The 143,051-nt window shown below is 43.9% G+C and overlaps 7 protein-coding genes across 14 annotated transcripts in view; 3 read left to right on the forward strand and 4 right to left on the reverse strand.

Annotated features, from left to right (window-relative positions):
• Positions 1–7,334, reverse strand: part of LOC115102694 (complement C1q-like protein 4) — a 23,123-nt gene extending 15,789 nt beyond the window's left edge. The window contains exons 1-2 of the mRNA XM_029622911.2: positions 7,143–7,334; positions 5,007–5,672 (exon numbers count right to left, since the gene is read on the reverse strand). Of these exons, the coding sequence (XP_029478771.1) occupies positions 5,007–5,558 (552 nt within the window). The 5' untranslated portion in view covers positions 5,559–5,672; positions 7,143–7,334. The remainder of the gene's footprint in view (positions 1–5,006; positions 5,673–7,142) is intronic.
• A 22,651-nt stretch (positions 7,335–29,985) lies between these two features.
• Positions 29,986–40,428, forward strand: LOC115102693 (proton-transporting V-type ATPase complex assembly regulator TMEM9-like). Of its 3 annotated transcripts, none has more exons than XM_029622908.2 (6): positions 29,986–30,094; positions 30,467–30,624; positions 32,634–32,725; positions 34,852–34,960; positions 38,332–38,463; positions 39,038–40,428. In XM_029622908.2, the coding sequence occupies exons 2-6, from the start codon at positions 30,529–30,531 to the stop codon at positions 39,188–39,190; spliced, it is 582 nt and encodes a 193-aa protein (XP_029478768.1). In that variant the 5' UTR covers positions 29,986–30,094; positions 30,467–30,528; the 3' UTR covers positions 39,191–40,428. The 3 variants fall into 3 exon arrangements, with proteins under 3 accessions (XP_029478768.1, XP_029478770.1, XP_029478769.1); XM_029622910.2 differs by having other exon boundaries at positions 30,027–30,098; XM_029622909.2 differs by having other exon boundaries at positions 30,044–30,127.
• Positions 40,429–42,814: 2,386 nt separating this feature from the next.
• On the forward strand, positions 42,815–89,720 carry LOC115102692 (dihydropyridine-sensitive L-type skeletal muscle calcium channel subunit alpha-1-like). Of its 2 annotated transcripts, none has more exons than XM_029622906.2 (45): positions 42,815–43,385; positions 46,037–46,142; positions 51,887–52,026; positions 52,781–52,914; positions 53,298–53,450; positions 54,049–54,254; positions 54,810–54,913; positions 55,273–55,418; positions 55,973–56,048; positions 56,648–56,808; positions 58,323–58,548; positions 58,941–59,148; positions 59,237–59,357; positions 59,878–59,992; positions 60,411–60,510; positions 60,910–60,979; positions 63,637–63,769; positions 63,993–64,122; positions 66,048–66,107; positions 66,209–66,315; positions 66,767–66,854; positions 66,952–67,059; positions 74,049–74,101; positions 74,319–74,465; positions 75,095–75,296; positions 75,545–75,703; positions 75,909–76,019; positions 76,165–76,248; positions 76,921–76,968; positions 77,520–77,546; positions 77,687–77,812; positions 78,042–78,107; positions 78,188–78,279; positions 78,611–78,770; positions 78,853–78,980; positions 79,243–79,339; positions 79,491–79,593; positions 79,709–79,810; positions 80,100–80,239; positions 80,714–80,839; positions 84,679–84,893; positions 85,205–85,281; positions 85,610–85,665; positions 86,016–86,153; positions 86,303–89,720. In XM_029622906.2, the coding sequence occupies exons 1-45, from the start codon at positions 43,189–43,191 to the stop codon at positions 86,618–86,620; spliced, it is 5,664 nt and encodes a 1,887-aa protein (XP_029478766.2). In that variant the 5' UTR covers positions 42,815–43,188; the 3' UTR covers positions 86,621–89,720. The 2 variants fall into 2 exon arrangements, with proteins under 2 accessions (XP_029478766.2, XP_029478765.2); XM_029622905.2 differs by having other exon boundaries at positions 42,816–43,385; positions 79,491–79,602.
• A 1,330-nt stretch (positions 89,721–91,050) lies between these two features.
• LOC135562983 (putative nuclease HARBI1) lies at positions 91,051–94,599 on the reverse strand. Its single transcript, XM_065005520.1, has 8 exons — positions 93,676–94,599; positions 93,413–93,588; positions 93,261–93,322; positions 93,092–93,178; positions 92,722–93,005; positions 91,957–92,643; positions 91,565–91,676; positions 91,051–91,470 (listed from the first exon to the last, which is right to left on the reverse strand). Exons 6-8 carry the CDS (start codon positions 92,023–92,025, stop codon positions 91,106–91,108), a joined length of 546 nt encoding a protein of 181 aa, XP_064861592.1. The 5' UTR covers positions 92,026–92,643; positions 92,722–93,005; positions 93,092–93,178; positions 93,261–93,322; positions 93,413–93,588; positions 93,676–94,599; the 3' UTR covers positions 91,051–91,105.
• On the forward strand, positions 94,368–119,447 carry ribc1 (RIB43A domain with coiled-coils 1). 3 transcript variants are annotated; one of them, XM_029622903.2, is made up of 8 exons: positions 94,368–94,468; positions 110,217–110,437; positions 110,549–110,772; positions 111,036–111,150; positions 111,414–111,532; positions 118,341–118,583; positions 118,880–119,046; positions 119,272–119,447. In XM_029622903.2, the coding sequence occupies exons 2-8, from the start codon at positions 110,239–110,241 to the stop codon at positions 119,351–119,353; spliced, it is 1,149 nt and encodes a 382-aa protein (XP_029478763.1). In that variant the 5' UTR covers positions 94,368–94,468; positions 110,217–110,238; the 3' UTR covers positions 119,354–119,447. The 3 variants fall into 3 exon arrangements, with proteins under 3 accessions (XP_029478763.1, XP_029478762.1, XP_064861591.1); XM_029622902.2 differs by lacking the exon at positions 94,368–94,468 and adding an exon at positions 109,913–110,135; XM_065005519.1 differs by lacking the exon at positions 94,368–94,468 and having other exon boundaries at positions 109,913–110,437.
• Positions 94,811–109,860, reverse strand: smc1a (structural maintenance of chromosomes 1A). Its single transcript, XM_029622901.2, has 23 exons — positions 109,475–109,860; positions 107,956–108,144; positions 107,587–107,699; positions 106,245–106,448; positions 105,786–106,024; positions 105,253–105,511; positions 104,880–105,020; positions 104,616–104,798; positions 104,235–104,342; positions 103,621–103,806; positions 103,288–103,467; positions 102,897–103,043; positions 101,477–101,614; positions 101,003–101,226; positions 99,958–100,099; positions 99,514–99,659; positions 99,098–99,251; positions 98,572–98,682; positions 98,188–98,344; positions 97,896–98,050; positions 97,457–97,678; positions 97,077–97,184; positions 94,811–96,854 (listed from the first exon to the last, which is right to left on the reverse strand). The coding sequence occupies exons 1-23, from the start codon at positions 109,581–109,583 to the stop codon at positions 96,774–96,776; spliced, it is 3,696 nt and encodes a 1,231-aa protein (XP_029478761.1). The 5' UTR covers positions 109,584–109,860; the 3' UTR covers positions 94,811–96,773.
• A 2,974-nt stretch (positions 119,448–122,421) lies between the features above and the next one.
• Positions 122,422–143,051, reverse strand: part of LOC115101919 (neural cell adhesion molecule L1-like) — a 76,076-nt gene continuing 55,446 nt past the window's right edge. For all 3 annotated transcript variants that reach the window (XM_065005518.1, XM_065005516.1, XM_065005517.1), the window contains 11 exons: positions 135,523–135,593; positions 135,082–135,307; positions 134,388–134,503; positions 133,875–134,094; positions 133,406–133,528; positions 132,737–132,913; positions 132,326–132,439; positions 130,818–130,967; positions 129,913–130,044; positions 125,892–125,964; positions 122,422–125,135 (listed from right to left, as the gene is read on the reverse strand). In XM_065005518.1, the coding sequence (XP_064861590.1) occupies positions 124,862–125,135; positions 125,892–125,964; positions 129,913–130,044; positions 130,818–130,967; positions 132,326–132,439; positions 132,737–132,913; positions 133,406–133,528; positions 133,875–134,094; positions 134,388–134,503; positions 135,082–135,307; positions 135,523–135,593 (1,676 nt within the window). In that variant the 3' untranslated portion in view covers positions 122,422–124,861. The remainder of the gene's footprint in view (positions 125,136–125,891; positions 125,965–129,912; positions 130,045–130,817; positions 130,968–132,325; positions 132,440–132,736; positions 132,914–133,405; positions 133,529–133,874; positions 134,095–134,387; positions 134,504–135,081; positions 135,308–135,522; positions 135,594–143,051) is intronic.

A 143,051-nucleotide genomic window follows, 5' to 3' on the forward strand; every position in this document is an offset into this window, starting at 1 on the left:
ATGTAAATGAGGTATTTCTGTTTTGAATTTTTTTGTACATTTGGAAAAATGTCTCAACTTGTTTTCGCTTCGTCATTATGGGGTAATGTGTAGGTTGATGAGGAAAACAATTAATTTAATCTGTTTTAGAATAAGGCTGTAACATAACAAAATGTGGAAAAAGGGAAAGGGTCTGAATACTTTCCAAATGCACATTTATCTGCAAATCTGTGCACGCAGCCAATAAACTTTGTTTTCATTTTAATTACATATCCAGACCTTGTAGTCGAGACTGTTATTGTATAGGACTGTTTATGTAAAACGCCAAAAACAAACTGTGAGAAGAAGAGAAACCTTGACATATGGTATCAAAATGTACAATTTAGCCCAAAGTATAGTATATTGTAAATGAGATCTTTTGCATATCACAGTAATGCCACTGACATAGTCAAGTGTATTTCTAAGAAGGTAGCCCATTAGATGTTGTTAGCACTCACCCTCATTCATGTAAAATGCCAACAAAACTCTAGAAAACAAGGCAATGCTAAAGTAGCTTGTTTCCCTGTAAAACCCAACCAAGAGTCCTCTTGGGGCAGCTAAAACCTTTTCAATAAATCTTCTATTTCTACTGCTTTCTCCTCACCCCGCTCTCACTCTCTGCCTGCCTGTCTTGTCTTGCCATGTGCAGCAGAGAGAGAGAGAGAGAGAGTCCCCTCTCTAAAGAGCTACTTTTCTATTGGCTTCGCTCTAATAGGTCAGTATATCACAGCCAATGAATCCTGTCAGTTTTATTACCACTGGACCAAGGCACTACAGATAAAAACAAGGCTTTGTATACCCTCACATCTCCCTGCTGGTCTCACAGAATCGCTGTGCTTGATCAGTTTGTTACCCTAGCCACACCCAGTCCTCCTTCACCACCCCCCCCCTCTCATCCCTCTGGTCCTTGTGTTTTGTGTTTCTCCTTTCGTCTACCCTTGTCTGACTCTTTCAACACACACGTTCACACATCCCAGGTTGTATATGAAATGACAGTGCAGCTGCCTCCCTCGCTCCCTCCTTTCCAGGACCGTTTACCAGAGACTCTGTGTTGAAAGGGCCAGGCCCAGCCAGACACAGAAAGAGAGACAGCCCCAGGCTTTAGGCTGGCCCCAGGGGCCCCCTTTCTCCTCGCAGCCCCAGGATCAGCTCAGTGTGGCGGCCTCACATGGAGGATCTCACTCCCCCTCTCCTGGCCATCTCCATCCCCCTGTTGCTCTCTCTCTCTCTCTTGCTCTCTCTCTCTCGCTCTCTCTCTCTCTCGCTCTCTCTGTCCCTCTCTCTCTCTTGCTCCCACACAACCCCCACCTCCACATGAATCTCCTTCATAATCCTACCATGCCTCCCTCACGACTGTTTGTCTCTCTGTCATTTCACCATTACCAGCAAAAATAGCAGACCTACGTAAATAATCCTTTCACATATTGGAGCAATATTTCTACCATAAAAGCCCCTGCACCCAAATAATATGCTTAATACATGCATAATAAATTATGTTAAATCTTACAAAATAATAGACTTATACTTATACTTATACTGCTCCTTCTTTTAATAATTGGGGAAATCAAAAGTGGCCACATGCCAGCGTTTTTAACTTGAGCCTCCCTCCGACTATATGCCTGAGGGAAAAAAGCACCCCTTCACAGTTTGCCCAAAATAATGAGGAGGATGACATATGCTGGGTGTCAATGGGAAGTCACAGCAACACAGCATCACTGTCATCAGCAACATGAGATGCTAATGTAATATTGGCTTGTCACTACGGACGTCTAGCAGAATGACAAGCTGACCTTTACAGATGACAATCAATCGTTGTTATTTAAATCCTCTACGAGAAAACACATTGCTAAGAGCAAATATATGTAGCCTATATTACTTTTGTCTATATCATTACCTTGGTCAAAATGGTTATGTTATGGTAACACAAGATATTACCACTCCAGAGGAGTGGATGAATCAATTAATTAATCTGATGGGTTTTTAAACTGTTAATCACCACATACTGTATAGAACCACTACTAACAGCCACATACAGTCGCTTTCTATAACATGTCTAAGATCTAATAAGGTTACGGCCATAGCACCACACACACACACACACACACACACACACACTTAATCAATCTGCCTTAGAGTGGACACTGGACAGACACACAGGGCTTAGCTGCACCTCTAGCTGGCTGGCTGGCTATAGACATGCTTCATGTCCTGTGTGGACTCCGTGACCTGCGTCTCATTTAGAAACAACTACCATACGGACGCTGACCAGAGCATGGAAAATAACTGAGGCATTGATCGATGTCTGGAAACAGAATGTAACTATGTAAATGGTGACTAAGAAGTAGTTCTAATGTAGCACCACCAATGAGAGAAGCTTGGTGGGGGTGTGGGCGTTCACATAGATTTTCAGGGTGGAACGCATTTTCTCCCAAGTTTATATTTTTACTTGATTCATTTAATTATCAGTCAGACCAACTCAATGCCGTTGTGGCTATGAAGAAGTCATTTCCACTTGATATTTTGTGTTTATAACCCTTTAAAGCCACAGCTATAGACAGACACTGTAGGGCGTGTCCCACATGTTACCTCATTCCCTATAGGACACTACTTGATCCCTATAGGACAATACTTGAGGACTATAGGCTGCAGTCAAAAGTGCATTATAGAGATAATAGGCTGCCATTTGGGGGACACAGAACATTCTCACAAAGTTGCAATACTGCTGCACCTGCGGCAACGGAAGAAGAGGTCCTTTGACTCTGAAGTCAGGAGGAATACAGCATGTTGGACACAGCGGCCATTTTGTAGATACTGTACCATCACTGATAGGGATATAGCCTCAGGCATAGAGCTCTTCTGCCTCAGGTGTTCAGAATGTAATGCACCGTTTGGAGGGTACGAAGAGTTGACATCAGGTAAATGAACGATAAGACTTGGACAAGAGACAGCATACGGAATTCAACAGGACATTACTTTATTCTTGGTCAGGCAGCCACCATCTCAATCAGTTTACGTGACAGAGAGGAATATATAGACACAGGTCAGGCATTACTAATCAATGCTCATCAACTCGAATTTGAACTCTTACAAGAATAAGACCATGCAGCAAAACAGTAGTGATTCATTTACACCACACTTCTATCTCCATACATCTAATCTCTCGCGTGGACAGATGCACGTACCACAACTGGTATCATTGCATTTGTCAACAGACTGTGGGACGCAACGACTAACAAGGAACATTGTCTTGGTGCGCTGGTTTTTCGTCGATGACCATTTGGACAAATCATGATTTCGCAGGTACTTGCATCTTTCCAATCTCAGAAGAGGAGGGGACATTTGGCCCATAGAATTGCCCGCAACTTGCGGAGAGAGACAAGGGTGGTGCAACCGCCTTGCTCTCGCCCCTCTTTCTGGTAACTTTTATAACACATCTCCCCACAGGACTTGAGCATCAGACGCAACTAGGCAAGATTTTAGTTCTGGGTTTCCGAGATTAAGTAAGCTAAATACATATCCCGAAAAACTTTTGGGGGAATTGACTAGGCTGCAGTCGAGGTAACTCGAAAAATCATCTTTTTATATTTCGAGTGGAACATGAACACTGATATTGTGCTGGAGATAATGAATAAGAGGGTAAAAAGTGGTAAACTGTCCCTTTAAACCGATTTCTAATATGAGATCTGATCTCTATATAAACTGTTAAAATAAATGGGGCCACCTGATGGTTGTGAGATGGACGTGGGTTTCTGTGACGTTAAATAATTGAATTGAGTGAAACTATAATTTATGGACAATCAATGGACAATGACGAGAGGAGGGTAGGAGTGGAGGATAGGGGGTAGAGAGAGGAGGGTGTAGAGGGTGGTAGAGGCAGGAGAGGGGCATACGGGGGTAGAGCGGAGGCAGAAGTGGGGGTGGGGGTGGTGTTTCAGGGGATCTAATCTAGGAGTTATGAATGATTTAACAGGGTGATGAGATGACTAGAATGACAATATATCTGATATCGCTAACTGGTAGCCAAATAGATTCACTCAGGCTTTGGACACATTTAAAGGACTGAATGCCACACTGCTAAAATAAAGAACGTGGTGACTGTCTGATTTATTCAGATGAAAACATAGCAGTGTTAAAGTCCTCAAATTAAATCCCTGTGATTTATCCCACACCTCTTATTTTCCTCTCCAATTTTTTGTTCCTCTTCCCACCATCAGGCCCTCTATCTTTAATTAGTACCAGGGGAACGAGAGAACAGGGAACGAGGGATGAGTGGATGAGTGGCCTGTCAGTTTCATTTTCATTATTTATTTATCTATCTGACGTGTAAGCTGACTCGTCCGAGTTGTGACAGCTGTGTCCCAAATGGCACCCTATTCCCTTTATATAGTGCACTATTTTTGATCGGGGCAGGGCCCAAAGGGCTCTGGTCAAAAGTAATGCACTATGTAGGGAATTGGGCGCCATTTGGTACACACACTGAAGGACAGACATTTCTCCAGTGCTCCTTAGCGCTTACATTTAGGAGATATTTAAGTCCTGGAGTATAATACCAAATGGCACCCTATTCCTATGGGCCCTATATAGTGCACTATATAGAGGATAGGGTGCCATTTGGGACACAATCCTGATGTATTATATCGACTCATTTTACTTTCCTCTGGCGAAGACCGACGGCAGCATACTGCCACTTGTCATTTGGCTACGGCTTATGGGAATACAAATATTAGTAACTGTGATTTGAAAGTGTAAATGGTGTTTTTAAATCACGACTTCTCTTTAATGAGGGAAAATATTTTCTTAGCTATATTTTGCTGCCGTGTTGCTGTGGCCCGTAGGTACATGGGAATTTGATGTGAATTGAAAGTGACCAATCTTGTATAGCAAAGGTGAAAGTGAGTCAATTAGTGACTCTGAGGTAATGGTCAGTGGAGATGTGTTGCTCGGACAAACACACATGCACGCACACGCACACTCTCTATCTCTCCTACCTGTCCGTTCTTCTTCAGGTCGGCCCACATGCTGGTCCCGTCTCCACCCCTCATCAGAACATGGTAGGTGAAGTAGTAAATACCTGGTAGAGGACAGGTGAACTTCCCAGTACTAGGCTCATAGTAGTTCCCTACATTGGTCACCACATCATCAAACTTCAACACCTCGATGCCCTCATGCTGTTTCCTTAGCCCTGCATAGAAGGCAATCTTAGGGCTGTAGAAGGAGGGGACGTAACCATTAGGTCCAGGGCCGGGAGGCCCCTGTGGGCCTGGCTTGCCTGGTTCCCCAGGGGGCCCTGGGTCACCCGGAGGACCAGAGATCCCAGGGACCCCGCGGTACCCCGTTTTCTTCCGCCCAGGGTAGTCCGGTTGGGGGGACACGGCTGTCAGCTCCTGGCCTGGTTGGGCAGTACTATATGGATCACAGACCATTCTGCAGCTCCCCAGCATCTCATAATGGGTCCCCCCTCCGCCACTTCCTGGGTTAGCTCCTCCACCTTTGGCGGTGTGGACCAATAGAGGGATGGCGATCAGGAGGAGTAGGACCATGGCCACGCCCACGGCGGCTCCGATGACACACTTCCAGCGGCTGAGCCGAGAGGCAGCCAGGGTCAGAAAGTCCTCCTCCCCTTTAGACGGAATGCTGCCGGGTGCCAGGGTGGACTATAGAGAGACAGAATATGAAAGAGTGTAAGGGGGATGGGTGAATGAAAGACTAGAAAGAGTGCATGGAGAGGTTTGGCTGCTGTATGAATATGGTGCTCTCAGACTAGGACCACAGGCAGCCAATAGAGAGGGTCCGTTGAGACACCCTGAGTAGAATGTGGGCGAGAAAAATGAAGATGGCGGACGGAGAGATCAATGACGAAGGGAAGAGAGGAACAACAGGGAACAGGGGGATGACGAAGGGAAAGGGGTGGTGAAGGAGCAGGATTTAACTATTTTAACATCAGTGTTCAGACAACACTGTGTTGTAGTTGATCTGGACAAAGATCTGGTTTGGATTGTGTTGGACAGCTTATAGAAAACATCATTTATTTCATTAAGCCTCTTTCACCCGTTTTTTTCCCCCAGTTCTTGTCTTCCAGAGTTCTTCTAGTCTCTGCTTTGAATAAATTCCTTCTCTTTTCTGTGCATCAAACATCAACCAAACCCAGCCCAAGAGAGGGTACAATAGTTAAACTTGTGACATCAGAACTTATCCAGAGCTCACTGATTCGACATCAGGTGCCAAATTCAGCTAATTATGTACTGTAGTTGGCAATTGTTTTTTTGTTTGTTTAATAAAGAGTCATTCACAGTCTCTTGTTAATTAAATAGAGCACATCTGCTTTACTTAATGTCCCCCTACGAAGGACTCCATCTCACCTAATAGAGGTGTCTGCACTAAATGTGTCATGGCTGTGAGGGAAAAGATAGGAAGAGAAGGAAAAAATAAAGTCGATGTGTTCAGAGTTCCCTCCCTGTCAGAATAATTTTAGTCCTCTGTGTTTAAAGGATGGTAGTGGTATTATAGGGTGTCCTGGTCTAATTGGAGGGTGCCGGGGAGAGAAACCAATAAAATCTTTATTTTGTGATCCAAGGTATATTCCTCTATTCTGGGACGCACAAGGTCTGTGGAAAGATGAAGGAAACAAAATACATTCATATAGTGTTTATATTTCTATTCTTTTATATTATCCCATCCAATTAATATAATTATCCAAGCTACAAATCAAACGCTCCTTGAGGTTTGACACTGACCACTCTCATTTAAAACAACTGGAGGACAGTGTTTAATTTCCGGTCCTCTTTTCAGATACATGCACAAATAAGGCAATTACTGAAATCTTTTATGAGGTCTTACAAGGTCACAATGTTACAAAATCTGACCAAATGTAGTTTTATGTTCATCCCAAGCGATCCCTACATATTTAATTAACAGCCTTTTTTAAAGGAATTTAATTAACTTCCAATTATCAAGTAATTTTATTTGTTATACACTTAATCGAATTATTAGTAGCTTATAGGTAGCCTACAGTATTTATATTCGTTTGTATCACTGTTCAGAACATGTCTCACTCTCTCCATGACACATCTGGGGAACGGACACATCAAATCAAAAAGCATGCACTGCGCCTTATTGTTACTCACTCTCTGTCTTCCTACTGTAATGACACTGGAGTCAAGAAGATTTCTCCACCCGGCGTCTTTGAATGGAGTGTATCCAGGTACGAATCCTCCCAGGTGCGATGAGACTCCGCGAACAACTTCGCGCGTCAAATAAATAGCCGAGGGCGCGCGCACTTTTAAGCAGGAGAAGCCCGGGAAGTGAAGAGAAGGAATTTTAAAAATCACTCCTCACCACCACTTCTACGGTAATTCCCCGTTTCGACTGAGATCAGTACAGTGCGGTTACTTATGAAGTCCAACATAGATCTCAGTAAATGAGGGAAATAACCAACCCGAAGTTGCTAGAAATGTTTTTTTGTCGCCCTCGGTAGCTTGTCCAAGTTACTGTTGAGTGTTGAACACGGAGCATCCTTTTGTTTATAAAAACCGAGTTAATTTGAGGAACTGATTTTGTTCCATCTCCAACAAACCGCGTTAAAAAATCTCCCACTCCCTCGCTGTGTAGGCAACACCTGTAAGATCTCTCGCTCTCTCTCCCTCTATCTCTTTCTCTCTCTCCGCCCCCCCCCTCTCCCTCTCTCTCTATTCTTGTGTTTTTGATTGCAAGCATTTTATTACAAAATATAGCCCTTGGGCTATTATAGGGGAACATAATGAAATGTATTTTATATGGAAGCCCATTCCCACCTCCAATTATAATTTTTTATATCGATACTATATAAAAATGTCGAGATACTATCAACAAATGTCAAGATACTAACTTCAAAGTTTGAGATACTTTTGTATATATAGTGTATGTGGACACCCCTTCAAATGATTCGGCTATTTCAGCCACACTCCCTTGCTGACAGGTGTATAAAATCGAGCACACAGCCATGCAATCTCCATAGACAAACATTGGCAGTAGAATGGCGCGTACTGTAGAGCTCAGTGACTTTCAACGTGGCACCGTCATAGGATGCCACCTTTCCAAGTCAGTTCGTCAAATTTCTGTCCTGCTAGAGCTGCCCCGGTCAACTGTAAGTGCTGTTATTGTGAATTGGAAATGTGTAGGAGCAACAATGGCTCAGCCGTGAAGTGGTAGGCCACACAAGCTCACAGAACGAGTGAGCTTGTGCTGAATGCTGAAGCGCGTAGCGTGCTGAGTGCTGAAGTGCGTAGCGCATAAAAATCGTCTGTCCTCGGTTGCAACACTCACTACCATGTTCCAAACTGCCTCTGGAAGCAAAGTCAGCACAATAACTGTTCGTCTGGAGCTTCATGAAATGGGTTCCATGGCCGAGCAGCCACACACAACCCTAAGATTACCATGCGCAAATGCCAAGTGTCGGCTGGAGTGGTGTAAAGCTCACCGCTCTGGAGTGATGAATCATACTTCACCACCTGGCAGTCCAACGCCGAATCTGGGATTGGCGGATGCCGGGAGAACGCTACCTGCCCGAATGCATAATGCCAACTGTAAAGTTTGGTGGAGGGGGAATAATGGTCTGGGGCTGTTTTTCATGGTTCAGTCTAGCTCCCTTAGTTCCAGTGAAGGGAAATCTTAATGCTACAGCATACAACAACATTCTAGACGATTCTGTGCTTCCATCTTTGTGGCAACCGTTTGGGGAAAGCCCTTTCCTGTTTCAGCATGACAATAACCCTGTGCACAAATTGAGGACCATACAGAAATGGTTTGTCGAGATCAGTGTGGAAGAACTTGACTGGCCTGCATAGACCCCTGACCTCAACCTCATCAAGCACCTTTGGGATGAATTGGAACGCCGACTGCGAGCCAGGCCTCATCGCCCAACATCAGTGCCTGACCTCAATGCTCTTGTGGCTTAATGGAAGCAAGTCCCCGCTGCAGTGTTCCAACAGTGGACACGACTTCTTTTTTTTAACAAGAAAACAACTGCAATGGACAATAGAACTAACCCTGCATAAATCAAGCTCAGCTCTGTTTAGTTCTTTTATCCAATCATAGTTGTTGTCTATTTATTTTTTTACAATTTGACCTGATTAGAAAAATCTGGTCCCATCATAGCTCATATAAAACCATTTTACAGCTGATTTATTACCATGTCACGCCCTACAGCTAGGGTTCTGGGTTTTACCTAGTTATGTTAACCTACCAGATTAGGGAAAACTCTGGGCTCCAGGAAAACACTCATGTGGTACCGCCTCTGAAATCACCACACAATGTTACAAATTAAGAAACATATCCTATAAGTATAAGTTCAATTTGTACTTACGTTACTCAGCATTTTTACTAACTATCTTGAAATGTTGAGATAGTATCGACATAAAAGAAAATGGTGGCAGAGATGGGCTCCATAGTTTTTAACCATTTTTCTTTTCAAAAGGACACAAAATAGATGGGATGAAAGGCAATGCTAATGGTTATATTTCCACCTACCCTGATGAGAGGGGAGGAAGGAAACAAACAGCTATATAATGTTGTATAAAATACCTACAATTTGCCTGCTTGTTCATGCTTCTCTACAACTACATCACATGTCCTTAACCCACCTGTTGTTACCTGTTGGTAAGATTTCTGTGGCAAAACCATTCAATGGTAGGCACAATCCTGCAAGAAAGAGAGGTAGAAGGAGGAAGAAACAAGGCGAGGATGACTAAGTATAATTATTGTTGTACGTATGGGTGAGGAATGGAGAGAAGACACTAAATGTTCCCCAGACTTTTGTCTGAGTGACACACGCACACACACGCACGCACGCACGCACGCAGGCCTAGACTATTGTCTGTCTGTGTGTGTCGCTTTCCCTCGTTATCAGGCCTCATTAGGAAGAGATACTGAGCCACACAGAGAACTGTTCTTCTCTTACACACACACACGCATACACACAAACACACACTTTTTTTTCCCAAGATCCATGTTTTTGCTCTCCGTTCTTTTTGTCATCAGGTGTTATTATAGTTATATGATAATAAAATAAATAACTTGCAATAATAGTAATTTACAGTAACTGCATCTCAATTGCCCAATTCATTCACTAAACAATTGTGGTCAAAACAGTTTAGGGGCATAGTTGTAAAATAAATGTATGCATAATTATAAAGGTATTAGTACATTTAATGGCTTTAATAACTTGTTTTTAAATGCAGGTTTTACCTCTGTATCCTCTGAGATTTGTATCTCTCTCCATGACAGGCGTAATCACACCTCTGCATGTTTAAAGTTTATTGACCATGATGGGAAGCTGGTGGGAGGCTCTGGGGAAATACATATTGATGATGACTCTTTTTCATCAATTGCCAATCGTTCTACCTCTATCCCTCTTTCTTTAGATATGACCACTGTCAAGGGAGCGAGGGAGAAGCCCACCAGAGAGAAAAAAACAGAGAAGGTAAAAATTGTGCCTAACAAGCGTTAAGCTTTCTCGCTATTAGCCTACTGAATATATCAAAGTCTAGAAAGTATGACAACGTGAGACTAGATTCGGATGGAGTGTTAAGAGAAGGAAAAGTGTGGGTGCGGGACTAAGCTATATTGGGTTACTAGGGCTCCATGGGGTAATGTTTGAGGACTTAACATGTGCAGTCCAGTCCTATCCAACACAAGTATGTGTTGTGTTAAATGGTGTGTCAGTCTCATTTTGTGGCTTGGGGAGTCTGCCAGTGCCATTAAAAGCATTAGAATTCTAGAACATTACAACATAATAGAACACTCCTCAGAGCTCTAGAGGCAGTCTCGGTCACCGACAGGACAACAGATAGATAATCATGGCCAGCAGTGAGAGGCAATATAGTCCGAATTGGATTTTTAGGGGCTGTTAAAATATTACTGAGCTCATTAATATTGAAATTTGCATATGTCTCTGAGCTGTCTGTCTCTTTCTCCCTCCCTCCCTCCTTCTGTCTTTCTCCCTCCCTCCCTCTCTCTCCCTCCCTCTCCCTCTCCTCTCTCTCTCTCTCTCTCTCTCTCTCTCTCTCTCTCCCGCTCTCTATCTACCCTTACTTGTCCTTGTTAGATTTTTATTTATTGTGAGAAGAGTTCTTTTTTTTTGCGTTATTGAGCAGTGTGCATCCATGCTTCTGGTAAGCAGAGGTGTGAACAGGACATTCCATTTACTGTAGCTAGGGGTCGGGAGACATTCTGAGTTGTTTGTTTAATCGGCCTCATATATCGTGGTGCAACAAGGAGAATCTCTCTCTCTCTCTCTCTCTCTCTCTCTCTCTCTCTCTCTCTCTCTCTCTCTCTCGCTCTCGCTCTCTCTCCCCCTCTAAACCAAGGATTTAGGCTCAGTCGTTTCTCTCCTCTTTGTCTAAAGAGAAAGAGCAGGAACCTATTTTATGGTCACATAACTCATGGAATATTTCTCGCATGTGTGCTTTCTTGAATACACTACCGTATCACGATTTGAATTTAGCCATTGTGAGAATCCAAGGCTCGTTTAATATTTAATTGAAGACGATATCAGAACCTCAATTTCAAAGAAGCAGGCCACAGAATGCAATAGTCTTACAACTTGCATTGTAACGACAAAATATACGAACCTGCTTGACGATACAGCACGAGGTAGATTTCAGCGAGAACGTTCCGCATATTAGATCAGCATCAGTGTGAGTTCCAGTCTGAGGGGGATGTACGGATGGTGCTGGAGAGATGGGTGAAGGGGATGGTGAAGGGTGGAGTGATAACATCAGAAGGATGGTTGTTGGATCCCCTAGAGGCAGGTCACAGCTGGATGTCTGATGGCCACCACTGCTACTCCCTAGGGTCCCACTCCTCAGCAACAAAGCTACCCACAGCTCGACCCACACTACCACTAAACACAGATCCAACTATCTAATCCTCATCCACTGCCAGGGGGACAGATAGCAATCAATCTGGGGGTCATTAGGATACAGAGGATACAACGGCTTCTACAGGGTTGTTTGAGGACAGGCCAGAACGGCACACAGACATGCACGCACACACACACCAAACGACGGACAGGAGAGAGTTATTACTCAATATAACGTTTGTGGGAGCTGGGGTGAGAAAGAAACAGAACGTGGGGCATCTATACTACAAGTGGTTAGTGACAAAAGAAAGTAAGGAAGGAAGGCATGACCTGACCTCCAAATAAAGATGGAGAGGATGTCTTGCCTAACTTTGATATGGTGTTAGTTAGAAATAGGGTCAATAACTCCCAGTTTGGTATGGCCTCTCAACAATGAGATCAACGGTATGGAAGGAAAGAGAATTCTTAAGGCAGGAAAAGGGAAGGTATACACTTGCCCGCACAGCACGTGTGCGTGTTTGTGTGTTTGTGCGTGTGTGTGTGTGTGTGTGTACAACATGTTTGTGCTGTGCTGTTCCATTAGACTCTGATTAGGAGGCCTGATGCAGAGTGACAGTGTGCAGATTGAGTTGCACAGCCATTCTCATTCTCCCTATTAATAATACCAGCTACAGGCCCTGCTCTCTCTCTCTCTCTCTCTCTCTTTCTCTCTCTCTCTCTCTCTCTCTCTTCCTCCCTACACACTGCCGGCCCAGACCACATTTATTAATCACTATTTGTCACCTGTCCAATGCTCCACCCTCTCTCTCACTTTCACTCTCTCTCTTTCTCTCTCTCTCTCTCTCTCTCTCGGTCTCTCAGTCTGTTTTTTTAACTCCTCTTTCTTCAATCGCTCCCTGTCTCCCTCCTGGTCTGTCCAGTTATCCCTTGCTTTCCCCCTCTTCCTCCATTCCAAGCTCTGAGACATGGTCAGGCATACTGAGAGATGTTCTACTCTCTCTTTCTCTCTTTAAATCCACACACATTTTTGGTTAAAAAAAAAGAAGAAGCTTTCCTATTTATATAATTTACAGCCGCATTGTCTTTACAAAAAAAGTCTGATGTATAATGAATACTTATATACTTACTCCCACAAACTTATTATACATATGAACAACAACTTACAGACGCACACAAACAATGACTACATCTCTTCTGCCCCAGACCCACATGATCACACCCCCCATCCATAGTGCCTGCATTATTGTTTGCCACTTGGCCTTAAATTGTACTGATTCGTTTTTCTTGGTCTCCCATTCTATTTCAATATTTCAATAATAAATCATTTTCTTCTTCCATTATGTTAATGATGGCGGATTGATTGATTTCCAGGTTGTTAGTAGACGTTTTTCAAGATGAGTGATGAGAAGAGAATTGTCCAGCCCATTGGGTGTCTCACTACACCCCCATATGACACTACACCACCATATACCATGTCTTGAAATATGCAGACAGACGGAATAAAAGTATGTTTACATTGTAAAACTTATGACGGACAACTTTCTAACTCCACCCATAACTTTTAGACTTTATAGCATTCCCAGAATGCATGGATTAATTGAGTCATTTTTAGTTTTACACTTAAGACATGACTCTGCCGTTGTGCTGGAGAATTTTTGAATTTTGTCTCTTGTATAATCAATTCTATACATTAGTTTATACTGGATTACGCATACATTTTCCTTAACTGTAATTTTGTTAGTTATGCTTCAACATTCCTTCAATCTTGTGCCAACATCAGTTATTTTGAAGTCTTGGTTCCAATAGTTTATATTTCGTTCTAAGAGATTGTCAGTTAGAAATGCTCTCTGCAAGGTTTTGTATATCTTACCTATCATATGAACATTTTATGGCTCAAATAATATACCCTCAAGGAGGACCGACTTTAGAAATCAGTGGAATGTCTGGTGGAATTAGAGTATGATAGCTAAGGAGATGGAGAACATTCTGGTGTTTGATTGCAAATATGCAGAGGGAGTTGAAAAGAGAACACACAGAAGGCTGTTTATAAAACACCTGTCTCCGGATTACATCTTCAAACTAAGGGCAACCATGGCAGGGAGATGCATCCATCCATGTAAAATATTCTAGCTAGCTACATTTTCAGATAGTATCTAATGTTGTCAAATAGTAGTTTTCATTTAAAGTTTAAGGTTACTGTTTATCAACTTTCAAAGCAGAATTACTTTTCCATTGTTCATCAACTGTAGTGTATGATATACTGTACAATTTTCTAGTGCTGTTTTCACCCGTGTTTTGTGGCAACCGTTATTGTTCGCACATTGGTACTGTTACTTGTGCTATTTTCTTGAGTAAAGTGCGTTGTTCACACATCTCTGCTCTCCTGCGCCTGACTTCATGCACCAGCTACACCCACCACCTGACAGCTACCCACTACTGACATTTTTATGATGTTCATTTTGAAAATCAGTAAAGTTCAAATTAGTCAAATAGGTTAAAGGATTTGGACAAGGAGTGGGCACACTAATAAGGGTTTGGTCTCAGAATGGAATTTAATAGGTTAATGATACTGTATTTCGGGAACACTACTAAAAGTTCTGTATGTGTTGTATTTTTTCACTCGATTGATCCCCTCTAAAATGATCTCCCCAGTCACTAAGTTTATCTTTGTCATAGACTAGAAACAACTCTGGTGTATATTTAAAACTGTTCCTCACTACTGTACTCAAGTCGTGGCATAAAGTAGAGAAATTTTGTATGAGCAGTTTTTAATTGGATTCCACAAGCCAAGAGTTCTGACTGTGGTTTTCGTTGTGTGAATGCGGGTGAACTCAGATTCAGAGAATGAACTTCATATGAAGAAGACGAGGCCGTGCTTGTATCAAACAGAGCTGATGCCCATAGAGCCATTTGAACTCTGCCCACATAATGTGTGTCCCTTGATGTGTTATATGAAGCTTCAAGGGGAACTACAGGAAATCCTAGCATGTTGGATGGAAACCAACAGACAGACAGTAATCCACATGCGCCTCACACCCGTCACATGGTGAGGGGGTGAGGGAGAAAAGCCGAGAGAAATGTAAAAACAGAGAAATGAAAGGAGCCATGGAATGAGAGGTTGTGTAAATAGCTGGAGGGAAGGATGGAACTTTGTGTTGGAATTAAAGGATGGGATGTAAGCTTTGGTCTCCAGTGAGACCTGCCAGTAGGTTTAACATGGTTTGGTAGGAGGGTCGATAAACTGACAGTCATTCGTGTCCACAGCACAATCCCAATGACAAAACGGCTGATTTATAAAGGTGGAAATACACTGAATATTCTCATTCTATCTGGGGGTTTGAGTAGCACTCTTTAATTAAGAACTCGGGAACCAATAGCCTATGACAATCTTTCACATGTCAATCAAATGTGTGACACACCTTTTCTATGTCAGCTTCCTCCAAAGCATTGTGGGTAACATGAATAGCCATCAAATGTCATTCAGAGGTGTTTGTTTGGTAAAAGCCTGACAGATGAGAGAGGAGAGACAAGCATGTTGTCAGTTCTAATTCTACATGGGGAACCTCACAGCGCTCTAGTCTGGGGAGTAGCGCACACACACACACCTGGGGAGTGTGGGGGTTTTCCGACATGCCTCTCATTGGGGAGGTGCTGTGTTGAGCCTGTGAGCGTCCTGGAGCGTCCTGGAGCCCCCTGGAGCGGCAGAGTTTGATCCAGCTGCTCCAGCTGCGGCACCAAACTGCAGGCATAGAGGTCTGTAGGCAGACAGGTCTCCACCGGGGCTCTCCTCCAAATGCCACAGTGACTCACCCTCCTCTGCCTCCACAGACAACACAACATTATCAAACCTGGCAGCTCTGAAAGCACTCCACACCATCCTGCCCTGTGTCCCCTAAAACACGTGAGAGAGTATTGTGGCTATTAGGGATGGTCTGGAGTAAGGATTTTCTATTCCCACAGGACGTCTTATTTCATATGAAAGGTAACGAGCCTGTTTTGATTAGGAAATACAGCTTTTAGTCACAGAAAGAGATAAGCTACTCACATAAATAAATATAGTGCATTCGGAAAGTATTCAGACCCCTTCACTTTTTCCACATTTTGCTAAATTACAGCCTTATTCTAAACTGGATTAAATCGGGGGGGGTTTCTCCTCATCAATCTACACACAATACTTCGTAATGACAAAGCGAAAACAGGTTTTTAGACATTTTTACAAATGTATTATTATTTTATTTTGGTATATTTGATTTAAGTAAGTATTCACAACCTTTGCTATGAGACTCGAAATTGAGCTCAGGTGCATCCTGTTTCCATTGATCATCCTTGAAATGTTTCTACAACTTGATTGGAGTCCACCTGTGGTAAATTCAATTGAGTGGACATGATTTGGAAAGGCAAACACCTGTCTATATAAGATCCCACTGTAGTCAGAGCAAAAACCAAACCATGTGGTCAAAGGAATTGTCCTTAGTGCTCCGAGACAGGATTGTGTGGAGGCACAGATCGGGGGAACGAACGGGTACCAAAACATTTCGGCAGCATTGAAGGTCCCCAAGAACACAGTGGCCTGCATCATTCTTAAATGGAAGAAGTTTGGAACTACCAAGACTCTTCCTAGAGCTGGTCGCCTGGCCAAACTGAGCAATCGGGGGAGGAGGGCCTTAGTCAGGGAGGTGGTCACTCTGACAGAGCTCCATAGTTTCTCTGTAGAGATGGGAGAACCTGCCAGAAGGACAACCATCTCTGCAGCACTCCACATATCAGGTATTTATGGTAGAGTGGCGAGACGGAAGCCACTCCTCAGTAAAAAGTACATGACAGCCCGATTGGAGTTTGCCAAAGGGCACCTCAGACCATGAGAAACAAGATTCTTTGGTCTGATGAAACCAAGATTGAACTCTTTGGCCTGAATGCCAAGCGTCATGACTGGATGAAACCTGTCACCATCCCTATGGTGAAGCATGGTGGTGGCAGCATCATGCTGTGGGGATGTTTTTCAGCAGCAGGGACTTGGCGACTAGTCAGGATCGAGGGAAAGATGAACGGAGCAAAGTACAAAGAGATCCTTGATGAAAATCTTTTCCAGAGTGCTCAGGACCTCAGACTGGGGCGAAGGTTCACCTTCCAACAGGACAATGACCCTAAGCACAGAGCCAAGACAACATAGGAGTGGGACAAGTCTGTGTAGCAACACTCCAACTTGACAGAGCTTGAGAGGATCTGCAGAGAAGAATGAGAGAAACTCCCCAAATACAGGTGTGCCAAGCTTGTAGCGTCATACCCAAGACGACTCAAGGCTGCAATTGCTGCCAAAGATGCTTCAACAAAGTACTGAGTAATGGGTCTGACGACTTATGTAAATGTGATATACCCGGTGTTTAAAAAAAAAAAAAAAAAAAAAATGTCTATAAACCTGTTTTTGCTTTGTCATTATGGGAATTTGTGTGTAGATTTATGAAGGGGAAAAACGATTTAATCCAGTTTAGAATAAGGCTGTAACGTAGCAAAATGTGGAAAAAGTCAAGGGGTCTGAATACTTACCGAATGCACTGTACAGTAAATATACTCACACGAGTACACACACACACACACACACACACACACACACACACACACACACACACACACACACACACACACACACACACACACACACACACACACACACACACACACACACACACACACACACACACACACACAGTCTTTCTCTGAGAGCTGAAAAAGTGCTTGCTGTGAATCAACTGTAAACAAAAAGGGTGATCTGAGACCATAGTTGTCATCTCACAGCTTCAAGAATCAATATAGCCCCACTTTCACACTCTGATCCCCCAGCACGTGTGGAGCACTTTTGGCGGCGGCTGGGACCTGCAGAGAGGCCTGGGAGGGAGAGAGAGGGTACACACTATCTTCAATGTCCTCTCATCTTTACCAACTGACGTCTTACATTTGTTGTACATTTATTGTAGAGTAAACATAAGCCTAACCCCTTTGCTGCATTTGAATTTTGTTACAATAAAACAAATCTGTTGCCTCTCTCTTCTGTTATTCTCTCTCTTCCCGCCTTTCTGTCTCTCTCTCTCTCTCTCTCTCTCTCTCTCTCTCTCTCCTCTCCATTTGTCTCTCTCTCTCTCTCTCTCATTTGTAATTCTGTGCAGCCTTTGCCTTTCTTATTAGGAAGCATCTCCATGGTTGAAATTCATGCCTCTCTCACTCCTCTGCACCCAAGTAGTGCACAGCTTCCCCACCCTGTTTTATTCCATCCATTATGTCTCTCTCACATTCCATCTTTCTCTGTCTCTCTCCCTTATTGACTTCATCAGGTTCTTTCCTAACTGGTGGAAGAGTGAAGGCAGTGTAAAGCAGAGGAAGAGAGAATAAAATTAGCTGTAGGAGAGAGAGAGAGACAGAGATAGAAAGATGGTGGGAGAGAGACAGACAGAAAGAGAGCGAGATAGAGGTGCGTTGGGGTGGGTTTAGGGGGAAACGCTCCAGTGCTTGGCTGACAAACAGAAGGTCCCTCCAGAGCAGAGCAGATGAGAAGAGAGGAGCGAAAGAAACGGGTGCGAGAAAAGAGAAGGAGGGGAGTTTGATGTGAGCATTCAAACCCCTAACCTCCTTCGCTCTCTTTCCCCAACAGAAAGAAAATCTATGGCTGCTTTCTTAGTATTCCTCCCATCCTCTAGTGAAGCCTCTACGGAAGGAGAACGCAGACAAGCGGATTGCTGGTGAGGCCAGGGCCGGCTCTAGCTTTTTGGAGGCCCTAAGCAAGATTTGGTTGGGGGGCACCCCACCTCATGGCAAAAACATTTTGTGGCCCCCGTCTTGACAATTCTATTTTGTAATGACTTATGCCATGTTATTATGATCTGAGTGAGAATGACTAACAGATTCAATGGGGGGCTCCTCTGGAGGGAAGGGCCCCTGTGCACAAGCCCTTCATGGCTGGTTGGTATTTGTCCATGATTACTACAAGTTTAGATAGCTACTCATTCAAAGTTTTTTGGGTTTGTTTTTTAAGCTATTTTCTACATTGTAAAGTGTTCAACAAATCAAAATAGATTTTAGATTTTAGATTCTTCAAAGTAGCCACCCTTTGCCTTAATGACAGCCTTGCACACTCTTGGCATTCTCTCAACCAGCTTCACGAGGAATGCTTTTCCAACATTCTTGAAGGAGTTCCCTAATCTTGAAGGAGGTGACCAAGAACCCAATGGTCACTCTGACAGAGCTCCATAGTTCCTCTGTAGAGATGGGAGAACCTACCAGAAGGACAACCATCTCTGCAGCACTCCACACATCAGGTATTTATGGTAGAGTGGCCAGATGGAAGCCACTCCTCAGGAAAAGGCACATGACAGCCCGCTTGGAGTTTGCCAAGAGGCACTGAAAGACTCTCAGACCATGAGAAACAAGATTCCTTGGTCTGATGATACCAAGATTGAACTCTTTGGTCTGAAGGCCAAGCATCACATCTGGAGGAAATCTTGCACCATCCCTACAGTGAAGCTTGGTGGTGGCAGCATCATGCTGTGGGGATATTTTTCAGCGTCAGGGACTGACAGACTAGTCAGGATGAAAGATGAACGGAGCAAAGTACAGCAAGATCCTTGATGCTGGAGCAAAGGTTCCCCCTCCAACAGGACAATGACCCTAAGCTCACAATCAAGACAACACAGAAGTGGCTTCGGGACAAGTCTCTGAATGTCCTTGAGTGACCCAGCCAGAGCCCAGACAATCAAACATCTCTGGAGAGACCTGAAAGTAGCTGTGCAGCGACGCTCCCCATCCAACCTGACAGAGTTTGAGAGGATCTGCAGAGAAGAATGGGAGAAACTCCCCAAATACAGATGTGCCAAGCTTGTAGTGTCATACACAAGAAGGCCCGAGGCTGTAAATAATCGCTGCAAACGGTGCTTCAACAAAGCACTGAGTGTCATGTTCTGACCTTAATTCCTTTTTTATGTCTTTGTGTTAGGTTGGTCAGGGCGTGAGTTGGGGTGGGTAGTCTATGTTCTATTTTCTATGTTGTTATATTTATGTGTTTGGCCTAGTATGGTTCTCAATCAGTGGCAGGTGTCGTTCGTTGTCTCTGATTGAGAATCATACTTAGGTAGCCTGTTTTCCCCATTTTGGTTGTGGGTGTTTAATTTCTGTTTAGTGTCTGTTCACCTGGCAGAACTATTTCGTTTTCTCTTCGTTGTTATTTTGTGTAGTGTTCAGTTTTTCAATTAAAATATGACAAACACTTACCACACTGCATTTTGGTCCTCCTCTCCTTCCACCAACGAGAATCGTTACACTGAGTAAAAGGTCTGGATACTTATGTAAATGTGACATTTCAGTTTTTTTTAAATATATAAATTAGCAAACATTTCTAAAAACCTGTTTTTGCTTTGTTGTTATGGGGTATTGTGTGTAGATTGATGAGGGGAAAAACTATTGAATACATTTTAGAATAAGGATGTAACCTAACAAAATGTGGAAAAATTCAAGGGGTCTGAATACTTTCCGATGGCACTGTATATATTGTGTCGGGGGCCCTCTAGCGGCCAGGGGCCCCAAGCAACAGCTTACATCGCTTATGCCTGGAACTGGCCCTGGATGAGGCCCAGGCCAGCCTTGTGTGATGCTGCTGCTGGGTGGTGTGGTTGCGTGTGTGACAGGTGTTTGTTCAGGCCTGACAGGGCAGACGGGAAGACTTGCGACTTGAAAGCTCCTCACCAGGGACTTGGGCTGGACAAGTACTCCCTTTACCTCTCCTTTCCGCTCATCTCACTTATCACCGGTCCTGCTCTAGTCCTGTACACTCTGTTCTCATGCCAATCAGATCAACATGAACAGTTAGAATCCCATCAACAATTCTGTGATATATTCACTTCTGATTTCTAATACTCGGTTGAGGTGCATGTCATCTATTGTCTTCTTTATAAGGGCAAATGGCATAGAAATGCTATCCCATCAATCATCTCTACCACGACTTCCACTAACCAGACACACAAAATCTTTGTCCGTTCCTCTTCCTCTCCCCCAAATTGTTCCTCGTCTGTAACGTGGGGCCTGGTAGTCATGCTTCCCTGATCATTCCAAAGGTCACAGCTTGTAGCCACGGTCATTACTTGTCACTCTTCTCTCCCTCCCTCCCTCCATCTCTCCCTCCTGAAGACACTCTCTGTCATGCATTTCGTTCCTTGGCTCTGGAAGACAGATCAAAGTGACATACTTAGTTGGGCTTTGAAGGTTACGAGAGGAGAGAGTGAGAAGTGATCCAACTACAAAATGAGCAGAATGTGTGGAGTGGACAAGGGAGGGAATGGGTGACGTGCGGAGGCAGACAGGAGAGTCAAGGTGATCAAGGTTTGCTCTCAATGGAACCTTGTTAAAGTGTTCGTTTAAGTGTTTCAGTGTATCAGACAATTACAGTTTTCACTGATGCTCCGTCTATCGGCGTCTAAGGATTCATCATCCTGAAGCAGTTGGAGGAAAATATAGTTGTTGTTCAGCACTAGTCCAATCAGGGTTATTTTATTGGCCTGAATTGTGTTACTGCGGGAGGAACCACATGAAAAGGAGGCACTGCAGACAAGTAACTGTCTTTCATATAACCACAGAAACAAATCGGAAAACAAAGCTACTTTAACACCCTTTTTTAATTGAAACTAGCTTGATTGAGGGGATGAAGAGAACAACTTAAAGAGACAGGGATGTGAACACAGGCAGGTGTTGTGTCATTTCATCAACCAGGAGAGGTGAGGTGAGAGGGTAATCATGGCAAAACTTTAATCAGATCAGATCAATTATTCATGTTGAGGGGCCTGACGACGCGCACGCCCATGCACACAAACGTACACACGACACACTGGCACACCGACGCACACACACACACACACACACACACACACACACACACACACACCTGACAGGCAGACTGGATAGAATGAATAATGCAAGCAGCATTTACACTGGGAAGTCCATCTCTGATCCCTAATCAGCCAGTTCAGGGAATGACAATTAGACAGAGAGGAAATGTCTCCTGATAGGAACAGGATGAAAGGCAAAACCCTGAAGTAAATATGGGTCTAAAATCAGCATTCCCTACTACACAGTACTACTACACAGTGCCCTACTTTTAACTTTGGTCAAGCAGAAAAGTACTGAGACAAAATTAGTGCACTAGGGAATAGAATGTAATTTCAGACCTTCTGAAAGGTGTGCCGTCCAAATAAGTACTTGGTGGGCTTTATGTCGTGTCGTTAGCATACTCTATACACAACAGTGATGAATTACTGTAACAGAGAGAGAATCAAACAACATCAACCACAGTGTTTTTAAAAGCAGTGTATTGAACATGTTAGGACAACTGAGGACATATGACTCCAAAAAGTAATTGCAAGTACGCTGAACAAAAATATAAATGCAACATTCGATCTTGCGTTCGATCTTGCAACCTTTCGGTTACTGGCCCAACGCTCTAACCACTAGGCTACCTGCCGCCCCTATGGTGGTCACACCAGACACTGACTGGTTTTCTGATCCACACCTTATTTTTCTGTAAGGTATCTGTGACCAACAAATGCATATCTGCATTCCCAGTCATGTGAAATCCATAGATTAGGGACTAATGAATGTATTTCCATTGACTGATTACCATATATAAACTCTATCTCAGTAAACTCCTTGAAACTGTTACATGTTGCATTTATATTTTTGTTCAGTGTATGAACTTATTGGTGTGAATGGAGGGAAAGACAGACAGGGGGGTTGGGGGAGGCAGGAAGAGGACGACGAGGCAAGGAAGGAGGGGGAGAAGGGATATACATGCAGTAAAAAGGAGAGTGTCATTGTTGGCTGCCACCATTCATCGTTAAATCCCAACCATAAATCACCAAATAATCCCTCATGTCCTCCTCTTCTTCTCGATGCCCTTGGTACCACCACAGCATCAGGTCAAACCACTGGCCATTGAGGCACTTGTCCGTTCCACAGTTTGGGCTGTCGTTACATCATTTTTATGTCCAATATTTTGAGGCGCACTGATGATATTTTGCTTTTTTCAGTTCTTCCCTTGTTTTGTTTTGTTGTGGACCCTTTGAAAACGTACTCAAGTTCCTTGGATGAGAATCACTAATGGCTGCATCAGTGAAGCACACAACGTGTCAGGGTACAATAGCAGATGGTGGAAGAAAACAGTACATGCTGTACATTCCCTACAAGGCATCGCTAGTGATCCTGCATGTCAGAGGCTGCATTAACAAGGCAACACTGTCTTGACATCTCCATGGAAACGATCCATTGCATTACTGATACCCAATTCACCTGTGTTCTCTTTACATTCCATTAAAGCTTCAGATATTTGAGAGACACAGGAAGAGTAGCCTTCTTCCTAAACATTTGACATACATGGTTACAATAGAAAGACACAGCATATTGATACATAAGCGCGTGCTACGGGATTTAGCCTCACCAATCAATAGTATTTGTCAATATAAATCTTATGAGGATAAAGTGCATGGATGGTTGCATATACACTATAGTAATGAAGAGGTTTATTCGTGTGGTAGTTTCAGGGAAACAGCTGACTAACAACGCTTCTAAACGATCATTAAAACACAGAATAATACAGTTAGCATGCATAGTTTATAAATTATAATAACATCACTTGTTATGTTATTTAAAGGGTCCAATATGTCACGTTTACGTGCTTAAATCTGTTGATTGTGTTTGTTGGACAGCACCGTCTATCCTTGTCATGTCCCGGTCCCAGCTGAGGTGTAGAGGAGCGATGAGCGCTCTGACCCGATGATGTACGGTGTCTCACTTTGACAATGATAGAAAGGTAGCGCAGGTCAGATGGACGGAGAGAGGGATCAGTTCTCCCCTCTATCCTCTACCTCTCCATGTCTCTCCTGTCATCTCTTGATGATGATCTTTATCTACTCTCCTGAATGGTTTCTAATGTCTCCCTCTCTCTCTCTGTGTGTGTGTGTGTGTGAGTGTGTGTGTGTGTGTGTGTGTGTGTGTGTGCGTGCGTGCGTGCGTGCGTGCGTTTGTGCGTGTGGGTGTTTTTATTACAGGCAGGGATTAGCATCGACTTGGGGGACGTCTATGAAAATGTCATTGTTTAGTTGTGTTTTTGTTTTATGACACTGTTTATACAGTGTGGATGATTGTTGATACCCAATGGGGAGAGAGAGAGAGAGAGAGAGAGAGAGAGAGAGAGAGATAAATAGAGAGAGAGAAAGAGAGAGGAGAGAGAGAGAAAAGAGAGAGTGTGTGTGTGTGTGTGTGTGTGTGCGTGCGTGCGTCCATGTGTGGGTGAGAGAGTTACAAATGTGTAGGTGCATGTGCATGGAGCGTAATATGCCTGTATGAGCAAGTGCGTACGCACATGCTTGTGCATGTGCTTCCGTCTGTCCGTGTGTGTGTGTGTGTGTGTGTGTGTGTATGGTCGTTGGGGAGAGATTTCTGTCATCACTTTAGAAGGCTATGACCCCAGAACACAGGGCACTGAGCTGCTGTTTTATTCAGTCCATGTCTCACCCCTCCGTGATTGCTGGGAGCTGACTGACTGACATTTGCACATGTAAATCGGTGCCACCCCCCCCTCAAACATACGCTGCTTAAGGAAAACAGTGGAGGGACCATGGTCTCTATGTGTGGAGGTGGTGGGATGGAGTGTGTGTGTGTGTCTGAGAGAGAGTGTGTGTGTTTGTTTGTGTGAGTGCGTGTCCTTATGTGTGCACGCACTCACGTCCATCCGTGTGTGTGTGCACGTCCGTCCGTGCATGTGTCCATCATGTGTCATGGTAGCTCCTAGGGTTTCAAATTCTGTCTGGATCAATATCCCGCTCTGCTCCAGTGGTCAGTCTCCTCTCTGTCTCCTCACCGTGCATCTCTGTCCCTTAGAGGCAGGCCAGGCTGGAGGAGCTGCCACCTCAACTACTACTCTGCATCTATTTCAGGTGCACTCGCCTCACCTCTTCTCTTGGCGCCACACTCACCAGACACCTCCTCCTCTCCCTCCTCCTCTCCCCCTCCTCCTCTCCCTGGGCTCAGGTGGGTATGTGATTGACAGCTGTCTTCTCAGTCGAGGCAGGAGAATACCACCAGCTGTCTCGGACTCAACAACAGAACAACAGAACAACAGTAGTTCTCAGACTGAGCCAGTGTTTTCTTTTTATCGGCTGTTAATTTGGAATGATCTCTCACTAACACCTCTATAGTTCAGGCTTTCCCAGAATGATCCATGGGGCTTCTACGGTTACAGAGATTCACAGTTTATATAAACCAAAATTAGAAAGTAGCTGTACTTCTTCGATCCATAGGGTTTCACAACATCATGTTGTGGTGTCCCCCTGGGTTTGAGGAAGCCTTTAACATTTTCAATGAAATCTATCATTCAAATGTACAGTTCCAGTCAAACGTTTGGACACGCCTACTCATTCAAGGGTTTTTCTTTATTTGTACTATTTTCTACATTGTAGAATAATAATGAAGACATCAAAACTATGAAATAACACATATGGAATCATGTAGAAACCAAAAAAGAGTTGAACATATTTAAGATTCTTCAAAGTAGCCACCCTTTGCCTTGATAACAGCTTTGCACACTCTTGGCGTTCTCTCAACCAGCTTCATGAAGTAGTCACCTGGAATGCATTTCCATTAACAGGTGTGCCTTGTTAAAAGTTCATTTGAAGATAGCCCTATTTGTTAAAAGACCAAGTCCATATTATGGCAAGAACAGCTCAAAAAGCAAAGATTAACAACAGTCCATCATTACTTTAAGACATGAAGGTCAGTCAATCCTGAAAATGTCAAGAACTTAAACATTTTCTTCAAGTGCAGTCGCAAAAATCATCAAACGCTATGATGAAACTGTCTCTCATGAGGACTGCCACAGGAGAGGAGGAAGACCCAGAGTTACCTCTGCTGCAGAGGATAAGGTCCATTAGAGTTAACTGCACCTCAGATTGCAGCCCAAATAAATGCTTCACCGAGTTTAAGTAACAGACACATCTCAACATCAACTGTTCAAGAGGAGACTGTGTGAATCAGGCCTTCATGGTCGATATGCTGCTAAGAATCCACTACTAACGGACACCAATAAGAAAAATATACTTTTTTTGGGGCCAAGAAACACAAGCAATGGACATTACACCGTTAAAAATCTGTCCTTTGGTCTGATGAATCCAAATTTGAGATTTTTGGTTCCAACTGCCGTGTCTTTGTGAGACACAGAGTAGGTGAACGGATGATCTCCGCATGTGTGGTTCCCATCATGAAGCATGGAGGAGGTGGTGTGATGGTGTGGGGGTGCTTTGCTGGTGACACTGACAGTAATTTATTTAGAATTCAAGGCACACTTAACCTGCATAGCAACCACAGAATTCTGCAGTGACACGCCATTCCATCTGGTAGGACTATTTGATTTTCAACAGGACAATGACCCAACACACCTCCAGGCTGTGTAAGGGCTACTTGACCAAGAAGGAGAGTGATGAGATGATGATCATCAGATGACCTGGCCTCCACAATCATCCGACCTCACCCCAATTGAGATGATTTGGGATGAGTTGGACCGCAGAGTGAAGGAAAAGCAGCCAACGAGTAGTCAGCAGATGTGGGAACTGTTGGAGAAGCATACCAGTTTAAGCTGGTTGAGAGAATGCCTAGAGTGTGCAAAGCTGTCATCAAGGCAGTGTGGCTACTTTGAAGAATCTCAAATATAACATATATTTTGATTTGTTTAACACTTTTTTGGTTACTTCATGATTACATATGTGTTATTTCATAGTATTGATGTCTTCACTATTATTCTACAATGTAGAAAATAGTAAAATAAAGAAAAGTAGGTGTGTCCAAACTTTTAAACTGGTACTGTATGAAGTGCTCTGTTAAGTGCTCTATGGTAGAACATTAAGCTTTGAATAAGGTCTAAAGCAGCAGTTGCTAAAATAACTCCATGTTTGATAACCATGGCACTGGCAGCAAATTCAGTCATGCCCAAAACAACCCTACTACTTGATGAAGACAAATGTGCAAACCCAGGTTGGCAGGATTGCTCTCTCGCCGAGCGTGCTTGGCTACAGTTGGGAGGGCGGAACCATAGCGTTGTGATTTATAGTTTTGTGTTGTCCCTGGTCGATGGATCACCACTCTCTGCTGCCTCCTAGCCACCAATGTAATTACAGTGTGTATCTATTAGAATAGAAATGTCAGGAATCCCAAGCACGTACACACGCACACACACATGCACACACAGTCAAGGCACCAACCACCATAATTACCTTGTGTCTATTAGAATAGTGATAGTCATACTACCCAAAGCACATCACTGAGAGGCGATGAGAGGGGGAGGGAAGAGGAGAGGAGAGGAGAGGAGAGGAGAGGAGAGGAGAGGAGAGGAGAGGAGAGGAGAGGAGAGGAGAGGAGAGGAGAGGAGAGGAGAGGAGAGGGGGGAAGTATCACTTACCGGTGTTGTTGTCTTGTTATTCAAACAGTGTACTCTGCAATAACATGATAGAGAGAAAGAGAGGACTCCACTTTAGGAACTACAGAAGATGTAAAGGTAAAGGTCAAAAAGAAGAATGGTTAGAAGTAGTACTGGAGGGAGTGGGAGAGGTGGAGTAAGGAGTAGTGAAAAGGCAGAGAAAAAGGTAGGCTACAATATTGTGTTTCTAATTGGAACATTCATTTCACAACAAATCTTAACAGTCTTTCTTTTCATTTTGTCAAGCAAGCCCCATATTCCAAATTGATGCACAATATCTAACAGTCCTGAGAATATCTGTGCTTTAATCAGTTGTAAAGGTTACATGAATATGTGCAATTGATTGAATTGGAGGTTCCAAGAACATACTGGTCGTTAGACATCAAGGCATATTGAAAGCTGCTATTCTTCCTCAATACCTCTGACATCCTACTACAGGGATGAGCCCTATTATAAAGTATCTGTATCACAATGGAGGAGCTTATGCCACTGGGCCCAGTCAGTGACTGTGGACTTGGAACCTTGTAGCATCACCTAGTGGTCAAACGGACTACTTTTTGCAACAACAACAAAAATGTCTGTATGCTTTTGCTTCTTGGTGGATATTCAAAAGATGTTCTTACATTCTATTTAGACCATTGAAAAGGAATGATGATCTAAACTCGTATGATGAGTGTTCTGTTCTGACCTTTCAGGTGATGAAAGGCCAGTGACTGTATGCCTCAGTGGGCAGAGGTCGGTGTCCTTAAACAGACAATTAGCCTTTGGGTGTAAAGACCCTCACTGTGCAGGAGACAGGAAGGGTTACTGCTGAAGAGAAGAGGCTAATAATGGCAGAGCTGGTGAAGCGTAATTTCTCACAGCCTCATTCTGGCGAGAAAGACTCGTGAAAGCAGGATATTGGACTCAATGTTTTGGGGCTGATACCAGGAATGCACCATGGATGTCCACTGTACTCAGTACTTACTTAACACATGTATGACATAGGAAAGGTGGGGAGGGGGTTGCACTCTTGAACTGTATAACTCCCCAACAATGCAGCTGTATTGAATCTGAAGTGTGCAGCATTCTGACCTTTCGTGCTCAGGTCAAGAAGACCCTCCAATAGGTCAAGAGGGAATCTCACCGTAATAAAAAAAACACAGGACAGATTCAGGTTGCGAGAAAGAGGATGTCAAGCAAAGAATACAGAGTAGCGTTCACACGGATAACATAGCTCGTTACGGAAGTATCCGTGTCTCCAACTGCCCTTTCAGTTGCTTGTGTGCATTATTGGTGTGTATGGCTTATTAAGGGTAGCCTAGGGTCTAGGGTGGGGAGCTCACTATAGAGATATTCATCTTAGATTTTTTTTTTTATACTTTTTTTTCTCCACTCCAGATGCAAACGTATACATATGAACAACAACTTACAGACGCACACAAACAATGACTACATCTCACCTGCCCAGACCCACATGTTCTCACCCCCCCAGCCATTGTTTTCCGCTTGTCTTTAAATTGTACCTATTTGTTTTTCTCGGTCGCCCATTTCAATATATATATATATATTTTTTTAAATCCATTATGTTAATGATGGTGGGTTGATTGATTTCCAATTTGTTAGTATACGTTTTTTTCAAGATCAGTGATGAGAAGAGAATCATCTAGCCCATTGGATATTTCACTACGCCCCCATATACCATATATTGAAATAGGCATTCAGACGGATTAAAAGTATGTTTACATTGTAATACAGTAATACAACTTTCTATCCCAATGACTTATTTTGCCCTTTATATCGTTCCCAGAATGCATGGATTATTGAGTCATTCGTTTTACACTTAAGACACGACTCTGCTGTTGTGCTGTAGAATTTGTGAAAAGATTTTAAATCAACATTTTGTGATATCTTGGTCAGTCCAAAATTACTACATTTTTTCATTTTCTTCTATGTTGTTATAGTGTTCTTAACTGTGAAGTTGTTCATGTTCTCAGCTTAAGCCTTTGAAGATAAGACACGTAAAAAAATATTCTCGGGTTGAGCACGAGCATCTTCAAATATGTACCCATTGTTCCTCTTTAGTGCATTTAACAATATGTCGCAAGTAAAAGCCTTGGGTGCCAGGTTGATACAATACCATGTCTGGAAGGGTAAAACCACCCTCAGACTTAAGGAAGATGTCAAACTTTCCATTTTATTCTATGCATTTTATTTGCCCACGTAAAGTATGTTATGAACGAGTGTACTTTTTTAAGAGAATGTCTGTGGTGGGGTAATTGGTATTTCCGAAAGTAAATACCAAAACTTTGTCAGCCATGCCATTCCATAGAGTTTTTTTTCTACCTGTGAGATTTATGGCAAGATTATTCCATTTTATTAGATCTGCTTTCATAATGTAATACAGTTTTCTTTATATATGACTCTATATGATATTGATATGACTACCCGGAAATAGAGCTATTGATCGGGTCAAGAAGAAGAAGCAGGGGTTTACCTTATACTTTCCACCAGAGCGAGAGGGGATACACATTTTAGTCAGTCAGGGGACACACATTTGTCAATAGATTACACACACTGGACTGAGGCTTTTTCCCAATAGACATCAAATCGCATGCAATGATGTACACAAATTGTATAACGCCAGGGATCCTAGTAGGTCACACTTTTTATTTTTTTTATTCCAACCCAGTAGGTGGCACCATGGAAGTTGTTGCCAACAACGGTTAACACCACTGAAGAAGAACAGCTGAAGTCATCTTGTGGTATGTGCGTATGAAATAAATAACGTTTCCAAGGTATTTACTTGCTAATAAGTATATCGCTGGTGTGGTATTTTTTTTCTGTTTTTGATTTGCAACATACACATATACATCAATGGCACGAATGTCTTCGACTTAACTTCCATTTTAGGCCCTGTTGACAGCTTGCTAGCTGTTGTTGCTGTATCACTGTTGACAGCAGTTGTAAATTAATTTTTTTATTTCAAAATGTAGCCATAGAGAACATGTGGGAGACAACTTAATGGAATGATATGTAGTATCAAGCTATGTAACTAACATGTAACTAAACTAACTAAGATTTGCCATAAAGAGTGTGTTTGTGGGTGCGCGTGTGCCCTCTTCCTCCTCATATAGGGTAGCGTTCTTCCTCCAGTCCAGGGTAAGGAGGTTGCTACCTGGCGGGTCTGTCTGTTAGTATGTCGTCCAGGAGAGAACAGACTTCCAGGTCCCTTTTAGTCGGCCTGCTGGTTGTACTGCTCAGTGACGCCATCTCCTTTGCACACGCTAGTAAGGTATATCAATTCCAGGACCATCAACTCTGGTGTATTCTAGCCTGAGTCCCAGATCCGTTTCTGCTGTCTTGCCAATTCCATTGCCATAGCTGGCAACTTTTGAAGAAAGCTTTGCTATGTGGATTTTATTGCCCAATGGCACAACCCCTAGACGGGGGTCTGGGGGGTCCTGTTGTAAAAGCTCATTTCCTGCAATTCTACATATTCTGACATGGTTTAGGCCTATGACCAGAGTGGAAGATAATTTATTTTAGGACAACTGTTACGTTGAGTATGCACATTATTATTATATTTTTAAAATAATTATCTGTCTGTTTGACACTTTATTCAGACAGTAATTAAATGAGATGGGGAGACAGGAAAATGGGAAGGTTGGATGCAGGGATTGGTCCCTGTTCTCATGTGGAAAGTTGTATCTGACATGGGCCGGCGAGTGTTACCACTACACCAACACTCTGTACAGTAAATACTAATATTAATGGTTTATGCCAGGGGTAACCAAATCATAAGATTGTATTATCCTTGTCCATAGACTGCTTTCAAGGTAAGGGCACAAACATTTTGTAATTTAGGTAAACTATCTCTTTAAAATAGGGCTGAAAATCCTGCTTGCTCTCCAGGAGGGTTGACCACCCCTAATGTTTCCCCAAGTGCTGAGTGTGTGAAAATGTTCTTGTTATAACAATTCATTTCTCAAAATCACCCAACCTTCAATAAAAGTCTAATGAATTTCAATATTGAGGTGGTTTATTACTTCTAGTTTAATATCATTGTCATCGTCTCACTCTACATAGATGCAATATGTGTTTTATGAGTTGTGAGTCCCCCCTAAAATCTCTAAAATGTTATTTGGTTCCTGGAGCATATAATATCCGGTGACGATTTGTATGACTCAATCAAAACGGTCCATTAATGGCTGAAAAATACATGATTTAATATGAATCATTTTCAAAGACCCAAGTAGGTAAGATTTCAAATATGTGATTACACTGGAAAAATAGTGTCGCGGTGGAATAATAAAACAAGTGTGGGGAATAACAGCAGTGTTTTGCTGACAAGCACACAAATCAACCCTATATTTTAGCCCATTGTTAAGCAGGAGAATTGTTCCACTGATCAGACTAAATGAAGTAAATAGATAATAAAAACTCATGGAAACAAGATTACATAAATCTACACCCTAACCAAATAATGTTTATATTTATTGTCCCCTCTGTAGAATAAAATCAGGTCACCCTGCCCGAAATTCCCTGCTAAAACATTCTGTAGGTCTGTCTGCTGCTGCCTTTTTGTTGGCACAGCCTGAATGTCAATCACCTAACCAGGGGACTAATGCAAGTGTGGATTTAACATGCTGTCAAACGGCTGCATTCTGCAATAGGGGCGGGAGCAACAGCAGCCTCAGTTTGTTGACATTGTACATTAAACAGCTCTACCGTGCTACTATTGTTTCTACTTATATAAACTCAGTGGTTCTCTCTTTCCATTCAGTTCCACTCTAATCTTGAGGGGCGTTTCTCTAAAACATGCATCCAATCCACTTGATCCCTAACATAACGAGACCAATCCTATGCTTCAATGTTCCGCGGTTCACAGTGCTGTGGCAAGACAGGACGATGTTAGAGGTTCTGCTCGTGATGCTAACCTGCAGGCGCAGATGCTCCGATTTCAAAACGATTTGAAGCACAGTTGAAAAGTTAATGCGCTGACTATAATGGACGAATTAGGAAAATAAAAGCAGTACTTTTCAATTACGTGAGATATTAGAGATGTGCCGTGAGAAGGAGGGTCAAACGCATGTGTCTCACAGCCAATGCGTGAGAGTTGGCAGCTCTGCATTGTTGTGATGGCCTACAGCGTTTGGCGTGACAAATGACAATGACAGCAATGGCGTTGACAAGACAGCACAAATAGACCTGGTATAAGCTAGTGTATACTGCTGCTGCTGTCATTTGTTTGATAATGCACATGTCACTGTATAGTAATAAAGATCTTCTCTATATTCTCAGAGTTTTGAAGATGTGCGCTGCAAGTGTATCTGCCCACCCTACAGGAACATCACCGGACACATCTACAGCAGGAATGTCTCCCAGAAAGATTGGTGAGCAATTGTCTAGTGCATAACATGTGCATGCACATAATGCTGAATTCACAGTCTAGTCTTCCAATCTAGGGGTGGTGGATTTCAAGTTCCATACCAAAAAAAACAAACATCCTAGACCAACTTTACTCCACACACAGAGATACATACAAAGCTCTCCCCCGCCCTCCATTTGGCAAATCTGACCACAATTCTATCCTCCTGATTCCTGCTTACAAGCAAGAACTAAAGCAGGAAGTACCAGTGACTTGCTCAATACGGAAGTGGTCAGAGGACGCGGATGCTACACTACAGGACTGTTTTGCTAGCAGGAGGGACTGGTGCACTTCACAAAATAGATGGCATCATGAGGGAGGACAATTATGTGGGTATATTGAAGAAACATCACAAGACATCAGTCAGGAAGTTAAAGCTTGGTTGCAAATGCGTCTTCCATATTGACAATGACCCCAAGCATACTTCCAAAGTGTGGCAAAATGGCTTAAGGACAACAAAGTCAAGGTATTGGAGTGGCCATCACAAAGCCCTGACCTCAATTCTATAGAAAATTTGTGGGCAGAACTGAAAAAGTGTGTGCGAGCAAGGAGGCCTACAAACCTGACTCAGTTACACCAGCTCTGTCAAGAGGAATGGGCCAAAATTCACCCAACTTATTGTGGGAAGCTTGTGGAAGGCTACCCGAAACGTTTGACCCAAGTTAAACAATTTAAAGGCAATGCTACCAAATACTCATTGAGTGTATGTAAACTTCTGACCCACTGGGAATGTGATGAAAGAAATAAAAGCTCAAATAAATAATTCTCTCTACTATTATTCTGACATTGAAAAACGAGTTTTAATGACTCCAACCTAAGTGTATGTAAACATCTGACTTCAACTGTATGTGAGAATGCTGTTCATCGACTACAGCTCAGCGTTCAACACCATAGTGCCCACGAAGCTCATCACTAAGCTAATGACTCTAGGACTAAACACCTCCCTCTGCAACTGGATCCTGGACTTCCTGAAGGACCGCCCCCAGGTGGTAAGAGTAGGCAACAATACGTCTGCCATGCTGATCCTTAACACTGGGGCCCCTCAAGGGTTTGTACTTAGTCCCCTCCTGTATTCCCTGTTCACCCATGACTGCGTGGCTAAACACGACTCCAACACCATCATTAAGTTTGCTGACAACACAACAGTGGTAGGCCTGATCACCGACAACGATGAGACGGCCTATAGGGAGGTCAGAGAACTGGCAGTGTGGTGCCAGGACACCAACCTCTCCCTCAATGTGAGCAAGACAAAGGAGCTGATCGTGGACTACAGGAAAAGGCGGGCCGAACAGGCCCCCATTAACATTGACGGGGCTGTAGTGGAGCAGGTTGAGAGTTTCAAGTTCCTTGGTTTCCACATCACCAAAGAACTATCATGGTCCAAACACACCAAGCCAGTCATGAAGAGGGCACGACAAAACCTTTTCCCCCTCAGGAGACTTGATTTGGCATGGGCCCCCACATCCTCAAAAGGTTCTACAGCTGCACCTTCGAGAGCATCCTGACCGATTGCATCACCGCCTGGTATGGCAACTGCTCGGCATCTGACCCCAAGGCGCTACAGAGGGTAGTGCGACCGGCCCAGTACATCACTGGGGCAAAGCTTCCTTCCATCCACGACCTATATAATACGCGGTGTCATAGGAAAGCCCATAACATTGTCAGAGACTCCAGTCACCCAAGTTATAGACTGTTTTCACTGCTACCGCACGGCAAGTGGTACTGGAGCGCCAAGTCTAGGACCAAAAGGCTCCTCAACAGCTTCTACCGCCAAGACTGCTGAACAATTCATAAAAATCGCCACCAGACAATTTACATTGACCCCCCCCCCACCCGTACACTGCTGCTTCTTGCTGTTTGTTTGTTGGCAAATACTTTCTTCTTGAACTGAACTGTTGGTTAAGGGCTTTTCACGGTAAGTCTACAGTTGTTGTATTCGGCGCATGTTTGATTTGATTTAAATGAATAGATTTCCGTTTGTTGTTTATGGGTAGTCATGAAAAGGCTCAACTAATAATGCAGGCTACATCCAGGCCCAGTCCATAATGTCATCTTGGATCCATCCTAATATGTGTATTTATCGGTCCCCAGTAAGTGCCTCCATGTGGTGGAGCCCATGCCAGTGCCGGGCCATGATGTGGAGGCCTACTGTCTGCTGTGTGAGTGCAAGTATGAAGAACGCAGCAGCAACACCATCAAGGTACTGAGGTCTGACCCTTACACACAGTCCATCAACTGGTATTAACTGATGTTGGGTGTGGTTAAATTCCACGTGCCCATAGGAACAATTTTGCCTCTTAAATAACTCTCCCGAGGTTAAGGGTCACTGATTGTAACTCAGCAATGGTGGAAAGTGACTTACTGTCCACTTAGCAGATGGTTTCTAGCCTTAAGTTATGTTATGGCGTGGGCTGTGGGAGAACGGAACAGAACAGCTTTTATAATACGTTTTTTGGTTTATGTTACGGACTCTCTGGAGAACGTTTCTGTCCCCCCCCCCCCCTTGTGCACAATTGTTTTATGAAACCTTTAAAATACAGTCGTGGTTCGCTTTATGCTTTGAATCCAGCATTTCCATACCTGAGCAACCGAAGATTCCCAACTGTGGTAAAAACTGACAGATGGTAATGCTAAAGAGGAAATGGTATAGGAGCATGGTGTTCAAAACCATGACTAAAAGAATACATTCACTGTCTATCCATACAGCATGTTCTGTACGTAAGGCCCTTATCTAATAAGTGTAAATGCCAGATAATGAGAGAACCAGATTGTACTGAAATGCATGTTTTTTTATTTACACCTTAATGTTTATCAGTAAAATTCATTACAATTTCATTAAGGTATGTGATGGCCGAATGTTGTACATTATGGCTGGCTTAGTGGTAACTGTAAGTGTAGTAGAAGGTTCCACTACTCAGACCACAGGTTACGCTCTGAGTGCCAGAGCGGAGCTTAGTGGTGCAGGTTCCCAGGTGGTCATCGAAGTTCAGGTCTTTCTCCCAGATCTCAAACTTCAGGAAAGCACTGGATGCCACATTCAGAAAGTTGAATATGGCACTCCAGGATGGGTTTTGAGTATCCTTGTGCCAGTCTGTCATGCCACCGGATTCGCCACCACACCAAACCTTGACATAGGGGTAATTACCAGCAGGGTCCCCTCGAAGGCCGCTAGCATAACGACCCGATGTTTGCACCATGGACGCCAGCCAGGATACAGAGAAACAGCATTCTCAAGGACAGGGAGAGGGAGGAGGAGGCCATGGGGACGGCGGGGGGGGTCAAACATGTTACTGTGATAACAGGATGACCCTATTTAAGCCACACGAGTCAGAAAGAACCTAAGTCAATACACAAACAGTTTTCACTAGGGATGGAGGAAATATTGATTTGGTTACATATCACATTATTTTGGACAATATTATATCAATACTTTGAGTCAAAGTATTGATTTCCCCCTCCCCAAAAGGATGATGATAATAATAATAATTTTGCTAGTTATTGTTAGCTAGCGCTAGTTGGCTGTACCTGAGCCAAAACTCCTGTATTTTTCATCATATAGCTTGTTTAGAACATCAATGAAATGACAGTATCGAATCACAATACATTGAGAATCGCTATACATATCATATCGTCACCAAAGTTCTGTGATAACATTGTGTCACGAGTTCCATTCGCAATTCCCAGCCCTAGCCTTCACAGAGAAGAGTAGATACAAGTGAATAAGAAGTCCACTACATTCCTAAAGAAAATATGTACTTTCTACTCAATAGATTATCTCTGACACCCAAAAGTACTCGTTACATTTTGAATGCTTTGCAGCACAGGGAAATGGTCTAATTCACACACTTATCAAGTGAGAATCTCCGTCCCTACTGCCTCTGATCTGGTGGACTCACGAAACACAAGTGCTTTGTTTGTAAATGATGTATTATTTATACTTTTACTTTTGATACTTAAGTATATTTTAGCAATTACATTTACTTTTGATACTTAAGTATATTTAAAACCAAATACTTTTACTTTTACTCAAGTAGGATTTTAGCTTAGCTTTTACTTGTCATTTATGGATGAATTTACTTGTCATTTTTGTCTCTTCTATGGATGAATAGACAGCATGTATGGCCTCGTGTGGGCGAGTGGTTTGCTGATGTCAACGTTGTGAACAGAATGCCCCATGGACAACGAACACAATTGCATTTTGTGGACGGCGATTAGAATGCACAGCGATACCGTGACAAGATCCTGAGGCCCGTTGTCGTGCCATTCATCCGCCGCCATTCATCACCTCAAAGTTCAGCATGATAATGCACGGCAAGGATCTGTACACAATTCCTGGAAGCTGAAAATGTCCCAGTTCTTCCATGACCTGCATACTCACCAGACATGTCACCCATTGAGCATGTTTATGGATCGACAGCGTATTTCAGTTCCCGCCAATATGTGGAGATGTGTCGCGCTGCATGAGGCAAATGGAGGTCACACCAGATACTGACTGGTTTTCTGGTCCACGACCCTACCTTTTTTTTTTTTTAAAGGTATCTGTGACCAACAAATGCATATCTGTATTCACAGTCATGTAAAATCCATAGATTAGGGCCTAATTTATTTATTTCAATTGACTGATTTCCTAATGAACTGTAACTTTAATCGTTGGAATTGCTGAAGGTTGCGTTTATATTTTTGTTCATTTGAATTTGTTAACGGAATTTTGAGTTGAATCACTTAATTCCAAATACATATATATTAGTAAAAGCACTATAACTAATTGGTAGGTCTACCTTTACTTGTTACATCTGTGAACTTTCATTATTGTTCACCTAATACCTTTTTTGCACCATTGGTTAGAGCCTGTAAGTAAGCATTTCACTCTAAGGTTTACTCCTGTTGTATTCGGCGCACGTGACAAATAAACTTTGATTTGATTTATGCTTCCTCATGAAGGAGAGAAATGAGAAAATATCTTTGGTAACGGAATTTCAGGGCAATGTTTCTTAAACTTTCACAAGGTAAATAATTTCTCCAAAAGGAAATATGACTGTTGATATTATTTGGCAGGGGTCTTTAGGTCGACAGTAATGTGTTTTGATGTATTTCTAATACTTACTAAGACTTTTTCTGGTCGATGTTTTCTAAGACCCCTTTTCCATCTGACCAGAAATCCAAGCCTTTGCTTGTTCTTAATATTTAGGATAGAAAATAGCTGCTAAAATGTATATATGCCTTAATTTCTAAAAGAAATATCTAGACTCTTAACTTTAATTTGACACTAGATTTGACATGCACCTATGCAGTTCACATGTTGGTGTTCATGGGTCATTTTACTTCTTTTTTTACATGCCATGCTTTTTTAGATACTGCATTTGCCAATAATGTTTATAATAAATTATATATTTATAATATAGAAGTAATGTGTGAAATATCCCTCTCCCTCTGCTTTTTTAAAATAATACATATTTTCTTCTCTTTGTATTCCTGCATATGTTTTAATATTTGCCTTTGCATTTCAGAAAGTAGCCAAAGGGCTTGTTTTCCCGAAATGTAATCAAAGCTGCATTATATCCTCTGTCCCAGGTGACCATCCTCATCTACCTGTCAGTGGTGGGCTCCCTCCTCCTCTACATGCTGTTCCTGCTGCTGGTTGACCCTCTGATCCGTAAACATGACCCCTATATCCAGCCCCTTCACAACGACGAGGACTCTGAGGTCGGCCAACCTTTTAAATACACATAGGCACACACAAATGAATGAGTTACTTTAACTGTTTGAATTCTGGAAGGTCAGACATATACAGGAGCTCTTTTTCCAGTTATCCTCTATAGAGTGCCAAGCTTTTGCTCCTCCACACAGTCATCACACAGAGGGATCATAAACTCACATTACCTATCAATTAAGCTTCGTGCTTTGATGACTTTAGTTCTCTCTTTTTTAAAATTTTTAATTTAATTTTTTTTTTTTTTTTTACCTTTACTGGGCAAGTCAGTTAAGAACAAATTCTTATTTTCAATGATGGCCTAGGAACAGTGGATTAACTGCCTGTTCAGGGGCAGAACGACAGATTTTGTACCTTGTCAGCTCGGGGATTTGAACTTGCAACCTTTCGGTTACTAGTCCAATGCTCTAACCACTAGGCTACCCTGCCTAGTAGAGGTAGTCCAATGCTCTACCTCTACGTTTCGTTGAGGTTAACCGGGGAAGGTCAACAGGTGAAGAACACAGGAGTGTGTGTGACGTCCTGTGTCTGTAACGTCCTGTGCTCTGTCTCTGTCTCCCCTCACAGGACATGCGGCCGCAGCCTGAGGGTGGCAGCGCTGCTCAGGGAGGCAGAAGTAACACCGTACTGGAGAGGGTCGAGGGGGCACAGCAGCGGTGGAAAAAGCAGGTTCAGGAACAGCGCAAGACTGTCTTTGACCGACACAAGATGCTTAGTTAAACCCCAATGGCTGGCTTCAGATCAGAGGCTAGTCACCTCCTGAGCTTTGTCCACATCTGCTGCTGTTATACTGTCATTAGCTACATCGTTGTTGTTCAGGATTTCAGTTCCTTTGCCATTTCAATACATTCCCAGCACCTTTAGGACAGCTTATGTACAGTAATGCTGTTTGGAATGATGGCTGGCCCAAATTGTCCTTTGTTTCCAAAATGGTGGTTGCAGTCATGACTCCAAAGCTAAAGAATACCGATGTGATAGATGTGTACCAAATGAGGAGTATAAGAAAACAGCATAATGCAAGTTGCATCTTCATCTCTGCGTCATACACTGAGTGTACAAAACATTAAGAATACCTGCTCTTTCCATGACACCGACTGACCAGGGGAAAGCTATGATCCCTTATTGATGTCACTTGTTAAATCCACTTCAATCAGTGTAGATGAAGGGACGGAGACAGTTTTAAAGAAGGATGATTCAGCCTCGAGACAATTGGGACATCGATTGTGTGTGTGCCATTCAGACGGTGAATTTGTGCCTTTAAACGGTGTATGGTAGTAGGTGCCAGGCTCACCGGTTTGTGTCAAGAACTGCAACGCTGCTGGGTTTTTCCACACTTCACAGTTTCCCAAAGGGCATCCACCCAACTTGACACAACTGTGGGAATGGGAAGCATCCCTGTGGAACGCTTTTAGGCTGTTCTGAGTGCAAGAAGGGGGTGGGGGGTGCAACTCAATATTAGGAAAGTGTTCCTAATGTTTGTTATACTCGGTGTATACCGTTAAATGAACCTGGATATATTGCAATGACTGTCGTAAAAAAAAAAAACGCTTGAAAAAATAGGACTGATTCAGAATGTCTTAATATGCTTAAGCACCTTTTTAAATAGATATATATTTTCAACCCTCATTGTAGCATTGTTGTGTTGTGAAGCTACCTCAGTACCTCAGGTTTTTATTAAGCCTTGTGATAATGATTCATAGTTTTGCTGACTTTGTTTTGAGAGGCTCTGAAGTGGAGACTTGACTTTGTTGGAGCCTCTGAGGTAGCTGAATGTGAATGGCTTGGCTTGAAAACGCTCTTTTATAATGTAGTTATTAAGTGTAGAATCACTGGTTAATGGTTTTTGGAATTACTGGACTGCCAAATGGCTTTGAATGATTCCAGAGGGGAATATTGCAGTCAGTTGGATTGCTTCTCACATTGTTAGCGAGGACTGATGCTCTGCTGTGCGTGTGCAAGGGGGGTGACATTATGCTGGCCTGCTTTTACTCAGACATACATGTTACGGAATGATGAAGATGTCTATTGAAATATTATTTCTTAGTGTGTTTTTTAGCTGTTGTATTTAAATGCAGATGCACTCTTTTTAATTGACGTTGTTTTGAATATAATTTTCATCATGTGAAAATGATCGGTTGATTTTTAAGACTTCAACTGATACGTTTGAATCGGTTATTACATTTGTTTGTTACAGTTGTCATATCTTGCACTGTTGAAAGAATGTCTGTTTGATGTAATTGTCTACATCATGCTTGGAAAAAATAAAAATAAATAAACGTTCCCTTGGTTGAGCTTATTGCTGGTTGAACTGTTGAAGTTGTTTGGTGAAATCTGTTTAAAATAGTTTGAAGCCACTTTTGTCTTCATTCATTATGTTAGAGCCCTTGTTGTCACCTGCATTGCTTACTGCCTTTTTCTGAAGCCGTATCCCTCGTCTTCTGTTGTGCTTGTATTACTCATGACCACTAGATGGCAGCACATTATTTTGTATTTTATATCGGCCTGTCTATGTTAGCTGGGCCTGGGGGGAGGGGGGGGATACTTCAAAGAACAAAATGACCAACCGCACATTTTGTTAACAGAACACTTAGCTTAGTCCTTTTTAACAACGTTGCAGTAGCTAGAGGACTTGTGATAAGCTATTTCACAGCCTTTATGATTAACCTTACAAGTTTAAATTAAATGCTTGTGTGTTGTTTTTTTTGTTTGGTATAGGAAGTTAGAAGTCGTGAATGGTATTCTTTTGATGCAGTTTAGACATGCCACCTGCCCTATCCTGGAGAGGGGTTCTGTGGAATTATGGTGTCGAGATGTGGCCCGTTCTTGTAGGTTCATGCTCTACAACATCCGCAGAGTACGACCCTGCCTCACACAGGAAGCAGCGCAGGTCCTAATCCAGGCACTTGTCATCTCCCGTCTGGATTACTGCAACTCGCTGTTGGCTGGGCTCCCTGCCTGTGCCATTAAACCCCTACAACTCATCCAGAACGCCGCAGCCCATCTGGTGTTCAACCTTCCCAAGTTCTCTCACGTCACCCCGCTCCTCCGCTCTCTCCACTGGCTTCCAGTTGAAGCTCGCATCCGCTACAAGACCATGGTGCTTGCCTACGGAGCTGTGAGGGGAACGGCACCTCAGTACCTCCAGGCTCTGATCAGGCCCTACACCCAAACAAGGGCACTGCGTTCATCCACCTCTGGCCTGCTCGCCTCCCTACCACTGAGGAAGTACAGTTCCCGCGCAGCCCAGTCAAAACTGTTCGCTGCTCTGGCCCCCCAATGGTGGAACAAACTCCCTCACGACGCCAGGACAGCGGAGTCAATCACCACCTTCCGGAGACACCTGAAACCCCACCTCTTTCAGGAATACCTAGGATAGGATAAAGTAATCCTTCTCACCCCCTTAAAAGATTTAGATGCACTATTGTAAAGTGGCTGTTCCACTGGATGTCTTAAGGTGAACGCACCAATTTGTAAGTCGCTCTGGATAAGAGCGTCTGCTAAATGACTTAAATGTAATGTAATGTAAATGAGATCAATGTCAAACAGGTAAATATGTTGTGTAACACTTCAGAGAAATCATGACAACATGAGAAGACTCTTAATCGTCGCTAATGGCCCTATTCCCTATATATTGCACTACTTTTGGCCAGGGCCCTGGTCAAAACTAGCGCACTAAATAGGGAGTAGGGTGGCATTTGGGATGCATCCTTTGTGTTCCTGCCTGCCAACTCACTGTGCTGTTCAGATGAAGAATGTTTATACTGTAGACTAGTTTGGGTTGGTACTACGATATAAACACTCCTCCATCTGCACTGTGTCACAGAAGCACAACAAGTCAGCCTGCCCTGGCCACTGAAGGCAAGAAAGAACATCCACACCTCTTTTCCTCCCTCTCTCCTCCCTCTTTTCTCCTCTTCTTTTTCATGTGTTCAGACAATGCCGCTAGAGCTGCTACAAGTACCTCCTTCCTGGCCTCCCTCTTTCCTCTTCTTCATGTTCACAGATTTAGTGTCTTCTTTAAATCTCTACTCGGTAAGGGGACAGCTGCACACTTTCTCTGTCTCTCTTGGGTACAGGCTGTTTTTTCTGCTGCCTCAGGAGGACTTCCTCTATCACTGACTGATCGTGCTTCCCCCTTCATTCCTTGTGCGCACCGTCCCCCACGCCCTCACCCCCAAAACCCCCTTAGCTACCCCTCTACTCCCCTACACCACCCCCCTGCTGTCAGTCCCCCTACCCTCCACCTCCAGCCTGTTAGCCATCCCCAAGCATGGCTACAGTCAGTCCGTCGTCAGCGCTCTATATTTAAATCAGGGAGGCGGCCGGGCCAGCTGCTGTTCTTCAAGCAGCTCAGAGACAGCTCCTCTTAAGTTTTCCTCTCCTGGTCTGGTGCAGGTTACTCCTCTAACAGGAGCCTGGGCCAAGTGGATCGCTGTCCTGTCCCTGTTCCTGTGGCTCTGAGGGGGAGAGAGACAAGAGTCAGGAGGACAGAAAGAAGGAGAGCGAGGGAAGAGAGTGGAGGCAGAAGAGAAGAGAGCACAGAACCGACAACCTAATGATTGTGGAAGTTCTGGAACTTAAGTGGGGCCACAGTGGAGTCACTACACAAAGTTGTGTAGCAGATACAACTGTTTCTGGAATATTTGGTGGTGATTAGAGGAGAGGACGTATCTTCCCAGGATTTAGAAGCTTTGTCCCGGGCGGGACAGTAGGACAGTATGGCATCCAGCGGGGAGCCGGCGATGGCTGCGTTGACGTCGTTCATCATGAACGAAGAGGAGCTGAAGAGGAAGCAGAGGGATAAGTTGAAGAAGATGCAGGCGACGGGGGGTAACCCTCGCCCCGCCCGATCCCTCTTCTTCTTCACTCTCAAAAACCCCTTCAGAAAAGCCTGCATTAACATCGTAGAGTGGAAGTATCCTTTAAGGGCCCGTACAGTACACAGAAATGCAGGCGCGCACACATGCACCCTGCGCTCTTTAACACAATCCTGACTCTTGCTCTTTGATTCTGTCGAAGAAATGTTCCATGTGACTTATTTAAGTGATAATGCCTGAGAAGTACAGGTGTTTGTTGGATATGTTGGCACGGGAGTTGTTAAGGCCCGAGACGAAGTCGGGTGTTATACTCTCTGTATGCTCTCTACCCATGTCATACCTATATTCTCTATACGACATTTATGTGCTTGGTGGTTGAACCTTCTATTCTACAGTATCACTCTCGTTTGGACATTTCACAGACTTTAAATGTGTCACTTGCCAAATGTTTTTTTTTTTAGACCAAGTACATATGCAAAAGCAATCTGCCTGCCATGCTAAAAGTGTACGAATAGTTGAACAGGGAACTTCCCAGCTGGTGCATTTAGTTCCTAAGCGCAGCCATGTCTATAATCATCTTTCAAATCTCTGTTGAGGAACTGTTGTAGGTGTTAAAACATTTGTTATGCAGCCTGCCTGGGTTGCCCACCCAGAGTCTATGTGGTATATGTAACCCCAGTCTTTTCACTGTGCGGGAGTGCTTATCCACGGGTTAACCCTGCACGATTTAAAAGACCCAAAGGTTAATGAAGCCAGTTCATTTAGTGATTAGTGTCTGGCTGACTTGGCTGCTTTTATGTGGAAAGAGCATTGTTGAAATGTTAGGGCACAGTTAGCCCATAGATATATATTCTACCAGTATCATATAGTTGAGTAGCCATAATATCTACGGTGTTATATACGGCATCTACTGTGTTATTAGGTGCACTTTCAAATTGCCATGGTCTGAGCTGAGGGGCTTTTCCACCCATTCTAGTTATTCTATGTCTATGACAGTCAGCTTGATCCTGAAGACAGGTTGTTGAAGGATGTTTTCCTACTCTGGGGGTTTCCCACCCTGTTTTCGGATCAGTCTCGTTTACTATAGCTGTCTGCTGGTTTTACATTGGTAAAAACATTTCATCTAGATTTCATCTAGTATTCGTCGACACTATTTCTCCTGGCCAGAGGCAAAAGGACTTTTGATGGTGGAGATGGAGATTGTTATTTCTTAGATCCACTGCTTGTGTCCATCATAGATTATGGTTTGTAAAATGATTTGCCAATTGACAGGATGTCCTATTCATAGATGAAAGATGGCACCTACTTTCTGCAGGCATTGTCGGTTGTTAGGATGAAGCATCCTCTTTGCATTCAACCATAAAAAGAGTTTGATTGTTTACACATCACTTTGTGCTCACAGAATCCAGGCCTCAGGTACTCGGAGCAGAAGAATGTTCTAGAAATAGAAGCTAAAAATATATGCTCTTTACAACACTTGTAAAAATGACTTTTCCTATGTGCCAGACACAACGCCATGCACGAGACCGACCTTAGTAATGCATCATCATCATAGGCAACTCATTTGAGTTTGTGGGACTTATTTGAGTTTGTATAAAGTGTGTTTAAAGGGTTTGTAAATATTCTGGGCTGGTGGTCAGTAGTGCAGCTGTCCTGTGGCATCACACTGAGACACTGCTGCTGAGCTGGCAGGGGATTTCTGACATAGCTCCACTTAGAGGTGGGAATGAGCAGGGCGGGCAGGATTATGGCAGGTTCATGGTCCGTTTATATTCGTTTTTATTTTTAATTCAGTTTCGTTTTAGTCCGTTTTCAGACCTGATTTGCTAGGTTTTATTTAGTTTAATTTTAATGACAAATATTTATTTCGTTTTGTATTATTTAGTTTCAGTTAGGGACAGAAAGTATGCGTTGGAGGCTAGAAGCCATTGGTGTTGTATAGTTTCTGTGTTGTTTGGGATGTCACTTTTTGCCACTGGGGACAGTAATACAAAAAATGATGGGTCAGGTCCAACTTTATATGGACAAAGTGATTGATGATTCCACACCATTAATTCCTATGTGAAGACTCAATGGCCCATTTGAAGCTCAGGAAGTCGGTTTTAGTTTGCTAAAATGGTGTTTCATGTTGACATAAAATCTACAGTATGAAGATAGGCAGAAACTGCTTCCCCAATAGAAATCCCGGATCACACTTGTTTTCAAGGCGATGTTAGCTAGCTAAGCTCAAGCGCAGAAACACGTCATCGGGTCTAACGGTCACCTCGCGTCGAAGTGCGCATGTGCAGGCTATCAAATCAAAGGCACTAATTTGATACAAAGTTGTTTTTGACAAAAATGTAAATGTGTCAGTTTTTCACTTTCACAAAGTTGGAGTAACAACATGTTCAACTACTTAAATGACATTGGCTCGAATCTGTTGTGCATTTCGATTTAGAGGCTAGCTGAGTATCTCAAGGCCAACAGGGTTAATGCAGGCTGCCAGTAGCAACTCAATTACATTTAGAACTTCTTCTGCGTACGATTTTAAAATAATCGGTTCACGGACATGCAGACGCAAAACAAATGAGGAAATCACTTGACTGTTTTCACCATCAAGGTCGTATCTCAGGAAGCATCACAGTGAAATCCACAACAAGAGCATATCTCTCAATAGCTCAATGTTCCTGTCTGGTCCAGTCTCATATTTTTCAATATTAGCCCTGTGTGTATCTGCCTGGTTGTTGTCTTCCTGAGCCGTCCTCTCCAGACCCTTTGAGATCATCATCCTGCTGACCATCTTTGCCAACTGTGTGGCCTTGGCTGTGTTCCTACCCATGCCTGAAGACGACAACAACGCTACCAACACCAGCCTGGTGAGAAACGACTGACCTGATCTTCAGTTTGTGTGTTCTGATTGTAACATAATTATGACATGCACTGAGTATACCATACATTAGGAAAACCTGCTGGCCCGTGTTGACTCCAATGACCCCACAGTTGAGGCTACATTTGGGGGGTTTTCCCAGTGGAGTGATGTCACATCAACATGCAGTAAGAGGGTATTTTGTGGCTGAGGTCAACTAAGGCATGTTGAACAAACTTGACGGTCGTCAGTTGGACAACAACAGCTGTGTCCTTCTATCCTTAGCATATGACTGGTAGGCTAATACATGGCACACATGCTTGAAATCCAAGTAATCTCCTTCGAAACAAACAAAGTGTTTGGTCATAGTCAGTTGGTCATCTCGGTGCTTCCCCTTTCGAGTCATCGCCAGGTCAGACTGTCCTGTCCAGTAGCTAACTGCTCCAGCTATAGTATATCGGCCCCTTGAGTCCCATCCTCATCCTCAACATGCCTCCAGAGCTAAGACAGTGCTGTACGTAGGGCAACATGTGGAAATATACTGACTAGGAGGCAAGGGAATCAGTGAGAGGGTTTTAGTTTACATGCTGAACGTTTTATATAGAGGTTGAGTATGAGGTTGAGGGAGTATGAGGTTGAGGGAGTATGAGGTTGAGATTTTGGAGCCTTGGTTTTTGACAGTGTCACACCAGCATGGTAAATGAGACCGTGACATTAGTTCGGATATAGTCGCTCATGACAGACTGTTAGCTGGAGAGATTTGTTTCTGGGTTCCAAGATTAGCCAGGATGTGATTTCCGTCCGCATACACTGGACAACAGCCACTCATCATCTTAACACCGCTACGCTATCAACTAGGCTGGGTGCCAGTCTGAACTGCTCTCTTACCAGCTCAAATCCATAATGAAATAGACAGGCACCCAGGCTAAGTATCAACAGCACCTAATAAAATATAGATAAGATATAGTTTTAATAAATTGATCACACTCTACATAGCAGGTGACTCTTAATGTCTCCAACGTTTATCACACTCAGTGACTGTTAAGGCAAGACAGGCGTTAGGCAGGTGTTCGCCCTCCCTAGCCTGGTCTGAGGAGCATCCTGAGGCTTTATTTTTAGGCCTGTGCTCATAGGTGTGTGTTGATGTACTGATGTGGGTGTGGGTGTGGGAGTACGGTGCAGGCCATAGTTCTGAGTCGGAGGGTTATACTTGTACATAACCCCACAACCCAGGAGGTTTTTCCATACACTCACCCCATAACTTAGGGGATTTCTGAAGGAATATTTGAAAGTGTCTTGAGATAACTAGTCGATAATACTGGAGCGTGGCTGTGTGTGTAAGGATTGTCTCCGAAGATCAGAGACAGGCTTTCAGATCAGGCACACAGAACATGCAATGAAAATAAATCTAGTTGTTTCAACTCATTATTTTTAAGTAACTGGTTCTGCAGTTTTTTTTCTCAGCCCAAGTATTACCTGAATAACCCAAAACATTGGCCAAACAAGAGAGAACTATACTGAACAAAAATATAAACACAACCTGCAACAATTTCAAAGATTTTACTGAGTTACAGTTCATTTAAGGAAATCAGTCAATTGAAATGAATTCATTATGTCTTAATCTATGGATTTAACAAATTTGTGCCCAAAATTAGAGAGAAATAAGCTTTTTGTGCGTATGAAAAATGTCTAGGATCTTTTATTTCAGCTCATGAAATATATGTTGCATTTATATTTTTGCACAGTCTAGTTCTACACACAGACAGTGCTTTTAACATACATATTTGACACACATTGCTCTTCATGATTACATTGTGCATGTTCATTTCTACAGTAATTCATATTCAACATGTCCTCACCTGGGATTTGAACTTGCAACCTCTTGGTTCACGACATTCCAATCTTACAGCTACGCCACCACACCTTGGTCAATGACTGATTTCACCTGTGTTGCTACACTACGCACTTCAAAGTCAATCTCAACTCTGCTAGAAGTACACTCAAGATAAACTATTTTATTTATCCTAGTGATTAAAGATTTGCGTTAAAACTGAATAAAATGCCCCACCAACTTTAGACAACCGTACAAAAAAAAAAATGACAGAAATAACCTACGTAAATCAATGAAGAGAGAATAGTCAGATGAACTGATAATTGACATTGACGTGGTGGCGTAGCTGTAAGCTTGGAATGCCGTGAACCAAGAGTTTGTGAATTCAAATCCCAGTTGGGGACAGGTTGAATAATAATTACAGTATACATGCACAATGTAATAATGCATGTCAACGTGTGACAAATATGTATGTTTAAAGCACTGTGTGTGTAACTAGTTGTTCAAACTTGTTTTAGTTGAGCAAACACATCATTTTTGTTGGAGCAAAGCTTAGGCCAACCATTTTTGTTGTTAAGGTAACACGGACCAAACATTTGAGTAAACAAAAAAAGCCCGTGGAACCAGTTAATAATTATTAGTTGAAACATTACTTGACACACGGTCATAACCATGTCATAATATGTCACAACTGACATAACTTGCCATAATATGTTATAATCTGGTCGTAAACACTGTGATGACTCATACATTTACACCTGTTGTGGCATATATTGTGTTATTTTATGGCAGTCTATGACCCTGACAGACAGACCTTAGGCACTCCTACTGTATAGAATGTTTAGATGGAACACCCAGTGCACCAACTGCCCCTTAGCGCCACATAGCTAGCTAGCTAGCTAGTGCACCCAAGTTCACGAACCCTGTGCCTGGCTCTCCCTAGTTCTGCTTCCTCGTAGTTCTACAACATAGAAACTAGTTGCCTGTGCCATGGTCCTGCGTGTCTCAGTTAGTAGAGCAGAACGCTTGCGGCGCCAGGATTGTGTGTTCGACTTCCGCTGGGGACATCCATATGGAATGAATAATACAAGCACTACTGTAAATTGCTTTGAATACAAGCATCTGCTAAATGGAACTAAGTTATGGTCCACGTTCCACATCCTTTCATCACAACAGAGTAACACTACCATGGCCAACATACTGTTAATGTGTTGTCCGTCCATAGGATACACACCCATCTCATCACCCTAGATTACAACCCCAGCATGATCCATCTAGCCATTCCTGTCATTAGATCTGATTTGGCATAAGATATCCTAATGTTCCCTGATTAATCCTGTATGACTCGTCTCTCAGCTGGCCCTTGACTGGGCTCTCAGCCCACCCACCAGCTCCTCGGTGAGTGAGTCATTCCAAGGATGCGAGGCCTGAAACAGGAGCTGTCCTCTGGGCTCTGGATTAACAAACCCACTCTCCCCCTGGTCGTCAGAAGTAGGTGTATAAGACCGGGGTTCAAGTAGTATTGCTTCTGGTCTGAAGACCACCCTCCCTGGTTGTTAGAAGAAGTGTGTCGACGTGCATTCACAGTCAGCATCACCTCACGGACGCAGAGCACTGTCACTGGAAACACTCAGTCAGATACTTATACATACTGTCCCGCTTACACACTACATGAAATCATGGGCATTAATATGGAGTTGGTCCCACCTTTGCTGCTATAATATCCTCCAGTCTTCTGGGAAGGCTTTCCACTAGATGTTGGAACATTGTTTCTGGGACTTGTATCCATTCAGCCACAAGAGCGTTAGTGAGGTCAGGCACTGAAGTTGGGCGATTAGGCCTGGCTCGCATTCGGGGTTCTAATTCATCCCAAAGGTGTTTGATGGGGTTGAGGTCAGGGCTCCGTGCAGGCCTGTCAAGTTCTTCCACACCGATCTCGACAAACCATTTCTGTATGGACCTCGCTTTGTGCACGGGGGCATTGACATGCTGAAACAGGAAAGAGCCTTCCCCAAACTGTTGCCATAAAGTTGGAAGAACAGAATCGTCTAGAATGTCATTGTATGCTGTAGCATTAAGATTTCCCTTCACTGGAACTAAGGGGCCTAGACCGAACCATGAAAAACAGCCCCAGATCATTATTCCTCTTCCAACAAACTTTACAGTTGGCACTATGCACTCATTCGCCACGCATCTTCCAAACCCAGATTAATATGTCAGACTGCCAGAGAACACGTTTCCACTGCTTTAGAGTCCAATGGCGGCGAGCTTTACTCGGCCATGGAAACCCATTTCATGAAGTTCCCTACGAACAGTTATTGTGCTTACGTTGCTTCCAGAGGCAATTTGGAACTCGGTAGTGAGTGTTGCAACTGAGGACACGTTCTGTGAGCTTGTGTGGCATACCACTTTGCGGCTGAGCCGTTGTTGCTCCTAGACGTTTCCACTTCACAATAACAGAGCTTACAGTTGACCAGGGCAGCTCTAGCAGGGCAGGAATTTGATGAACTGACTTGTTGGAAAGACTGAGGAGTGTTTGTCTGTCCTAACGACCACGGTGGTGTTAGTTTTATTCTTTAGAAGGACGCTGGCTATTAAAGTAATTTTACCGATCAGATCTACAGTACACGTAAATAGTTCATCTGAATATTGACTACTAATAAGTATAAGCAGTGAGTAACGATGAGTAACTCTGAGCCAACTGCAATGCTGCTATATACAAGACAATTCACTTTTCACAAATTCCATTATTTAACCTTTATTTAACCAGGAAGTCCCATTTGAGGTCAGAAGAGCTCTTTCTCAATGGAGACCTGGCCAAACTAGAACTCAAGCAGGGTTTAGTTCTGTGACTGTTCTTCACTGCACAGACATATGTAAATACAGTGTGGAAAACATTTAGAATAGCTATTTGAATCCATCCAATCGGTTTGTTACAGTCAGGGGAACCAGGAAATAACTGAACTCCTTGGAAGTGATTTGGCAACACAGAGATGTAAAGGCCTAAACGTAGTCCCCGAAAAGTAGCTGTCGTTAATGTAGTCTGTCACGGTGCAGTTGTTGTGTGTTCCACAGTTCCTCTGCCTGTCTGTTCTAGCGACCGCCACAGTGTGTGTATAGAGACAGAGGGACACCCTACATGGTGCTGTTTATGTGTGAGCTTGCCTGCTCTTCCTGACACTATCAATGCTAGAGCTAATACCACAGGGAATCAAATGTTTATCCGACTTATCGTCTGTAGCATTATCAGCTCGAACGAAGTCAAAGAAGATGATCTGTGTCCTTAATAACCATTGGTTACAAAACATCATACTTTCACTCTGCCTACTGTTTATGTGAGTGCAAGTATGTTAGTATGTGAGCCAGTGTGTGTGTGTGTAGCTGACAAAACTTCAATGGCACCCAGTCTCACCATACGTCCCTCCTTACTGAGTCAGCGTCATCCCTTTAAACCCTGTCCAGGCCCTGCCTAATCAGAGCTGTCGCGAGAGAACAAGCTGGCTGGCAAATCTAATACCGTTAAAGCCTGTTTGATTCTACAGCAGCCGGTTGTGTCAAAGGTGACCCCAATCATTTTCCCTTAAATGCTCACTCCTATCTTCTTATATCGTTAATGAAGGGGGAAGAAACAGAAGTAAATATCACAGAGTGGGCCTTGAAATGCCTTTCATCCTCTATTGAACTAACTGCCGTCAATAGGTCTTTTCCGGCAGATGGGCTCTTTGCTTTCCTAAAATGAAAGATGTTAGACCCGGGAGTTGGGTATCAAATCTGATCCCGGCCTGTTCGGTGTGTATGTTGTGCGTGAGCTTTACAACTGCAAATTGGAACAAACTCCCTTGTCTCTTTTCTACTGGATAAGTAAAGATGACGAGTTTTGCAAAGAGTCTCATTGCCAAAGTTTTCGTGTCTTTCTCTTTCAGGAGAGTCTGGAGTATATCTTCCTGGTGATCTTTACGTTGGAGTGCTTTCTGAAGATAATAGCGTACGGCTTTGTATTCCACGAGGGAGCCTATCTGCGGAACGCTTGGAACGTACTGGACTTCGTCATTGTCTTCATGGGGTAAGACGTGCCCTTATGGGAGGGCTCCGTATGGAAGCCAATCAATCAAACTAGCATTGTATGGTTTGGTTCTGCACAACAGCGTATTACAGTCACATTCAGTTTTATGCCAGTAGATTATAAAGGGGGCATACAATGCATTACAACCACACCGCAATGCATTACAACCACACCGCAATGCATTACAACCACACCGCAATGCATTACAACCACACCGCAATGCATTACAACCACACCACAATGCATTACAACCACACCACAATGTATTACAACCACACCACAATGCATTACAACCACCCCACAATGCATTACAACCACCCCACAATGCATTACAACCACACCACAATGTATTACAACCACACCGCAATGCATTACAACCACACCACAATGCATTACAACCACACCACAATGTATTACAACCACACCGCAATGCATTACAACCACCCCACAATGCATTACAACCACACCACAATGCATTACACCCACACCACAATGCATTACAACCACACCACAATGCATTACAACCACACCACAATGCATTACAACCACACCACAATGCATTATGCTTGGCTTTAGTTGGCTTCAGGTTACAGAGAAAGTCGATTGTTTAGTATCTCTGTGGTGTTCAGTTAGTTGCATGCCACTCTATAATGTCCTATGTAGCTGTTATAAAGGCTTTATGAATGTGTACGTAGTGAGCCTAGAGTAAAAGTGTCACCAGTTACTGATTCTATCTGTTGTTTTTCTCCTGCAGCCTCTTCACCATCGCCCTGGACACCATCAACTATCTAGCAGGCATTCACATGGAGAAGGGAGGAGGGTTAGATATGAAGGCCCTCAGGGCATTCAGGGTGCTCAGGCCCCTACGTCTCGTAACTGGAGTCCCCAGTAAGAACCAACACATGACCCAAACACGCACGCCCACGCACGCCCACACACGCCCACGCACGCCCACACACACCCACACACGCCCACACACGCCCACACACGCCCACACATTGTTTGATGTTTCAGTTGTTTGATTCTCCAGTGCAGCGTTTCGACCAAATGTTCTTCGTCAGGCTTCGAGTAACATTCACAGTGGGTCATAGTGGGTCACACTGTCATCTCATTCCATTATGTTTTACAATATTGTTTCTTCAGGTTTTAGCTTAGCGCGCATTTCTGTTTCTTTACCACACCATTGACCCTCATTGTTGGCTAATATGTCTGTTTTTTTTTTATTGAAGTAATACTGAGGTAGTGAGCTCCTACCTTTTGTTCCCCTCCAGGCCTTCAGGTGGTGATGAACTCTATCCTGAAGGCAATGCTGCCCCTGTTGCACATTGGCCTGCTGGTCTTCTTCATGGTCACCATCTACGCCATCGTAGGTCTGGAGCTCTTTAAGTGTAAGATGCACAAGACCTGCTACTGGACTGGCACAGGTAAGCGACAAAGTAGTAGATAGTAAAGAGTATGTGAAGAGTATTTGAGGTAAGTCACTCACATTGAGGACAAACAACTATGACAACCAGGTAATATTTGGACAACCAGGTCATATTTGGACAACCAGGTAATATTTGGACAACCAGGTAATATTTGGACAACCAGGTCATATTTGGACAACCAGGTAATATTTGGACAACCAGGTAATATTTGGACAACCAGGTCATATTTGGACAACCAGGTCATATTTGGACAACCAGGTCATATTTGGACAACCAGGTAATATTTGGACAACCAGGTAATATTTGGATGGAGGTCTGAGTTGTAAACAAGGCACCTGGTCGCTAATGTGTTAGTGCTGTATAGTCTTTGCTATACAGCGCGTACTGATCACGTCACCACACATCAACGTCTTTCACAATGAAAATGTTTCTGTGACGCTCTCTGTCCTTTCCTCCAAAATGTTGGAATTGGAATTGGGTTTTTCTGAATTTATTGGAATTGAAATAGAATTGACCCTAACCCTGGTCACCACACATCAACATCTTTCACAATAAAACATTTGGTTGTCTCTCTCTCTCTCTCTCTCTCCTCCAGACATCATGGCTACATTAGAGAACGAGAGGCCCGCCCCCTGTGCCCAGGCCGGTAACGGGCGCCGCTGCCTCCTCAACGGGACAGAGTGTCGTTCAGGCTGGGCGGGGCCAAACTTCGGCATCACCCACTTTGACAACTTTGGTTTCGCCATGCTCACCGTCTTCCAGTCTATCACTATGGAGGGCTGGACCGATGTGCTCTACTGGGTCAGTCTCTCCTCCCTATGAGAAGCATCTGACTGCAGACTCACAGCAGGGTCCTGTGGCGTGCCATTACCTGAGAGGACCATACATCTAGGCACTTCACAGAACATGAGATGCAGTCAGAATCCGGCTGCGATTCCGCAGACAGCTTATTTTGCCTCCCAATGACCTAATTAAAGGCAGTGTATTAGAATAGATGACCCATCCAGCTTCGTCGTGGTGTAGCAAACAACCTACTGTATTACAGTAGTGACGCTGTAGTTGGTAGTAATGTTGTGCTGTCCTTCAGGTGAATGATGGCCCTGGCTCTCCTTTGTGACTGTATGACAACTCGGTCCTGGGGACCCCAAGAGGTGCACGTTTAGATTTTTGCCCTAGCACTACCCAGCTGATTCCAATTATCAACATGTCATCAAATTCGATTTTCTGAATCAGCTGTGTAGTGCTATGGGAACCAAAATGTGCCCCCCTTTGGGGCCCCAGGACCGAGTTTGGGAAACACTTGTGTATTATGTTGTAGTGACATTGTAGCAATGCAGTAGTGATGTTCTCCTGCAGGTGAACGATGCCATAGGAAACGAGTGGCCCTGGCTCTACTTTGTGACTCTGATCCTAATTGGATCCTTCTTCGTGCTCAATCTGGTCCTGGGTGTTCTCAGCGGGTATGATCATGTCCTCTATTCTACTCTACGCTTTTAGAAAAAAAAGGTGCTATCTGGAACCTAGAAAGGCTCATTGGCTGTCCCCATAGGAGAACCCTTTGAAGAACCCTTCTTGGTTCCGCATAGAACCCTTCTTGGTTCCGCATAGAACCCTTTTGGGTTCCACGTAGAACCCTTTCTACAGAAGGTTCCACATGGAACCCAAAATGGTTCTCCTATTTGGACAGCCGAAGAACCCTTTTGGAACCCTTTTTTCCCTAAGAGTATACTGTTCTTCTAGTTACCTTGTCTGGTGTATTTAATCAGAAATGTCTCTTATTTTCTACACAACCTTTTTTTGTCCTCTTCCCTACACCCAGAGAGTTCACTAAGGAGAGAGAGAAGGCTAAGTCCCGAGGGGAGTTCCAGAAGTTGAGGGAGACCCAGCAGCTGGATGAGGACCTGAAGGGTTACATGGAATGGATCACTCAGGCTGAGGTCCTAGAAAACGACCAGGAGGGGAAAGGTAGATTGACTCGTGAGGGTGCCCGACATCTCTTGGAGGTGTCCGACGTCTAAATTGTTATAGGGTGTCTGATTTGTTCTGGGGGTTCCCAGGGATTTGAGCAACATTGCATTTTATATTTTAGTCATTTAGCAGACACTCTTATCCAGAGCAACTTACAAATGAGTGCATTCATCTTAAGATAGCTAGGTGAGACAACTACATATCACAGTCATAGTAAGTACATGTTCCCTCAATAATGTAGTTAACAGCAAAGTCAGTGATAGTCAGAAAAGGCAAGTTGGGGCGGGGTGCCCCTGGGGGTTTATTTAAGATGCACTTCAAAGAGGTAGGGTTTCAGACATTTTCGGAAGATGGGTAGGGACTCTGCTGTTTTGATGTTAAGGGGAAGCTTGTTCCACCATTGGGGTGCCAGGACAGAGAAGAGCTTTGACTGGGCTGAGTGGGAGCTGACCCCCTGTAGGGGTTGGAGGGCCAAGAGACAAGAGGTGGGTTGGGGTGTAGGGTGTCTTAATGTATACAAGTCCCCCTAATATTCTGTTTATTCTTGGCAGGACTCCTGCCTTTGACGGAGGCAGACACAGACAGTCTGATAGGGAAGGAGAGTGAGAGCCGGGTGGTGTACTATTAGTGAGTACGGAGATAAAAACATAAGCAATACATCATTTAAATGTAATATATATATATTTTTTTTACAGATCATAGACACGGTAACTGACTTCAGACCATTCTCTCCCTCTCTGCTCTCTCTGTCTCCCTCTGTTTTTCTCCCTCTCTCTCTCCCTCTCTCTCTCTCTCTCTCTCTCTCTTCCTCTCTCTCCCCTCTCTCTCTCTCTCTTCCTCTCTCTCCCTCTCTCTCTCTCTCTCTCTCTCTCTCCCTCATTCTCTCCCTCTCTGCTCTCTCTGTCTCCCTCTGTTTTTCTCCCTCTCTCTCTCATTTCCTCTCTCTCCCTCTCTCCCTCTCTCCCTCTCTCTCTCTCTTTCTCTCTCTTCCTCTCTCTCTGTCTCTCCTCCTCTCCTCTCTCCCCCTCTTGTCTCTCATTTCTCCTCCCTCTTTCCCTCTCTTTCTCTCTCAACCCTCTCTCCCTCTCTCCTCTCTCTGTCTCTCCTCCTCTCCTCTCTCCCCCTCTTGTCTCTCATTTCTCCTCCCTCTTTCCATCTCTTTCTCTCTCAACCCTCTCTCTCTCCCTCTCTCTCTCTCTGTCTCTCCTCCTCTCCTCTCTCCCCAGTCGTCAGGCTCGTCGCTGGAACCGGTTCTTCAGGATGAAGTGTCTCGTCTATGTAAAATCAAAGACATTTTATTGGTCTGTGATTCTGGTGGTCTTCCTGAATACTATTGCCATCGCTAGTGAACATCACCACCAGTCAGACATGCTTACTACTGTACAAGGTACACACACACACACACACACACACACACACGCATGCACGCAGGCATGCAGGCATTCACAAACATACATACACACACACACTCATGCACACACTACTATATAAGGTCTGTTTTACGCTCTCACTGATGCTGCCATTGACTAGTACATCTAGGAAGCATGTTCTGCATTGGCCCGATTCAGAGTAAAGATAAGCTGCCACAACTCAGGCTTTCGCTTAAATCGTTCATTGATGTCAATAAGATACTTGCACAAAAATATTGCGTTATGCAGATCTCAGGTCAGAATTTTGGCACATAAGCATACACAAGTGTATTGTATCTCGTTTCTGTTATGTCTTTATCTCTTTATATATACTGTGACCTCTTTTACTTATGGTGACTTTTTTTTAGTTTACTAATGTTACCCCCATAGACAGAACCTGAGCCTCTAGTACAGAAATAGCAGCTCCCAGTACAAACCATAAACTACATCAAACGTCCTGCTGTCTCAGGGTCAGTTCTTAGCACCCTGTCTTGCCGATAATGAATGCGGGGGGTTTTACGCACATCCAAAATAATAACAGGAACAGGACAAAAAGAAGGTCCAATATATATATATATATATATATATATATATATATATATATATATATATATATAGAATAATTGCCTGGCAACCCAGACTCCTTGCTCCGGCCAAATGTTACATCACGCCTACGGACGTTATTTCTTCTCCCCAATGAGTCTGGATCTGAATACCTGCCCGACCGACCCTTCACCGGATGCGAACCCATTCGGGGCCGCCTGATTGGTACAGAAACCGGTGGATTGGGCCAGAACACACGTGGGTAAAGCGGCGGTTTGGAAATGTCTCATTGGATTTGTTACTATGATTGGTTAGAGAAGATCCTATCGCTGATGACTTTGTTTTGTACCACGCCCCTCGACACCACAAATGACTTCAATGGCGGCAGAGTAAAGTACGCAGCGAGCGACAGAGCTGCGGAAGAATTTAGTGTGAGTCGTCAGGCGAAGAGAAAAAGCCATAAGGAAATGTCTGCTCACTCTTTTGCTTCTCCCAAAATACATATTTGAATAACCCAAAGGGGATTCGATAACCTAAGCCTTTGGGTGTTTGTTCCCAGCAGAAAGTATTCCGACTTGCAATGAAAAAGATAACCTTCACTCACAAATAAAATATTACTTAGATGGTGGCTGGTGGGAGGAGCTATAGAAGGACATGGTCATTGTAATGGCTGGAAAGGAATCAATGGAAACAGTATCAAACACATCACACATATGGAAACCACATGTTTGACTCCGTTCCATGAATTCCATTCCAGCCATTATAATGAGCCCATCCTCCTATAGCTCCTCCCACCAGCCTCCACTTACTTAGCTGTGTTATTCTCTCTGGTGTCAGGTAGTGCCAACAAAGATCAGTTCTTAGGGGCCTGTCTTGCCTATCCCTGATTTCTTATCGGTTACCTCTTGCCTATCCCTTTGTCCTCGTTGTTTCCTGTGTCCTTTCTCAGATAATGCCAACAAGGTGCTGCTGACCCTGTTTGCGCTGGAGATGTTTGTGAAGATGTACGCTCTGGGCCTGCCTCAATACTTCTTGTCCCTGTTCAACCGCTTCGACTGCTTCGTGGTGAGCGTGGGCATCCTCGAGATCATCCTGGTCACTGCTGACGTCATGTCCCCTCTCGGCATCTCTGTCCTCCGCTGCATCCGCCTGCTGAGACTGCTAAAGGTCACCAAGTAAGTCACCTCACTGGAAGAGCATTTATTGACCAATCGTTTGCTATTCAGAGCGATTTAACATTTGGTGACACAGCTGTTGCTATGATTTTGGGGTTTGTTCTCCGGTGTCTCACAATCACTGAGTGGGATCTCTGTGCTTTCCAAGTTTAATGAGTCAACAAAAAAACAGAACTTGCCAAGCATTGCATTTGAAATGCCGAGATCAACGATATGATATGACATCAGTAATATAATCAGAGTCAATGTAAACAAACATTTGATATAGTCTAATGGCCCTAAGAGGAAAAGTAGCTTTTTATTTTCGTGAGCGCACTGTCAGTAAACCTTTCACCTAAGTACCACTGTACAGTATATCTCTGATAACAGCCCACTATTCTCCCCGCTCTCAGGTATTGGACCTCCCTCAGTAACCTGATTGCCTCCCTGTTAAACTCAGTCCGTTCCATCGCCTCGCTGCTCCTCCTCCTCTTCCTCTTCATCGTAATTTTCTCCCTGCTGGGCATGCAGGTGTTCGGGGGGAAGTTCAACTTCCCAGACCAGGAGATCAGACGCAGTAACTTTGACAACTTCCCCCAGGCGCTCATCAGTGTCTTCCAGGTATTGTGCTTTCTATTGTTGCGTGATGTGTTGACTGACTGGCCGGACTGTCGGATTTGGATGGAATGACTTCCTCCTCTTCATTCAGGTTCTGACAGGGGAGGACTGGAACTCCATCATGTATAATGGTATCATGGCTTACGGTGGACCAGTCTTCCCTGGCATCCTAGTCAGCAGCTACTTCATCATCCTCTTCACCTGTGGAAACTGTATCCTTCACTTCACCAGTACATTGAAAAAGGTTTAGAATATTTATTGAGGAAATGGAATGTGAGGGGATTCAGGCGGAGACTGAGATGAAGCCAACGGCTGTAGAGGAAGGATCCAGGGGGTGGACTCTGTAGTGTTTGAGTCTCGGGTTGACATCATCATCCTCAGGCCGTGGTAGGCTACTGTGGTGATGGCAGTACCCCTCAGGTGATCGGTTGTCACTAGTTACCACAGCCACAAAGTCAAAAGTGGCTTTGTCATAAAAATGTGTGAAAACAAAGTTGAACTTTTGTCTTAATGTAAGGTTCGGCATCGGGTTAGCAGTGTGGTTACTGGCCAACTCGATGAACATTTTTGTTACCGTCGGTCAAGATAGAATAGTTTGTGACGTGTTTGGTTACAGAAATAGGGCTTGTTTAATGGGATGTAAATAATTGTGTAATTACAAGGCTAGACTGTGGCATAGCTAAGAGCAGGCCCAAGTACAGGGCTGTTGTTTCCTGAGTGCTGTGTGAACAGATATCCTCCTCAACGTGTTCCTGGCCATCGCTGTCGACAACCTGGCAGAAGCAGAGAGCCTGACGGCCGCCCAGAAAGACAAAGCAGAGGAGCGAAAGAGGCGGAAACTGCTCAGGTAAACACAACAACCCTCCTTTGACTCAACACACTCTTGTTTGGCACCATTGCAGAAAGAGCTAAATAAAGAAGATGTTAGCAGTGCTTGACTTAGACTTAGACCCAGTACTCATTTTGTGTGCCGGCACCGCTTATATATTTAGTTGCAGGAGCTCCATAATACCTTTGAGCTAATATTCTAAAGGAGGTGCGGGAAGTCAAGAAGAACCAAATCTGAGGTGCCGGTACACAGTTGCGGTGAACTCCTGCCCATGTCAAGTACTGGATGTTAGCTGCTGTTTGCTCAACTTTCTCTATCCTCCTTTATCTTGATCTTCCTTCCTTTCCCATCTTAATCAGCCGCTTGTTAGCTCTACATACTTTATTACAACTAAATGTTCCTCTGTTCTCCCTCTCTCTCCACCTGTTCCTACCAGGGCCAACATGCCAGACAAGGCTGATGAGGAGAGGGTTCTGCTGGCTAAGAAACTGGCTGAACAGAGGGCTAAGATAGAGGGGATTCCCACCACTGCTAAGGTTAGTACTGCTGACTCAAGAGTCCTCTGTCTGTACCTGGCAGGTTAGTGTATGAGGTTAGTTAACTAAGCCTAGCATTAAGAAGCTGGCCGGGCAGAGAACTAAGATAGAGTGGATTCCCACCACCGCTACGGTCAGTCAGCAAAGAGGGCTACTGAGCCAACAGGATCTAACACCACATCTCTTGGTGCAGGGTTACATTTCACTATTTCAGTCCTGAACCAGGTGTTGAGATGGCACTGATAGCCTACTGTGTACTGTGCCATTAAGCTGTCAATGAGCTGATGCTGGGTCCATGTGTGGTATTTAGTTAGCTGTGTCTCTTGTATTCTGAAAATCTCTATGTTTTTAGCTGTTTATAAACCTGTCTCATTACATATCCGTTGTTTTCAATTCCAGCTGAAAGTTGATGAGTTTGAATCCAACGTGAAGGAGGTGAAGGATCCCTTCCCTTCAGCAGACTTCCCAGGTAGGTGGTAGGCACTGTCTGAGCCAGCCCTAGGCCAGGCAAGGCTTCAGGAATGATCCCAGCATACACTACTGTACTATCATCTGAATCTCACTTCTGCTAATCGAACCGTTACAATAAAAAAGAAGCAACTGAATCTAATCGTCGATAGCTAATTGCAGTAGGAAAGCTACTGCTTGATGTTGACGTCACGGCATTGGATTGAATGACCATCGGTGCTGCTCTCCTAGCCGCGGTACAGTCAGTATAAGAATAGCCCCACCTAATTATTATTAGCCGCTCATCCCAAAGATCATCATCTTTTTAAGTCCAGTCTATTCTTACACGCTGTCCACTGCCTTTTAAAGGCTGTACTACCACACATGCTTTTGTTGTTATCCAGCCATTATCCGGGAATCGGAAATATGAGTTGTCTGAGGTTGTTGTGCTCATCCTCGACGAGAGCTCAAGGTCCTAAACGATATCATAACCGCCATCGATAAGAGACAATACTGTGCAGCTGTGTTCATCGACCTGGTCAAGGCTTTCGACTCTGTCAATCACCACATTCTTATCGGCAGACTCAACAGCCTTGGTTTCTCAAATGACTGCCTCGCCTGGTTCACCAACTACTTCTCTGATAGAGTTCAGTGTGTCAAATCGGAGGGCCTGTTGTCCGGACCTCTGGCAGTCTCTATGGGGGTGCCACAGGGTTCAATTCTCGGGCTGACTCTTGTTGCGGATGAATCAGAATTAGTTGGGTAACATAGATAAATAAGATGTTTTATTTACTTTCATAATATGCTTATGTGAGATACTTATCATTGGGATGTCTCCTTTTGGACTATACTGTTGGCAGTTGCACTTTTCCCTTCTCAGCTAGGGAAAAGTCACTTGGGGCCCAGAGAGGGGAGAGGTCAGGTTTGAACATTGTCTTCATATGTGAATATATCCGTTAAACCATGTGAAGGGCTCCACAATGTCTGTACACCAGTCACTCCCTCCTTTTCCCATTGGGGGGAGGAGTATAGCAGTGTCTGGAACCATTGTATTACCCCTCTGATGTTGCACTTATCTTTAATAGTATATGACCTAGAGGGTCACTCCCCTCAGTGAGCTTGTCCAGGATTGAGGTGTTATTGAGATGGGAGTATCTAAAGTTGACAATTGATATATGCCATTGGATGAGGTAATGTTTTGGAACGAGATTAGAACCTCGTCTGAGAGACCAAACTGAACGATAATTTATAGCTAATGCTATCTGGCTACGGGATACTCCTCTCTCAAGTAAAAGTCTTTCTTTGTGAACTGTTCCTAAGATCTGTGGTTCATCATGTAAGTTGAGAGGGGTGTATCTTGGCTATAAAAGATCTTGGTATTCTCTTATAGGCACTCTCAGAATTCATTTATAGACACTGAATTGATCTGAGAGTCAAAGGGTTATGGTGAAGCTCATATAATTAAAGATGAAGTTTAAGTATAACTCTGACTGGTGTGTGGTTTGTAAACTCTCCTCATTTACTAATACAGAAAATTACCACGACACTCTTTTCTCTGTATACATCAATGATGTTGCTCTTGCTGCTGGTGATTCTCTGATCCACCTCTACGCAGACAACACCATTCTGTATACATCTGGCCCTGCTTTGGACACTGTGTTAACTAACCTCCAGACAAGCTTCAATGCCATACAACTGTCCTTCCGTGACCTCCAACTGCTCTTAAATGCAAGTAAAACTAAATGCATGCTCTTCAACCGATCACTGCCCGTACCTGCCCGCCCGTCTAGCATCACTACTCTGGACGGTTCTGACTTAGAATATGTGGACAACTACAATATCTAGGTGTCTGGTTAGACTGCAAACTCTCCTTACAGACTCACATTAAGCATCTCCAATCCAAAATTAAATATAGAATCGGCTTCCTATTTCACAACAAAGCATCCTTCACTCATGCTGCCAAACATACCCTCGTAAAACTGACCATCCTACCGATCCTCGACTTCGGTGTTGGAATTTACCTTCCAACACTCTACTCAACAAATTGGATGCAGTCTATCATAGTGTCATCCGTTTTGTCACCAAAGCCCCATATTCTACCCACCACTGCGACCTGTACACTCTCGTTGCCTGGCCCTCGCTTCATACTCGTCGCCAAACCCACTGGCTCCAGGTCATCTACAAGTCTTTACTAGGTAAAGCCCCGCCTTATCTCAGCTCAATTGTCACCATAGCAGCACCCACCCGAAGTACACGCTCCAGCAGGTATATTTCACTGGTCACCCCCAAAGCCAATTCCTCCTTTGGCCGCTCTTTCCTTACAGTTCTCTGCTGCCAATGACTGGAATGAACTGCAAAAATCACTGAAGCTGGAGACTCATATCTCCCTCACTAACTTTAAGCACCAGCTGTCAGAGCAGCTCACAGATCACTGCACCTGGAGTTGGCAAGACAGCACAAACAGACTTGGAATCCGACTATTGCTACACTATGTCTTATGTTTATGAACCTAAAACAAATATGGAGGCCTTATTAAAACAAAAATCTGGTTATAAATTACTTTAATAAAAGAAAAAGGATTGCGCACCATAAAAAAACCTGTCAATAATGAATTTACTGTACAATAATTGAATGACTGCCAACTACCAACTATCCTATCCACGACGCCTTCTGTTCTAGGTGATGATGAGGAGGAGGAGCCTGCTATCCCTGAGAGCCCACGGCCTCGACCAATGGCTGATCTCCAGCTGAAAGAGGAAGAGGTTCCTATGCCGGAGACCTACTCCTTTTTTATCTTCGGACCGGAGAACAAGTGAGTCGCACAGACCAACACATTCCCTATTCAATTCAATTCAGGCCAACAATGAACAATGGGTTGTAATCTGACATCTTATTAGACTGCTATTAAAATGATGTTTCAATAATAAATTGGCCTCGTGTTCCCGTCGGATGTTACAATACCTATGTAAGTTGAAGTTGTTGTCTTTTCTTTGTGTGCGTGTGTGTGTGTGTGTTTGTGTTCCCTCCGTGGTCAGGTTTCGTAAACTGTGTCATAGGATCGTCAATGCCACCCCCTTCACCAACTTCATCCTGCTCTTCATCCTCCTCAGTAGTATATCACTGGCCGCTGAGGATCCCATAGACCCCAAGTCATTCAGGAATAAGGTGCTCAAGCTTTGTTCCATTAGGAAGTCTAAGTGTAGGGTGTCTATCTACTCTGGATGAAAACACGCTTTGGTGAATCTTCCTTATGTTATAAAATACAATTTGTGTTCTGAATTCTTCAGTAGGGTCTTTCTCTAACATATCATTAACATTGTATCCAAAAAGTCTGATTTTGTAAGCTAATACATCTGATAATAAGCACTGTTCTCTGTTGACAGAGCAACGGTACTTTCTCACAGACTTTTGAGGATTTCATATGTTGTGGTCGTCTGCAAATTTTTTCCGTGGGTCGCAAAAAGCAAAATCGACATGACACGGAGCTGAAATGTAAAAAAATTAAGCTTACAGTACGCTCAGTGCTCCGTTGACATTTCACAGAGATACGTTTGCTTTTGCAATAAATCTACTAAAAAGGACAACAATTTCACATTAATATGAAAAACGAATACTGATATATAAGACATAAGGCTACTTTGAAGAATCTCAAATTATATTTGTATTTATTTAACTCTTTAAAAACATTTTTTTACTAATTCCGTATTGTTATTTCATAGTTTTGATGTCTTCACTATTATTCTACAATGTAGAAAATAGTTAACATCAAGAAAAACCCTTGAATGAGCAGGTGGGTCCAAACTTTTGACTCGTACTGTATATTTTTGACAACATTTTTTCTCCGGCCTCCATTGAATTATTCACCTTAATTTTGTTCACCTGCAAGGGTAAAAACTACAATAACCTTTGAACAGATTATGATAGAGACATGAGGTTTAGACTACACCATTTACCCATTGGTCAAAATATGTGTTTTTGATTGGACATCCTACTAAGTGGTGTCTTCTAATGTGTTCCAGTCAAACACATCAAATAAAATAAGATTTGAAATAAAGTGCATTCAAAATGAAACATCAATAAACGTTCCATAAAAGGACAAAGTGTAAAGCAAAGGTTCTCAAACTTTTTGTGGCCGGGGAACCCTTTTGTGATAGCAAATTAATCAGGTTTCCTCATAATCGGAACACAACACGAATTAGTAAAACTCCTTATGTGCCATTGTTATCTATGACTGTGTCTTTTAAAGGCCAATGTCTTGGCATCGGAGAGAAAATTGTGCTGTTTTCAAGCTAATTTCCCTCAACTCTAAACATTTTATCACTGTGAATACCCATATCCCTGTGATTATCCCAGGCCCATGTTGCCTAGGGTTAAGAACATACGTTGTAGATGAATACCCGTATCCCTGTGATTATCCCAGGCCCATGTTGCCTAGGGTTAAGAACATACGTTGTACATGAATACCCGTATCCCTGTGATTATCCCAGGCCCATGTTGCCTAGGGTTAAGAACATACATTGTAGATGAATACCCGTATCCCTGTGATTATCCCAGGCCCATGTTGCCTAGGGTTAAGAACATACATTGTAGATGAATACCCGTATCCCTGTGATTATCCCAGGCCCATGTTGCCTAGGGTTAAGAACATACGTTGTACATGAATACCCGTATCCCTGTGATTATCCCAGGCCCATGTTGCCTAGGGTTAAGAACATACATTGTAGATGAATACCCGTATTCCTGTGATTATCCCAGGCCCATGTTGCCTAGGGTTAAGAACATACATTGTAGATGAATACCCGTATCCCTGTGATTATCCCAGGCCCATGTTGCCTAGGGTTAAGAACATACATTGTAGATGAATACCCTTGTATTGTATAACACAATTTAAACTTATTCCACAGATCCCTTGGCCAAAAGTTGTTTCATCTGTAGTTAGTAATATTCATCAAAATGTATATATATTGAGATCTGGCTGTGGACCCTCTGCAGTACCTCGGACTCCCCTTCGAGAACCCCTGGTGTAAAGTACGCTATGTGAATGACTTCGCTATGTGATGATAACTCGACCAACCCTCCCTTTTCTGCAGGTCTTGGCTTATGCTGATATTGTCTTCACCACTGTGTTCACCATTGAGATTGTGCTGAAGGTAAAGTGGTCTAAATTCCTATTGGATGAAATGGTATAATATTTAGGACATTACCCTGGTGACAGCTAGTGTATGTTATAACCCAAGTGTTCCCCCTCCAGATGACGGTGTATGGAGCCTTCCTGCATCCAGGCTCTTTCTGCCGTAACTCCTTCAACATGCTGGACCTGCTGGTGGTGGGCGTGTCTCTGTTGTCCATGGGAATGGAGTGAGTGTCGCTATCCTGTTGGATGATAGTAAATATGTAGTGTTACTGTATTAGTCCTTTGGATATACACAGAGTTTACGAAACGTTGGAAACACCTGCTCTTTGCATGACATAGACTGACCAGGTGAATCCAGGTGAAAGTTGTGATCCCTTGTTGATGTCACCTGTTAAAATATCACTTGAATCCGCGTGGAACGCTTTCGACGCCTTGTAGAGTCCGTGCCCCGGACGAATCGAGGCTGTTCAGGAAATAAAAGGGGGTTGCAACTCAATAGTAGGAAGGTGTTCGATAAAGGCTTTGTACACTCGGTGTCGTTCTCGATGTCTGAGTGGCGCCGTAGAGATGCAATAGAGCGCTGTAGAGATACACGCGTGACGTCATTTCAACCAGCTTCGACTGCTGGGACGAGCACATTGTGAAGGCTGTCATGTGTCTGCCGTCGGACTCTAGGTCCAGTGCCATCTCAGTGGTGAAGATTCTCAGGGTGTTGAGGGTGCTGAGACCTCTAAGGGCTATCAACAGAGCCAAGGGCCTGAAGGTACTGTACACCACACACACACACACACACGTATTTCTATAGAAATGCATTGCCACACAGCTGGTGATCTGACCTGTATGTGTAATCTTTTTCACAGCACGTGGTCCAGTGTGTGTTTGTAGCCATCAAAACCATCGGCAACATCGTCCTGGTCACCATGCTGCTCGACTTCATATTCTCCTGCATAGGGGTCCAGCTCTTCAAGGTGCGGTTCAACCTGTATGGTGTAGCTATATGCAGAAGCTCACATATGACACAGAACAGCAAGGTCCTAGACAGCTCCGTGGCTTTATTATGATTTATAATATGCTAGACTGCATAGGGGTCCAGCTCCTCAATGTGAGATTGAATAATGTATGGAGTAGTAGGTAGATGACATAACACTTGAGGTCATAGCCAGCTCAGGGGTTATGGTTGTGGTTGGGGCTAGGGTTGAACGGGGATGTGGACATGAAGCTAGGGTTAGGGTTGTGGTTGGGGCTAGGGTTGAACCAGGGATGTGGACATGAAGCTAGGGTTAGGGTTGTGGTTGGGGCTAGGGTTGAACGGGGATGTGGACATGAAGCTAGGGTTAGGGTTGTGGTTGGGGCTAGGGTTGAACGGGGATGTGGACATGAAGCTAGGGTTAGGGTTGTGGTTGGGGCTAGGGTTGAACGGGGATGTGGACATGAAGCTAGGGTTAGGGTTGTGGTTGGGGCTAGGGTTGAACAGGGATGTGGACATGAAGCTAGGGTTAGGGTTGTGGTTGGGGCTAGGGTTGAACGGGGATGTGGACATGAAGCTAGGGTTGTGGTTGTGGTTGGGGCTAGGGTTGAACGGGGATGTGGACATGAAGCTAGGGTTATGGTTGTGGTTGGGGCTAGGGTTGAACGGGGATGTGGACATGAAGCTAGGGTTAGGGTTGTGGTTGGGGCTAGGGTTGAACGGGGATGTGGACATGAAGCTAGTGTGAGCGTACCAAGTAATTAGGCGTCACTCTAAAGCGGGAAGGTGGAATAAACGAGTCAGGAAAAAGGTTTTTCTGATTGAACACTGTTCTCCATTGAGAGTATTTTGTCAACAAAAACATTCAAACATAATCAATGAAAAATCTTCCAAGGAAAAACACACATCTTCTTCTCCAGATGAAACAAGAACACAATAGGATAATCTTTAAACTACAACAAACATAAATCACGGTTTTGTCACCGTCTTAGTGGTTCTTTCAGCACAGCTTCTCTCTCTCGGTGGCCATCTTCCAGAGATAGTTTTCCCCCTTCTCTGCTGGTTCCATTCTCTAGGGGAAGGAGAGTATCTCATTAGTACCGTCAGCTGTGCTTAATTGACTCTGGTTACCTCGTCTCCCAGGCTCCGTTGGGCAACTATCCATGAGCCCAGCCTGCCCTCTAGTGGTCCGTCCACATACCTTCCCCCCCAGGACCGAACCGGAGGGTCGGGCGCCAGACGCACCGTCTTGGTCGCGTCGGGACAGCGCGTCTGCATTCCCGTTCCTCGATCCGGCCCTGTGGATGACATGGAAAGAGAACGGTTGTAAAGACATCTGGCTATTCTGTTGTTATTGTTTCTCTTACCAGCCATCCACGTGAGGGGCGCATGGTCAGTAACTAATGCAAACCTCCGACCCAGTAGGTAGTACCGGAGATAATCGAGGGCCCACTTGATGGCTAAGGCCTCTTTCTCTACGGTCGCATACCTCTGTTCCCGATCGCTGAGTTTCCTACTAATGAAGAGAATCGGCTTCTCTGCTTCACCTTTACCCTGAGCTAGTACGGCCCCGAGCCCTGTATCCGAGGCGTCGACCTGCACAATGAACTCTTGTGAGAAGTCCGGAGCCTGTAGAACGGGATCAGAACACAGGCCATCTTTTAACAATTGAAAGGCCTCTTCCGTCTCGTCTTTCCACTCTACCTGGTTTGGCAGGTTTTTCCTGATGAGGTTTGTGAGGGGGTTGGCAATGGTTGCATATCCCGGGATAAAACGGCGATAATATCCTGTTATCCCTAAGAAGGCCCGAACGTCTCGCTTGGTCCGGGGTCGAGGCCAGTCACGAATTGCCCTGGTCTTCTCTGCCTGTGGGCGTATTTTCCCATTCCCCACGGTGTACCCCAGGTATTCCGCTTCGACAAACCCAGGCAGCATTTATTTGGATTGGCTGTCAACCCTGTTGCTTCCAAACTCACGAGCACCGCCCGTAATCGCAGGAGGTGACTGTCCCAGTCCTCGCTGTGGATGACCACATCTCTATGTACGCCGCTGCATACTCTTGATGGGGCCGTAGAATGGCATCCATGAGGCGTTGGAAGGTTGCAGCGGCAGTCCGAAGGGCATCCTCACATACTGGAAAAGCCCCTCTGGAGTGGCGAAGGCAGTCTTTGGGCGATCCTCCGGAGCCACCGTATCCCTTCGTCAAATCCAGGGTAGTGATGAACTTGGCCTTTCCTAAGCGCTCCAAGAGTTCATCCACGGGGGCATGGGATACGGATCGAATGTAGAGATGGCATTCACGCCCCTAAAGTCGTTGCAGAGTCTCATACTACCATCGGATTTGGGGACCAGGACTATGGGACTGGACCACTCACTCGTCGAGGGCTCGATCACGCCCATCCTCAACATCTCCCTCACCTCTTTCTTAGCGATGACTCTGCGAGCCTCAGGAATCCTGTAAGGGCGGATATGCACCTTCTTGCCGGGTTCAGTGTGGATATGGTGGAACAGGACATCTGTTTGTCCTGGGAATGGAGAGAATATTCGGAAGTTCATAATCAGCTTGTCTAGCTGTCTTGACTGCTCCGGTAGGAGAGTTTGGCCACGGCGCACCTGTGGTAGAGCCTCCTCTTTTCATTTGCCCTCCAAGGCGATCAAAGCCACCTCCTCCTCTCGTCCATGGTATGTCTTCAGCAGGTTTATGTGATAGATTTGGACCTTCTTCCTCCTGTCAGGTTGCTTGATGAGGTAATTGACCGGTGAGACCCTTTTCATTACCTCGTAGGGCCCCTCCACTGCGCCAGCAAGCGATGTTCGGCCGTGGGCACAAGCACCATCACTTTCTCTCCCACGGTGAACTCACGGGGGGTCGCAGACTTATCATAGGCCCGGCCTTGGGTCCTTTGGGCCTTCTCCATATGCTCCTTGACTATGGGCCACACTGCTGACAGGCGGTCTCTCATCAGGGTAACGTGTTCTATTGTGGATCGAAAGGGGCATGGTTGGGTCTCCCAGGTCTCCTTGGCTAAGTCAAGGATTCCTCGACAGGGTCTGCCATAGAGCAATTCAAACGGAGAGAATCCAGTGGATGCCTGGGGTACTTCTCGCAGGGCAAACATTAAGTGTGGGAGAAGCATGTCCCAGTTTTTCCCGTCTCGGGACACCACCCTTCTCAACATGCTTTTTATTGTTTTGTTCAAGCGTTCACACAACCCGTCTGTTTGAGGGTGGAATATGCTTGTACGTATCTGTTGAACCTGATATAACCGACACAAGTCCTTCATCAACCGGGACATGAACGGGGTTCCTTGATCAGTCAAGATAGTCTTGGGGAGGCCCACACGAGAGAACATCAGGAATAACTCCTTGGCAATTCCCTTTGACGACATGTTACGCAGGGGTATGGCCTCAGGGAACTTGGTAGCGTAATCTATAACCACTAGGATGTACTCGTGTCCTCTGGCGGATTTTGGGAGGGGTCCTACGAGGTCCATAGCTATGCGTTCAAAGGGAGTCTCTATGATGGGGAGAGGAATCAAAGGGTTACGTAGGTGTGGCCGTGGGGCTGTACATTGACATTGATCACACGTCCTACAATACCTGGCCACATCCCGGGTGACCCGGGGCCAATAGAATCTCTGCATGATTCTGTCAATAGTCTTGTCTCGTGCCAGGTGTCCTCCTAGGACGTGGGAATGGGCTAACTGTAGAACTGTATCCCTGTATGGCCTAGGCACCATTAGTAATTCCTGGTTTTCCCCCCTTCGTCGTACGACCCAGTATAAGAGACCCCGCCTGATTGCATAGTAAGGAAGAGGGGGCTCACCTGATCCGTCGACGTTCCTCCCGTCGATCACATTCACCTTCCTCATGGCCTGCCTTAGGTCTGGGTCTCTATGCTGCGAGGTGCCGAACTGTCCCTTTAATTCCTGGGGCAGGTCGACCTCGGTAGAGGGATGTGGAGGTTGGTTCCACATCCCCATCAGGGGTGACCGAGGAGAATCCCTTCCAGGTTCCCTCCTCGGATGGAGCTTCAAATATATCCCTTAGCGCCTGGTTGCTCCTTCCTTCCTGCGTTGTGTATAGCCCTTCACATGTGTCTTCATCTGTGGTTTCTTGGAATATCTGTCGTAAACGTTGGGTCGCTATTTCTTCCTCTGCTGCAGAGGACGAGGACGCGGCTACGTCTGCTTGTAGGACTACTACCTCGGGCTTGGATTTTCTCTTCTTTCCTGTCCCCCTTCTTCCTGTGCATAACGTCATCTGCCGAAGCTCCTTATATAAGGGACAGTCTCTCCCGATCAATAATGGCACCTTCAGCTGCGGCACTTTCCCGGCCCTGACTGTACACCTTCCTTTTGGAGTGAGAATAGGCAGATTCACAGTGGGGTAATAGTGGGTGTCTCCATGGATACAGGATACGGCTACTTTGTCTGGTAGCAGTGTTGCGGAGGTCACCATCCGCTCCTCTACTAACGTAACCATACTTCCCGAGTCGAGAATAGCTACCACATCTTGTCCTTCGAGTCCAGGAATCTCTGAGGCTGGGGCTATCTCTGCTAACCAACAGTGTTGATCCTGCCCCCTCAAAACGGGATGTGTGGGGGTAGGCAGTGATGACTCCGTGACCATGGGCTCATCCTTGCTAGGACATTGTGGGGCATAATGGTTGGGAGACTGACATTTATAACACCGACCCTGCTGTGTGGTGGCTGACTTCTCCCACCTCCGGGAGGGGCTTGGGCGTTTCGGTGGCGAGCGCGCCGGGGTGAGTCGTGGTACGGGATTGCAAGACTCCTTCCGTTCCTCCTTGTCACTTTTTAACAACTCCCCTGTAGACCGATATGTTTCCACCGCCTGGGCTATGTCGTCGGCTGACAACGGGTTGGCTTGCCCCACAACCCTTTTTAAGTCACTGGGTAATTCTCTCAATATCTTGTCCACTACGAGAGTCTCTATCACATGTCCTACTCCCTTTCCAGGTTCTAGCCACTGTTTCGTCAGTCGTATTAAGGCGAAGATCTGGGCACGGACGGGTTGATCAGCTGTATAGGTCCATTGATGGAACTTTACAGCCCTATCTCTGGCAGTCAGCTGGTACCGGGACAGGATCTCGGCTTTTAGTCGCCCATAGTCTGCAGCTTCGCGGGAATCCAGGTCAAAATAGGCTTCCTGAGCCACCCCGGTCAAAAGAGGGGCTAATGCGCTCGCCCATTCTGTGGGCGGCCACTCTTCCAAGGTGGCCGTCCTTTCGAAGGTCATGAGAAAGGCCTCAATATCATCCTCCTTGGAGAGACGAGGTAAGATGGCGTGAGCAGCCGCTCTTGGCTTAACTCTAGGTTCTTCTAGTCGGCTCAGCTGTTGTTGCAGGAGTTCTATGGTTGTCTGCTGTGCTGTGAACAATTGTTGTAGTAGGGCGTTATCCATCGTTCTTGAATGGTTCCTCCGGGTCTACTGGTAGAATCTTGATTTACTCACTTATCCTTGTGTCACTCGTCCACCTAATGCCCGCATCCTCCACCAATGTGAGCGTACCAAGTATTTAGGCGTCACTCTAAAGCGGGAAGGTGGAATAAACGAGTCAGGAAAAAGGTTTTTCTGATTGAACACGGTTCTCTATTGAGAGTATTTTGTCAACAAAAACATTCAAACATAATCAATGAAAAATCTTCCAAGGAAAAACACACATCTTCTTCTCCAGATGAAACAAGAACACAATAGGATAATCTTTAAACTACAACAAACATAAATCACGGTTTTGTCACCGTCTTAGTGGTTCTTTCAGCACAGCTTCTCTCTCGGTGGCCATCTTCCAGAGATAGTTTTCCCCCTTCTCTGCTGGTTCCATTCTCTCTTTTATAGGGGAAGGAGAGTATCTCATTAGTACCGTCAGCTGTGCTTAATTGACTCTGGTTACCTCGTCTCCCAGGCTCCGTTGGGCAACTATCCATGAGCCCAGCCTGCCCTCTAGTGGTCCGTCCACACTAGGGTTATGGTTGTGGTTGGGGCTAGGGTTGAACGGGGATGTGGACATGAAGCTAGGGTTAGGGTTGTGGTTGGGGCTAGGGTTGAACGGGGATGTGGACATGAAGCTAGGGTTAGGGTTGTGGTTGGGGCTAGGGTTGAACGGGGATGTGGACATGAAGCTAGGGTTGTGGTTGTGGTTGGGGTTAGGGTTGAACAGGGATATAGACATGAAGCTAGGGTTATGGTTGTGGATGGGGCTAGGGTTGAACGGGGATGTGGACATGAAGCTAGGGTTATGGTTGTGGTTAGGGTTGAACAGGGATATAGACATGAAGCTAGGGTTGTGGTTGTGGTTGGGGTTAAGGGTTGAACCGGGATGTGGACATGAAGCTAGGGTTAGGGTTGTGGTTGGGGCTAGGGTTGAACGGGGATGTGGACATGAAGCTAGGGTTAGGGTTGTGGTTAGGGTTGAACAGGGATATAGACATGAAGCTAGGGTTAGGGTTGTGGTTGGGGCTAGGGTTGAACGGGGATGTGGACATGAAGCTAGGGTTAGGGTTGTGGTTGGGGCTAGGGTTGAACGGGGATGTGGACATGAAGCTAGGGTTATGGTTGTGGATGGGGCTAGGGTTGAACGGGGATGTGGACATGAAGCTAGGGTTATGGTTGTGGTTAGGGTTGAACAGGGATATAGACATGAAGCTAGGGTTGTGGTTGTGGTTGGGGTTAAGGGTTGAACCGGGATGTGGACATGAAGCTAGGGTTGTGGTTGTGGTTGGGGTTAGGGTTGAACCGGGATGTGGACATGAAGCTAGGGTTATGGTTGTGGTTAGGGTGGACGGGGATGTGGACATGAAGTTAGGGTTAGGGTTAAGGTTGAGGTTAGGGTTAGGATTGTGGTTAAGGGTTAGGGTTGCTAGTAATCATATTTCAAATTACTCTAAATACGTAGTGGAAACTGTAAAGGTTGTGCATTACTATTACTATATCACTTAGCTCATGATTATGTTGTGCTCTCCTCAGGGTAAATTCTACACTTGCTCAGACCCCTCCAAAATGACAGAGGTCACGTGCCGGTAAGACAGCTTTATTATCAGTCTCTTTAACTCTCCCTTATTCATTCCATTGGGCATTATTATGAATTACTCCCTTTTCTCCAACCCCATCCTCTCCTCCCATCCTCCTCTCCCTCTTTCTCGCTTCCTTCCCTTCCTTGTCCGCCCTCCCTTTCTCTCTCAATTCAATCCAACTTCATTGACATTGATGATCGAAATACTACATCTCTCCCCCCAGGGGTGTGTTCCTGAAGCACCAGGAGAACAGTCTTCAGGAGATGGTGTTGGCCCACAGGGAGTGGATCAACAGTGACTTTAACTTTGACAACGTCCTCAACGGCATGCTGGCTCTGTTTACCGTGTCCACGTTCGAAGGGTGGCCACAGTGAGTTAACCAGCCTGGAAGGCGAACTGGCTGAATCAGGGTTGGGGCTCAATTCCATTTCAACTCCTATTCAGGAACTGAAACTGAAATTCCAATTCTCCACGATGGTTTTCTGTGAAGAACATTTAGAATTTAGAGTTTAAATGGAATTGACCACAACTCTCGTTCGAGTGTCACCGTTTCACTGTTGTTTCACTGTGCTGATTCAGCCTGGAACTGGACATGTCTTCATTGTATTGAATGGTTCCAGGCTAGATCAGTGAAGTGAAACAGTAGTGACACTGAGCAATATTCAGTTTGGATTCCAGACTAAGTACTGCAAGACATATAGCCATTATTAAATGAATCCCTCTTTCATGTTCTTCTAACAAAGTATTTTTTACTCTTTTCTCTCTCTCTCCTTTTATTGCTCCTTCTTTTTCCTTCCTTCCTTCCTTCCTTCCTTCCTTCCTTCCTTCCTTCCTTCCTTCCTTCCTTCCTTCCTTCCTTCCTTCCTTCCTTCCTTCCTTCCTTCCTTCCTTCCTTCCTTCCTTCCTTCCTTCCTTCCTTCCTTCCTTCCTTCCTTCCTTCCTTCCTTCCTTCCTTCCTTCCTTCCTTCACTCCCTCTCTCCCTCCCTCCCCTCTCCCAGGCTGTTGTATAAAGCCATAGACTCAGACAGGGAGGATATGGGCCCAGTCTACAACAACCGTGTGGATATCTCCATCTTTTTCATCGTCTACCTCATCCTCATCGCCTTCTTCATGATGAACATCTTCGTCGGCTTTGTCATCGTCACCTTCCAGGAGCAGGGAGAGTCTGAGTATAAGAACTGTGAGCTCGACAAGAACCAGGTAAGCTGGCGAAGCATATCGATGTGTTCTTAACTCTTTGTGATCGACAGCCTGACGGAGTCACAGAGTATTCTTATCTGCAAGTACTCTCTTTGAGATCTGTGTGCTTGACAGAAATGTCCATGTAAATATTCCATGCGCTGCTCAATGCATGATTTACGCAAAAATCCAAGTTTACGTCATTTGGCCTGTTACTATTTAACAGATACGGGGGCTTTACTGCCTTGACTTCACTTCTCTCTCCTCAGCGTCAGTGTGTGCAGTATGCTCTGAAGGCCAAGCCTCTGCGGTGTTATATCCCTAAGAACCACTATCAGTACAACATGTGGTACATAGTCACCTCCTGCTACTTTGAGTACGCCATGTTCTTCCTCATCATGCTCAACACGCTGTGTCTCGGCATGCAGGTAAATCTAGAACACATCCATTCTATTCTGTTCGTGCTCAACGCATCTGGCTGCGTTTACACAGGCAGCCCAATTCCGATCTTTGTAGCACTAATTGGTGTTTTGTCTCTTTGTTCCTCATGGCAGATATTTTGCAGGTATTAAATAGTCAAAATGCTGTTATGCTATTTCCTCAATGGGTTTGTTGTGTATTTCCACCATGCAGCACTGTAACCAGTCAGCCCATGTGACCAAGCTGTCTGACACTCTGAACATGATCTTCACTGTCCTCTTCACGGTGGAGATGATACTAAAACTCATTGCCTTCAAAGCTAAGGTAGGGTTAGGCGCAGGCCCAGGCTCTGGGCTGGCAGGAATGTTTACTGTAGAATGTTTAGTGGGTCTTTTTAAGTATGCTGGGAGTTCTTCGTTTTCCAGAATCGTTTTTTCTCCATGCCCCTGTGTAATCTGTGTTATCCCAGGGCTACTTTGGAGACCCGTGGAACGTGTTTGACTTCCTCATCGTCATCGGCAGTGTTGTCGATGTCATCCTGAGTGAGGTCGACGTGAGTACACAGAACAGCGGCAGCTACGTTTGTAAACCTATGCAAGTCGTACGGTGGTAGCAGAACGTCTTGCAACAATAAATGTTTCCGAATGTTTTCTCCCAACTGAACGTGAATCTGGTGTGATCTTTTATAAGACGCTCCCATGCAATGTGATTGTGTTTATTCAACGTATTCATAACTGTGACCCAGAAACACAAACTCCTGGCTTCACAGCAGCAGGCTGTGGGAAGCAGCACTAGTTCACAGCAGGACCTGGTTAGTACCACTGTCAGACACACGCCCCTCCACGCCCCACATGATCTCCACTCCCTTCCATTGGAATGTCTATGTTACATGTTGATTTAATATTGCGCCATGGACTAATATTCTATCGTCGGTATCATCTCGTCCAGTTGAGTTCAGTGAAGTGAGGCTATGACAGGAAATACTACAGCATTTTTGAACATCACCTTGTTTTCATGTCTTTATTTCCCCCTCTCCTTTCACTCGGTGAAGCACCAGGTTTCGTTTGTTTCTGTCTTCATCCAACACGCACTCCTGTGTTTTCTCCCCTCTGAACTGTCACCGATAAACATCTCCAGTGTTCCCTCACCTCCATCCACCTGTCTAACCCCCCCCCCCCCTTCCTCCTCTTCTCCTCCCTCTCTCTCTCACTCCCCCTCTCTCCAGGCTGCCTTGGCCTCTAGTGGAGGACTGTACTGTCTCCATGGCTGTGCTGTAAATATCACTTTACACTGCATCTGTATCTGCATGGGCCTTCTTGCTGTGTGCTGAGCACTGTGAGCACTACTCTAGTTGTCTGTTACTGTGCCCGTGAGGCCCTAGCTGGATGCGCCCTTACAGAGAGATAGCGGACCCAGCCTATGGGGCATCTTGTTGCACTAGGAGCTAATTAGACATTGGGTTAGACATTGCTTACCATAGAATTGCATCAAGGATTTGGTCAGTATTCCCTTGACATGGTTTGTAACTGTATGGCTCTTCTCTGAGAGTGTCTAACGCTAACTAACTGATTTAATGTCATCAACACGTTAAGTACTGATGTTTGTGTCTACATTTATAGTAGGCCTTGGAAGTTTATTTTGTATTTGGCATGCTGAATGTATCTATTAATAACTGTGTATCATAACTTCCCCCCCTCCTGACGTTTTGTAGAGATGAACACACATTCATGCTAAATCTATAAACATTTACTAATTCATAGAATTATCCACTAACGCAACAATAACGTCTGCGGCTAATATGATCGATCTCTGATTGTATTTCAGCAGACAAACCCTATGCAGGCCATTGCGGTAAGACAGTATTTTTGTTGTTGTATTGTTTTCAATTACAAATGTATTAGTCTGACAAAGTTACTCTGTAATTATACCATTGATATGAATGAATGACAATGAATGACAATTAAAACCAATGTGTTTTTATTCACCTAAAGGATTCTGAGAATGCCAGAGTGTCCATCACATTCTTCCGTCTGTTCCGTGTGATGCGTTTGGTTAAACTACTAAACAGGTCAGAGGGCATCCGTAACCTGCTGTGGACCTTCATCAAGTCCTTCCAGGTCAGTACCAGTCAGTGTTTCCCTAACCTCAATTTTCGTAAACAGCAGAGTGATGAGCAAAACTTGGGGTAGGGAAACACGAGACCCAAATGGAAGGTCGGGTCCAACTGGTGGTTCTGGAGCCAATTCCTACTGGGTTGCAGCAACCATGTATGGAACTGATGGTAGTTTAAGTAAATATCACTGGATATCACTGGTTGGGATGACTCAATGTGTGTTTGTTCTGCAGGCTCTACCCTACGTGGCTCTTCTGATCGTCATGCTCTTCTTCATCTACGCAGTCATCGGGATGCAGGTCAACTTTTAGGAGTGAACTGAATATTTTTAAGTACATACACACTATGGGTCCACTTACCCTTGAGTCTCCCCTTTCAGGTGTTTGGAAAGATAGCCTTAGTGGATGGCACACAGATCAACCGCAACAACAACTTCCAGACATTCCCCCAAGCTGTCCTGCTGCTATTCCGGTGAGTCAGTCAGTCAGATCGAGAGAGTGGATTTTTTATATTTTTTATTTAACCTTATTTAACGAGTCAGTCAGAGGTAAGGTTAGAGTTCACACATACTGTATATCCACCACTGAGGTGCCTGTGTGTCTATGGGAGGGTGCAACAGAACTTTCAGATAGAAATATACTTGGTAAAAACACCATCTGTGATGTAGTGATTTGGCCTATTGAATACACTAGTTGTGCTACAGGAGAGGCGTAGCAGGAAGAGATGCTGGCTAGTATGTACGGGAAGCTGTATTGTCCTATTGTCCTAACTGAATCCGATGCCCTCTGTATTCTCCCAACAGTTGTGCGACAGGGGAGGCGTGGCAGGAAGTGATGGTGGCCAGTATGTACGGCAAGAAGTGTGACCCCAAGTCTGACTTCCTACCTGGGGAGGAGTACACCTGTGGAGCCAGCTTCGCTGTCTTCTACTTTATGTCCTTCTATATGCTGTGTGCCTTCCTGGTCAGTAGTCCTTTCTCCTCTCCTCTCTTCTCTTCCAGGAAGTATTGTTGTTGTCTTAAGTTATCTTTCTCTCCCATCTCAGATCATCAACTTATTCGTGGCTGTGATCATGGACAACTTTGACTACCTGACACGTGATTGGTCCATCCTGGGTCCTCACCATCTGGATGAGTTCAAGAAGATCTGGGCCGAGTACGACCCGGATGCCACGTGAGTCATCTCTGAACCCAGATCCAAGTTTTGCGTGCGCTGGTCAGCTATTTATGTCACTAAAGAGACTAGTCCTCTGTCAAGAATGCAGGGACAATGCCCCATGGCATTACCTTTCAATCCACAATAAGTTAATGTTGGTAGGAGTTTCACATGACATCTGTATGTAGTTGATGCTCTAAGTCTTGGTACCCAAAGCTAATATATAGCTCCTCTCTCTAAATCAATGTGCCTAAGTGTATTTTGTCCTCTTGTCCTGCAGGGGGCGTATAAAACATCTGGACGTGGTAACACTACTGCGAAGGATCCAGCCTCCGCTAGGCTTTGGGAAATTCTGTCCGCATCGCTCAGCCTGCAAGGTAAGTCATGTTATTTGGATGAAATGGATTGCCATTTAAATGGGTACCATTGCCATGTACCACAGATGTGGTTTGGTGCCTGATAATGTGTACAGTACATCTTCTCACTGGTGTCCACTCTCTCTCGTTCCCCTCTTCTCCCTGACAACAGCGTTTAATATCCATGAACATGCCCCTGAACAGCGATGGCACAGTCACCTTCAATGCCACCCTTTTTGCCCTGGTCAGGACTGCCCTCAAGATAAAGACTGAAGGTGTCGAAGGTGTCTTGTCTCTAGCACTGCGCCCGTCTGACACCATAAATAATATTCCATGTTTATGTTTGTGTTTTTATGTAATACTTTGTTTTTCCTGTCTTATGTTGACTAGGTAACTTTGAGCAGGCTAATGAAGAGTTGAGAGCCATTATAAAGAAGATCTGGAAACGCACCAGTATGAAACTGCTGGACCAGGTCATCCCACCAATCGGAGGTGAGCATTTCACTGTGACCCCTACATGAACCCTACCTAACTGAAAGGTCATGTACAAAAGCCCCTAGAATGTAGCAGCATGCTAAGATGAACCCTGGTCAGCAAAGTTGATCTGATCTGTTGACTCTTTCAAACATCTTTCCTATGTGACTTTTCATCTTGGTCCTTCGAGACGGATTGTGTTTACCAGGGGTGTTGTGATGGATTTCCGTTCACCACGACATAGACAATTGCCTCCAGTTAGCTCTGTTTGGGTTTTGACACTTTGTTTTATTGGGCTCTGTCCTAGATGACGAGGTGACGGTGGGAAAGTTCTACGCCACCTTCCTGATCCAGGATCATTTCCGTAAGTTTATGAAGCGTCAAGAGGAGTACTATGGCTACCGGCCCACCAAGAAGAGTGCTAATGGGAGTGCTCCAGAGATGCAGGTGAGTCCCTCACATTGTTGTATAGCACGTTTGTGGTCAATTGGAATTGAAGTCTGTCAATTCAGGAATTCAACTGAAAAAAGTGCATATATTTCTAATGACTTCTCAATAATCTGAAAAAGAGAAACTATTTATTTAAAGCATTTTTCTATTTAGAATTCAAATCACTTCCTGAATTGAGTGAATTCAATTCCAATTGACACCAATCAACGCTCGTTTGGATGTACACCTTTCTGCACACCATCTTTAGGCTTCAAAAACATCCTCAAATCATCCTCTGCTTGTGTCGAACATCTCAAACTCTACTGTAATCTCTACCTCTCTTTCTCTTTTACCCTCCATGTTTGTTTCTCTCCTCACTTTGGTCATCTGAAATTCATCCTTATTGTTCTCACCCTCTCTTTTCTCTGCCCTCTCTTTTCTCATCTTCCTCCTCTGTTTGTCCCTCTCCCATTTCCTCCCTCTCCTCCCCAGGCTGGTCTGAGGAGTATAGAGGAGGAGGCAGCTCCACAGCTCCACAGGGCCATCTCAGGAGACCTGCTGAATGAGGATGAGATGGAGAGAGCCATGGAGGAGTCTCTGGAGGAAGGCATCTACAGGGTGAGACACAGACGGAGCACTTTCCTTTAGTTTAGCAAACTTTATGATCCCATCTGGGGAAGTAAATATGGTTCCAACACACCATAAACAAAAAGGACGTTAAAAACAATATCATAACATATTGTATATATACAGTGCATTCGGAAAGTATTCAGATCCCTTGATTTTTTAAATACATTTTGTTACGTTACTGCCGTATTTTAAAATGGATTAAATATTTTTCCCCTCATCAATCCACACACAATACCCATAATGACAAAGCAAAAACAGGTTATTAGATATTTTTGCAAAAAAAATTAACGGAAATATCACATTTACGTTAGTATTCAGACCCTTTACTCAGTAGTTTGTTGAAGCACCTTTGGCAGTGATTACAGCCTCGAGTCGTCTTGGGTATGATGCTACAAGCTTGGCACACCTGTATTTGGGAAGTTTCTCCCATTCTTCTCTACAGATCCTCTCAAGCTCTGTTCGTTTGGATGGGGAGCATCGCTGCACAGCTATTTTCTGGTCTCTCCAGAGATTTTTGATCGGGTTCAAGTCCGGGCTCTGGCTGGGCCACTCAAGGACATTCAAAGACTTGTCCCGAAGCCACTCCTGCATTATCGTGGCTGTGTGCTTATGGTCATTGGCGTGTTGGAAGGTGAACATTCGCCCCAGTCTGAGGTCCTGAGCGCTCTGGAGCAGGTTTTCATCAAGGATCTCTGTACTTTCCCTCTATCCTGACTAGTCTCCCAGTCCCTGCCGCTGAAAAATTGGTGCCAGGTTTCCTCCAGATGTGAAGCTTGGCATTCAGGCCAAAGAGTTCAATGTTGGTTTCACTAGACTGGAGAATCTTGTTTCTCATGGTCTTAGAGTCCTTTAGATGCCTTTTTTCAAACTCCAAGCGGGCTGTCATGTGCCTTTTACTGAGGAGTGGCTTTCATCTGACCACTACCATAAAGGCCCGCTTGTTGGAGTGCTGCAGAGATGGTTGTCCTTCTGGAAGGTTATCCCATCTCCACAGAGGAACTCTAGAGCTCTGTCAGAGTGACCATTGGGTTATTGGTCACCTCTCTGACCAAGGCCCTTCTCCCCCAAATGCTCAGTTTGGCCAGCTCTAGGAAGAATCTTGGTGGTTCCAAACTTCTTCCATTTAAGAATGATGGAGGCCGCTGTGTTCTTGGGGACCTTCAATGCTGCAGATTGTTTTTGGTAAGCTTCCCCAGATCTGTGTCTCGACACAATCCTGTCTTGGAGCTCTACGGACAATTTGACCTCATGGCTTGGTTTTAGCTTGGACTGCGTGAATCAGGTCTTCATGGTCAAATTGCTGCAAAGAAACCACTACTAAAGGACACCAATAATAAGAAGAGACTTGCTTGGGCTAAGAACATGAGCAATGAACATTTGACCGGTGGAAATCTGTCCTTTGACAATTTTTGGTTCCAACTGCCGTGTCTTTGTGAGACACAGAGAAGGTTAACGGATGATCTCTGCATGTGTGGTTCCCACCGTGAAGCATGGAGGAGGAGGTGTGATGGTGTGGGGGTGCTTTGCTGGTGGCATTGTCCGTGATTTATTTAGAATTCAAGGCACACTTAACCAGCATGGCTACCACAGCATTCTGTAGCGATGCGCCATCCCATCTGGTTTGCGCTTTGTGCGACTATCATTTTTTTCCCAACAGGACAATGACCCAAAACACATCTCCAGGCTGTGTAAGGGCTATTTTACCAAGGAGAGTGATGGACTGCTGCATCAGATGACATGGCCTCCACAATAACCCGATCTCAACCCAATTGAGATGGTTTGGGATGAGTTGGAAAAGCAGCCAACAAGTGCTCAGCATATGTGGGAACTCCTTCAAGACAGTTGGAAAAGCATTCCTCATGAAGCTGGTTGAGAGAATGCCAAGAGTGTGCAAAGCTGTCAAGGCAAAGGGTGGTTACTTTGAAGAATCTCAAATCTAAAATCGATTTTGATTTGTTTATACCTTTTTTGGTTACTACATGATTCCATATGTGTTATTTCATAGTGTAGATGTCTTCACTGTTATTCTACAGTGTGGAAAATAGTAAAAATAAAGAAAAACCCTTGAATGAGTAGGTGTGTCCAAACTTTTGACTGGTACTGTATGTAAATAAGGTATTTCTGTTTTTTATTTTTAAGAAATGTGCAAATAAAAAAACATTTTTCACTTTGTCATTATGGAGTACAGTGTGTAGATTGAGAGAATATTTTTTAGAATGAGGCTGTTACGTAATAAAGGGGTCTGAATACTTTCTGAATGCACTGTACATATATTTAATGTAGCCTGTCACAGTCTTTATCTTTAATCAGAGCAGGATAGATAAACTTATAAACGTCCCTTATTCAGGACCCTGTCTTTCAAAGATAGTTCGTAAAAATCCAAATAACTTCACAGATCTTCATTGTAAAGGGTTTAAACACTGTTTCCCATTCTTGTTCAATGAACCACAAACAATTAATGAACATGCACCTGTGGAACGGTCGTTAAGACACTAACAGCTTATAGACGGTAGGCAATTAAGGTCACAGTTATTAAAACTTAGAACACTAAAGAGGTCTTTCTACTGACTCTGAAAAACACCAAAAGAAAGATGCCCAGGGTCCCTGCTCATCTGCGTGAACGTGCCTTTCGCATGCTGCAAGGAGGCTTGAGGACTGCAGATGTAGCCAGGGCAATAAATTGCAATGTCAGTACTGTGAGACACTTAAGACAGCGCTACAGGCAGACAGGACGGACAGCTGATCATCCTCGCAGTGGCAGACCACGTGTAACAACACCTGCACAGCATCGGTACATCCGAACATCACACCTGCGGGACAGGTACAGGATGGCAACAACAACTGCCCGAGTTACACCAGGAACGCACAACTCCTACATCAGTCCGCAATAGGCTAACCCTAACCCTTGTCGGCCTGTTGTAAGGCAGGTCCTCACCAGACATCACCGGCAACAACGTCGCCTAGGGGCACAAACCCACGGTTGCTGGACCAGACAGGACTGGCAAAAAAGTGCTCTTCACTGACGAGTTTCGGTTTTGTCTCACCAGGGGTGATGGTCGGATTCGTGTTTATCGTCAAAGGAATGAGCGTTACACCGAGGCCTGTACTCTGGAGCGGGATCGATTTGAAGGTAGAGGGTCCGTCATGGTCTGGGGAGGTGTGTCACAGCCTCATCGGACTGAGCCTGTTGTCATCGCAGGCAATCTCAACTCTGTGCATTACAGGGGCGACATCCTCCTCCCTTATGTGGTACCCTTCCTGCAGGCTCATCCTGACATGACCCTCCAGCATGACAATGCCACCAGCCATACTGCTCGTTCTATGCATGATTTCCTGCAAGAAAGGAATGTCAGTGTTCTGCCATGGCCAGCGAAGAGCTCGGATCTCAATCCCATTGAGCATGTCTGGGACTTGTTGGATCGGAGGGTGAGGGCTAGGGCCATTCCCCCCAGGAATGTCCGGAAACTTGCAAGTACCTTGGTGGAAGAGTGGGGTAACATCTCACAGCAAGAAGAGGCTAATCTGGTGCAGTCCATGAGGAGGAGATGCACTGCGGTACTTAATGCAGCTGGTGGCCACACCAGATAGTCCTGACTGTTAATTTTGATTTTGACCCCCCCTTTGTTCAGGGACACATTATTACATTTATGTTAGTCACATGGCTGTGAAACTTGTTCAGTTTATGTCTCAGTTGTTGAATCTTGTTATGGTCATACAAATATTTACACATGTTAAGTTTGAGAGGACGTGAGAGGACGTTTATTTTTTTGCTGAGTTTAGATGTGCCTGGGTTGTTTTAACCACAGTGTTTGTGTTTGGTTGTGCAGCGGCAGGGCGGTCTGTTCGGGGACTATTCAGACCCGTTCTCCACAGAGACCAGCAGTGTCTCGCCCTCCCACATGGCTAGCCAGCGTCCCCTACAGCTATCAGAGAACCGCCCCGAGGAGGCTGAGTTGCCCCTCAGTCGCTCAGACTCCGTCTTCCTCCCCAATACAGAGTTCTTTCCCCTGACCCCCACCATACACAACAGCAACAACAACGCGTAAGTAATGTCGTCCCCAGGCTAATTGAGTACTGTTACTGACCTCAACCAAACACAACAGCTACAACAATCTATGAGTAGAGTGCTTGTTGCACCACCAAAGCTGCATTTGCTGCCACAGAAACGAATGAATGGAGGCCCAAGATTAATAAGCACTTTGAGAACCTGGAAAAGCACTGTACGAATCCAATCAATCAATGATCTTCTTTTGCAAATTCAGCACTATTTGGGTGATACGGTACACTTTGCTTGCTGGTATGTGTAAGATACATGGCTTACCTGATTATATATAGATTTTTTTATGTTTATAGGTTTTCTTATGAGAGAGAGGAGAGTCCGAAAGTGAGAAGGCACCATTCCAGAGTGGACACAGAGCGCAGCTCTCCAGGTCAGTTCAACATCAGCCTAGGTCGGGATTTAATCTGCGTAAGGGCCGTGTTATAGCGTGGCTGACAGTCAAAGGTCACCTCCACTTGAGCTGACATGCACAGTGTTTCCTCTGAATATGATCTCCCCGAAAAATGCCCTGAAAAGCCACATTGCCGGCTGTCTAGTGCGCTGCGCTAGGAATTGAATCCCGGCCCTATTCACCTAATCAATCCTACTATCTGCTGATCATCATCACCCTGCATGATATTTGACATACTGTTGGATACTCTTTAGTCATTCTTGTGTCCTACAATAAATAACTGTGTTCTTCTGTCTGTCTCCTGTAGATAGCAGACACTTCTCTGAGATCAGTCAGAAACCAATCAGAACAGACATCACTCAGGTAACATAATACACACCAGATTGAAGACCCCATACAACCCATTTAAACACTAAATGGACCAGGGATGGGCAACTCCAGTCCTCGCGGGCTAGAGTGGTGTCACACATTTTCTCCATCCCGAGCAAACACCGCTGATTAAACTAAACTGCATTCTAAACTGAAGATCATATTAGCTAAATATTGGAGTCAGTCGTGTTAGCTGTGGCTGGGGAAAAGTGTAACACCAATCAGGACCCTGAGGACTGGAGTTGCCCATCACTGCCATAGGCAAAACAGATTGAATTTAGCTGAGTCATGATTCTGTTGTGCCATGAATGTCCTAACTGTAAGTGTTGTCTTTGTTGTTGCAGTTCCCCTATGACCTCAAATACGGTGAGAGCCAGTCTCTCCCCAGCTGTTCCCAAGCTAAAGGGGAGGCTACAGAGGAAGCTGAAGGGGCCACAGGAGGCTCTGTGTCTGCACCTGCCGCTGACCAGCTGATCAAAGAGGTACGTTGATACTGATTGACAGATTGTTAATCAGTTATTTAAACTACATATGTAAATCCATGTTTTTCCTCTGTGCCAGGTTCCTCCCTGAGACCCTATGTTTGTAACAGTAAACATCATATCAATGTACGTATCATGTCCTCCGTCAGGTCTTAGTGGTTGGCGGTCTTGGCGACCTGGCCAATGACGATTCGTTTGTGGCGGTGACTCGTAATGAAATGGCCGAGGCAATGCGCATGCCCATGTCCCACTTTGAAGACGTGGCCCTGGGCCTCCTCAACGGGCGCAGTGGCCGCGCAACCTCCGCCACGAGGAAGAAGAGCCCAATCCCTGTGCCCCCTTCCGCCCCCGACCGGCCCTCTAGGTCTACAGAGCTGAAACCGAAACCCCAGGAGCAGAGAAAGAAGCACCTCGTCACAACCTTTAAACAACCCCTGAAGGGGGAAGAGGCAGACACCAAAGTGTAGAGAGTCTGTCATCGGAGTGCCCATGACGACAGTGGCGTTATCTTGTGACATGATATTGACACTTGACTTGACAAGGCTGTGTTGTAGTTGGTGACATCACACACTCGCAGCGTTAACAAATCCTGATTAGTTGCCGTGGCGATGAGCTCAATCCACTAACCATAGTTTCCAATGGAGACTGGAGGAAATAGGCCCTCTAACCAGGGTTGATGGCCGAGTTACTAGGCTCTAGCTGGTTGGCTGTTCAGGTTTTAACATGCTATTCCACTGTGGTTGATTCTTGTCAATTCTGATTGAATTCTTGAATCAGATTCATGATTCTTATGGAAAACTAACCGACAAAGGAAAAGGAATATTCTGGTAATACATTTTAATCTTCTCAGTTCCGCCATATTTATTTCAACAAATTAAAAAAGAACTTATCACAGAGTGCACAGGTTCATGAACCTCTTTCTTTGTTATGTTTGTTGATAATCTATTCCATAGAGTGGTTAGACAGAACAACTATGTCCAGTCTGCTGTGTTTCTTACTAAAACCCTAACTACAGGGCGTACACACTGCAGGATAGCATTTTTTTTCATGAATCTTGTTCTGGAGGCAGCGCTGCATTGGTCACTAGCGAGCATTAAAAAAAATCTAATTTTGAACGTAACCCTAACCTTAAATTAAGACCAAAAAGCCCATTTTGACTTTGCAGCTGGCCTATCGCTCCGTTCTGCCTCCAGGACAAGACACATGACAATAAACTTCAACATGCGCACACACGCAACTTGTATTGTGTGCATGGTGACAGATGGTGCTTTCAAGACAAATGGGAACTCTGAAAAAAACGAGGTCAAAGCTCTTTTTCCACCCCAGTTGTCTTGAAGGCACTGAAGTCGGAAGTCTGAGATTTCTGAGTTACCAGTTGTTTTGAACGCAGCAAAAGTCTGTGAGTGGAGACAGGGGTGTCCCAGCAAGGGCTGAAGGGGGAAAAAGGAGGTGAGAAAGAAAGGATGCCATTTTGGATCACCTGTGAGTGCGTTTCAGTGAGTTTCTATTTATCTGGGAAAACTGCACCTGTTGCGTTTGAATGGTTTAGTTCAATCTTTTGAAAAGAGTCTCTCCTGTTAAAACATCCAGGATGCCAAGGAAAGGCTTAGTACACACTCAGGTTGTACATCTGATGCACAACACATTTGACACAATGGGTGTGATACATCAAACAGTTTTGATGAAGCCTCACCATAGAGATAGAGGACTCTGCATGGATATCACCCGTTTTTAGCATGGACAGTGCCATTTAGGGCTTCCACCATTTTAACGTGGTTAACTGGGTGGGGACTCCCACGAGTTGGGAGCAATCAGTCACTGAAGAATATGAGCTACTTTAAAATGGAGATAGCCTCAATAGCACTGCTGTCACATACACTATAATGGAGCAGTATACAAAGATGAGTCTCTCTCTATGAGCCTCACTGTTTGTGTTCTTAAAGGCAACGTCCTTCATTTATGTCGTTAAAGGGAGGACTTGCCATCTTTTTACTTTATTTACACTTGTCTTCATTTAATCGAGACTTGTAAAACACTTTCCTTGATGCTCAACCTCCTCCCACTGTGGGTTTGGGCACTTTTTTAAGAGGAAGTTTCTTTTCTTTTTTTAAATGTGTTGGACATTTCTTTGTACTTTTAATTTATTAATTATTATTGTATTATCAATGTTTGAATACTGAAATAGGTGTATAGGGGAGAGTGGGGTAAGTTGAGTAAATATTTAATTCAGCATCAATCTGAAAAGGGAAATATATTATTTCAGGATGTTGCACATCCCTTGAAATAATCAGAATTCATGTAAAAATTAGTTTTGAAAACATCACTATGTTTTTGGACAAGATGTCTCTTGGCACAACTTACCCCGGTTTAAGCCACCAACACATTTCTGTACTGAATGAAATATTACCACTACCTTTTTAAAACCATGTCTATCTTTATTTCCAAACACAATGACAATCACTGTTTGTCTTTTAATCATATTTTACCCCAAGCTTAACGCCTAACAAACACTTAGTACTTTTTAACATATCCCAGTGATAATGCTTTGCATTATGCTTGGGAAGAAAACACATTCACTTACCCCAAGACAAACATTTTGGTTTTAGATTCAAGCATCATGAAACCTCAAATTCATTTGACTTGCTGAAAATCTGTTTTTTTTGTCCTAACTTGCTTATCACTTTTTACATGTGGTTTCTTCCTTCAGACTCCATAAAATGACATTTTCCTAAATATTTGGTCAAATTATACATTTTGTTTGGGGTTTCCTAGAGACGAGGGAGGCTCAACTTACCCCACTCTCCCCTTCTGGTATTAAGCACTTATCTAACAGATCACATTGTAGTTCATGAAGATATTGTATTTAATACAAACCAGAGATTTTGTTAAATGAGATTCATATGTATTAATGACCAGAGGTTAAAATGAAGTTGAAAGTAAGAAGAAGACGTAATAAAAGGTGATTCAGGATTTTAAGTGGTGCTGAAGTTAGTCTAGATTTGATTTGATCAAGAGTTGTTAGTCATATCAGCATACCTGGCGTATGGTGGATTTAGCATGAACGCCCACATAGGGGATTAACTGGTTTTGTACAAAACAACTTTGCACATTTTTTTGTCTGGGGAAGGATCTCAAAAGTATTTTGCTCGATTCCTTGCGAGCTCTTTCCTCACCTTCTCCTGAAAATGTAAATTGCAAGCAAGGAGAGCATTGGAGAAGATCTGATGTTTTGAGGATGCAAAGAAAGACCGAATCAAGGAAAATACCTTTGAGATTCACCCCGGGTCTGTTTTTTAATTTAATTTAGTTACCATAACAGGTCCTAAAGGAGTTATTTTTCACCTCATCATCCTCGTTGGCCATTTCTGCCTTAGAAACGGGTTGGTTTTTAAAAAGATAATGCTGCATAAATCAGACATTAAGTAGTGGGTGGGACAGCTTCTAACCCTGCTATATCAAGTAAACCCATCTTCTAATATGTGCCTTTCAACAAAATGTTTTTGTTTGTTCTTCATGTCAGTCAGATGGAGCTTACACTGGCAAAACAAATAAAACATCCAAAATATACATCACTTTGGTTTACTTGATTTTTTGTTGTTGTAATGTGCCGTGCTTGACTTGGACTGAAATAGGTTCTGGTACTCATTTTGGGTGCCGGTACTGTTTAGGTGCAGGAACCCCACATTACTTTTGAGCTAATATTTTAGAGCTCAAGCAGTAGAACATTTGAGATGCCAGTACTCCGCTCCGGTGAACTCTGTCCCAAAGTCAAGCACTGGTTATCTGCAGAAATAAAAATGTACACAAGGATTAAGTACCATCAGGGGGCCTGTTGCACAAAACTAGGATAAGGGATTAAGCCAGGATATCTTGGTGATCCTGGCTCAATTGATCCGTAATCCGGTTGCACTAAAGATGGATAGGGGGCAGGAGGATATGTTATGGTATAAATTACCATGGAGATTTATTCTGTGGAGCTAGCCTGCTCCAGACCAGGCTAAATTCCAGGATCTATTTAATCTCATCCCTAATGTCAGTCAGCAGTCACCACAAATGGAAACCAATAGTTATTTCACTGCTCACTATACATTGTTATCACATATAACTAGACCCACTGTTATTATTTAAACGTTTGTGATCATTAATTTCAATGATTTTGGATAAAAAATGATTTTTAGATGATGTTGCTATCATTAGATAATTTACAGTTTCCCATAGACTATAAGGCTATATATAAAATGATAGAATATTAGGGCCACAGAGGGGAAAAAAAAAACAAGTCATAATATTGTAACCAGTTGTTTTAAAGGAGGACAGTTGTTAAAATGACAGATGTGGGGCATTTCGTGAAATTGTACTTCAGTATGGTTTCATAAACAAAGACATGCTGATGTGCCAGAATATTAAGTATCACATTGTCATAAGTATCAAAACTGTAAAAACAATATGTAGCTTTTCTGCAGAAAGAACCAGCCTCATAAATTTATGACTTTATCCTTTTTCTTCAGTGTGGCCCTAGTACTCTGTCATATAAACAAATACACATTCCATATGAATATAAAAACACAATGTGTAACATTATGTTCCTTTATTGAATAAGGACAAAACAAAGCAGGTAAACCATCAGCTCCTTTCGAAACTGAAGTCACAGTGACTCTACAAGATGGAAAGCACAGAATCCAAGCATTTTATACAAAATGATACATACACATTCAAAGGTCTGTATATAACACACCCTGCATGTCTGCACACTAAAATAAATGCAGGACAAATCCATACACATCAACTGAACAGACAAATGAATGGATGCAGTAGCCTCCCTGCAGCCTTGTATTACACACAGTATACCGCACAAACATCATAAGAGGCCAAATTCGTCAAAAACGAACCCAAAAAACCCAAATTCCTCTGCCACCGCAGGACATATTTAACCAAAATTGAAAGCACACATACTAACTAAAATAATTCAACACATATTGGTCCCTCAGCAGCCGACCACTGTCGTCATCAGGGAAGATTGCCGGATTGTCCCAGTCCATGGCTGGTGGCACTCTGGGGGCCCTCTCCTTCCTCAGGCAGGCCACATTGTGGAGGACAGCACAAGCCACAGTAATATGACATGCTCTAACAGGGCTGACCCTTAATTTGTGAAGGCAGTGAAAGCGTGCCTTCAGGAGGCCAAAGGTCATTTCAACTCTGGTCCTGGCATGGGCATGGTTGTAGGCCTGCTGTGCTTCCTGGGGGTCTGTGAAAGGTGTCAGGAGAAAAGGCTGGCAGCCATACCCCCTGTCTCCCAGCAACACACCAGAGAATTCACCTGTCAACACAAAATCTCATCATTACTACCTCATAAACACAGTGATATTCTTGACACAGCCATGATGGTTATAAATAGGGGTTGTGTGGCTTACCTTGTGATAGGCACTGATAGATTTCAGAGGCCCGAAAGATTCTGGAGTCATGGACTGAGCCAGGACATTTTGCCACAACATTGCTGATCACACAGTCAGCATTGCAGACCATCTGAAATCATAAGATGAGGAATATTACACCAATCAATGCACATCACTGGCAATGCAGAGTGTTCGTCAATGGACAATATCAAAAAGTTATGTTCACCTGAACATTAATGCTGTGAAAGGATTTCCTATTCACAAAATCGGCCTCATGGGCACCTGAGGGGCTTTTATCCTTATGTGTGTGCAGTCCACTGCACCAATGACATTGGGGAAACCTGTCACACAAAGTAATGAGTATCCTACTATGTGTTAACAGTTGTCCTGTAATTTGTAGATCCTCTTACCTGCAATCCTATAGAACTCCTCTTTGATGTCACAGAGTCTTCTGTGGCCAGGGAAGGAGATGAAGACATCTGCTAATGCTTTGATAGCCAGACACACACTCCTTATTGTGCGGCAAATTGTGGCCTTGTTCAGCTGTTCTGCATCCCCCACTGAGTACAGGAAGGCTCCACTAGCAAAAAAGCGCAAGGCCACACAAACCATTTGCTCCACACTCAGTGCATGGCTCCGTGCAGTGCGGTGCTTAATCCTGGGACCCAGTAGTCTGCATAGATACCTGATGCCATCTGCAGAAAACCTGTATCTTTCATATAGATGGTCATCAGGGAAGGCCAGTGGGTCCAACCGGTCCCTGAAGACCCTTTCTCGCCTGAAGGCTCTCCTCAGCACAAGTGCTTCTTCATCCACCACATCTCGCACGAATGGGCATGCCATTGTCAGAGCAGAAAGGAACACACAATTTTGGGCCTTCATATAGGCTAGTGGCCACACCTGGTGCTGGGGGGTGGGCAAAAGAGGGCGATGCCTTATAACGATGACTTGGTTGTACTGATTGCTGGGAAAATAAAAAAACCTTAGAAAGATGCCACCGTCCTGTGTGCTCACAATAAGAGCTCATATGTCATGGCTCACTTGACTTTACGAGAATATACCTAATTTTTATTTTGAGCTGTGTCATCTTCTTGGAGCTGGGGAGGAAAGAAAAATAATGATTAATACATTTGTGTTACAGTTAGCATACAGTGTACATTGAAGGCATATCTCACCTCCCTCTCAAGTTTTTTTATTTCAAGGTCCAGTTTCCTAATTGTCCTCTTTTTTATTTCGGACTCCAGTGCAAGATTTTCCATCTTTTTCTTCTTGTACTGAATGTCTATGTCTGCCAGTTCTATTTGGCGCCGGAGGTGGTTGCCATACAACTTTCTGATAGCTTGTGAGCTCTGTGAACACAATACAATTAGCGCAGCTGGAATTTGGCAGGATGTGGTGTCCTTTTATTAATACGCACTATGTTGCCAGGCTGGTTTTCCCACTGTATAGCATCTGGGTCCTGTAAAAGAAATTAGATTTTTGATTTTGATGAAGACTCCTCACCATTGTAGAGTAAATAGTACTTTCACAGTCTTAACATGATACCTCATGCCTTCTGGAATCCAGAGAGATGGTCTCCTCCTCATCATCGTCTCCATCATGTGCTGTTGCTGCTGCACTGGGGCCTTCACCCTATCACATTTAATCGGATTCATATTGAAGCTAGTAGACAAGACATGCCAGGCCTACAGTATGCCTTTGATGGAGTACTCACTGGATCAGCATCGTCTGGTGCTTGTGCTGGTGGCTCTAACAGGAACACAGTGCTGCCAGGCACTGCAAGGCAATAGGTAAACCAAAGTCAGACAGTCCAAATTGATTCAATATGAATGTGGTTGTATCCCATGTAGAGATGGAAGGACATACCTTGAATGAAGCGGGTGGCATCTTGGGAGGAACCTATGCTCGTCTCTTTCCCCCAGGGATCCCCTCTAAGACGGGCCTGCCTTTATTTAGCTCCAAGGCCATGTCCTCTGCTGGGGTAAGGTCAGCCTTTGGTGACCCACCACCCGTGCCTTGTCTGTGGGTATTCTTTTTCACTGCTAAAACAGTACAGACAATGTGTGAGCAGGCACCTTCTGGGTACAATATATGCTTGTGCTTTGTTAAATATTAGTCAGGGACCATACCATTCTGCAGAATGTTCTTGTATTTGATTTTGACCTGCTGCCATGTCCGTTTTGGCCCGTTCATGTTTAATCTACACACACACACACACACACACACCACATTTAATGGAGTCACACTGCAAAAAATTACTTGGTATTTTTGTCTTGTTTTCAGTAAAAATATCAAAAAATTTATCATAGCTTTATACAGTGTGATGGAGTTACTTTACACAATTTCACTCATATCTGCAGTGCATTTCAATTAAAAATTTAACCGTTTCATAATTACAGTACAACTGCATTTTTGGAGATGTGAATTAAATATTTGAATTGTAATTGTGATGTTTCAGCGGAGCGGTGAGTGTGTAATTGTGCACTACTTACGCATTCAGGCGGTCTGCAATACTTTTTCTCTTTGCTTTATCACTGTGGCGGTGTTGCCTTTCTTCTTAATTATATCTTTTACCTCCTCGTATGCCTCCATGAGGATTTGTGCTTCCGACGGGGAAAAGTACGCGGCTCTAGTTGCCATGGTAAATCAGTTAATCTGTGATCTGTGGCGGGGTCTATTTGAGTGAGCCGTGAGCGCGCACCTATCCAGGATTGGTTTCACCTGGCTTAATGAATCCGTGTCTGCTCATCCTGGCTTGGTCTTTGTGCAACCAATTAAGCCTGGACGCACATGTTTTGGCTTCATTGAGCTCAGCTGAGTCATTTATCCCGGATGTCTTAATTCTACTTTTGTGCAACAGGCCCAGGGTTGAGACGTGGCCGGCTGTTTACAACACAACGCAAGAAGCATCAGCATAAACAGGTGAGTTTGCTCAAATGGTGCTGAAAAACGTGATACGACAAATGTAATGGTTGGCCTCTTGAGGGAGCCTCAGGGAAATAACCGCTCCTTCATACTCGTTGCTGGGAGAAAACTGAGGCAATACTTTTGACATGTCAAAGCATACGTACACTTGATGTACACTCCGCTCACCCTTATGGACCGGAAAGTCCTGCCTCAAAACACACATACCCGCGGGATGAATAAAAGTTATAAAACACAAATTGTACAAATATCTTCAAAAACACAGGGACCGAACACTAAACGTAAAGTTATGAAAGGGTTCAACCTTCTTCTACCACAAATACACAATTAGAATACAAGTTAAAATAGTATATTTTATTAACTAAAAAGAATCGATACAATATCAATGGAATAAACGTGTCTTATGCAAAACTGACCCTTAAAACGGATAATTACATTTCCCATTGGCCCTGGACAGATTTTAAAAAACAGAGAGGCAGGGGGACACTTTAAAAGCAGACTCCATCCCCAAGTCAATAGGGCTAAACTCATAAACCTTCCTCACCTTTATAAATTGACCCTCGCTTCAGTGATACAACTCATAAAGATTGGATATGAACATGCACCTAACGTAAAATTAATAACAATAAAATAACTGCTTTTCATCATTCTGGTCTTAAGTCATGTTCACCAGTTGTTCCCCTCTTCAGAGGAAGCAGCTAATCTAGCAAGGTGGTCAAATTAGATGGATTTCCCTAATGGAGTTTCATGATCTCGTGACAGTTTATATCCAATAATATAATTAAAACAGCTGTGATTTACCTTGTATTAAATTAGGTCATGGTTAGATTATTATTTATTATTTTATATAATAATTGTAACTTCCCCCAAATTCCCATTTGGAGGATTCCTGAATTTACTGGATGTTCCCTCCTGATTCCAGGTTAACTTCCAACAGGGTTTTCTGGAAAACCAGGACATTTGGGGAAAGGCTCAGAGCCTGTCTGGTAAAACTAACAGGTGGCTTGGTAGCCCGATTTAAACAGTGTTGTTTCGTTTCACGTATATATTTTAGGGTTGCGCCACTCACAGTCGTGCTAGCGGCTTCCCTTCAACGACATCCAACGCCTCCGTTTCTCCATCTCCAACACCGCCATAGTATTTCCTATGGGCTGTTTTACTTTATGGTCGTCCGGTGTACAAAGACGTCTTCTTATGTGTCATTCCTGTTGGTGTAACCAACTGTGGCCATTACTGACTTAATCTTGCCAAAAAGGTAGAGAAATAATAACCATAGCCATTGCTGACATTGAGCCACACTTTGAAGAAAGTGAAACAGCTTGGATACAGGCTAGTTAGACGTGGGGATTTTAAAATGCTCAGATGACACCTGACTGGAAATGAAGTGGCCACCTAATGGGACCTAAGGGTCTTCCAATCCTGACACAATTCAGACAAAAGTTGTTTTTTTAAGTAGCACAATAAGTAGAAAAAAAAGAAAAGAAAAACAGGCTGAACACAAAGTAGAAAATAGCAGAATTTCAGATACTTCCATTTAGATAAACCAGTGAAATAACAGAAAGCAAGAATTTGAAGAAAGGGAAAGAGATTAGTAGAAAACATTTATGAGACCAAAAAACAAGAAAAAAGCATAATGGTTACATGTAATACATTATCATTGTCAGCAGGTTCCTACCGTCTGAGGGACAAAAGCCTGATACAAATACACAAATTGTCAACAAGGCATGATTTCCAAATCATTTTACAATTTTTCTAAGCCTCATATAACCTTGTCCTGAAATACAATACTCACATGGTTCCAAATTAAAAGATTCAAATTGTATAAATGCACATTATATTCAAGGTGAATCTTTCTAGAAATAACAACTTTCAGCTGCTGTAACTTCTCACCCACTCCCACTCCATTCAGAAATAGCACAAATTGTCTAATTCTAATATACTCCAAAAATACAGAAATTATTTTTAAAAACATGATAGCAAACAACATCTATTAGCTAATGGATGTTTGATCCACGATACAACCAACACACCACAGAACACATTATTAGCTACATTTGCCATCCATAGACACGAGCGATTTGGGTCATATTCATTCGGTAGGGACTAGCTGGACTTGTCCAATAAGAAACACAAAAATTCTGTTCTCAGTTACAAAAATGTTTTAAAACATTTTCGGTTGCCTGCACTAATGAATATGACCCTGGTTCAGTTGGTTAACCAGAACGTCAAAATGCCAATGAGTTAAAAGGTATGCCTGTCATTTTGCTCCTCTCCTCTGTGTGATGTCCTACTTGTTGGGGTTCTACTCGTTGGGGTTGGGGTTTGCGTCAGGGTACACCGACAGGTCAAAGGTCAGTACTTTGCTGATGACGCAATCTCCTTGCTGTGTGTGGGGGGGAGGGGGGAGAGTAACGCTGTCAGTTTTGCCCTTATTTCAGAAAACAGTTAGCATACATAGCTACATTCATTCTATTATCTAAAATGTGAGAGAAAAATGTCAAGACATTCTTATAGTAATGTTTTTATGTGAAAGCGAAGCATTACAAGGCTTTAAGGATAGGTGTGTTGCATCTTGTGTTGTGTGTGTGTTTTGTTGCGTCTGTACCTCTGGATAGACCCCGATGAGAGAGTCAGCCTTGGTGTAGAACTCTTCCTTTAGAGAGATCACTATGGCCTGAGTGTTCACTGACTGGTCTTTGATGTAGTTGGCCACCTGCATAGACGGACAGTATTAGACATAACAGCATGGTCATGAGATAACATAGTCATCTGGATAACGTGGATCGACAACACATCAGACATCTCCAACCTATCCCTACAATATATAGTGCACTACTTTAAATTAGTGCACTTACATCAAGAATAGGGTGCCATTTTAGACTGATAGTGGTTTTAGCGAGATTTCAGGACAACGACATCGTAAACACAAAGGCATTTCAATACATTAACAACGATCGTTCACGCGGCAGGGTTTTAGACACAGACCTTGCCAATGTTGGTGTTGTCCAGCGCAGCATCAATCTCGTCCAGGACGAAGAATGGGGCCGGCTTGTAGCTGTGTATGGCGAACAGCAGAGCCAGGGCAGCTACAGTCTTCTCCCCTCCAGACAGGTTGTCCATGGGTCTGAACCGCTTACCAGGGGCCACACAGTTATAGTTGATCCCATCCAGGTAAGGCTCCTCGGGGTTCTCCGGCCCAAGGAAGGCCTGGGATGAAGGAACACAACATCAACAAACCGACAAAAGTTTTGTTCAACTCGAAAGGGGTGCAGTCAAACAGACCATTGATTTCATATGGAATGACCCCTATGTTAATGCAAATACCACATAATACAGTTTGTAGCAAGTTTGACTTGGTGCAATACGTTTCAGACCGTTTGCGTATGGTACAGTACTACTATGGAGTATTGCGGAGGGACAGTACCTGGGCAGAGCTGTTGCGTGACAGGGCTTTGTAGATCTCATCGATGTTGGTGGATACAGCCTCAAAACAGGCGTTGAAGCGGTCAAACCTCTCCTTCTTGATCTGCTCAAACGCCTGCTTGGCCTTCTTGGCTCGCTTACGGGCCGCCTCAAACTCTGGAATGCAGAATAGAGCATCGTGAACACATTACGCAAATGAAGACGCATCCTTCCCGGTTGTTTCATACGACACATTCGCCAAGAGAGAGACGGTAAAAGTTAGTCCACGTCCTCAGACTCATTCTCCTCCGTACCGTCGCTGGTCTCCTGGAACTTGTCCCTGACGGACTCTAGTTTCTCCATGGCCTTCATGTTGGGTGCGCTGATTCTCTGCAGTATGGACTGCTGCTCGTTGAGACGTTGCTGCAGCGTGTGCATCTCTGCCTTGATCTCATCCTCCGCCAGCGCGTCCTGAGAAACAGCAGACAAATATGCTAGGCGACTCACACTACATTTCAAAAACAACCGCTGGGTATTGAATCATGGCTGAAACAGACAATTTTACACGTACAGTCCCCCACAGTCTATGGGGGAGATGAACTGCGTCCCAATTCGGCACACGTCTCCCAAAGTGTGCACTTGCACACTCCCCGACATAGCCTTAGTATGCAGGGTTCACGCACGGGTGTATTTCTTACCTTGAGGTCTTCAGACAGGATGCTGTAGTCTATCTCTATGAGAGCCTCTTTAGCCAGGACAGTACTGGACGTTCTCTGACTGCTGCTAGACTCCTCCTGTTGGGAGCTCCCCTACACACAGAGAGAAACAACAAGATAATTACGTAACACATAAAATATATATATTTTTTTTTAAAGAGCAAACTTGAATGCTATTTGGCCCTAAACAGACCTCTGTAGACTGACCCAAACTTAAGGAAAGCTTTGACTATGTACAGGCTCAGTGACCATAGCCTTTTTATTGGGGAAGGCCGCCTTAGGTTATGTGCACACTGCCTACAAAAGGAGGTGGAAACTGAGCTGCACTTCCTAACCTCCTGCCAAATGTTTGACCATAGAGACACATTTTTCCCTCAGATTACACAGACCCACAAAGAATGTGAAACAAACCCAATTTCGATAAACTCCCATATCAGCAGCAAGATCTGTGACCTGTTGCCACAAGAAAAGGGCAACGAGAGCGAGAGAGAGAGAGAGAGTTTAGTACCTCTCCCTGGCCGATGTCGTCCATGGTCCCAGAGCGTAAAGGCAGTCTGATGTCCTGCATCTTACAGGCCTGCAGCAGGTTGTGGCGGTCGCTGCGTTTCTGCTCCAGCTTGGTCTCGATGGCAGTCACTTCCTTCTGCAGCTGGGTCAGCTCCCTGGGGGAATAACACACATCGGGGTCAAACAATACCGCCGCAAACTGCAACGCTACAAAACGAGTAACTATGTCTCTGGGTCAGCTCCCTAAGGTAAACACAAAATTGTTGAACACAAACCAAATGGCAATGCTACAAACGGTTATTTCTTTTTTAATCACATTCAATAATAATGTAGTAAGACATATGTGCCTTTCAGAAACGGGCAGAAAAAGAGGATGGGAGTTTGAGTGGGCGCAAGCGTCTATGTTTTGCGACTCACTTGTTGGCTCCTCCCAGTTTCTTGCGTATCTCCTCCATGTTGTGGTTCTTGTCGTTGACCTCAGACTTCTTGGTGAGGTGCTGGTTCTTCAGGTCCTGCAGCTGGGCCATGGTTTCGTCGATGATCTTCATGTGGCGGTGCTCCTCCTGGGAAAGGGACACAGGGAGAGAGGGGGAAAAAAAAAGGTTTAAAAACCATCCAATCTCACCTAACAAAGAGATTACACATTTGATTAGAGCCATCGGTCTAAGAATTTAGGCTGCGTCCCGAGTCTCCTCCCTTCACCCGAGGCGTGCACACTCCTCGTCATGGATATAAAAGCATTGGATTGGTGGACGGGTGGTTGGACAAAGTTTCCACCATTTTTAAATCCATTGAGTGAGAGTGTGCAACTGCACATTTCAAGACTTAGTTCGGAAGCAGTTTATGTAAATCTCCCTTTACCTTCTTGAGTCGCTCTATCTCCGCCTCGTCCTTCTTGACAGTCTGCTCCCACATCATGACCTTCTCCTTGTCCTCTTTCAGCTGGTTTTTCTCATAGTCTAGCTGGATGCCCAGACGAGTCTTCTGGGTTTCAAACTCCAGCCTAAAGGTCACAAAATGGATGACGTTAGGTTAATACACTCAAAGAAACCGTCTCTCTCTCTCTCTCAATTCCCTTCCCCCTCAGACCTTTGCGTTTTAAGAAACAGGTGAGAGGATGTGAGGAATCAAAGGAAGATGAATTGAGGAAGAGCCTAAGAGACAGACAAAATGGCTGACTACAGCGCACAGAAACAAGTTCACATTCACAATGCCTATTCCCCCTCAGGAGACTGAAAAGATTTGGCATGGGTCCTCATATCCTCAAAAAGTTCTAGAGCTGCACCATCAAAAGGATTTCTGGTTGCATCACCGCCTGGTATGGCAACTGCTCAGCTTCCGACAGCAAGGCGCTACATAGGTTAGTGCGTACGGCCCAGTACATCACTGGGGCCAATCTTCCTGCCATCCAGGACCTCTATACCAGGCAGTGTCAGAGGAAGGCATTCAAAATTACCAAAGACTCCAGCCACCCTAGTCATAGACTGTTCTCTCTGCTACTGCACAGCAAGCGGTACCTGAGCACCAAGTCTAGGTCCAAAAGGATTAATAGCTAATCGTACTATTTGCATTGACCCCCCCCCCCCACCCCCATTTTTACAGTGCTGCTACTCACTGTTTATTATGTACACATAGTCACTTTACCTGCATGTACATATTACCTCAACTAACCTGTACCCCCGCACATTGACTCGGTACTGGTACCCTCTATATGTAGCCTTGTTTTATTGTTGACCTTTTATTTTTTACTTTAGTTTATTTGGTCAATATTTTCTTAACTCTTCTTGAACTACACTGTTGGTTAAGGGCTTGTACATTTCACGGTAATGTCTACACTTGTTGTATTTGGCGCATGTGACAAATAAAGTTTGATTTGACATTGACACAACGGAGGAGAGTGACTTACCGTTTCTTGGCGATCTCGTTCTGCCTCTTCACCTTCTCCTCCTCGAACTCTCTGATGTTCCTGACCCCAATCTCCTTACAGAACTCGATAAACACCTCATCTTCCACAACGTTCATCCGGTCTCTCAAATTATTGACCTCTTTTTCACGGGATTGGATGATCCTCTTGATGTCGTTGATGCGAGGGCCGAAGTTAGCCAGCTCACTCTCCAGCTTGGATTTCTCCTACGGGGGGGATGGGAAAAGGACTTCAAGCTAGTCTATTGAAATCACAACAGTGTGTCTACGGGGTTCTAGAAACCCTACTGACACACACATTGTGCAGTAGAAACTTCTATTGATGACTTTAAATAAATCATTATAGATCACCACATCACATAAAAAGGCCACATGCAGCTCCAGAGCCACAGGTTTCAGACCCTTGGTTTAGGGCTACCGCAAAACGAACGGACACTGTGTTGCTAAACATCCATACCTGCATGTTGAGGGAGAGGTGTCGGGTCTTGGTCTGCTCCAGGTCGCTCTGGGAGTATTTCAGTCTCATCTGGAGGCCGTGGGCCTGAGACTGAACCTGGCGCAGCTCTGCCTCCTTCCTCTTAGCCTTCATTTGCTCCTACACCCAGAGAGAGAGAGAGATGCCCCATTGTTATTGTAGTCCTGTTCCTTTCAGAGAGGCATCATTGTTATCGCAGTGCTTGTGTTCAGTTGTCAGCCTTGACAACGTTCTAATAGATACATTAGGCTGCTTATCCAACTGCAGCTTGATAACAGATAAGTAAAATAGGTTTTACGGTACTTAAGTTTCATATGTTATAAGTATGGTAATATGTTATGAGCAATATTCCCTCTAAGCCACGCAGAAGAATTATCAGCCCGCGTAGAGAAGCACGAGATCAAAACTCCGGAAAGTTGAGTGAAGTTCAGTTAACACTATCAACGTTTTCCCTTTACTGTGGGAATTGTGATCGAATCAACACAATATTATCCACTTTCAATTCAACATACCGAGAGAAAAAAAAAATGATGCAAGACTTACTATAATAATGCTGTGCTTACAGCATGAGTGGTCGTTTGAGCTTGTTTTTTATTTTATTTTATAGATCAAAGCGAGTGCCACATGTGCACATTTGTTCATATCCGTTAGTAGTTAGTGAGTTATTAGCCCAATTATAGATCAGTCAGCAAGGGGGGACTGTTTGCTTCCTACAAGAGCACAATGTGTGTTTCTAGAAATCTTTGAAATGAGTCAGGTAAAAGAGCTTTATTTTTTTGTCTTAAAGGGGCAGTGTTGTATTTTGAGACAGCGAGTAGTATAATTTGTCTGATTCTCTGTGATTATGGTATGGGAATAATGCCACATTCTATATTATGTAAAGTGGCTTCTTACAAAACACAACCACCTTTTCAGTCACCACCTTGTCTGAAGGACAAGTGGATAAACAGGTTAATGTCAAGCCCTGCGTGTTTTGTCACATTGGCTGCTACTGTAGGCTGAATGATGGAACAGCTATTTCCATGTTAAAATGTTATGGAATGCATTTCTCCATTGTTTTTGATGGTAGGCCACTCTGGTAGACCTGCATTATTATAAAATAGCCACAGTAGCCTGCTTGACCAGTGTTAAAACTAACCTAAAAGCAGGTACACCCTCAGGGTTCACAGTTAAACGCGCCGGAAGTTACACCGAATTTTCAATGTTCAAGTTTGTGATCAACAGACCTGAAATTTGCCCAGTGCCGGAAAACAACCGAGGGAAGATTGGTTATGAGGTAGGATACTCCAAATCACAATGGGATGTGCGACTGGATTACCTTGAGCGCCATAACATGTTATGATGATGGATGATGATGATGCTGACGATGCTCAAGACCCCAGTGACCAGAGTGACCGCTTACCTTGAGTTCCTCAGTGAGTTTCTCCTTCTTGTCCTTGAGTTTGTCCACAGCCTTCTCATCCCAGCGCCTGGCCTTAGCCTTCAGATCACTAGCACCCCCAGAGATCACACCGGACTTCTGGAACAGAGTACCGTCCAGGGCCACTGTCTGGAGGGATGTAGAGGGAAAGAGAGGAGTCAGTGCACGTCTTCCACTCAAGGTGTGTGCGTACCTTGTGTCTGTGCGCAAAAAAATACAACCTAGCATTAGAATGTACCAGAGGCCAACAAAATACAGAATTTCATTTCCGGGCTGGCTACTTTTTCTATTTGGCTGGCTACTCCATGTGCTTGTTGAAAACACTACGGTGTGTGTGTGTGTATGCATCAGTGTGCATGCATTTTCCTCCTACCTTGTGTCTGTAGGGCCCTCCGAAGGCGATGCGCCGAGCGTCCTCTACGTTCTCGCAGACCAGTGCGTTACCACACGCGTACTGCAGGGCCTTTTTAATGTGAGGCGGCTCGTAGCGGATCACATCGATCACCAGCTTGGCGCCGCGCAGCTCACGCAGCTTCTCATCTGTAGGCTTCACCTGGAGACACGGACCGTTAAGACTGACACGAGCACAGAGCCGGAGATCAATAGACCGGACTGATACGGGTCTGTGTTCACATAATGCCATCGTGGAGTCCCATGTCTAAGTGACCAGTCCCGTTAACACTTAAGTCTTCCCCCAGTGTGTTACCTCCAGATAGTCGAGGGGCAGGAAGGTCTCCGGCTCTCCTCGCTGCTCCTTGATGTACTGGATACAGTCTCTGCCAGTCTTCTCAGAGTCCACGATGATGGCGTCCATGTTCTTGCCCAGCACCTTGGTCACAGCGATCTGAAACTTCTTCTGAGTGGGCTGGCACAGGTCGATCAGGCGGCCGTACTGCGGGGAAGAGGGAGAGAGCGCTGGAATGTGTCAAAACCATTTCACGGCCACGTCAATATTCTGAGGGAAGAAACATGTCTAGAAGACAGGAACAGTGAGCAGTTGCGGGGAGAGTAAAACAGAGAAGGAAGAGGGCATCCCAGTGACAGGCATAGATAGCTTACTCTGGTTGTCCTATTGCTTACAATGCCTCCAGTCCCCAGTCCCGCCACAGATCCGGGATAGAGTTCGAAGCTCTCCATGATCTCTGCTTTGTCTGGTAGCCTCTAGCCTTACCAGCTAACTGTGTGCTAACTATGCTAGCTGCAGCCTCCAGTAATTTTAGCACAGATTCAGCGTAGAATCTCTTAATACTTGGTGGTTGCCCTATGCCAACTGACATTCCCCAGCCCAAACTCTGCATCGGTAGGTGCCCGCAGTCTTACCACCGACCCGGGATACAGTCTCTTGATGCTCTCCATGATCTCTGCTTTGCGTGCCTGCCTGCTGTTCTCCTGTCTGTCAATCCTGGCGTCGCCCAGCTGCTCCATCACCTAGGGAACAGAGATAAGATGTCAGTCAAATGTCCTCAGGCAATGTCGACTGATATGACATGGTCCTGGGACTTGCCATTTGCTACCAATCTACATAGCAGCAAACCCCACAGGAGAGAGGCAAAACTGAAAATGTATCGGTTTTTTCCAGATGAGCAATTCTGATACAGTTATCATGCAATGTCAACACAAAACGTTTTAACTTTCCCCCGGTGCGTTTCAGGATCAACCAATAGCTTGGATTGGTTGACTGACAGATAAGTGTTCCAGTACCTGGTTGAGTTCCAGGTTGATCTCGTCGATCCTCTTCTTGGCCCCCTCCACCTCCTCAGTCAGCTCCTCCTCCATTCTCTTCTGTTCATCCAGAGACTGCTTGCTGGTGGTAATGTAGTCCTCCAGCTTCTCAATACGCTTCTGGTTCTCCTCTATCTCACGGATCTTCTGCTTGATCTTGGCCTGCAGATGTAACATATTAATAACGTTAAGTTGCCCCGATGAGAAACAACCCTGTATTCCGTATCGTCCTCATCCTTTTACCTCGGTCTCCACTTTCTTCCTTTCCTCAAGGTCGAGCCGGTCCTGGTCGGCCTTCTGGTCTCTGTTGAACTTCTCCAGCTCCTGGGCCAGAGTGGCCGCCCGCTTACTGGCCTCCTCCTTCAGACGGTGGTAGGCCTTCACCTGGGGAGAGCGGGAGGAAGGTGGCGAGTATAGAATATTCACCTACATATTTGAGAGATAGTAAGTCTGGCTAACCTGGGAGATGAACCAGCGACCTTCCCATACATCCCTCACTGAGGCAACACTGCTGCCTGATAGTCCGCTGTAACCTTTCATAGGATCCCAGTCTATCTCCCTGTGACCATTCATATTTAACTTAGGAACACCCTCATGACCGTTCATAGGCTCCAACCTGGTTTTCTTCCAGTGTGAGGTCCTGTCCCTGGCTCTGGGCCTCCTCCTCCATGCGGTCGTCAAACTCCTGCCGGGCCATCTCCACAGCGCCCTGTTCTTTCTCCAACTCATCCATGTCCCCCTTCCTCTTCTTGTACAGCTTCTGGGCGTTCTGGAGGGACTTCTTGGCTGCCTCCAGTTTTTTGATCTTGTGGGAGGTGTTCTCTTTGGCCTTGATGTACTGCGGACGCTTTTGGTTCAGTTCAGCATCCTTCTCCCTGTAGGAGGAAGAGGGAGTGGAAAAGGTTAAGATATTAAATCCGTTAACTTCCAAAATGGCAACAATTCCACCTGGTCTATCGTATTCTTAGGCTCTTCTTCACAGCCTGCCCCCATTTCCCCTTGCTCCCTCCCTACGCAATTGACCTCCTCTACAGTCTGCTGGTCTCTCAATCCTCCCCAGCTCTCCCTCCCCACTCACTTGATCTCTTTCTCCACCGTCTGCTGGTCTCTCAACCCTCCCCAGCTCTCATTCCCTCCATCCCCACTCACTTGATCTCTTTCTCCACCGTCTGTTGGTCTCTCATCATCCTCCCCAGCTCTTTCTTCTTCTCCTTCAGTTCCTCCTCCACGTGGTCCATCTTCTTGCGGTCCTTGTCGATCTCCTTGTTGCGGTGCGACAGCTCGCGGTTCAGCTTGTCGATCTCGGCGTCGTTGTGGTACAGCTTGAACAGCTGCATCTGGACGTGGGCCTTCACCACCTCGTCCTTCAGACGCTGGTAACGCTCAGCCTGGAGAGGGGGAGGGAGAAAGTGTGATACATCAAAACTACATAGAAGGTTCGCAAATGGCGGCAATTTTTATTGAAACATTTTTTGTGTTGTAGGGTGAATTGCAAAAATAATGGGGTCTATCAATCTGTCTCAATATTACCTTCTACCTACTGATGGGAAGTGTGAGTGAGCTCTCGTGAGAAGAGAAGGATGCTATCTGACTGGCTGTCTTCCATACCTCCTCTTTCTCCTGCTTGGCCTCTTTGCGTTCAGCGGCGATGTTCTTCTTGCGGTGGTAGTTAAATTGGGTGTCCTCCTCAGCCTTCACCATCTCCTTCTTCCTACGGTCGTACTCCTGAGCCAGCTCCCCAGACCGGGAGATCTCCTCAAACAGAGCAGTACGCTCCTTAGGGTTCTTCATGGCTATCGACTCCACCGCACCCTGATAGGGGAATACATAGAGGTCAGAGGTTACGAACACAGTCTTAAACAGAGTAAGCGAGGTCCATGGACAAACAGTCTCTAGGGTTCTCTCACCAAGAGAGCTCTCATCTATATTATTCGTAGCTGTCTATTTACCACCACAAACCGGTGCTGCACTAAGACCGCACTCAACCAGCTGTATTAGGCAATCAGCAAACAAGAAAATGCTCACCCAGAAGCAGCACTTCTAGTGGCTGGGGACTTTATTGCAGGCCAACTTAAATCCGTTTTACCTCATTTCTACCAGCTATAAGTTATACAGCTGCACCAACGAGAGCCTCCTGACCGGTTGCATCACCGCCTGGTATGGCAACTGCTCGGCATCTGACCGCATGGCGTTAAAAGAGGGTATTGCGTATGGCCCAGTACATCACTGGGGCCAAGCTTCCTGACATCCAGGACCTCTATACCAGGTTGTATCAGAGGAAGGCCCAAAAAATGGTCAAAGACTCCAGTCACCCAAGTCAAAGACTGTTCTCTCTGCTACCGCACTGCAAGCGGCACAGGAGCTCCAAGTCTAGGACCAAAAGGCTCCATAACAGCTTCTACCCCCAAGCCATAAGACTGCTAATTAACAACTAATCATATGGCCAACCAGACTATCTACATTGACCCCCCGCTTTGTTTTTACTGCTGCTACTCGCTGTTTATTATCTATGCATTAGATAACTTTAGCTCGATTATCCTGTACCCCTACACAGTCACTCGGTACCCCCTTGTTATTGTTACGTACATTTCTTGTATTACTTTTTGACTTATTTTTTTGACTTTAGTTTATATAGTAAATATTTGATCAACTATTTCTTGAACTGCATTGTTGATTAAGGGCTTGTAAGTAAGCATTTCACTGTAAGGTCTACACCGGTTGTATTTGGCACATGTGACAAATAACATTTGATTTTATTAGCCTTTAAGGAGGCTCTACATATATTCTGCTAAAATATGCAAATAGTTTGCATGTGCATATGTAGTGTACATTTTATATGAAGAGCGAGAAAATCTGTCTACTTACACAAAACAATATATATATATATATATAGTTTTTGCATGTGACTATTACCGTGTGTGTGTATGTTACTGTTTGTATCAGTTCTCACCTGAAAGACGAGGAAGTTCCTGGCCTTGATGAGGATTCCTAGTTTCTCCAGCTCCTCGCTGTACTCTGCCAGATTCACCACCTTACTGTTGATACGGTACTCTGACGACGAGCCTGACACACAGAGAAGATTTGTGATAGTTATGGCTATCCGACAAGAGATCAGAATATCAAGGGTCTGTCCAAAATGGCACCCTATCCCTATATAGTGCACTACTTTTGACCAGGACCCATCAAAAGTAATGCACTATGAGGGATTTGAGTGCCATTTCAGACTCAGCCCGACACCACAAATTGGACTAGCAGACATTAAGGGAAGCTTCACAGCCACAGTTTATCACATCTGGATGTGGAGACAGTTGTGGCATACCAATAATGATTCTGGTGAAGGTGCGCTCTTCCCCGCTGTCCTCATGGTACACCATGCTCACAAAGGCTCTGTTGGCTGCCGGCTTCCCCACGGGAGCTCCGTGGATGAGGTCCTTCAGAGTCTTCACACGCAGGTTGCTGGTCTTCTCAGCCAGCACAAAGCTGATGGCGTCCATGAGGTTGGACTTGCCTGGGAGGGAGAGAATATGAATGGGAACCAATGGAGTCAGCCAGTGAACTATTCAAGTCTTGCCACTATTGTTTACTTGGAAAAGGATGTAAATAACTTAGGACCTGGATAAGTTGATACCTAATCAGTTGCACAACTGAATGCATTCAACCTAAATTTGTCTTCCGATTGCACTCAACCCATCGGAATCAGAGAGGTGCGGGGGCTGCCTTAAATCGACGTTGACGTGATCAGTGCCCGGGACTACATTAAACTGTTGATCTAGCTAATGTTTATTAGATCAACTACCTGCAAGGTCTCATTCAAAGTCACCAGAGGGCACGACAAAACGTATTCCCCTAAAAACGTATTCCTCCTTAGGAGACAGAAAAGATTTGGCATGGGTCTTCAGATCCTCAAAATGTTTTACAGCTGCACCATCGAGAGCATCCTGACGGGTTGCATCACTGCCTGGTATGGCAACTGCTCGGCCTCCGAGGGTAGTGCGTACCGCCCAGGGCATCACTGGGGCCAAGCTTCCTGCCATCCAGAACTTCTATACCAGGCGGTGTCAGAGGAAGGCCCTAAAAATTGTCAAAGACTCCAGCCACCCTAATCATAGACTGTTCTGGTAAGCAGTACCGGAGCGCAAAGTCTAGGTCCAAGAGGCTCCTAAATAGCATCTACCCCCAAGCCATAAGACTCATGAACAGCTAATCAAAAGGCTACCAGACTATTTGCATTGCCCCCCCCCCCCCCCCACACACACTCTCTGTTATTATCTATGCATAGTCACTTTAATAACCCTACGTACATGTAATTGAGTTAATATGTACCTCGACACCGGTGCCCCCGCACATTGACTCTGTACCGCAAGCCCCTGTATATAGCCCCGCTATTGTTATTTACTGTTGCTCTAAACATTAGTTATTCTTATCTATTACTTTTTTTGTTGTTGGTATTTTCTTAACTGCATTGTTGGTTAAGGGCTTGTAAGTAAGCATTTCACTGTAAGGTTGTATTCGGCGCATGTGACAATTACAATTTAATTTGTCAGTGAGGGAAATGTTTATCATAGCAAAACGTTTTGGACCCGTGGCTAGCTAGCTACAGTTATAGCAACAACAACAGAAATGTAGCTAATATTAAATAGAAAGCAAGTGTTCATATGCTGTCGTTATCGATAAAAGTAACACGTATGGTCGCCCATGCATGCATGCATGCATTCATTGATACAAATAGTCAACCCGGCTAAACTAACATTAGCTAGCAATTTAGCTAGGACTAGCAGTACAGTAATGTTAGCATTAGCTAGATAGCCTACTTGCAATGTTGATTGGCCACTACTTACCGGATCCATTGGGTCCAATAATCGCGGTAAACTTGTGAAAGGGGCCGATGATTTGCCTGCCCTTGTAAGATTTGAAGTTTTCGATCTCTATTAGTTTCAAATAACCCATTTTTGACCAGATCGCTTGTGCGGAAACAGAAGAAGGAATATGTGTTGTTGTGCTAGCAGCTAATGTCGCTAATGCTAGCTAGCGTTTGAACTCAAACGAGAAACATGCAAGCATATGGTAAACACTTAAAATATAAAAAAAAAAGCTAAAGTTGCATAGTCGGTTGGTGTGCCCGGCTAACTAACTCGATCAGCTTGCAAGCTAGCTTTCAAAATGTACGACTGCAACAACAATGCGCCATTTTACAGTCCTCCTACTCGATTTGAGACCTCTGAGCGCGCGCGTAAGTGAATTAGTTCTCGCGAGATGTTGCTGCCACAATGCTACTGTTTATTTCTCACATTTAACAAAATAGCATTTGTAATCGAATGTATTCACACTCACTGGTGTCCTTGTTATTACAGTGAAACTGATAGGGTCAATCTTGTCATCTAGATACTTTTTTTGTCGCACATTTAGTTCACTGGTGTTGCCATGGTGATTTGTGTCGACTAAACAAAAGGCGAGTGAAGAAGGTGACCTTTGAATAATGATAGTTGCACCTGTTTTGTGGTAGGTTCTCATATTATTAGGAATATTTAATCGCCAAAGCAACAAAATCATTATCTTGTTCAACTTTTATGCCTACTATAGATACACCAGACCTAGAAGAGGCATGTATAAAGTGGATTTGCCGGTGGACAACTCCGCGGATGTGGCAGTGGAACGCCGACGGGCCGCAGAGGCTGCGCGCCAGGCTCGCATTTTCAACACCAGACACCGAGTGATGGGTCTGGATCTCAAAGCACTGGAGCAACAGGTGGCGGAGAACAAAGAACGGGAGGAGATGGCGGGTCAGCGAGAGAGGGCTTTCGGTAAGCACAAGGCAAGGGGACAAGTTTAAGTTTTAGAGGAGGAACTTCGGAAGAACCAAATTTGAAAGCATTTTACCATAAATTGCCTATGTGTTGTTGTTTTTTTCTCAGACATGTTGAGAGTGACTCAAGATGAAGTGTTGATGAAACAGCAGCAGGAGGAAGAGGAGAGGAGAGCAGAGTTAAACAGAGACCTCATCCAGTACCGGGCCATCCGACAGCGGGCAGAAGACACCCGGGATGCTGATCTCAATGTTCACCGGCAGGGGGCGCTCGGGTTGTCCATTCCCATCCCAGAGTCTGAGCTGGGACCTGCCAGTATGCAAGTGTTCCAGGTATCACAGATGACACTATTATAAGCAACAATATATCAGAGTGTTAAGGGAAATAGGGAAATATGTTGAAATGAATGAATAATGCAAATCCATATCTCCTGACCTGGATTTTAGCACATTTTCTTTAAAAATATTTTACTTATTTATTGATTGTGTATTTTCATGGACATACTGTATTGTATGTATGTATGTATGTATGTATGTATGTATGTATGTATGTGTGTGTCTTTTTCTTCTGCTTCTGTTTTGTATGCTGTACTCAGGGAGAAGGCATTGGGGACAATGACAAGAGGAGAGCTCAGATGGAGCAGACAGAGAGAGCACTACGAGCACAGAGAGAACAGAGTGAGAAACTGCAGAAGGAGAATAAACTCAAAGGTGAAACAGACACACAGCTATCATACACACTATGCACAACTGCACTGTACACACCTACACTGCACATCACCCGCACAAATAACACAACACGCTCTCATATGCATAACTGCACTCTAAACATTAGCATCTCCCATCAACGGCTCCTGAGAATACGCACTGTGACCGCGGGAGTGTATGAGGGGTGTGTGTGTGCAGGATGACGAGGCATTTGGATGATTTAAGGACACTACCTAAACCAAATGTGTGTGTGTGTGTGTGTGCAGAGCTACTGAAAGGCAAGGAGCTGGTACAGCAGGACCTGAGGGCTGTTCAGTTAGACGCTCTGGAAGAGGAGTGTAAGAGGGCTGGCCGCATCGCTCTCAACAACTACAACCATGCTCAGGTACACATCGTCTCACACATGCCACCAGCCAAGGATGCACTGATGAGACTGTGAGCTGTGACATGACCTCAGACAGTATATCTTCTTTTTTTTTTAATTACAAAGCTAATTGAAGACATTAAGCGATGCGTACACACTCACTCAGGGGAGATGACAAGCACATTGGAGGCGCTAAGTAACCTGCACGGGGCGTAAACTGCTTTGTGCTCACACACGACTACACAAACTGCTTTGATGTATGCGTTGGCAGATAGTCTCCTTTCTAAAAATGCTTTTTTCCCCTCGTCTCATTTGCCTTGACTGACTTGATATGAATAGATTCTCCCCAGTGCGAGGCATCATTATAAACGGTTCTGGTTACACTGGTTTTCATGTCAATGTGGTTTGTATTCAGGTTTTTATTTATCACTTTGGTACTATTTTCAGAAGTATGTGGTACATTTTCACAACTCTTAAGCACAAAACTACAAACTGGTCACACTTTTTATTTTTATTTTATTTCACCTTTATTTAACCAGGTAAGCAAGTTGAGAACAAGTTCTCATTTACAATTGCGACCTGGCCAAGATAAAGCAAAGCAGTTCGACACATACAACGACACAGAGTTACACATGGAGTAAAACAAACATACAGTCAATAATACAGTAAAAAAAAAAAAAAACAAGTCTATATACAATGTGAGCAAATTAGGTGAGAAGGGAGGTAAAGGCAAAAAAGGCCATGGTGGCAAAGTAAATACAATATAGCAAGTAAAACACTGGAATGGTAGTTTTGCAATGGAAGAATGTGCAAAGTAGAAATAAAAATAATGGGGTGCAAAGGAGCAAAATAAATAAATAAATTAAATACAGTTGGGAAAGAGGTAGTTGTTTGGGCTAAATTATAGGTGGGCTATGTACAGGTGCAGTAATCTGTAAGATGCTCTGACAGTTGGTGCTTAAAGCTAGTGAGGGAGATAAGTGTTTCCAATTTAAGAGATTTTTGTAGTTCGTTCCAGTCATTGGCAGCAGAGAACTGGAAGGAGAGGTGGCCAAAGAAAGAATTGGTTTTGGGGGTGACTAGAGAGATATACCTGCTGGAGCGTGTGCTACAGGTGGGAGATGCTATGGTGACCAGCGAGCTGAGATAAGGGGGGACTTTACCTAGCAGGGTCTTGTAGATGACATGGAGCCAGTGGGTTTGGCGACGAGTATGAAGCGAGGGCCAGCCAACGAGAGCGTACAGGTCGCAATGGTGGGTAGTATATGGGGCTTTGGTGACAAAACGGATTGCACTGTGATAGACTGCATCCAATTTGTTGAGTAGGGTATTGGAGGCTATTTTGTAAATGACATCGCCAAAGTCGAGGATTGGTAGGATGGTCAATTTTACAAGGGTATGTTTGGCAGCATGAGTGAAGGATGCTTTGTTGCGAAATAGGAAGCCAATTCTAGATTTAACTTTGGATTGGAGATGTTTGATATGGGTCTGGAAGGAGAGTTTACAGTCTAACCAGACACCTAAGTATTTGTAGTTGTCCACGTATTCTAAGTCAGAGCCGTCCAGAGTAGTGATGTTGGACAGGCGGGTAGGTGCAGGTAGCGATCGGTTGAAGAGCATGCATTTAGTTTTACTTGTATTTAAGAGCAATTGGAGGCCACGGAAGGAGAGTTGTATGGCATTGAAGCTTGCCTGGAGGGTTGTTAACACAGTGTCCAAAGAAGGGCCGGAAGTATACAGAATGGTGTCGTCTGCGTAGAGGTGGATCAGAGACTCACCAGCAGCAAGAGCGACCTCATTGATGTATACAGAGAAGAGAGTCGGTCCAAGAATTGAACCCTGTGGCACCCCCATAGAGACTGCCAGAGGTCCGGACAGCAGACCCTCCGATTTGACACACTGAACTCTATCAGAGAAGTAGTTGGTGAACCAGGCGAGGCAATCATTTGAGAAACCAAGGCTGTCGAGTCTGCCGATGAGGATGCGGTGGTTGACAGAGTCGAAAGCCTTGGCCAGATCAATGAATACGGCTGCACAGTAATGTTTCTTATCGATGGCGGTTAAGATATCGTTTAGGACCTTGAGCGTGGCTGAGGTGCACCCATGACCAGCTCTGAAACCAGATTGCATAGCAGAGAAGGTATGGTGAGATTCGAAATGGTCGGTAATCTGTTTGTTGACTTGGCTTTCGAAGACCTTAGAAAGGCATGGTAGGATAGATATAGGAACGGAGCCTGTTTTTCATTCAAAACCTGTCATTGTGCATTAATTTGGATTGTAAAACATCTCTCACCACACAACCATTGATTCAAAATATAAGTTTATTGTGAAATGTAATGAGAACATTGGTTTAATCACTAAAACACAACATAATGATATCTTTTCAGTTGAGTCATTTTACATACCAGTTAATCCAATAGCAAAACAATTCAAGATATGCGTTTCAAATCACCCTTAGAAGTGCTGAAAGTAATATGCTACAGAACTGTAAATTACAGTTTTCACATTAGGCAATATACACTTCTATTACCCAACAAAATTGACAGAAAATCTATCATTTCCATAGTATTTTTCCAATGTGTAATCAAAGGTGTGATCAATGATGACATCCTCTACAGTCAATCATGCAAAGAAATATATATTTTTCAAATATATTTGCAAAAAAGGTATACTGTCTTTAATCAAATGTAAGAAATGAAATGAACCTAATTAAAAGAATGAAAATAAAACAACGTTTAGCACGCATTCATTTGCATCACGCCTGTCTTAAGCATTTGGCCATAAATTCTCATCCACATCACAGTGAATGTCATTGTTCATGCACCGCGGAAAAAACCTTTTGGCATGGAGAATCCAAGCTTGACATGGGTCTGCATTGATGTCGTCGCATGTCTCATCCATGGCCAGGAGAGTGGCGTGCTCATGGGGATGGTGATCCACCTCCATGCTGAATAAAATCAATAGGGATGAGGAAAGGAGAGTATGGGGGCAGGTATAGGGTCACGAATCGGGGATGGGCCCGAAACCATGCCTGAACCACCTCTGCATGGTGGAACCTGACATAGTCCCACACAATGACATGGGTGACCCCTTCACCTTGACAGGCCTGCTCAATATCATTGAGAAACACACTGAGGTGAGCAGCGTTGTAGGGTCCAAGTAATGGCCTACGTCCTACCACACCATCTTCAGAGATAGCTGCGCACGTGGAGATGTTTCCCCCACGTTGTCCAGGCATTTGGGCAGTCGCCCGTTGGCCGATGAGGTTTGTCCAGATTGAAGCCCGCTTCATCAATAAAGACATACTTGTGATGGTTCACAGCAGCATCAAGTAAAATCACCCACTAAAAATATATTTTGGTTATTTTTTTTTTTTTTTTACATATTGTAAAGTAGCATGCGCATTAATAGGAACAGTAATACACTATATAGTGCTGTACCTGAAGATTCTCTGCCCGCAGTCGTTTCACCCGGTCGTTGTTTCTATCATAAGGTACCAGGTAAATGTGTTTCATAGATATCTGGTGCCTCTTCAAAAGGCTGGCGATTGTTGGTAGGCTGATGGATGCCACATTGGCAAAGGTGTCATCGTTCTCCTCAATGGCCTGCTTTATTTTGTACAGCCTTATGTCATTCCTGGCCCTCACCGTTTCCACCACGGCCCACTCCTGCTGGTCGGTCAGCACAGCCACGGGCACCACCATGAGGTGTTCTGTCAATTCTGCGGGTAGAACAGAGTCTACTGTCAGTAGATCATACTGTAAGAATACTGGGACATGTGTTGTGAATTGACATGCATTACAATGTCATTGACTGTTAATGTCATGGTAAAGCATAGTGCATATCCTGCAGACTTACCAGTTTTCTTGGCAAAACGTTCTCATGATCGAATTGACAGTTGATCGTTTCATATTGCGGTGAAAGAGTCTGGCAGCCTCTGCCATGGCAAGGCCTCCGTTTACCACGTGCCTCCCTCGCTCTGATGTCCAACCTCTTTGACCTCTGACGGGGCCCATGCTCACCTCTCTGACGGGCCCCCTGGTCCATGAGCTCTTTGGTTTCTTCCTCTCCCTTGCTGTCTATCCTGCTCCATATTGAAAGAACTTGCAAGAAGTGTTTTTAATATGGTGACCACTATGTGAACTCCATAAGCAATAACGACTAGTCGTTATGTATGGTTATCATGCATGTCATTTAGATGTTTCTACTTTACAAAGACACCTTCTATCGGTTGTTCTCAAAATCCTTTTATAGTAGACAAACCAGTTTAACAACTCTAGGTTTACCAAACGGTTAAGTGATCAACCATTAAGCAGTTGGATTAAGTGACGGTCAAATGTATTTAAACAAATGAGAAGAGAATCATATGAAAAGTATTGTGAGCATTGCATTGTGACAGGTGTTTCTAGGTGACACACTGATTGGGTTTGGTGAAAAAGTTACTGTGTGATTTTGTGTGTGGTACTTAAGTCAATTGAAAAAGTGCTTGAAGTTGAGAGGGGGGACAGCCTTTTTGATGGTCGGTTTAGATTTCTGTGCAAAGAGTTGTGAAATGTTACCACATACTTGTGAAAATAGTACCGAAGCGATAAAGACAACTGTAATAACCCTTTATAGCTTAGCTACACTACAGACAGACAGCGTGCTTCAGAAAGAGATATTTCTAGAGCCCTTTTAGCAGGTAGCCTCTTAGGAGGTAATTGACTGGCTCCAGATAGACATAACTGCCCTTGCTCTCTCTAGGACCAAATGAACCCTAACCAAAACAATTAGGTTGAAGAGTAAAGGTCAGATTCAATCTGTATCGAGGAAGTACAGCACTATAGCGTGATTGAAAAGTGAAGGTCATTTCCGATTGAGCTGACATATACAGCGTTTACCGTGAATGCGGTCTCCGTAAAACCCAGGAACATTGCCTTTAAGTTTCAGTCGCGCTATAGTGCTGAACTTCTACGATACAGAATGAATCAAGTCCTAAATATACACTGAGTGTACAAGACATTCCTAATATATACCCCCTTTTGCCCTCAGAACAGCCTCAATTCGTCAGGGCGTGGACTCTATAAGTTGTGGAAAGCGTTCCACAGGGATGCTGGCAGACTCTAATGCTTCCCACAAGTTGTGTCAAGTTGGCTGGATGTCCTCTGGGTGGTGGACCATCCTTGATAGGCACGGGAAACTGTTGAGTGTGAAAAACATTTTGTTACGTGACAGCCTTATCCTAAAATGGATTAAATAGTTGTTTTTCCATCATCAATCTACACGCAATACCCCATAATGACAAAGCAAAAACAGTTTTTAGTTTACAAAAAAAATATCAAGTATTCATACCATTTACTCAGTACTTTGTTGAAGCACATTTGGCAGTGATTACAGCCTCGAGTCTTCTTGGTTATGACGCCACAAGCCTGGCACACATGTATTTGAGGAGTTTCTCCCATTCTTCTTTGCAGATCCTCTCAAGCTCTGTCAGATTGAATGGGGAGCATCACTGCACAGCTATTTTCAGGTCTCTCCAGAGATATTGGATCAGCTGGGCCACTAAGGGACATTCAGAGACTGCTTAGGGTCGTTGTCCTGTTGGAAGGTGAACCTTCCAGTCTTCCTACCCCCAGTCTGAGGTCCTGAGCGCTCTGGAGCACGTTTTCATCATGGATCTCTCTGTACTTTCCTCCGTTCATCTTTCCCTCGATCCTGACTAGTCTCCCAGCCCCTGCCGCTGAAAAACATCCCCACAGCATGATGCTGCCAACACCATGCTTCACCATAGGGATGGTGCCAGGTTTCCTCCAGACATGACGCTTGGCATCCAGGCCAAAGAGTTCAATCTTGGTTTCATCAGACCAGAGAATCTTGTTTCTCATGGTCGGAGAGTCCTTCAGGTTCCTTTTGGCAAACTCCAAGCGGGCTGCCATGTGCCTTTTACTGAAGAGTGGCTTCCGCCTGGCCATTCTACCATAAAAGCCTGTTTGGTGGAGTGCTGCAGAGATGGTTGTCCTTCTGGAAGGCTCTCCCATCTCCACAGAGGAACTCTGGAGCTCTGTCAGAGTGGCCATCGGGTTCTTGGTCACCTCCCTGACCAAGGCCCTTCTCAGTTTGGCCGTGCGGCCAGCTCTAGGAAGAGTGTCAGTGGTTCCAAACTTCTTCGATTTAAGAATGATGGAGACCACTGTGTTCTTGGGGACCTGCAATGCTGCAGAATTTTTTTTGTATCATTTCCCAGATCTGTGCCTCGACACAATCCTGTTTCGGAGCTCTACGGACAATTCCTTCGACCTCATGGCTTGGTTTTTGCTCTGACATGCACAGTCAACTGTGGGACCTTATATAAACAGGTGTTTGCCTTGCCAAATCATGTCCAATCAATTGAATTTACCACACGAGAAATCCAATCAAGCGGTAGAAACATCTCAAGGATGATCAATGGAAACAGGATGCACCTGAGCTCAATTTCAAGTCTCATAGCAAAGGGTCTGAATACTTATGTATAAAAGGTATCTGTTTTTTATTTTTAATAAATTTGCAAAAACATATAAAAACCTGTTTTTCACTTTGTCATTATGGGGCATTGTGTGTAGATTGATGAGGATTATATATATATATTTAAATCCATTTTAGTGTAAGGCTGTAACACAACAAAATGTGGGAAAGGTCAGGGGTTCTGAAAACATACCGAATGCACTGTATCAGTGGTTGGGTGCAACTTCTACTTACTCCCCAGATCTTGTGACAGTGACCCTTAACTCTCTCGTCTCTTAGGAGGTCATGGAACTTTTGGTCTAACTTCTGACCCTTGAACTCTAAACCTATCTATGACCCCCACCCACAGGCTGCGGAGTGTGTTGAGAAAGAGAGGAAGGAGCGCATGAGGAAGGAAGGCAAGGAGATGGCGGAGGTGTGGCACATGGTGACATCAGACATGCTAACGGAATGTCCCAAGGCTGCAGAGAGACAAGTAGACGGAGGCCCAGTGGGCGGGCCCAGGGTGCTGACGGACAGGTGGAGGGGGATGAGCCCCGTTCAGCTGAGCGCTATCCGCAGGCAGAGAGAGGAACAGCGCCTAGAGGGAAAGGTAATGATAACCTCATGAACGACTAATTCTAGTGCAAATCTTTTGCAAACCTTCCATTGACACCAATACATATTTTAAAGTCAAATCAGTTCAAAATCTGCATTCAGCTTAAAGAGAACATATTCGTTCATGACTGTTGCGATTATATAAATGAGATTGCCTATCACAACCATAGAGATAAAACAATCACTATTGTTGATTGCTTATTGAAGAAGCAATCTCATCATGAACCTCTCCTTCGATCTTCACCCTCTGGCTTCTGATCATATTCCCACAATTTTCTCAAATCATTTTAGAGGCTGAGGGAGATTGAGAGGCAGAGAGACGCTGCCTGGGACTTCCAGCGCATGGTGCAGACCCGAGAGGATGACGAGGAGGAGAGGAAAGCGATGGAGCTGAAGAAGGAGAAGAGGATGGAGATGGACCGATACAATGAACAGCTGGCCAGAGACCAGCGCGAACAGTAAGCACACAAACCACACTCAGACACATCAATCTTTACATTCTTTCTTTACAGAATCTGGGTGAGACACATCATGGCACATAACCACACAAACACTTTAATGTCAAAGTATAAACAGATACTATACACAGTGAAAGAATTGAATGTCCCAGTTCACATAAAAATATACATTTGAATTGTAAAATAGACATTGACAGTGTATTTTGTCCATCTCGTCTCCACCAGTCAGCAGTTCCTGTCCAAGACGCTGTACACCAACAGACCCACGGCCCAGTACTTTACTCAGTTCAGCAGCAGCTCACGCTGAGATGACCAACACAAACTCACCGCACAATACTGGATCTCAGATTTAGACGATGTGCACAACACAACAAGCAAATAAAGTTGATGATATACTCATACTTTACATGTTTTTTGGTCTTTTTATACCTACAATTTAGTCACTAGGTCAAATGTTGCAAGTCTTCTGCAACTTATCTCAGGAGTTGTATTTTAAGTATATACTGGACACCGTGACTGTCTATCTAGCTGTTATTTTATGTTTCATGCACAGTAGGGATTCATATCTAATTTCTCTGATCTTTTGAGGATAAAACGTGCACGTCACCATCTTTAGACATCGACGCTATGAGTGATTCTAATGATGACACAACGAGGGCGCCTCTTTTGGTTCCGATTAGTCCAAGGTTCTTTATTTAATTCACTGTCACATATTTAGTTACAAGTGGCTGATTCATAATGCAGATTGTTACAATGTCATTGGACCCATAACATATAGTACAACACCACTCCACACAGTGACCCCCCTCCCTAACCAATCAACCCGCTCCACTTCCGTCTCAACCAATTAGCAGGAACACACTAGCCCGGTCACAGATCTGGTTAGGCTGTCCTGCCAACTCCTATGACTTTAGCATGATATCGACCATAGGAGTTGGCCATACAGCACAAACAGATCTGGGATCAGACTACCAATACACTACAGTACCCTCCAATCCCCCAGTTCCATTGTGCTAATGGGACCCCAAACACACCACACAGAGGGACTCGGTCTCCCCTCAGGCAGTGAAATACACAGTATCCGTCCCCTCCCTCCATCCCTCCATCCCTCCACCACGACTGTAAATTCATACATTTCGTACCCTAATGAAGCTGATGCTGTCATTCTCTTCTATATGCAATTAAAATTCACTTTTCATTTTGAATTTATGTTGTAAGTATAAAAGAAAACATGGAAATGAAAGTAACAGAGGGGAAAGTAAGAAATGCTAGCACTAGACCTGGCTTAGACGATCCCCTCACTGACCACATGGAAAATCAAAAGCAGAGATAGCTAGAAAGGCAGGCAGTAGAGTGAGTATCTGTGTGTTCAGTAGTTCACTTATTCCCCAATTCATTCATTCAAAGCTAATCACTTGCCCTGACACTACTGACGTCACACCATGACAAGCACAGATGGTTAGCAGCGAGATAGGCTGTGTCTGAAATGGCACTCTGTAGTGCACTACTTATGACCAGGGCCCATAGTGCTATCCCTGAACACTGGGCCCATATGGCTCGGGTCATAAGTTGTGCACTACACAGGGAATAACGATGCCATTTGAGACACAATCCATAGTCGTGAGAGAATAATTGGCATATTATTTCATTTTATCATTAATATTATTCTGTATGAAAATAGATTTCTGAAATTGATTTTTTTTTGTTGTTGTCCTGAGTGTGTCTGTAACAGCAAACTACAGGGAGCTGAGCTCACTCAAACCTCTCATTAGGTCAGACTCACTGGCTGCGTCTGAATTGGCACGCTATTCCCTATATAGTGTACACATCCACTGTGTGAGGAATAGGGTGCCAATGCGAATGCACCTATTGCCTTTCTGCCAAGCCAGAGACAATCCCTTTTCTCTATCCCATTTCCCTGGGACTCACTGTAAATTAACAGTGGATGATAGCTTGGCTTGCAGTAGGACCTGGGTTCAAATAGTGTTGTTTTTTTTTTCTCAACTACTTAAGCTGTGCTTCTGGCACAATGGACCCAATAGAGTGGCCCCAAAAGTGCAAACCGTTGTCTCCGCCCATCTTGCAATCCAGGCAGACTCAATCAAACTCTCCTCTGAAAGAAAATGAAACTTATTTGAACCCGGGTCTGTCTCTGGGTAGACTGTAGGCTAGTTTGAGTGGGGTGAGCAGTGAGGGCAGAACCAGCACATTGCATATACTCCCTGTGGTGCTTCATCACAAGCTAGCTCACTGCCTCCCTCCCTCCCGTCCTCATCCTCACATGGCCTCAGCACGATGAGTGTCCGAAATGGCACCCTATTCCCTGTATAGTACATGATTTTGACCAGGGAATAGGGTGCCATTTGGGACATAAACATAGACTCTCTCAACACGTATACTCACTGTACTGTAATGCTTAAAGGGACACACAAAAAATGAAGGCGAAGTGCCCCTTACAAGCCAGGAAAACTTGATGGACATGATGACCATTAGCATAAGTTTAACCTCAGCTTTCAATGGGTTGGTATTGGTTCTACTGTATATACTAAAACAACAAAAGCTACTGATGTAATCTCGGCACACAGAACCAAATTTCACGTGCGCACTTCTACTACTATTGATGTAAAATGTGTTTTTCTTTTTTTGTCATTTTTTATCTTGTTTTGCAACATTTAAGGAATGGTGGGAGGATTTTTTATTTTTTTGGCCTTTTTGTTTATATTTTGCTTATCTATTAACGATTTTTCTAAAACAGTCAAATCACTGTAATTAGTTGTCAATACAGGAAAAATATGAATTCATAGGTTCATTACAAAAAAATACAATAAAACTACTTGCAACATTTGAAGTAAACTTAAGACAAGAGTTTTAAAACCCACACACTTGGTATCAAACAAACTCATTGCTAAATAACACAATCTTTTGGGTTGTATTTACATTCAGAGTGACATTTAAAAAGCTCTCTCTCTCTAGTCTCTTTCTTCTCTTTTATCCGTACCAATACCTCTGTTCTCCTTATCTCTAAATGCTTATGTCATGATTCTTGTCATTGTCTAATTCAAAAAGAAGGGTTTTTGGCATGTAAATATTATTTCTATCCACGCCAACAAAGAATGCAATCTATACGTTAGATGCAAAAAGCAACCAATCTACACATTTGCCTTTCATCCCAACCTGCCAATCAGGTAATCCTGTTTTGGATTGACAGCGTGCATTGTTCAGGGCATGAAAGGAATATTGAACGTGTGTGTGTGTGTGTGTGTGTGTATTTCACTCCCTGCTAACTGTAAATATGTAGAAATACTGCTTCCTACCACACATTACAGTGTGCAATAGTATTATGTTATACTATGACATGAAGAGGTATGGGAAAGATAACGTTTAACAGCGGACATAGTTTAATACACCGTAGAAAGAGACACAGATAGAACAAATACAGAAAGCTAGTACACAAAGAGGTCTACACATAAATTACATTATCATACCAATAATGACATCACACTTGTGGTGAAAAGGCGAGAGTAAAGTAGAATAGACTACAGTAAGCATGTAATCTGGTGCTCTGTATAGAGGGCCAGTAGGCACTGGAACTCATAATGAACATGTACATACATACTGTATCTATAATACTGTATATGGCTAGATAGATAGATGTAATGCACAAAAATACACCGATTTGCTTAATGCTATACAGCATTTTCACCCAATTCATTTACTATGAAAACCTGGCTAGGGTAAAATTATGATTATCTTGATTTATGTAGAAATATGTAGAAAACAAATCTAAATATGAATCACCTCATATATGCAAATGATCTATAAAACAATATATTCTTTTTTTTTTTTTAAATGAGAAAATACAAAGCAAAACAATGTTGACTTTTTGTATTCAAAAAGTTAGTAGAAAAATAAATTAATCATAAAAAAATTGTTGCCAACTGTCAAAGACATAAAAAAGTGGATGTAGAGATTGAAATCATGGCAAATAATATAAAAAGGTGAACGTAATAAACATCTGTAAGACTTGCCATTTGTAACCCACATTAGCTTGCGCTGTCTGTATCCTCCCGCAAGCCTCTGTCTGTCAATCATTCCCTTCCCATGTATCCACATCTTCCCTTCATGTCTGTGTACCATCATACCTGAAATTACATTGGCTTCTCTTCCTAGCATCGTTTTTTCATAATTCGTTCTCTCCCAGTCCAATATGTCACAATGATTTGATAGAGGGTGAGAGAGAAAGAGTGGGGGAGTCACGAGGTATGAAGGTCTGTCACTCAGGTATGTTGTAAACTACATAGAGAAAGACGGGTCACGGGACATCTTTAGGCTGAGGTGGGTCTGTCTGTCTGTCTGTCTGTCTGTCTGTCTGTCTGTCACGTCAGTCTTATCAAAAGGACACTCCTTTGGTCAAATAGTCCAGTCTGTCAGATGGAGAGATAACATTAGGGGTGAGTGGGGTAAGTTGAGCCAAAGGGGTAAGTCGAGCCGCCTTTGTTTCTAGGAAACCACACACAAAATGTATCATTTGACCAAATATTTAGGAAGAGGTCACAATTTCTGTGTAGGATCTGTCTGTGAAGGATGAAAGCACATGGAAAAAGTGGTAAGCAAGTTAGGTCCCCAAAAATTATTTTCACCAAGTCAAATTAATTTATTGTGTTTGAGGTTCCGTCTAAACCAAAGTAGATAATTTAAAGATGGTTTTATACATAATTTGGGGTCTCTATAAGATTCAATATGAGGTCCTAAACCTAGCATGAAAGTGCATCCTTGTTGCTATATGGGCTAATATTATCAAAATGTTTGCCTTGGGGTAAGTTGAGCCAATGGCCATGGAGTAAGATGAGCCATGGTTGAAACAATGGCAAGTTGAGCAAGTGTTTTCTTCCCAGGCATAATGCTACGCCGATGTTAAAAGTGTTAAAAAATAGTACAAAGTGTTTGTTAGGTGTTAAGCCTGTGTTAAAATATGCTTAAGTGGGCTAAATCAGGGTCACACAGAGTGTCTCTTGTGAGCACCAACCTACATTGAAACAAAGTATACACCTCACACACATGGTTCTGAGCTTACAAAAAAGAAGACACCTGTACCATGTCAGATATACTGTGGAGCTGAAATCTATTCCATTTTGAGTTGTTTTGTCGCAGAAACTGAAATTATGCGAACTATTCAAATTTTTGCAAACAGGAAATGGCGGAGCAATTTCTGCATAGTGCATCTGTTAAATGACTAAAAGACAAAAAAAGCTATTGTGGTTGTGTGGAATTGGGTTTGGGAAATACATTTAAAAAAGGTAGTGGTAATATTTCAGTACAGAAATTTGTAAGCAGCTTAATTTACTCCGTCCCGTAGCTCAACATATCCCATACCCAGGGTAAACTGTGGCAAGAGACCACTTCTTTTTGGATAAGCTGTTTTCAAAAGTGTCATGTTTATTCATTTGGATTATTTCCAGGGAGACACACCCTGAAATATATGTAGATGTTAGAAAGAATGCTATAGTTCCAATGACTGGGTGATTGTGAATGTAAAACATGGCTCAACTTACCCCACTCTCCCCTATTGAACAACAGATGTATCTAAATGGTCAGTAGTATATTGATCATATAGTCAAGTGAGCTTATCGATGGAAATGTCAGTCGAGTAGATAAACCCATGTATTATAGATAGCTAGAAGGGTGTTGGCTGTGGACATGTTTGTATCATTGACATGTTATAGTTGACATGTTGTTGACAGATATGTTTTGGTCTGACAGACAGTCCTGTTGCCTTAGTAACCTTAAATCTAAAATGGCGGCCTTTTACTTTTGTCTAATCTAAGATGGCCGCCGAGTTAGGCAGGCCGTTGTTGGTGGGTGTTGGGGTGGTGGCGGTGGGGTTGAGGGGGGAGCTGTCCTGCAGTGTACCCGGGTCCGGGGTGGCTTCGCTGGGCCGGCTGTACTGGCTGACCAGGGAATCCTCCATGTTCACCTCGGTGACAGCACTGCTGCCGTTGTTGTAGCCATCCAGGTTGTCCTCACTGGTACACAGCTTGCTCTCGTCACACAGAGACGGCTGGCTGGCTGTCCGCTTCTCCTCGTTATCGCTATAGGATGGATGGAAAGAGAGATGGAGAGAGGGAAGGGGAGAGAGAAAGAGAAGGGGTAGGGAGGGAGAAGCAGAAAGATAGAGAGCGAGAGAGAAAGATGGGTGAAGAAAAGACAGAGATAGAGGAGGTGGTAGGTAGAGGGAGAGATTGTCACTATCTGTGGATGGTTGACATACCAAGGTCCTGTATTGTATCACGTTGCCACAGGAGGGATATTGGGTAGGGATATTGGGCAAAAGGAGAGGAGAAATAGGCGAGCCTCTATAAGAAACATTCACTATTTCAAATAAGTAGCAGAGGCTGCATGCACAGTAGAGCACCTTACAGCATACCTTTCTAGAGATCTGGCAAAGCAGGGGCAAGCATTAGGGGAAAGAGGGTCGGCATAATGAACACAAGAGGTTGGGATAAAAACATACTATTATCTTTTCAATCAGGGAATCCAAGGGATCACGTTGACTTCGGCATGACACTTAACACATGCAATTTTGGAGGATAATGACTTGCATTGGGTTTAAGCTTTTGGTGACAGCAACCAGGTAAACAAAGCCAAAACATGGATCGCTGTCTTACCTTTTCCAAAGTCTGCTTACAGAGTGAGGAAACCAATATGTCATTTTGTAACTTGGTTGAACCATCCTTTTTTAACTAATATGAAATGATTAAATGATCAGCAGGCTTGAGTTAGTAAAGATATATTAATAAGTGATCAATGTGTAACAATCCATATGTAATCTGATTAGACAGGCCAACCTGTACTCTCCGAACGTTTCATCCTTCATAGGGCGCGCCTCAGAGTCTACCTGACCCTCCTCCTTATCTTTGACTGAGAGAGAGAACGAGAGAGAGAGAGAGAGAGAGAGAGAGGATTGGATAACAGTATCTGTTCATTAATCAGTAGAAGCTCCTCTCTAAGCTAGTAGCTGGCTAAGGGGTTTTGGTAATGACAGATACTGGCTAGGCACTAGCACTCAGGAGGATATGTGTTGTGGTTTTGTAGAGCTACCTGGTCTGCCGCGTGTATTTTGTTCGACTGCTACTGTACACGTGAACTTCTAAGCCTATTCTTGATGATATTGGGCTGGTTGCTGATAGGGGAAACTTGCTGAACGATCAGCTATTTACAGAAAAATAAGTCCTCGATGTTTTGCTAGCAATAGACAGGAAATCCACAGGGGCCGACAGATCGGGTCCCGGTTTGGTGAAGTGTGCAGCGCCCATTATGGTTGGCTCAATAACCCTTTCGTTTCTTTTTATACACTTATCAGGAAATATTCCAAATGTGTGGATATCAGCTCTTGTGCTGCCACTCCATTAGGACAAGATAGTAGCGATCTTCAGGGCTTCCTTGTCGCGCTACGATCCCTGAAATCCTTGCTAAATCTTTTATCTGAGAAATGTATTTTGAATGTAAACCAATCAGGCCTGGGCATAGCAGTATTACAGCAACCACTTTAGTTGTCAATGCTTGTGGCTCAGTTGGTAGAGCATGGCACTTGCAACGCCAGGGTTGTGGGTTTGATTCCCACGGGGGACCAGCACAAACAAATGTGAAAATGTATGCACTGTAAGTCACTCTGGATTAGAGTGTCTGCTAAATGACTAAAATGTTTTTAAAAAATGCTTTGTTTGTGGACCTGTCAACATTTCTTGAAGTGCATAAATGAACACTATTTATATAAACACCATTGGTCAAGCTGTAAAAATGGAACTTCATCTATATGCGGATGATACTATCGTGTATGCTGTTGCCCCTGTCAGGGAAAATGAAGTTGTCTGAAGAAATAGCACTGAATTCCACACAGCATCTCCTCTACCTCTATCTTGGTTCGTGCAGGTGACTGTGACCTCCTCCTCAGACCAATCGCTAGTACACCCGGGAACATTGTCCCGGGAACCAAAAGGGATATCTCAGTTTCAAGGTCTCAGCTTGGAGAGAAGAAGCCTTGTGATGTATTGGTCGATCACATACAGGAACCAAACGTTAAGGATGAATTAATTATGAATAAGCTAAATCATGCAAATATAAATTGTCTGTGTAAGCAGTATATAAGAGAACTAACGGGACTGCCCCGGCGGAGCTCCCAACCGACATGTACTTTGGTGCATTAAGTTTGCTGGAATCGCTCCAGCTTGCTGGTAACAAAGATGGATTCATTTAAGCTTGACTTTGAGTCCCTTGTGGTCATTTCCACTACAATTGGGTTTCACAGTGAACTAGGTGATTGATTCTGCCTGCGGAGCTTTTCAGGGAGGGTCTGCGAGGAAAACCGGTGGCGCATTTTATAAAGCGTCTGACCAAAAGCGTCCCGTCTGACCAAAAGACACGAGGACCTGCTCAGATCAGACCCTTACTGCGAGCTGCCCAGGAGGAGACACATCATCCGTTAACAATTGAGGGACATGTCAACTGATTTCATTTAAGTCAATTTAAATTAATTTGTATAAAAATAATAATTAATAATAAAACTAAACAAAAATAAAATTATGTCTATGTGGTCTGGGACCACTGTAGCCTGGGACTACTAGAAAGGTACCATGGTCTCTGGGAGACTAGAGTCTGGGGACGACTGAGTGAGGGTAGAGAAGCCCCACCGACAGCTGTCTACAGGCATTTCTGGGAATTGTCTATTTGGTCTGGGACTTTGAGTCCCTTGTGCTAATTTCCATGACACCCCAATTGTTGATCTGGCTGTGTCAAAACTAAAGTCATATTTTATAGCTATGCAGGAATCCCTTGTTTTAAAACTTGAGGTTAAAACGGGCAAACTCTCGTAAGAATGTTTCAAATGAACTAAATGTTCACTCATTAGATGGTTCTCCAATCAAATGTGTTCCCGCATATTAAGTTGAAGTCAGTAGTTTACATACACCTTAGCCAAATACATTTAAACTCAGTTTTTCACAATTCCTGACATTTAATCCTAGTAATAATTACCTGTCTTAGATCAGTTAGGATCACCACTTTATTTTAAGAATGTGAAATGTCAGAATAATAGTAGAGAGAATGATTTATTTCAGCTTTTATTCCTTTCATCACATCCCCAGTGAGTCAGAAGTTTAAATACACTCAATTTGGTAGATTTTCCTTTAAATTGTTTAACTTCAGTCAAACGTTTCAGGTAGCCTTCCACAAGCTTCCCAAAATAAGTTGGGTGAATTGTGGCCCATTCTTCCTGACAGAGCTGGTGTAACGGAGTCAGGTTCGTAGGCCTCCTTGCTCACAGTGCTGCAGAGATGGTTGTCCTTCCGGAAGGTTGTCTCATCTACAAAGAGGAACTAGAGCTCTGTCACAGTGATCATCGGGTTCTTGGTCACCTCCCTGACCAAGGCCCTTCTCCCGCAATTGCTCAGTTTGGCTGGGCGGCTAGCTCTTGGAAGAGTCTTGGTGGTTTCAAACTTCAGCCATTTATTAAGAATGATGGAGGCCACTGTGTTCTTGGGGACCTGCAATGCTGCAGAAATGTTTTGGTACCCTTCCCCAGATCTGTGCCTCGACACAATCCTGTCTCGGAGCTCTACAGACAATTCCTTCGACTTCATGGCTTGGGCTTTGCTCTGACATGCACTGTCAACTGTGGGACCTTATATAGACAGGGGTGTGCCTTTCAAAATCATGTCCAATCAATTGAAATTAACACAGGTGGACTTCAATCAAGTTGTAGAAACATTTTAAGGATGATCAATGGAAACAGGATGCACCTGAGCTCAATTTCAAGTCTCATAGCAAAGGTTCAGCATACTTAAATCTAGCTCCCAGTATGCAATTCCTATGGCTTCCACTGGGTGTCAGCACTCAATGTTCAAGGTTTCAGGCTTGTTTCTTCCAAAACAGGTAAGAATAATGAGTTTTACTACAGGGACACAGTCTTGGAAATGTGTGTATGCGCGCACGATGAAGAGAAGATGCATCTGCTAATATCGTTTTCCTATTGAACATACTTCTTCTTTCCGTATAGCTTGATTACATTTTAGGGTATCTGAGTAGTCAATAGAAACGTATTTTGACTTGCTTTAACAAAGTTTAGCGGTAGATTGTTTTGGGATTCCTTTCTCTGCATGTTGAACGAGTCGATTACTCAAGTCGATGGCGCCAACTAAACTGACATTTTGGGATATAAAGATGGATTTTATCTAACAAAATGACACTACATGTTATAGCTGGGACCCTTTGGATGACAAATCAGAGGAAGATTGTCAAAAACTAAGTGAATATTTCATTGCTATTTGTGAATTTATGAAACCTGTGCCGGTGGAAAAATATTTTTATGTGGGGCGCTGTCCTCAAGCAATCGCATGGCATGCTTTCGCTGTAATGGCTACTGTAAATCGGACAGTGCCGTTAGATTAACGGGAATTTAAGCTTTCAACTGATTTAAGCTTTCAACTGTAGGTATGTACCTACATGTTAATATCAATATTATTTATGATCATTTATTTGAAATGCGCGCCCTCCAGTTTCACCGGAAGTTGTCCCGCTAGCCCTAAGACGTTTTTAAGAGGATTTATGTAAATAAGGTATGTTTTTAACATTTTTTTTATAAATATTTTTTTTATAAATAAAATCTGTTTTCACTTTGTCATTGTGGGGTATTGTGTGTAGATTGATGAGGAAAAACATTTATTGAATAAAATTTAGAATAAGACTAACATATTTTTTTGGGGGAAAAGTCAAGGGGTCTGAATACTTTCCGAATGCACTGTATGTGGTTTGTTAGATCTGACGTCGTTTGTCTGGTACTTGTCTGGTGCATGTTGCTATATTTAGAGCTACCTGAATACTTTCCCCCCTTGCTCCTCTTGATGAAGCAGAGGATGAGCAGTACCAGCAGCAACAGCACGATGGCGCTCACGAGCCCAATGAACCAGCCCTGAGTAGCAAAGCCTGTCTGCACATCCACCACTCCTACAGAGAGAGAAAAGAGAGAGATAAAAGAGAGAAAAGAGAGAGAGAGAAAAGAGCGAGCGAGAGAGAGAAAAGAGAGAGCGAGAGAGCAGGGAGGGAGGGATCGGAGAGAGAGGGATGGGGGATGAAAGAAAGGATGAAAGGAAGAGAAGAGATTAAGAAGAGAGAGAGTGGATCTGGAGCTTACACACGGGGGCTCAGTCGACACACACACACACACACACACACACACACACACACACACACACACACACACACAACCTAACAGACATTACACTAGAGATGTAGGCAATACAGTCCAATGCCCCAAACAAATACCACTAACGGGGCATTTCATTTAGCAGCTGAAAGCTTTGCCATTTAGTCTCCTTCATCTAAGACACGTAAACAAAAAAGCACTTCACACCGATAGAGCTGCAGCAGTGGGCCCAGAGGAGGGTGTGTGTGTGTCAGGGGAGGCTGGTGGGGGGAGCTATAGGAGGACGGCCTCATAGTAATGGCTGAAATGGAATACATGGAACGGTATCAAACACATCAAACATTTGAAAACCACGTTTGACTCCGTTCCATTTATTCCATCCCAGCCAATACAATGAACCCGTCCTTCTATAGCTCCTCCCATCAGCTCCCTCTGGTGGGCCTGCCTGTGTCATTGTGTGTGTGTTTTCTTACTACCTGCACCATCGGTTCTGATCTCAGAAGGTGTTGTTGTTGAAAGTGAATCATGTGTGCGGTGTGTATCTAGGTGTGTGTGTGTGCTACTCTAGGTCTACCTGCTCCCTCTGTCCTGATCTCAGTCTCCCAGAAGGTGTTGTTGCTGAAGGTAAATCTGAGCCGGTACTGTGATCCTGGGGTTAGACCCTTCAGCTGGTAGAATGACTGGGACGAGTTCAGCTTCTCAGACTGCTTCCACTTTCCACCGCCTGGAGAGAAAATAAACCCTTTATTTGTTTACTCTATTCCTTCTATGTATTTATTCAGTAAAAAAATGAGAGGGTGGTTGACACATGTAAATAGACTAAATATATACACCACCTTTCAAAGGTTCTGAGGTTTTTGAAAGAAAAGCACCTTTTTTTGTCCATTAAAATAACATCAAAATGATCAGAAATACAGTGTTAATGTTGTAAATGACTATTATAGCTGGAAACGGCCCATTATCAGCAACCATCACTCCTGTGTTCCAATGGCACGTTGTGTTAGCTAAATTAAGTTTATAATTTTAAAAGGCTAATTGGTCATTAGAAAACCCTTTTGCAATTATGTTAGCACAGCTGAAAACTGTTGCCCTGATTAAAGAAGCAATAAAACTGTCCGCCTTTAGACTAGTTGAGTATCTGGAGCATCAGCATTTGTGGGTTCGATTACAGCCTCAAAATAGCCAGAAACAAATAACTTTCTTTTGAAACTCATCAGTCTATTCTTGTTCTGAGAAATGAAGGCTATTACATGTGAGAAATTGCCAAGAAACTGAAGATCTAGTGTACTACTCCCTTCACAGACCAGAGCAAACTGGCTCTATCCAGAATAGAAAGAGGAGTGGGAGGTCCCGGTGCACTACTGAGCAAGAGGACAAGTACATTAGTATCTAGTTTGAGAAACAGACGCCTCATAAGTCCTCAACTGGCAGCTTCATTAAATAGTACCCGCAAAACACCAGTCTCAACGTCAACAGTGAAGAGGCGACTCGGGATGCTGGCCTTCTTGACAGAGTTCCTCTTTCCAGTGTGTGTGTTCTTTTGCCCATCTGAATCTTTTCTTTTTATTGGCCAGTCTGAGATGTGGCTTTTTCTTTGCAACTCTGCCTAGAAGGCCAGCATCCCAGAGTCGCCTCTTCACTGTTGACGTTGAGACTGGTGTTTTGCGGGTACTATTTAATGAAGCTGCCAGTTGAGGACTTGTGAGGAGGGAGAACAGGCTCATTGCAATGGCTGAAATGGAATACATGGAACGGTATCAAACACATCAAACATATGGAAACCACGTTTGACTCCGTTCCATTTATTCCATTCCAGCCATTACAATGAACCCATCCTCCTATAGTTTCTCAAACTAAATACTCTAATGTCCTTGTCCTCTTGCTCAGTTGTGCACCAGGGCCTCCCACTCCTCTTTATATTCTGGTTTGGGGTCAAATTTCTAAGTGACCCCAAACTTTTGAACGGCAGTGTATATATATATATATATTTTTTTTTTTATGGCTTACAGACAGGGGAGTGAAAGAAATGACAAATGTGTTTGGTTTTCCCACAGGCATACTGTTGGTCGGCTGGTAGCTTACTGTTCTTGTTGAGGTACTGGACCTGGAAGCCCACACTCCTGTGTCTCTGGCCTGGCACCCAGCTCAGGTTAACAGACTTCTCACCTACAGACAAGCTGATGTTGGACGGAGGAGCTGGAAAGGGTTGAGAATGAGTAATTACATTCCCTCTTACCCTCCTTCACAATCTCAAACGATCAGTCTTGCACCAACAATTGGAGCCGCATCCTGTTAGTGTTAACCAACTCGGTGTAATAATATTTATTAACCCCCTAATGCTCCACCATGTAACTACATTGTGATAAGCACACCAGTGAACAGAATGTTTTAATGTCTGTTTTTGTGTGATGTTGAAGCCGATGACAAAATTCCACATCGCATGGACAATAAAGAAGAAAAATTGATCTAATTCTAATCCTCCTGCAGTTCTACCTCCGTCCAGCGTGGTGGCGCCCTCCCTTGTAATGGGCTCTCCGTCCCCGGCCGAGGTGCGGCCCCTCAGGTAGAAGCGGTAACGGCTCTTGGGGTCCAGCTGCTTCAGGGTCAGTTTGGTCAGCGTGTGGTCGTCTATGGTCTCCACCTGCACCGGGCTGTCATCACTCTCCACGACTACAAAAAAAAAAGAGATAGAGGAACAGTCAACCAATCACGGTCCATCAATTATGTTACAGGTCTGTCTCTGATGTAGAGTCGCATGCGGTCTCCGAGCCGGGAAATTGTATGTCGGCGGAGAGACTACCTTGGACTTAACCTACAACATTTGAAGTTTGCCTCGGAATTAGACCAATGGATGTTGATTTAGCACTGACGCTCTGAGTCTGAAGTATGGACGGCAAACGATTGATTGATTGATTGATAGATTGATTGATTGATAGTATTACCACTAGCCATCTCCGGTAGAGACCGGTGGTAAATCAACAACATGTCAGTGTCACCGACGTTCAGTGAGAAGATGGCTACGGACTCACCGAGATGCATTAGTGTCTTTTACAAGGCAGAGAAGCATGTATAATGAAGGTGCTAGACGGAGGTATAGGTGACCATGGACGACAAAGGTGGAAAGATATACAGAACGAGGGAGAGGTAAAGAAAGACACCCACTCTGTTGATACTGCAGCAGGTATCCTTTGAGAACCCCGTTGGGTTGAGCAGGGGGGGTCCAGTGAAGGGTCATCTCTGTCTCTGCAGGGCTTTCCAGGTGGAGAGACATGGGGGGGCCAGGAGCTGACGGGGACACAGGCGCGCTTGATTATATACGCTTCCACTGCAGCGCAAACTACCTCGATCTGTCTCCATTACTCACGCATCAAAGGCCATTCTTTTATTTAGTTTAAGTATCTCTTTTTGTGATCTTTTCACCCCCCCAATGTAATGGCACTGTGCTTTATCTGACCTTTTCTATGTCATCTATCCATTCTTTCCCATCTCCCTCCCTCATCTCTCCTGCTCCATTTACCTCTCGCTCAAAATGCCACCCTCCCCTCCTCTCACTCCACCACTTCCCTTCCACCTCCCCCTCCTTTCCTTCACCCCACCCACTCTCTATCTCCCTCTCCCTTCTTTCTCTCACCTCCCTCGTCGGTACTGAAGGACAGGGGGGGGTCGGAGGGGGGCCCCTCTCCCTTGCTGTTGAACACAGTGACTGTGAGGGCATAGTGGGAGTAGGGTCTAAGGCCCCCCAGGACCCTCTTCTCCTCATTGGCCCCTGTCTCCACCACCATGCTGCTCTCCGGCTCTCTGGCCCTCCGACCCCGGTGGTGGCCCCTGGAGCCGAACCTTGTCAGGTGGATCTGGTGGATAGAAGGAGTTATAATGGGTTAATAATGCCCTATGTAGCTTTATGTAGCTATAATGTCATGTTCATGATGTGTAATGTTTGCGGCCCCGGTTAGTGGCACCTAGAGCCAAACCTCGTCAGGAAGATCCCGGAGGGAAGAGGTTATAATGGGTTATAAGGCTCTATGTAACCATAATGTAATGTTTATCTGACACACATAGTAGGGAAGAGGACACAGGTGATAATGAGAAAACGTAACTACTGAGTGCCAGAGTTGGGCACAAACAATGAATGACCTGCAAGTACCTTGTATCCCAGTAGGTGTCCTCTGACAGTATCTCTGTCCACTGCTGCCCATGTTACCCTGATGGCTGTGCTGTTGAGCAGCACAACACCCACATCCATAGGAGCCTCCAGGGGGACTGCAGGGAGGGAGGGAGGGAGGGAGGGAGGGAAGAGAGACATTATCTTGCTCAGCATCATAATCACTTGAATGATTATTATTCTACTGTTTACCAGTAGGCCTAAACACAATAGACTAATTGATAGTCATTAGAGGGAGATAAAGAGGAGAGCGAGAACAAGAGAGAGAACGAGAGCAGGAACGAGAGGAAAAGAGGACAGAGAGAGGCTTGGTTAGATATTACACTGTGAGTGTAATGTTTACGGTTCATTTTTATTGTTTATTTCACTTTTGTATATTATCTACTTCACTTGCTTTGGCAATGTTAACATATGTTCCCCGTGCCAGTAACGCCCCTTGAATTGAATTGAGAGAGCGAGAGAAAGAGAGAGTAGGGGATAGAGGGAGAGGGAGAGAGAAAGACAGAGACGAGAAAGAGAACAGAGAAAGAGGCAGAGACAGAAAGAGAGAAGATAAAGAGATATAGAGTCTGTGAGAGTCAGAGAGAGTGATAAAGAAAGAAAGATAGAGAGGGGAGAGTGAGAGAAAGAAAGAGAGATCATTAAAGAAAGACAGAATTCTAAAACAACATCTCACCATTCTCTCCGGAGTAGCCAATGACAGGGTCTGGCTCAGGTCCTTCCCCTTTCTGATTGACAGCCTGTACTTTGATCTCGAAGGCTGAGAAGTTGCCCACTTCAGTAACAATGTACGGTGGCTCAGTGGTGACATTAGAGTGCCAGGTGGGGCCGTCACCTACTACCCTCCTCCAGAACACCTTGTACTGGAACTCCGGTCCGTTGAACACACGCCTGTCCATTTCCTGTGACAGAGTGACAGACCGGGACAGGAGCCAATCAGAATGTGAGTACACACAATCCCCTTATGGGATGAACTTCAGGTACACAAGTTTAGCCTACCATTTTCTGCCTTTTCAACGTTTTTCTCCCATTCTTTTTTAATGAACACATTTTCCAGTTTTGGTGGAACATTCATGTAGAAGGTGACAGAACAGTCGAACATAAGAAAGAGTCTTACCTCCCATGTGATGACCAGGGTGTCTGGGTCTGTAGACTCACTCCTCACATCCTCAGGGTTGTTGTCTGGAGCTGTGGAGTGGGGAAAGGGGTGGAATCCCAAATCAGATATGCAGAGTTGGGTAGGTTACTTTCTAAATGTCATCACAGTTACTAGTTACCTGTCCAAAATTGTAATCAGTAACTTAATTTTTGGATTACCCCAAATCGGATTACTTTCAGTTACTTTTGAATTGCTTTCCCCTTAAGAGGCATTAGAAGAAGACAAAAAAAGGATCCATCAAACGCATTTGGTGTGTCATCATAGAGGTCTCTGTCTTGCGGTCAGACTCGCTCAGGTGGAACAAACATAAAACGTGTGTCTTTTTTCAATTCTGAATTGAATGTCATTGAGAAAACAGAAAGCTGCCATAATGTATTTTTTTGCAAGCATCCTTTCTGAATTTAAAAGTAATCCATGAAGTAATCATCTAGTTTTTCAAAAGTATCTGTAATCCGATTACAATATTTTTGCTGGTAACGTAACCGATTACTGTTAGTGTTTTGTAATCAGATTACATGCAAATCAGTTACTCCCTGACACTGCAGATAGAGAATGTTTTGCTGTTTAATCCATGTTAGGAAGGACTGTAGGTCTACAAGCAGATAATAATACAGTATATTCACTATTAGTCCAGGTTATAAAATCCCCAAAAAGACCATATTGTTCACTTTGATATTCAAATTGGCATACTTGTAAAAAAAATAATAAAAAAATGCAGTTTCATCAAAGCCTAAGGTCGGGCTTTGAGCCCCGTAGAGGTCAATTGTGAAAATGCATTTATCTGCATTTCGTTTGGTTCATGGCTTCTCCTGAGTTGGATCTATGTGGCCCCAAAATAGCTTAAAATATATGTATTGGTTTGGGGAAATAATTTAAAATCAGCAACCAAAACCATATGGAATTTTGTTTTTTCCTTTATGATCGCAACAATGATGAGAAACCTTAAGAAATCGCAGTCAACTTTTGATTTTTTTTAAAAATTAAGTGTTCCCTGAAGTCTACTGATTACAATGATACATCCTGTGATGTTATTTACTGTGTCACTTTTAAGAAACATGACAGGGAACCATTGCACCGCATTTGGCAATTTACCCGTCTTACATCAGGTGGGAGGGGTGACAGTATCTGAGCTGTGTCCTTAAAAACATGCACCGATGTGCATATTTCAGGCAGCACAAATGGGGATATTTTAAGACCAGAGGTAACACAGTTGGTCATGGCATGGATTTTGAGAATGGAAACGCAGCCTATCCGGCCAATGGCGCACAGTGCCCATGTACTTTTTTGTGCCCGTGAAGCTCATATTTAGAAATATAAAAAAACAAATGCATTTTGCTTCATTTGCTTAAAAACCAAGCATAGCTTCCCAGTGCATTCGGCAATGCACCTTGCCCAATGTATTGGCCAAGTAGCCGAGCCGATCCATAAAGGGTTTTGCTCGTGAAACCTCCTTGAATTAAATCTGAATCACCAAAGCTTTATTAAAAGGTCACGTTTGGGAGCAGCAGAACAATGAGAGGACATTGTCATTGCGAGTCATTCCATGTCATTTCAGCAAGCCCTTGACACCCACTAAGATTGTTCTGAAATCATTTCTATAGTTAGAATCCGATAAGGTAAGCACTCCGACAACTTTATTTTGTTGATCAATTATTTGATCTGAGAAATGTGCTAATTGATTGCACCCAAAATTGCTATTTTAATTCACAGGATTTAGACAATAAATTTAGTACCCAACATCCAATTTGGACCAAAATTCTTCCTAACAATGAGTAAGACATGAAAACACAAAACAAATGGTCAAAATCTACCAACGGACCCCCGACACCCCATGCCAATCCCAGCGAAGCTGCAAGAAACCCCATTGTAATCGTTGGTTCCACAGCAGTGAGCGAGCTCCCTTCACCTACTCCAAGAGCTTTGGAGAGTTGTAGGGCTTCCCAGCCTCAGTGCTTCTCTGCGGAGTGAGGACACAGTCTGGGCATGTTGTCAGGAGGACCTCAGCAACCGGGATGGGTATCACTGAGTTCCATGTGTTATTGTCATGTAGAGACAAGTTAGAGATGATCCTGAAGCATGTTCCCCTGAAGTCATGGAACTGGGTGACGTCAAGGGAGTTGTTCTGGGTACTAACAGGCACAAGAGACCTATCCATGCACTGTGTGATAACATCAGCATTAACTCCCAGGAAGGACAGTCTGAACTCTCAGCAATAGACACCCAGAATCTGATTGAGGCTGCGCTGCTCCAATGATCTCAGGAGTTCCTCAGAGGCCCAGGACAACAGTGACACACACCTCCAGCATCATATCTCAACATGTCTCACCATGTCTCAATATGTCCCCCTTTATCTTGGTACAGAAAGTCCTTCTCACTGCCTGTTGATGTTTCGATGGTGTCAAGTCTAGTTCCCGTCTTTTGTACACTCTGATGTTGGTTCTCCTGTGACTATGACAACCATAGGTCAGAACATTTGTGTTGTCTGGGTCTCACAACCGTGGCTACATCCAAACACGGCAACGTTTGGGAATCAATCAGAGCTGCGTTATGACACTATAACAGACTAAGGGTTGTTATTGAACCCACATGGGTAGTGTTTACTGTGAACGTGATCTCTGCAAACGTCGGGAAATTACTTTAAAAAGCTCATTGTCACCTGTCTAATGTGATGCGAGAATGATGCCGACATGAAAAAGACTAGAAGACGTGACCCGGGTAAGAGTGTGTCATACTCTAATCTAGGAATGGGAAAACTGAGATGCTGGATTAGAGACTTCTCATGTCTCTCTCTTCAGTGTCTCTTCTGCTCAGAAGTGTGTGTGTAAAAGAAAACACACAAAAAACATTTTTCAAACAGCTTGGAAGATGAAAGTATTTTGCTAGATGACAGCAGGAAAGGGAACGGCAAAATTGGGAATGTATTTAGTAGGAAGATGTGGTCCATAGATGTGGCGTGTGATCCTGGTTCCACTGACTGCATGCTTCTGACTGCTAAAACACCCAAACTCCATTGAATAGCTTTGGTTCAGAGTTAGTTGGGAGCTAGTTTCCTAAACAGTGGTGATGGGCATTCCGGCTCTTTTCAGTGAGTCGGCTCGTTCGGCTCAGCTCACCAAAAAGAGGCGGCTCTTTTGGCTCCCAAACGGCTCTTAAAATGTTTTTTTTTTTTTTTCAAGTCAAACAGTTTGCGATAGTTTGACTATGATTGGTATTAAAACAATTCTAATTAAATTATTAAATTAAATCATACTCTACCTTCACCACAATGTATTTAAAAATGCATTGGTTTGTTATGACAAAGAATGCTATTAAACATTTGCATTTAAAGTATAACTTCAATGTATATAACCAAAGGGCATATAAATCTAACCATTCAAAATGAATACAAGCTGAACAGCATAATAGAATATTGCAACATATCAAAGAAAAATAAATAACATTTTGCAAAACTGCAGCATCCCACAAATTGAAATAAATTTAAAAAAGAAGGATGCTATTACACATGTGCATTTAAAGTATAACTTGTTTAATGTATATAAACAAAGTGCATATAAATGTAACAATTCAAAATGAATATAATCTGAACAACATAATAATAGAATATTGCACCATATCAAAGAAAAATGTATAACAATGTGCAAAACTGCGGGCATCCCACTTAAAACATTAAACTGGTCCCTCTTTTCTCTCTCTTCTTTATTGCCATGTTATAACCAGCAGCACACAGCAATGCTGACTATGTTTTGCTTTTATGAGAGATTTGCATTCAGAAATACAAGCTGCCTCACTTTCGAGGGGCTGATGCAGTTTCTTCACTCAGTAATTATTTGTCCCCTTTTCGAGAAGATCCTCTCAGAGGGAACGGATGTGGCCACTATGCAGAGTCTCCCTGTCATGACTTTAGTAAGCCGTGGGTAGACAGAGGCCTTGTTCTTCCACCAGCTCAGAGGATCTGCAGATCTTTGGAGGAGGGGCTCCTTCAAATAGGATCGGACCTCCGTTATGGCATCTGCTGAGGGATTCCTTCGTGCTGCATCCCCAGTTGTTCTCGTCAAACAGCATCCGTTTGTGGCACTACTGCTGGTGCTTCTGCTCCATCTGATTCCTCTTCTTCCTGTTGCCCCGATGCCTGAGCCAGCTGACTGCTGGGGCTGTCCCTCCCTCTGCTGCGGAGGTTATTCTTTGAAGACCCTCATCAATCGCTTTGGCATCACTGAAGGCTAACTTCTTAAACCTGGGGTCAAGTGCAGCGGTTTCTGATAGCACGTGATTATATCCCATTCTGTGGATCCTTCTGTACATTGATGAACATAGGGTGTCCATCAACTCTGTCACATGTCCTGTGGTTACATTTGCTTCTCTCTGGCTGTGATTGGCTGCAGACCCTTCCACAGGAGTATCATTTTTGAGGCTGTCACATAGCTGGAAAGAGAGAACAGTAACTTATTAGTTCAGGTTCATGTTTTGTCTACTGATACTACATTCTCATCTACTGCTCATATACATATATAATACTGGATGAAATAATGATGCAGTAATAACTGCTTACTGTACCTCTCTCCACTGATCTCCACAGTGACCTGCTCAAAGGGTTCCAGGACTCTGCACACCTCCCATTCCTCTTGGGTCAGAGCATCAACAGGTGCATTGACAATGGCCAGGGTAGAGATGATGGCATCCTTTGACTCAAGAAACCGCTTCAACTTGTAAAATGTTGAATTCCACCTTGTACTGCAGTCTTGTTTAGACCTCAGCTCAGGCATCCCCATCTGGCGTTGTGTAGACTTTCGTTTTTCAGCACCTACTGTGCTCCTGTGGAAGTATTCCACAGCTGCTTTCACTTTGTCCACATTGGGCTTCTTCACCTTCAGAGCATCTCTTACAGTCAGGTTGATTGTGTGGGCAAGACATGGATGATGGGTCCATTTTAAAATGTTCATGGCTTTGGTTATGTTAGCTGCGTTGTCGCTAACACAACTGACCACTATTCCATCTACTTGCCATTCTCTGTCCACTCTCAACAGTTCCTCTGCCAAGTTCTCTGAGGTGTGTCTGTCGCTGAACTCAAAGCAGTCCAGAAGATAGCTAGACACCGAAAAATCTTCAATGAAGTGACATGTAACCGACATGTAAGAAGTGGTTACCCCTGATGTCCAGCAGTCAGTGGTAAGGCAAACTGCAGTAGCTTTCTGGACTCTTTCCCGCAATGAAGCCTGTGTGCTCTCGTACAGTTGTAGAATAAGTGATTTTGAAAGGGTTTTCCTGCTTGGAATTGTGTAAATTGGATTTAGACTATTGCTAAAATTTCTTAAACCTCTGTCCTCCACGATCGAAAATGGCTGGAAATCAGTGGCAATCATTTTAGCCAATGCAATATCAATTTGGCCTTGTTTTGCTACAGACATAGACTTTGACATAAACTGGTCCATAGAAGACTGCGTTGCTGTGGGTTGCGGAGTAGGCCTACTTGACTGAGTGGATACATCACGTGTGGAGGTGCTGGCTGCACCACTATCACTATAGCAGGCCCACTAGTTCCTCGAAGCTCTGCTACAGCTATCTTCACAGTTGGGTGCACAGTTCGCAGATGCCGGTGTAGGTTGTGCGTAGAACCGGCTTAATATGAGATTTTGTTTTGGCAGATTCTACACTAACATTGTCTACATTATTAAAATGCATCCAAGTGCTTCCGACTCATTTTCTAGCTGTTGTTTTCATAGCTGTCCTTCCTCTCTCTACTCGGCTGCTAAGTGTGTGACTTTGAGTGAGTTGGCTCAGCACCCCTTACGCATCTTTGGTTCATTGGTTGACACTGCGTGTCTGATTGACAGGAACAACAGGTGAGGCTGTTAGTCTGAGCAGACAGTCAGAACGAATGTGTGCGCTTGAGCATTTAGGCCTATAGTATTTTATTTATTTGTTTCATTCTTTTGAATTAGTTCATTCTAATCATTTAAATCTGTTGATTATTCACATCTTCATTTAAAAAAAAATATGTTTATAAATAGATTCGGCTCTTCTGATATGCAAGCCGGCTCCCAACGTTCACCTACAAGAGCCGGCTCTTAGAGCCCTTCGCTAATAAACAGCCGCGTTAGAGCTAGTTTCACTATATACTGTACAGTGGGTTCCGAAATTATTGATAAAGATGAGCAAAAATGACTGTATAAAATAAATCATGCAAATACTGAGCTGTATTGTACGCTAAAAAAAAAGGGGAAATTATATTTTTTTATACTAATACAATTGATCGGAGAAGAGATTTTGTTTCACAAGTAATACATTTTTCTCCTCAAAATGGTAAAGGGTCAAAATGATTGACATCCCTATATTCAATTCCTTTTAATACCTCACCTTGCAAAGATATCCTTTGTCTGCACTGGACTGCCCTCTTCAACTCAAAACCCTACGTTTTCATGATTCTGTATAGAGGTATGGTTCCTCTATACAGAGGTATGGTTCACCTATTTCTTCTATAAGATCCTCACACAATGTGTTCTCTAACTCATAAGACATTTTTTAGAAAAAGGCTCAGTGCCATTATCCTGGCAAGGTGAGATATTGAAAACATGGGTGTCAATCATTTTGACCCCTACCTATGAGATGAAAAAAAAAAATTACTTGTTAAACAAAATCTCTTTCTCTGAGCAATTGTATTAGTAAAAAGCTATAAAAATGTTTAGGATACAATATAGCTCAGTATTTGAATGATTCATTTTATACAGTAAGTTTCACTCATCTTTAGAAAAGGTGTCAATCATTCCAGACCTCACTGTATATGGGAGATTAGGGCCATTGGAACATATCTCCATTGATAGATTTTGGCAGTGAAATTGCAAGCAAACCTATTTTTTTTTTTAATGTCATTTTTCTTTCTTTCTTATTACTCTTCTGCCGTTGTCGCAATATCTCAATGCCCGATTGGTAAAAATGTTTTCTACTTTGGTAATATCAAAGTATATCAACACTGTTACTCAGATACCAAAAACAGCACGGATTGGCCCATAGGTGGCGCTATAATGAGCATTCAAAATCTAAGGCTCAGCCCCGTCGCCCCATTTTTATGTACAACCACGAACCTTGGTATATCAGTGTTTCTCATCATAAGGAACATTTTTAGAGTAGAACAGGGGAATCTCTGTCGGATTGACCCTCTCTCCCTGTAAATTAACTCATTACTTTTCTTTTATAACTTTGTTGGCTTGCTACTAATATGAAGGGGCTCTGCCTAGTGTGAACACCTTTACCCGTTGATTTAGAGATTTAATAAAAAGCTTATTGAGCAATAATCTCTTTATCACATGCGTATATGTTGTGACATAGTGATACAACTTTTTATTGGTGTAGAAATATATCCTGATTCGTCTACCATCTGGTTTATAAAACAATATTTAAGTTTCGTGTGAAAAAGGTCACTTTGGAAACACCACTGAAAATATATATATTTTTTTACTGTGATTTTTGATGTTTTTTTCCTCATTGTTGCG

Source organism: Oncorhynchus nerka, linkage group LG20 (genome assembly GCF_034236695.1).
Source record: "Oncorhynchus nerka isolate Pitt River linkage group LG20, Oner_Uvic_2.0, whole genome shotgun sequence".
Taxonomy (NCBI): domain Eukaryota; kingdom Metazoa; phylum Chordata; class Actinopteri; order Salmoniformes; family Salmonidae; genus Oncorhynchus; species Oncorhynchus nerka.

Coding starts and splice junctions, on each gene's coding strand:
- LOC115102693 (XM_029622908.2), top strand. CDS start 30,529: ATGTCGTCCAGGAGAGAACAGACTTCCAGGTCCCTTTTAGTCGGCCTG. Junction 30,625..32,633: donor CCTTTGCACACGCTAGTAAG/GTATATCAATTC, acceptor CTATATTCTCAG/AGTTTTGAAGATGTGCGCTG. Junction 34,961..38,331: donor GCAGCAGCAACACCATCAAG/GTACTGAGGTCT, acceptor CCTCTGTCCCAG/GTGACCATCCTCATCTACCT.
- LOC115102692 (XM_029622905.2), top strand. CDS start 43,189: ATGGCATCCAGCGGGGAGCCGGCGATGGCTGCGTTGACGTCGTTCATC. Junction 53,451..54,048: donor CTGCTACTGGACTGGCACAG/GTAAGCGACAAA, acceptor TCTCTCCTCCAG/ACATCATGGCTACATTAGAG. Junction 80,840..84,678: donor TGGAGGAAGGCATCTACAGG/GTGAGACACAGA, acceptor TTGGTTGTGCAG/CGGCAGGGCGGTCTGTTCGG.
- LOC135562983 (XM_065005520.1), bottom strand. CDS start 92,025: ATGTCTTCATCTCCTTCCCTGGCCACAGAAGACTCTGTGACATCAAAG. Junction 91,677..91,956: donor GGAGTTCTATAGGATTGCAG/GTAAGAGGATCT, acceptor TTATGATTTCAG/ATGGTCTGCAATGCTGACTG. Junction 91,471..91,564: donor CTATCAGTGCCTATCACAAG/GTAAGCCACACA, acceptor TTGTGTTGACAG/GTGAATTCTCTGGTGTGTTG.
- smc1a (XM_029622901.2), bottom strand. CDS start 109,583: ATGGGTTATTTGAAACTAATAGAGATCGAAAACTTCAAATCTTACAAG. Junction 108,145..109,474: donor TATTGGACCCAATGGATCCG/GTAAGTAGTGGC, acceptor TCTCCCTCCCAG/GCAAGTCCAACCTCATGGAC. Junction 103,807..104,234: donor GACTGTATCCCGGGTCGGTG/GTAAGACTGCGG, acceptor TCTTCCCCGCAG/TACGGCCGCCTGATCGACCT.
- ribc1 (XM_029622903.2), top strand. CDS start 110,239: ATGTATAAAGTGGATTTGCCGGTGGACAACTCCGCGGATGTGGCAGTG. Junction 110,438..110,548: donor TCAGCGAGAGAGGGCTTTCG/GTAAGCACAAGG, acceptor TTTTTTTCTCAG/ACATGTTGAGAGTGACTCAA. Junction 119,047..119,271: donor GCCAGAGACCAGCGCGAACA/GTAAGCACACAA, acceptor CGTCTCCACCAG/TCAGCAGTTCCTGTCCAAGA.